The following is a 121,896-nucleotide window of genomic DNA, read 5'->3' as shown; positions in this document are numbered from 1 at the left end:
TCTGCACAAAGGACGGCCAGGCGCAGCAGGCACGCCAGCAATCAGGCTTAAAACCGGTGAACACACTTCACTTTGTTTCCCCTCCCCTCAGAACGGGTCGGGTAGGTGGCACCAGCTCGGGTTTGGGAAGACGTCCCCAGTCTTCTGCATTTTCTCTGAAAGTGCGGAGAACGTAGCGGGCTGACGGGCAGTGGGCGCCGCCTTCCCCTTCTCCGGAGCGCTCTTTGGGGTCTTTCCTGACCCAACCACCGGACAGCCATACAGTCTCGGGGCGGAGTCTGATCTCGGTAAGAGGGTGAGGAGCCGGGGTCCGGGGCCGAGGGGGACTTGGGTCGCGGCCCTCTGCTGACGGGGGCGGGCCAGGGCACTAGTGTGACTGGAGTCGGCAGTCCAGGTCCCTGAGTGAAAGGGGCGGAGTCAGGGACCCCAGCTGACGCGCCTCCTTCAGCCTGAGGCGGGGGGCCGAGCAGACAGCGTGCGCGGGCTGGGGCGGGGGCTACGTGCGCGGGGCGGGCCTGCGTGCGCGCCCCCACCAATCACAGGCGCCACCGGCAGGGGCACGCGCGCCGAGAGACCTAGAGGAGGGGGCGGACCCGGCGCCGCGCGAGGCCAATTGAGACGCCGTGTCGACATGACGTAAGGGCGCCGAGCGCCTGTGGGCGGACCCAGTGGGGAGTAGCGGGCGCGCGAGCGCGAGGGGAGGGACTTCCGGCAGGTCCCGGAAGCGGGAGCTGTGTGTTCTCATGCGAACGGGAAGGAGCGTTGGGGCGCTGGAGTCGCGAGGTTGAGACCTTTTTGGCCTGAAACGGGAAGGAGCCGCTGCTGTCCCGCCGCCAGCCCGCGCCGCTCCGACCCCCGCCGCTCGTCCGGGCCGGCCGCGCCCCTGCTCCCGCCCCTCCCTCACAGCCCGTCCGCGTGTGGCGCGGTCGCCGGGCACCGGGGCTGCGGCGGTCGGCGGCCGGGCGGCGGCGGCGGCGGCGGCGCTGACAGGTGAGCGCGGCGGCGGACGGGCCGCTCTTCCCCGCTCACGCTCCCGCCGTGCCGCACCCGGCCGCCGCCTCGGACCCGCGCCGCGCCCGCCTGTCACGGGCCGCCATCTTCCCGGAGGACGCGGCCGGGCAGGGCCGGGCTGGCGCAGCCGGGCCGGGGCGCGGGCCGAGGGGCCTGGGTTCGCGCCGGGGCCGGGTCGGGGCGGCGGGCAGGGCTGGGTCCGGGCAGGGCCGTGCCGAGGTCTTGGGAGCCGGGGCAGGGTCCGGGCAGCGCAGCCGTCCAGCCCGCACTGCGGCGGCCTCGCCCTGCCCTCCGCCCGGGCCCGGGATCGCGGCCGGCCGGGCGGGGAGGGCCCGGGTCCCTCGGATCAGGAAGTGGAGTCTTGTTGCTCTGGGTGTGCTTGGGACGCGCCCACTCTCCTCTGAGAGGCTTGAGCACACGCACAGTCTGGAAGAAATGGGAAAATATTCTAAAGATGCCCTGTGCTCGAGGTTGGGAGTCTCTCACCACCTGCTTCTCAGTCGTGTCCAATCAGAACGTAAAACTTAAGACTTGTTCAGACTTCACTGTAATTTTGTATTGCAACTTTACTTGCAGGTCATCTTCCTTTCCCCCTCATTTCTACGTAAAATGGTCTTTAGGCTGAGTTGAAACTTGAGAAGATTTTCTGTAGGGTAGCTATCCTGTGCGTTCGAGACCCTCTGCTTGGCTGCGCTGTAACTTGCCCTAAATGTTAAGTGGAAGCTTAAAGTTTTGGAGAACTGAAGGAACGCGAAAATTTCCCTTAACTGTGAAGGGAAATGAGTTTCTGTCAGGGTTTTGAAAAAAGATAATACCAACGTGAAGACGAATGTTGTAAGCATTCAAGTTATTTCTCCCTTGTGATATTTATCTGGTCTCTTATTTTGTGTTAAGTATATAAAATGCTTTTGAAATAGGTTCTGAGTTGTAGTTTGCAAAGACCACAGTGGGAAAGAGTGGTGTTCATTTCTGTGGAGGTCAGTATGTGCAGTGTGCAATTTGCATACTTTCCCACCTACATTGCTCCTTCTAATTTACCGTCGGGGTAGTTTACAGAAATTGAAATGGTTGTGGCTTGTCAGTTTTTCTTTGTATTTAATATTCTGCAAGGCAATTTTGTAATCAGGCTATATGAAACCGCTTGATAGAACTTTGCTTGAGTTGCTACTGTGGAATACTTTCTCAAAGGCATCAGATTAGCAAGTGTATTAACTATACATTTGATTTGTGTACTTCGCTTCGAAACTTACACCCCGAAGTAAATTTCATCCTGTATTTTGAAAAGTTGATATGAGTTGACTTTTTAAGGTGAAAAAATGGGCATGTGAAGAGAGGTAGACATGGTTTCTTACTGATTAGAAATTACCCTCTGGGTGCTTCACTTTCTTCATATCTGAAAGAGGGATAGTAATAATAACAGCTTCATAGGGCTATTTGTAACATATTGATGTTCGTTGTTTTTAATATTTTGTTGTATTGTTAAGTTCTTACTTAGAATTTGGAAATGGTGTTTGCCTTTTTACTATTGTCAATATTCTTTTGGTGACTATCAATTTTAATTTATTAACAGAATTTTTTGTTTTTTAGTTTACACATGCATTTGGGCAGAGAAAGCAAGTTCTGAGGACAGGATGTTTATTTGGAGAAAGGAGTTATACTATATTTGAGTAATAGCCAGGGAGAATGGATGATAATTTGAGTACAGAAATTTCTTGGCATTCAGTTTTATGTGTGTTGTTGAAGAATAGCTGGAATTAAATGGCAGCACCTTTAGGGAAAATTTTGATTTTATTTAATGTTCCTAGGGATTGTACTTCTAAAAAATTGAGGTTTGGAGAATTTATTCATACTAATATGATTTTCACAGATAAGCACAAATTTTCATAAATTCATGTTTAAAATCTGTGGAGGGAAATGTTTACCCTTGTTTTTAATGAAGCAGCCTTCATATATCATAAAGTAATTCTAAAATACATACTGAAGTGCAAGATGGGAACATCATGTTTTTAATGGTAATAACAATAAACAATGCCTTAAAGTAGCTCCACTACTCTGCATAGATTTCAACAATCTTACAGGTTTTTACAGTGATAGAGCTTCAGTTGATATTACCCACCAAGAAGTGGCTGACAAACTCCTTTCACCATTATTTCAAAGTGTCTTGCTGTAGTGAAATACTACAGAAATACTTTCTGTAGTGAAAACTAGGATTATAATCTAGGTCTTCTAATTTAAGTAACTTGTGTTATCTTTATGATGGTTCCTTGAGGTTGCAAAAACCTGTGTATATATATTTACATCTCATTTGCTTTCATCCTAATGTGTAAGGCACAAGTTTCAAATTGGGTTTCATACTTGTACTCTGTTGCAGAGTTCTCTCATATTTAAGAATTTTTTTTAAGATTGGTAAATGCAAGAAAATCACATATATTGTGATTCCTCCTATGAGACCACTGATTCAGCTCTTTTAATGAAGAGAAGAAAACAAGCAGGAAAGTTGTGTTTATTAAAAGTACATTGTTAAACAGACACTGCTGCAGGGTTGGGTCACTTATGCTGTTTTCGTAAAACTTTATTCCTGTAAAGAGTTCTCCCTTTTTCTGTAAGAGCTAATTTTAGAGCACAGTAAAGGAGGCACAGCCTTCTGAGAGGATTAAACTCACCAGACCAGATTTTAATTTAGTTCAGTTTGAACTTTTTCCTCCTAATTGTTGCACTTGTGATATGTTTGGAGCTACTTTACTCCTGAAGTTATCTTGATTACAAAATGAGTTTCTCTATTAGAGTGTGGAGTTGTAAGGTAGATAACCATTAGGTTCTCTTACTAAAAGGGGGAGAATGATTCCAACGTGGAAATGTTTTTTTCTTCATGTTCTAACACTTTTATTTTTCCCTTGTGTAAATGTCTTCCTTATGCTCAGGCAAAGTGATTGACTCAGCTTGTTTCTCCTTCCTTCTCACCCTCCTCACCCACAGAGCCCTGTACCTTTTGTTACTTCAGTGCCTTTATAAACTTTTTGGCCATATTTTCTAGTGAGGCTGTCATGGCACCTTTGTACTCTGAAAGGGTTGCAGGTGAGTGGTGCCTAGTACGCCTTCTGTCATGGTCTGGTTCCCTCTTCAGTGTCAGTCCTGCTTCCCTGCTGTAGCGAGACCTGGGCCACAGGGTGCATTCTGTAACATGGAGAGCACTTCCTAATTAACTTAAATTCAGTCAAGTCTTCACTGAAAATGTTCTTTATGAAATATGACATGCACAAGTTTTGACTCAAAACTGATAGGGTGGTATATATTTGTGGGATAAAAATAAAACGCTCGTTTTTATTTGCACACACCATTTTTGTCATGCTGTAGCCAGAGATTTGGAGAAGGCAATGGCAAGCCACTCCAGTACTATTGCCTAGAAAATCCCATGGATGGAGGAGCCTGGTTGGCTGTAGTCAGTGGGGTCGCTAAGGGTCGGACACGACTGAGCGACTTCACTTTCACACATTGGAGAAGGAAATGGCAACCCACTCCAGTGTTCTTGCCTGGAGAATCCCAGGGACGGGGGAGCCTGGTGGGCTTCCGTCTATGGGGTCACACAGAGTCAGACACGATTGAAGTTACTTAGCAGCCAGAGATTGCTTTAAAGGCCTTTTTGAAAACTCCTCAGTGACTGTCCCCCACCTAACTAAGATGTACCCAGGGGCCTTGCCACCTCTGCTTTCTCTTTGCCGGCTGGACCACCTTTTGTTGGCCTGTGCTGACCACATCCTTTCCCGCAAACCTTGGCATTGTCTTTGCTGTCTGTAGTTTCTTTGCCTGATGTTGAAGGTTTTTTTCTTTTTTTAACTTCGCTCCTTAACCCATCTTTATAAAGGTATTTCAGGAATCCTTACCTTAATTTTTAAGGTTGTGCTGAGCACTTTTCTGTTTCTGTAGCACTGCAAGGCATTGCACTGATTAATTAACATAAGCTCCTTGTGGGCGAGATCCTTTTATGTCCCTAACCTCTGCCCAGCCCAGGACCATATACACTACAGATGTTGTAAACTTTGTTTTACTGGAAGGATAAGACACTTCCTACTTCAGTTTTAGAATTTTTTGCATGCTTTCATGAACAAACAGGGAAATCTTTACTTGAAAAGAATTCAATAGAAAATGCATAAAGCATCATACTTAACAAAATGTTAACAGACTCGATAGCTATATGCAACGCATACAGTATTGTAGGTGGAATGATTTAACTAAGTGATCTCTTGAGGATATTCTTTCTCAGTCTTTAAAAATGTGCACCTTTTGAGAACAAATTTCTTTCTTTATTTTGCTTTAAATTAAATTATACCAGCCAAAAACAAAGCAGTTACAATAATGAAAATGTATTTTCAAACCTGAGTGGAGTTTTCCATTTTTTATTCTCTATTGAGAATCATTGCTCCAGGACCTGATGCAAAGCAGGACTGCTGAGAGGAAGGGCTTCATTCATTCCTTCTTTGATCAACCGGACATTAGCAGTATAAAGATGAATGATACCTGAGCTTTTCTCTAAGGCTTGTGGTCTAGAAGGAAGTAATACCATGAATTGTTTTACTTGAAGTGAAATAGACCTGCATTTGGGCTCTTGAAGCTTTTGTACATGAATCTTGTTGAGGACTTTGCACCGCACATTTCCTCGAGCAGCCCCATCAGGCCAGTCATGTGTATTTTGCATGGAGGGTGGCAGACACCCCTCATCCCCCTTTTCTGCTTTGTTTTTGTTTGTATCACTTAGTACCTCGTTAAAATATGCCTTGTAACTTCTGTATTCCATGTACCTTCTGTTTTCTTGTACTTGAATGTAAATTCTGCAGTCGAAGGATTGTGTCTCTTCTGTTCATTGCTGTGAATCCAGACCTTAGAACATGGTGTCCACTACATAATTGATGAGTAAATACCATGGTTGTACTGGTGAACAAAAAGGGATAAGCAGTCCTCACTGTGAGGCAGAGACGGTCAGTCATGTTGTGCCCGGAGGTCATCATGTAGCCTCGAACGATGCGGGGAGGGGGGCTTCCGGGCAGAGCATAAGGGTGCAGAGGCTGAGCTCAGAACTCCTTTGGAGAGTCTGCCCCCCGGGGTAGGTGAGTGAGGCAGCAGGGGGTCCTGGGTGTCTGGAGCTCCTGGTATGGGTGAGAACTGTGCTTTCTCTCCTAAGAACAGTGGAGTGCAGTCAGGGGGCTTTAAACTGGAGAATTATGTGACCAGGATTGCCTCTTTTAAGTGGTCCTTCTGCTTTCCTGAGAGTTGTGTCCATGGGGAGGGATGGCTGCACATAGACTGGTATTACTTGGCCCCAGGGTGGCAAGCCCTCTTGCTTTCACTTGTGTTTATCACAGTGGAACAGCCCAAGCCCTGGTCTAAATGAAGGATACGTTGCTTAGAATCCCTTTCACTTGTATTGCAGATAATCGTGTGTGTGTAAAAGATACTTTAAAAATATGCCTTAAGTCTGCTTGCGTTTCTCGTTTAAAGTATATTTGTTATTTCAGCTTTTATTAAGGCAGACTAATTAACAGATTCCTTTTTTAGAAACATTTCTGAAAAATGAGAACATTTTGTTTTCAGATTTCAAAAAGCTTTGTTTTATTGTCAGGCTCAAAAATGCAGTGATTAAAAGCATAGTGACCAATTGGATATAGATTTACAAGTTGCTTCAGTAGTGGTTATTTCTTTCTTAGTATATTAAACATTCCCTTTTCAAATATTTTTTTTTTTAAATGATCAAATCCTTTAAAGCCTTTTCTCTAAGTACTTTATACTTTCTGAACATTTTTATTTATTTGTTGATTACATGTGTCTCTGTATTTTGTTGTTGAGATTTTACCATCTGTATAATGTCTTGTGGTATGCAGTTGACCCTTGGACAACACAGGGGTTGGGGCGCCAGTCCTGTGTGCAGTTGAAAATCGGAGTAGAACTTTCCGGTTGGTTCTCTTTATCTGTGGTTTCACTCCTGTGGACACAACCAACCTTGGATCATGCAGTACTGTAATATACATTTATTGAAAAAAAAATCCATGTAAAAGTGGATCTGAATAGTTCAAGCCTATGTTGTTAAGGGTCACCTTTGTATGTGTGTGTGTATGTTATAAACAGTGCATGTAGCATGTAATCCATTGCAGGCTGGCTTCTCACAGCTCCTGTGGTCAGGGAATGCCAGCAGCCTTTAAAAGCAGACTTGAAGTCCTTGTGAAGAGAGTTGCTTTTTAAACATCTGGACAAGGCAAAAGCATTTTATCTTTGCTTGCACTTTTTGGAAGGTGAAAAGATTCAAGCAGCTTATTGTCATTTAGTGCAGAAGCTCAGTGTGGAAACCCTTTGGGGTAAACTTGCCCTGGTACTATTGTAAGGTCCTTATTTCATTTGAGTTCATATCTGTATCTCCAGTAATACTTCCTGTCAGACTAGAATGCCATTTCCAGTTTCCCTTCGTAGGTCACTTGGAGTACAGACCGTTGCACAAATGAGTAACTATGAATCAGCAGTATTTGCTTCTTCACACCTTAAACATCTAGGAGGGGAAGGGCAGTCAGTGAAGACGGAAAGATGCAGTGAGTGAAGCAGCTCCTAGTACTTGCTCCCTGTGCGTGTGGCCCTTCGTTTTTCATCACTCTTCCCATTTCTTTGTATACGTTGACGAGTTTTTCCTACATTCTGCTGGAATCATTATCTTTCAGGGCTCAGTGCAGGAGAGTTAACCTAATCATGAAAGGACCGGAAATAGAAAATAGGATCATCAAATAAAACTCCAGAAGCAGTCAGGCACACAGAATTTGAAAGCCTGTGACCTGGAGAAACTTCCAGTTAAGAGTAAAATGTTTCCCTGTAAAAGAGTGCGTTGGGATCCTAAATGACATAACTTTTATTTTTATTTTTTTTAATTAATTTTTATTGGAGTATAGTTGCTTTACAGGGCTTCCTTTGTGGCTCAGCTGGTGAAGAATCTGCCTACAATGTGGGAGACTTGGGTTTGATCCCTGATTGGGAAGATCCCCTGGAGAAGGGAAAGGGTACCCACTCCAGTGTTCTGGCCTGGAGAATCCCATGGACTCTACAGTGTTGTACAGTCCATGGACAATGGACTATGCAGTGTTGTACAGTTTTCCAATGTCCAACTGTACATTGTTGTGCTAGTTTCTACTGTATAGTCGAATGAGTCAGCCATATGTATTCAGATATCCCCTCCCTTTTGGACTTTCTTACCCTGAATGACCATAATGTTTGGTATTTTCTGTCATGGACACTCTTAGCATACTGTTCCTTTGACGTTTAGAATGTCAAGAGTATGGTTTTTATTGTGGAAGTTTTAAATCTTTTAACCTAAAGTGTTTCATGAAATCGCAAGATTATAGGTAAGGATGAAAACACTGTAGGTCAGGTGATTTCCCAAAGTCACTGTGTGGCCACAAATCACATTATAGTGATGCCCCCTTGTCTGTGGGGAACACTTTCAAAGACCCCTGGTCTTTAGCTTTACTCACCTAAAGCTGTGAGTAATGCCGTAACCTGTATATATACTGTTTTTTCCTATAAGTACATTCCTAGGGTAAAGTTTAATTTACAGATGAGGGACAGTAAGAGATTAACAATAATTAATAAAAAATATGACAATTATAACCATATACCAAAATAAAAATTATGTGAGTGTTATCTCAAAATTCTTTTATACAAATTTAATGCCTTTTCCATCTTTGCTAGTCATTTTTCAAGCACTGTGGCTATAACTTGCATTTTGAGGTGCAACAGAAAAACTAGCACAAATTTCTTTTTCCTTCACAGTTTCAGCGTTCATACTGTAGATATTAACCTCAGCGTACAATTTTTTTTCCTTTACTAAGTAAAAAACTTTTACCTTTTCACTTAAAAAAAGCACCTTACAGCTTCCGTTTGGCATATCTCAATTGCCAGCATCATGACTCTTGCGCTTTGATTGTTGTTATTCAGTTGCTTAGTTGTATCTGACTCTTTGTGACCCCAAGGACTGCATGCCAGGCTTCCCTGTCCTTCATTATTTCTCACAAGCTGTTCAAACTCATGTCCATTGAGTTGATGATGCCATCCAGCCATTGCCCTTTGGGGCAGTTATTAAATAAGAGTCCCTTCAACTCCAACGCTGTCACACTGTGATAGTTGATCTGATGACCAGCCGGCAGCAGAGTGAGTAACAGGCAGGGTACGCTGCACACAGGTGTGAGTCACGTCCGGGCGGGACAGTGCAAGAATGGGTACCGTGCAAGATCAGGTCACGCTCTGCAGACGTGCACCTTTGAAAACTTATGCGTTGTTTTCCTGGGATTTTCCGTTCGATGTTTCTGGACCACGGTTGACCCTGGGTGATCAAAAGCATGGAACGCAAACTATGGATCAGGAAAGACTCCTGAGCTAGCTAGGTAATATTCTGAGTGGGGCAAATGAAAGGTGGATCATTAACTTCCAGTTTACAGTTTGGGGTGGAGTGTGGTTAGGCTTTATGATAATTGGTGAAGAATAAGTGTTGATGTTAAGCTGTTAAGTCCCTAAGTCGTGTCTGGCTCTTTGTGACCCCACGGACTGCAGCACGCCAGGCTTCCTTGTCCTCCACTGCCCCCAAGAGTTTGTTCAGGTTCATGTCCATTGAGTCGGTGAGGCTGTCTAACCGTCTTGTCCTCTGCTGCCCCGTTTTCTTGCCTTCAATCTTTGCCAGCATCAGGATTTTTTCCAGTGAGTTGGCTCTTCAAATCAGGTGGCCACAGTATTGGAACTTCAGCATCAGTCCTTCCAATGAATATTCAGGGTTGATTTCCTTTAGATTGATTGGTTTGATCTCCTTGCAGTCCCAGGGACCCTGAAGAGTCTTTCTTCTTCAGCACCACAATTTGAAAACATCAGTTCTTTGGCGCTCAGCCTTCTTTATAGTCTAATTCTCATGTCTGTACATGACTATTGGAAAAACCATATCTTTGAGTCTATGAACCTTTGTGGGCAAAGTGATGTTTCTGGTTTTTAATATGCTGTCTGCTGCTGCTGCTGCTATGTCGCTTCAATTGTGTCTGACTCTGTGCGACCCCATAGACGGCAGCCCACGAGGCTCCGCCATCCCTGAGATTCTCCAGGCAAGAACACTGGAGTGGGTTGCCATTTCCTTCTCCAATGCGTGAAAGTGAAAAGTGAAAATGAAGTCGCTCAGTCGTGTCTAACTGGTAGTGACCCCATGGACTGCAGCCTACCAGGCTCCTCCGTCCATGGGATTTTCTAAGCAAGAGTACTGGAGTGGCTTGCCATTGCCTTCTCCGAATATGCTGTCTAGGTTTGTCATAGCTTTTCTTCCAAGGAGCAAGTGTTTGTCTGTACTAAGTGTTTAATAATAATTACCAATACATATAAAGCAGCCTTAATTCAGTTACATGGCGTAGTTTGTTTTTTATTAATGCCATTGTTACCTGCCTAAAATTACAAGACTGAGGGGGAGCTTTAATCCTTTTTTACCATGCTGTGTGGGGCCACCCAAGACGGACGGGTCATGGTGGAGAGGTCTGACAGCATGTGGTCCACTGGAGAAGGGAATGGCAAACCACTTCAGTATACTTGCCTTGAGAACCCCATGAACAGTATGAAAAGGCAAAATGATAGGATACTGACTGATGCTGGGAGGAATAGAGGGCGGGAGGAGACGGGGACGACAGAGAATGAGAGGGCTGGATGGCATCACCAACTCGATGGACATGAGTTTGAGTGAACTCTGGGAGTTGGTGATGGACAGGGAGGCCTGGCGTGCTGTGATTCATGGGGTTGCAAAGAGTCGGACACGACTGATCGACTGAACTGAACTGAATGTTTGGTATGGATGAAATAATCCTTTGAAGTAAGTCATTTTCTGAGATTTTGCGTTTTGGTCTACATTAGTTTATTAACTAAGATTTGAAAATAGCTTCTGAAAACAACTTCCAAAAGAAAAAAGTGTAGTATTGTGGTTATTTTCTTAGGATGTTAGAGCTCTAAAGATTCAGAGATGGAGGCCCACAGAAGTAAAATTAATTTGAAGTACAGATGATTGGCTGGTGGCAGAGTGAGGGCTGTGACTCTGGTCTCCTCTCTAAGCTATGTTCTCCTTGGCACTAGTATAGAACTCAGTGGGATACTTTTCAGTTTATACCCGAACAGAGGAATTTTAAAAGAAAAATTGAATTGGTGAAAGTGTTAATTTTATGTACACTATTGAATTTTGAGTCAACATTTTTTTAAAAAATACACATTTTTTTTGGCTGTGCCAAGTGTTAATTGTGGCATGTGGGATCTTTCAGTTGTGGCATGTGAGCTCTTAGTTGTAGCATATGGGATCTAGTTCCCTGACCAGGGATCGAACCTGGACTCTCTGCATTGGGAGCACAGTCTTAGCCACTGGACCACCAAGGAAGCCCCAGTCAATATTTTATTGTTTTGTTTTTAAAGCATATTTGTAAAGCAGCCATTGAACTGTGCTTTTTAAAACATTGAATTAATGTATATATTCCAGGAAAATTAAGGGTTTTCTTTGTCATTTTAGATAGTTTAACCTATTAGCTTTAATTCATTTAAAATCCTTCCTGTTAGCAAGGCGCTAACAGGTCTTGTAGTTTGTATTATATATTCAGACTCGTCTTTGAGAACTAGCCTAAGTGAAATTCATTTAAATTCCATGGTCTTCTTCCTGAAGCATTCAGACCTTAACATCCATGCCTGGTGCAGGCCTTGGCCTTCAGGCTTTGGAAGCGGTGCCCATCTGTTCACACTCACCGCCTGTTTCTGTGCAAACAGGGATCTGTCCTGAGCACTGAGCACCACTCAGGCCTTCAGTACGGCTCCTCCACAGCCATCTTTGCTAAAATATGTGCATTCGCAGCCTGCAGTGTTCTGGACTGGAGGCCTGAGTGCAGGCGTTGGGCCCTCCTCCACAGAGGACCAGGCTGTGACTTGGACCCACAGCCTTGGCTCTTCCCCCATTTGTTCTTTGGAGCACCTGCCTTGCTGCTTGGGAAACTGAGGCCTGGAGACAGGTGCCTTATACCACACAATGGGAGAAGAGCAGAAAATGGGGTTTGCCTGACTTCTGCTTCCAGATCCACTGCAAATAGTGCTCAAAGCATGGGTGTCTTGCATAAAGGTGTCTTAGGTCTAGTAACCTGGTAGATTTGAGAGCTGTAAACACAGCATAGCTAAGCATCAGAAATGTTGGCTTTAACTAGTAAGTTTTAATAGTAGTTTTATAGTGATGATTGTTGAGATCGTGGGAGCCCACAAGATAAGACTGAGAGAAGGTGTTTACTATGCTGAGCAGTAATTCAGAATTATTGGAGCTGATTCTTGTTCTCCTAGTTGCTCAGAACTTTTATTGTGATGTTACCTATTTTGTCGTCTGTTGGAGTATGATCCTAAGTGGGCTAGGACTTGTGATCCTGTTGGAATATCAGATTGAAAGATTATCCAAAGTAGTGTATCTTTTAAAATTCATAACTGTGGAATGTAAATTTTTTTTTTCAAACATCATGGTATCACTTTTTCAAGGAGAGCTGCCTGTTAGGGGGTATTTGACATATTTTAATACTAACCGATTTGCTGTCCTTTTGGTGAACATGAGAGCGTGTTCAGTTGTCACACCTCATCTCTGAGGCTGGTGGTTAGAGTGTGCTTGGACTCTGTGACTGCTACTTTCTGAGTACAGAGTTGCACAGGTTCTCCCGCTGTCCTTTCTGGAGGTGGAACCTTCCATAAACCAAAATAAAGAAGCAATTACCTTAGGATGCATCTTGTTCAGAAAAGCACAGAATAGGTGGAGACACTGCTCACAGCTCACAGCCAAGTGTTGGCCGGATACTGAGTCGCATGTCTTGGGGAAGGAGCTTGGAGGGGTTGCTCAGTGCTCAAGTGAGCACTGCTTCTATAGCTTTGCTGCAGAACAGACTCAGAAAGCTGGTTTTGATTTTCACAAAAGCAGAAATTCTCTTCAGATCTCTTGGTTAGCAAAAACAGGACTAATATAGGCCCTTTGTACAAGTGAACTTTAGCAAAGTGGGAGACTTCTGTGTTTCATAGCTCCCTGGGGCCAGTGCCTGACTCACTGCCACTTGTTTGAGCACGTGCCCTGTGCTGATGTGCCCTAAAGATGCTCACAGGATCACGCCTGCAGAGCGAAGTCCCCGCTGTTACGTCCTCCTCCCCTGCTTGGTGGTGCAGGTGGACTTGCATGAGGAGAATCCTCAGGCTCCTGGGTCGGTGTTTAATGTTTCTGGTCTCCGTCCACTTTTTCCAGTTCAAGGACTCATGACTTTCAGCATATTTTCGAAAGGATCTTTTACTTCTACCTTTAGTACTAATAGTAGATCTTGTGTGTTTGCCACCTGGGAACTTCTTCTGTGAGTTGTTATTTTGAGAATTAAATGGAATTTTTTATATCACTATCACTTTGCATTTAACTCTTCTCTCTGTTCAGACCCCAAGTGCATACTTACATGTATGCATACACAAACACACATATATACAGATAGAAACGTAACAACGGAATGAGAAAGACAAGAAATCTCTTGAAGAAGATTGGAGATACCAATTTCATGCAAGGATGGGCACAATAAACGACAGAAACTGTAAGGACCTAAGAGAGGCAGAAGAGATTAAGAAGAGGTGGCAAGAATACAGGGAAAAACTATACCAAGAAAGGTCTCATTGACCTAGATAACCACACTGGTGTGGTCACTCACCTAGAACCAGACATCCTGGAATGTGAAGTCAAGTGGGCCTTAGGAAGCCTTACTATGAACAAAGCTAGCGGAGATGATGGAATTCCAACTGAGCTATTTAAAATCCTAAAAGATGATGCTGTTAAAGCGTTGGACTCAGTCTGTCAGCAAATTTGGAAAACTCAGCCGTGACCACAGGACTAGAAAAGGTAAGTTTTCATTCCAGTCCCAAAGGAGGGCAATGCCAAAGAATATTCAGACTACCATACAGTTGTACTCATTTCACATGTTAGTATGGTTATGCTCAAAATCCTTCAGGCTGGGCTTTAGAGAACTTCCAGATGTACAAACGGGTTTAGAATAGGCAGAGGAACCAGAGATCAAGTTGCTGGCATCTGTTGGATCATAAAGAAAGCAAGGGAATTCCAGAAAAAACATCTACTTTTGCTTCATTGACTACAGTAAGGCCTGTGTGTGGATCACAACAAACTGTGGAAAATTCTTAAAGAGATGGGAATACCAGACCACCTTACCTGTTTCCTGAGAAGCCTATATGTGGGTCAAGAAGCAACAAGTAGGACTGGATGTGGAACAGCGTACTAGTTCAAAATTGGGAAAGGAGTATGACAAGGCTGAATATTGTCACCCTGTTCATTTAACTTAAATGAAGAGAACATCAAGTGAAATGCCAGGCTGGATGAATCACAAGGTGGTATCAAGATTGCTGGGAGAAATATCAACAACCTTAGATATGCAGATGATACCACTCAAATGACAGAAAGTGAAGAGGAACTGAAGAGCCTCTTGATGAAGGTGACTCACTGGAAAAGACTCTGATGCTGGGAGGGATTGGGGGCGGGAGGAGACGGGGATGACAAAGAATGAGATGGATGGCATCACCAACTTGATGGACATGAGTTTGAGTAAACTCCGGGAGTTGGTGATGGACAGGGAGGCCTGGCGTGCTGTGATTCATGGGGTTGCAAAAAGTCAGACACGACTGAGTGACTGAACTGAACTGAACTGAACTGATGAAGGTGAGAGTAGTGAAAAAGCTGGCTTAAAATTCAACATACAAAAAACTAAGGTGATGACTTTATTTTTCTGGGCTCCAAAATCACTGTAGATGGTGACTACAGCCATGAAATTAAAAGATGCTTACTCCTTGGAAGGAAAGTTATGACCAACCTAGACAGCATATTAAAAAGCAGAGACATTACTTTGTCAACAAAGGTCCATCTAGTCAAACCTATGGTTTTCCCAGTAGTCATGTATGGATGTGAGAGTTGGACTGTAAAGAAAGCTGAGCACCGAAGAATTGATGCTTTTGAACTGTGGTGTTGGAGAAGACTTTTGAGAGTTCCTTGGACTACAAGGAGACCCGACCAGTTCATTCTAAAGGAGATTAGTCCTGGGTGTTCATTGGAAGGACTGATGTTGAAGCTGAATCTCCAATACTTTGGTCACCTGGTGCGAAGGGCTGATTTATCTGAAAAGACCCTGATGCTGGGAAGAATTGAGGGCAGGAGGAGAAGGGGACGACAGAGGATGAGATGGTTGGATGGCATCACCGACTCAATGGACAAGAGTTTGAGTGAACTCTGGGGGTTGGTGATGGACAGGGAGACCTGGCGTGCTGCAGTTCATGGGGTCACAAAGAGTCGGACATGACTGAGAGACTGAACTGAACTGAAGGTGATGGCATCCATTCTCATCACTTCATCACAGCAAATAAATGGGGAAAGAGTGGAAGCAGTGACAGGTTTTCTTTTCTTGGGCTCCAGAATCACTACAGTGATTGCAGCCATAAGATTAAAAGACACTTGCTTCTTGGAAGGAAAACTGTGAAAACCTAGACAGGAAATTAAAAAACAAAGACATCACTTTTGCCCACAAAGATCTGTATAGTCAAAGCTATAGTTTTTCTAGTAGTCATGTATGGATATGAGAGTTGGACCATAAAGAAGAGTGAGTGCCTAAGAATTGATGCTTTTGAATCGTGGTGCTGGAGAAGGCTCTTGAGAGTCCCTTGGACTGCAAGGAGATGAAACCAGTCAGTCCTAAAGGAAATCAGTCCTAAATATTCATTGGAAGGACTGAAGCTGAAGCTCCAGTACTTTGGCCACCTGATGCAGAGAACTGACTCATTGCGAAAGACCCTGATGCTTGGAAAGATTGAGGGCAGGAGGAGAAGGCAGTGACAGAGAATGAGATGAGTGGATGGCATCACTGACTCCGTGGACATGAATTTGAGCAAACTTTGGGAGATGGTGAAGGACAGGGAAGCCTGGCCTGCTGCATGCAGTCCATGGAGTTCCAGAGAGTTAGACGCGACTTAGTGACTGAACACCAACAAACACACCTATTCACAGAGCCTAGAGAGTATCTAAAAATTAAAGTGAACTCACAGTAGTTTTACCATTGTCTAAGAATGTTGTGTTTTCCCACATTAACACATCATCTGAAATATGCGGCAACAGAAGCTTTCACTTGGAATCATCTTAATTTTTGAACTTTATGTTTTAACTACAGGGAGTTTCCTCCCACATGTTTAGTGGGTGAAAATGAAAATGATTAAACATATTTCCCTGGATTCTGCTCTGCTGGGTATTGTTTCAGGAGAGCAGGAGTCAAGAAGGGAGACACTTGCCCACCCTCCTGTAATGGAGAGACGACTGCCTTGCTGTGTTGTAGAGGGTTTGCAACTCAGGCTTCGTGCAGAGGATGGGGGGTGACGGTCCAGCTGGCCTGCCTGGTTGGTTCCAGGTATCACAGTGCATGGTGTGGCAGGTGCATGCTGAGGGTGAGAGGTCAACTCCTTCGGGAGCATCATTCTGCAGAGGGATTGGTGGGACTGGGGGAGACCTAGGAGGTTAGGGTTGTGGTTCCATTCAGAGATGCTAGTTATTGGAACAGTTTAGTGACGGTGGAGGTGAGGAGGGATAAGCTTATATGAGAGAAAGATTAAAAATTTATTTGCAGGTTTCTGGTTAGAGCAGTGGGGTAGATGAGGTAGTGTATTTCTTTGAGACTGGGGGAGTGTCAGTTTTTACTTATTTTATATGAGGATGGATTTTTTAAACAGTTGATTTTGACTTATGAGGAATATATAAGTCAAAAAATGTACCCCGGGTATTTGCTTAGATGCACTGAAATTTAACATGTGGTGTTAACTGAAATGTGAGAGCAGAAGGCCCAACAAGGTGGATCCAGCTCCAGGTGACGCTCTCCTGTGAAAGCAGCTGCCTGTGGTTAGCAGAGTGTGGGGCTGGTGTGCTGCTCCCTGCCTTAGCTCTGTTTTCTTCCTCCTCCCGGCTGGGTTGTTTGCTTACAAAAGCCAGTTCAGTTTGTCCCTTAGTTTGTGCAGAGCAGTTGTTCTCATTAGTGCAAGTGCATGATTTAACTGTAGAAACTGCAGAGAAAAACTCATTTTCATTAAGTCTCTTAAAGTTGACTTAGGTTCAGGTTGTATGTTTTTGGGTTCTTTGCCTTGGCTTTCAAGGTCTAGTTTTTGAGAAAGAGTTAGTTGTGTAAGATTATAGTTGTTGTGGAATATTTCCCTTTCACTTAAGTGTACGATCTTTTTTTTTTTAATTACTAAATTTATATATGATTCGAGAACTTGGAACAGTCGTGCTGCCTTTAGTTCTGGTTCTTTGGTGCCTTCTGGGATTGTCAGCACGTCTCAGTTTGAGCAGCACAGGGTTGGAGGAGCTCCGAAATGCATGCAGCTCTTCAGAGTGCAGAGTTCTGAGCTGCTTACCCTACCCCAACCTTCCTCTTGTATTGAAAGAGTATTATGTTTTGTGTTTTTTTTTGAAAGAGTATTATGTTTTTTTTTAACTGAAAAACTGCAGTTATGCTATCATAAATTAGAAAGCACAATGGAATGTGGTAGACAGTCCTTGAAGAAATGCAAGATTCCTTAGAAGGATGAGATGAATCGAGGCTTTTTCCCTTAGAAAAAGAGTTAAGAAATACACGATCTAGAGTTTATTTTTATTTATTTATTTATTTTTAGAGTTTATTTTTAAAGAGGACTTCTGGGTCTCTTGAAAGATTTGTGGTATTGATTCTGACTTTTGGTACAAGTGTATACTAGTACCAAATGCTGTGTTTGGCCATCAGCATTTTTTTGTTTTCCAGTGTAAATGAAAGTGAAGATTTTTTGTGGAGAGTTTCAGTAATCTCAGGTTCAGTGATCACATATTCAGATTGAAAGTACCAAAGCTTTGTAGTTAAAAAACCAAAACTACATATACGCAGTCCCCTAAGGTAAACATAAATTATAGAACGTGGTTCTACACATGGAAAGTCAGCAGTAGTGGTTTTTTTCCTGCTCTGTGTAGACGCATCAAGCTTTCCATCTTCACAGTGAGTGTGTGGCTGAGACAGAGGTGCAGATGCTCACCTGCAAGGGGCTTCGCAGTAGCTAAGCAGACTGATGTGAGAAGGACTTGGGGTGGAAGTGAAGGCCCTGAGGTAGGAAAGGATTAGGAGGTCTCTCTGCCTGGCAGACTACTGGCCAGACCCTACACATCTGGCCCCTGGTTGGGGGGGCCTTCACTTTCAACCTGGGAGGTAGTTCTTGGTGAAAACAAGTTGAGCAGCAGACAAATGGTGGTCAGAGTTCATTCTCAACAGGCTGAACTCAGGACCGTTAACCTTTCAGCTGTGAAATTGAACATCATTCTGAGTGTGTTTACCCCTTCCATGTTAGGCTGAGTGGTGTTGACCTGCTGCCTTGTGTCCTGCGCAGGGTGTAGGCTTAGCCTCAGCACTTGCTGGTCATGTCCAGAAAGATGTCAGTTAAAAAAGCTTGCACTTTCCATTTTCTTCTCCCTCTGGTGAAAACGTGTGTGACTGTTTTAGGAGATACTCTTCTCTTGGGAAAGTAGCAACTCATGATAAAAGCAAGAAGTTACACTTGGGGGGCAGAAGGCTGTAACTCTAAGGATGTGTTCTCCTTCCCCTTTGCGCTCACGTTTACCAGAATTTTACAGAACAACCATTACAACCATATGCAGAGTAAGAGAAGAATTTTTATTTTTGAAAATATTTATTTATTTATTCGGCTGTGCCTGGTCTCTTAGTTGCAGTGTGTGGGATCTAGTGCCCTGACCAGGGATTGAACCCAGGACCCCTGCATTAGGAGCATGGAGTCTTAGCCACTGGACCACCAGGGGAGTCCCACAAAGAGTTTTTAAGTCCACTCCATATTATTTTGGTTGTTTCAAACAGTTTATTGAGAATTCCTTATATCCTAGTAAAATAATCTTTTCAAATAATTGACTACTCAGGGTGAGATTTCGTAAACCAACTTTAATCCTTAAAACTCGAAGGGACCTTTTAAATTTTTTTGTGTATTATTATCTAGTTAAGTTCTAAATTGAAAGCAGTTTGTGTAAAAAGTTTTTAATGTAATTTTTAGGGTATACATCTCATGTAGATGCTTACTTGGCTAAGAAATAAGTTTTTGCATGTTATGTTTGATTTTATGCCTTCCATAGGAGCAGAACCAGGTCAAACTATGAATAAGAGTTACCTTTTCCTCCTACTTTCTTTTTTGATAGAAGCACAGGTATGTATATATAAAAGGAAATTTAAAAAAATCATACTTTATTGGCAGCATCTGTTTAGACATACATATTTCCATACTGGCTTCCAGTTTGGAAGGTGAGATTGGGTAGCTCTCTTTCATTCATCATTAAGACGACTCCGTGGACCAAATGGACCATCATAGAGACAGTGAGTCTTAAAAAACAAGAAGAGTAACAGCTCTCCTGGAAGCCACATCCATTGCTTTGTAGACATCCCCACCATTCAGGTCTACAAATTCAGTTAAGTATATAATCTGGTAATGTGCTGTGGAAGGTACATAGCTGATCTGCCCCAGGATACTCAAGTTATTCTGGCGTGAGACAGGAATGTGCATTTTAGATACTATAGGGTGATGCAGAGTACTCTTGCCTGGAAAATCCCATTGCAGTCCATGGGTTTGCGAAAAGTTGGACATGACTGAGCGACTTCACTTTCACTTTTCACTTTCATGCATTGGAGAAGGAAATGGCAACCCACTCCAGTGTTCTTGCCTGGAGACTCCCAGGGACGGAGGAGCCTGGTGGGCTGCTGTCTGTGGGGTCGCACAGAGTCGGACATGATTGAAGCGACTTAGCAGAAGCAACAGCAGCAGGGTGATGCAGACAGCTGTGAGGTAAACAGAATAGCTCAGCCAGCAACACAAAGCAAATGTGTGAGTAACTAATTGCCATTGTGGTGTTTTATTTTCTTGTTTTTGTTTAATTAAGTTGTATCTGACTCTTTGTGACCCCATAGACTGTAGCCCACCAGGCTCCTCTGTCCATGGGATTTCCCAGGCAAGAATACTGGAGTGGGTTGCCAGGCCCTCCTGCCAGGGGATCTTCCTGAATGGATCAAACCAGGATCTCCTGCAACTCCTGCCTTGGCAGGCGGATTCTTTTATCACTGAGCCACCTGAGAAGCCGGAACACATGTTCTTCTAGTCCCAAAATGCTAGGGTTGTGCTTTAATGATTTGATTTAGCTGTTTTGACCATTTTGTTGACTCATTTTTTTCTAATGAGTTTTATCAGTTTCAAAGGTCTGCAGAGTAGATGTGGAAAGTAACAGATTTTGACTTTTCTAATTGATTCTCAAAGGGGATCATACACTATTTAATGAAGATCATCTCTAAAGTTATTAACAATCCATTTTTTCATGTTTAGGTAAAATTGTTTACTTACCTAGTTGAATATTTAATTTTTTTTAAATAAAATGATCCCTGTCATTATGCTGGAGCCCTCAGAACACACGTCTGTGTAATAGTGTCTTGTCTCAGCCGTCTTCTCTGCTCTGTTCCTTGACTCATTCCTCTTGATCACACACAGTTACTAGGCATCAGAAGAGACCTTAGCATACTTAGCTGCAAATACAGAAAAAGTATTTAGACAACAGGATAGTAAAACATGTGTATTAGAGTGTTAGTGACAGAGCAAATCTCTTTGGGGTAAATTGTAGCATATCGTTGGTGGGATTTATTGTCCTGTTGTGTCTTGTTCATGAGAAGAAGAAACACATGGATACCTTTGAGAAGCTCAGAGTGATCCTTGCTGTAAAGAGCAGAGAGGTTGTGGGTAATGAGGATGGGTTGAGAAGGGGACTCGAGGCTCCAGGAAGGAGGAAGCCAGTTCCCTTGGGTATATACCTAGAGGTGCAGTTGCTGAGTCATAATGGTTTAAACATTTTGAAGCTTCAAACATTTTGAAGCTGTTCACCCAAGTGCCTGTGTGCTATTAAATTCCCACCAGCAATGTATGAAGAACTCATTTCTGCACAGTCTTGTCAACACTTACTATTTGTTGTTTTGATTATAGCCATGCCAGTGAGTGGTATCTTATGTTTTGATTTGCATTTCCCTAGTGACTTATGATGTTAAGCATCTTCTCACCTGCTTATTGGCCATTTTTATATCTTCTTTGGAGAAATGTCAATTCAGATTCTTTGCCCATTTTTAACTTGTCTCTTACTTAGTTATAGGAATTATTTATTCTATATAGTTATGTGTCCCTTATCGGATGTATAATTTGCAAATATTTTCTCCCATTCTGGATGGTATGCTTGAAGCACAAAAGTTCTGATGAAGACTAGCTTATTTTCTTCTTTTGTTTTTTGTGCTTTTGGTGTCCAATCTAAGAAGCCATTGACACAAGTACATTTTCTTGAAGCCTCTCTATTTTCTCCTAAGTTTTACAGTTTTAGCTCTTACATGTGGGTATTTGCTCCATTTTGAGTTAATCTTTGCATAGAGAGTAAGTTAGGGGTCCAGCTCCATTCTCCTTCATATTCAGTTGTCCAAGCATCATTTGTTGAAAAGAGTATTTTTCTGCATTGAGTGGTCTTGGTACCCTTTTGAAAATAATTGACCCTGAGTATAAGTTTATATCCGGATTTTCAGTTCTGTCCCATTGATCTGTCTGTCTTTTGGCCAGCACCACACTTTTGATTCCTGTAACTTTGGGGTGAGTTCTGAAATCAGGAAGGGTCTTGAGTGGTTTTGGTACCCTTTTGAAAATAATTGACCCTGAGTATAAGAGTTTATATCTGGATTTTCAGTTCTGTTCCATTGATCTGTCTTTTGGCCAGCACCACACTTTTGATTCCTGTAACTTTGGGGTGAGTTCTGAAATCAGGAAGGGTCCGTCTTCCAGCTTTGTTCTTTTCATGATTGTTTTGTGGGTCTCTTGCATTTCCATAGGAATTTTAGGATCAGTTCATCAGTTTCTGCAAAAAAGGCTGGTGGAATTTTGATGGATTGTATTGACTCTGTGGATCGATTGATTGTGGATTGATCTGTTGGCCATCATGAGAGTGGCATGTCTTCCCAGCCGTGAACACCAGGCACTTGTCAGTCAGACTAGTTGTGTCTTGTGTCAGTGGTTCTCAAACCTTGTGGGCTTAGGACCTCATAACACTTTTAAACATTGGAGGTCCCTGAGAGCTTTTGTTTACATGATTTGGTTCTATGTTAAAAATTAAGACTTAGAAATTTTAAATATGTATTCTTGAATAATAACAAACTTGTTACATGTAATATAAATAACATTGCCTGTGAAAAAATAGCACTCTTTTCCAAAACAAAAAGCGATTTAATGATGAAAGTGGCATTGTTAAGTTATTTTTGTGAATCTCTTTAATGGGTGATTTAATTGAATCCCGGCTGGAATCTCGTCTGCTTCTGCGTTTGCTCTGTTAGTGACATGCTACTTTGGTGGACATGTAAGAGGATATCTGGCTTCACACATATATGTGGCTGGGAAAGTGAGGAGTATGTTAATAGTGTTCTCATGTAACCTTGAACTTTGTTCCTATACCAGAAATCCACTGTGCTTTTGTGAGAAGAGAATAAGGGTATTCAGCATTGATCCTTTCAACCTCTTGGCCCCAGAAAGGGCTTCTGGGACCTCTCATGGGGTCCAGACCACACTTTGAGACCTCCGTCTCAGAGAACAAGACTGATAATATAACTGCATGAGAAAATGTTTTGATAACTGAATGACAGTTTTATTACCTGTATTGACAGGCAGCTGGGTCAGTACCTGCTCTTTCTGTAGACTCTCCTGGACCCTAAAGGATTAGGTAGTTGTTTAATAAATGTGAAATCAGCCAGCCAATGAGTTTTATTAGGTATGTGTGATTATATAAATAGTAAGTTATTTTAAAAAAGTTGAACCTACAGAAATGAAGGAAAGTGGAACATGATCCTTGAGTTTTAATCTTAACTACACATTGTTAGTCATCTGGGGTCCTTCTGGTTTCGTTTGTTTCATTTTTAAATATTCACAGAGTTATATGAATTTTAAAAATATAGTTCCAATTATACTGTCCACAGTTTTTTAATATCCTGCTTTTTTTCTTTATATAATCTTGGTGAATATTTTAAATACTTGTTAATATATTGCTTTATTTTTTGCTTTTCTATAGTTCAGTGTTTATTTCCCCTTTTTTGACTAAAGCTGCCATGAGTATTATAAAATGGTCTACATATTGATGAATGTTTCATTAGTACATATTTTAAATAGACATAAGTATGGGGAGTTTTGGGTGTGTGTTGATACTGTATCCTAGTTAGATGAGTCTTGTTAGCTTTTATTATGGAATTTTAACCTTAGAAGAAGGAGGATATTGCAGCAGTCCTCCATGTATGGTACCTATTACCTCAGTTTAGCTTCCATCAGCTTGCTGCATTGTTGTATTTTTTGTTTCTTCTCTTTCCTTACACTCACAGAAAAGTTATTAGCGTATTCCAAAGCAAATTCCAGGTGTGTAATTTCATCTGTAGTCCTTTAGTTTATATCTTTTAAAGATGAGACATTTAAAAACAAAAGCCACAGCACCTTCATTGCACTCAACAAAATTATTAATCTTTCTGTAATACCTTTGATCACCCAGGCAACATTCAATTTTTCCTGTCAGAAATATCATTTTAACTTAATTTATTTACAGCTGGGTCCAGATACATTTCTCATACATACGGTTATTTTGGTTAAAACTTTTCCATTTTGTAACAATAAAAATCTCCCATTCTTTTCCATGTCTCAGGTTTGCTGTAGAAATGAGGCATCTGTCTGTAGAATGCCCCACATTATTGGTTTAGCTCATGACACTCGTTGGTGGTGTTTAACACATACCGTTCCCAGGGTTTCCTTTAAGTTGGGAGTGGGGTCTGGAAGTTTGATTAAACACAGGTTCTGTTTTGGCAAGAACATTTCATCGACCTGATCCTCTTCAGCCCGTTAAAAGTGTAATACCCACTTGTTGCACGTTAGTCATCAGGTTGAAAAGTGGCTTCAGTCCCTCTGAGCTCCCCGTCAGCTCTTTCCCTCCTTTCCAGCAGACATCAGCGATCATTTCATTAGCTGTAGCAACGTTGTGATTTCCAGATTCTGTCGTTCACCCTGTTTTTAGCTGTGACTTCTCTGTAGTGAACAGCATGCCCTGGTCTTTGGTTGTGCTAAATACTCATCCAGCACGGGCCGGCTAATGGCTTGTTTTCCTGGAGCAGTCTTCAGAAAAAGGAGTTGGTGTCTTAACAGCCTTCACTGGTCACTCGTGTAGTGGTGGCCTGTGACCCCTGTGGACTTTTGTACGTTTGTTTCTGTTCATTCTTTGTGCCCCTCGCATTCTCTGTCTTTGGCCATCAGGAGCCCGTCTTCCTTTCCTGTTGCTTCTGTGACACGACCACAGGAGTCTTGGAGAGCTTCCTTGCCGTTGCGATATGGTGTCCCAGGCTCATCTCAAAGCGAGCAATGTTCTGCACCAGTGTGGCTGACTGAGGAGCTGTCACAGGTCGAAGGAGACGGGAGCGAAGTGACCGCTCAGTGCAGTGGGGGATCCCGGAGCGGGACCTGGCACAGGAGGGGGGTGTTCGTAGTAACAAGTAGCGAAAGCCGGAGGAAATCAGTGCAGCTGAGCTTGAACCCCACAGGGGCTAGAGGTGCTGACCCCCAGCAGTTGAAGAGCCACTTGTGACTTGACACACAGCCCTCCCTGCCCAGGGTGCTGTACCTGGGTATCCCTGGATCTGCATTTTGTATTCAGCCAACCACAGGTCATGTCCATTTTATTGAAAAGAAAAAAATCTGCATATAAGTGGGCCCACATGCACCTCAAAACCCCCCATTGTTCAAGGGCCAACTGTAATTTTAAAAGTTACATTTACAGTAAATATTAAATGATTCTGTGGATTTTACCTAGCTTGTTTGACTTTATGTTTGTGTTTCCTTTTATGTTGAAAGTCTGAGTACTTAATATAATTCTTAGTTTTCTTATTATATTACAGTTTGTGTATGTGTGTGTATAATACATAAAATGTCCTCAAAATAATACCAACATTTGCCCCAAAGAACAAGACTCCTGAGTGCATTTCAAGATTTTCTTGTGAATTTTCAGGACTTTGTGTGCGAATACTGTCTTTTAATATCACTTAGAATAACTCTTCTTTGGATATTTATGCCACCAACTTGATATACAGTCAGGTTTGAGATTGATTTATATTTTTTTAAGGATTGTCTTGAGTGTCCAAGAAGACCTAAATAAGTTTTTACTTATAAAACAAACATTTTGGATATGTGTGAAAAGAATTGTTTAGAAACAGAACTAAGAGAACTATACGCTCCCAAGTAGTTGATAAGGTTAGTAAAATTTTCTGAAGTGGAGCTTTGACAGACGAATTAACAAAGTCTACTAGCCTAGAGACCACTTGGTTGTGGGGGATGGGGGAGGGCTCTCTGATTTCATGTCTCTTTTTCATGTAAATAGAAAATGAAATCAAATCAGGAACATGACCCCTTTTGTTCGGCTCATTAAGTTTTTGTGAAAGTTGCCTCTGAACACCGTTAGGTTGTCCTGTTACCAGGTCTTACACCAAAAAATGGTTTGCTTTGACAAGTAGATCTCTTCCGCCTTTGCCTGTTTCTCTTCACAACCTTGAGACCTGCTTTATGCCAAGAAGCAATAGGTTATATAGCTGTAAGTCTTAAAATAGTTTTGGTTTCTTAAGTAATTAAAAAGTTATTTTGTGTTTTATTGGAATTGTTGTCAGTGTTCTTTAAGTCTTATTTTAGATTGAGATATTTGATAATAAAGTCTAATTTCGGTGCTTTGTATCTGTGCAGTTTACTCGGTATAACACCAGTTGTCAAGTTTAGCAGCTGTTGGGTTTTTTTAAAAAAATGCGTGTGTCACGTTGGTAATTTAGAGACAGGGTGTATGACTTGAAGATTGCTTGTTCATATGGGGTGCTCAGGTCAGAGCAGAACCACCTTTGTACTAAGCTGCTGCCATGGCTGCCTTTTCAACCTTGGCATATACACTGTTGCAGAAATACAGAAGTAGACAGGATCATATCATGACCCCTCCTTCTCCTCTCCCGGGAAGAGCACCTATGAGCCCCCATATCTCCGCCCCACATCACATTATCTCCCCTGGAAGTGTTTCAGTATGCATCCCTAAAAACTCGTTTCTCATTTTCTTTATTATCATTAGTAAACATAATAGATTAAGCCATATAAGCAAAGCCATAGTTGGACCAGTATGTGTATCTTGTCCCCGTTTGTATTGAAGAAGGCAGGCTCCTGCTCCAGCTTCGCAGAACCCTTAGGCCTTCCTGTGTGCTTGTGTTTGTTGCAAGGTTGCAGTAAGATCACATCCTGGGTTTGTTGTGCAGGACTACTTCCTATCTGTGGTGTGCTGTTTCAGTCACAAGGGGCATAATATCTGATTGGCTGAAAAAAATATAGGTCGTATATATGATAAAGGACTCTGGAGTTGATTTTTTTCTCTTTGTATCTTGTTTTCAACCAGACTTTTTTTTTTTTCCTTTGAGAATCTTAATACTCAAGTTCATAGTGTAAAAAAGCATCTGCACCTCCCTGCTGTGACTGTCAGTGCAGGTACTGGGCAACATCATAATTTTCTGGATTTTACAATTTAACACATTGCAGGTGATTACAGTTTAACGTATTTTTCATTCATTCTGCATTGTGGAAAACATGGATCTCTGAAACTGATTTGTTTCAGGCCTTTCTGCTCTGTTAGTAGTTTACATTTATAAGTCTGTTGTACAGCATTTCAGTGATTCTGTGCTTCTGTGGTTGATGATACATTTGATGGTAGGACTAGTTCACCTTTGATCATCAGATTATTTCATTATAAAGGGTTTTGAGAATTTATCATAAGCAGGTTACTGAGAATAGAAAGTGCCATCATAGAAACTTAAAAACCTACATGGTTTACCTAACGACAAAAACAGCTTTTAAATTTATCTGCCACTTGGATGCTGTGTGTTTTTAAAAGAGCTTGAAAAATCTGGGTTAAATCAACTTCTTTATCTTGTGAGGAGTCATAGCTTGCAGTGAAGAGAGGGAACACTTAAGTCACACCTGGATGTCTGAGAACCATGATTCTGACATTTGTAATACAAAATCATGATAACTGGTACCCCTTCTAAGCCAGTGTTACTTCATGATCCGTTTGGGAAAATTACATGAAGTTCAGTGTCCAGCTGTTGAGCCAAGCAAAAGCCTTTACGCAGGCTGCTTGGAATGCTTTTGTCCTGTGTTCAGATTGCTTTTGGTTTCTTTGCTTTGAGACTGTGAAGGGATTCCTTTAAAACAAACTTGTTTATTTCTCCAGGCTACTGCTTTCCTGGAAAATAATGAAATGGGCTGGTCAAAAACTATATATGCATAAATTTGGGATTCATCAGTCCCAAATTGGAGTTCTGTTAATTTGGTAATTTTCTGTTCTTAAAAAATGAATTTCTTTTATTTTTTCCAAAACTTCATAAACTTATTTTGTATTGGGGTATAGCTGATTAACAATGTTGTTTAGTTGCAACTGAACAGCAAAGGGACTCAGCCATACATATACATGTATCCATTCCCCCCAAACCTTCTTCCATCCTAGTTGGCACATAACATTGAGCACAGTTCCACATGCTACACAGTAGGTGCTTGTTGGTTGTCCATTTTAAATGAAGCACTGCATACATGTCCATCCCAAAGTCCTTAACTAGCCATTCCACGCCTAGCAACCATAAGTTAGTTTTCTGTGAGTCTCTTTGTGTTTTGAAGCAAGTTCTTTTGTATCATTTCTTTTTTAGATTCCACATACAGGGTATATATATAATTTCTGCTTCTATGTCTGTCTTCACTCATTGTGATACTCTCTTAGTCCCTGCATGTTGCTGCAGATAGCATTATTTCATTCTTTTTAATTGTTGTTCAGTCGCTCAGTCGTGCCAGCTCTTGGACTGAACCCCATGGACTGCAGCATGCAAGGTTTCCCTGTCTTTCACCATCACCCGGCGTTTGCTCAAACTCATGTCGATTGAGTTGGTGATGCTTTGCAACCATCTCATCTTCTGCCGTCCCCTTCTCCTCCTGCCTTCAGTCTTTCCCAGCATCAGGGTATTTTCCAGTAAGTTGGTTCTTGGCATCAGGTGGCCAAAGTATTGGAGTTTCGGCTTCATCATCAGTCCTTTCAATGAATATTCAGGGTTGATTTCCTTTAGGACTGACTGATTTGATCTCCTTGCTGTCCAAGGGATTCTTCTCCAGTACCATGGTTCGAAGACATCAGTTCTTTGATGCCCAGCCTTTTTTATTGTCCCTCTCTCTCATCCATGCATGGCTACTGGAAAAATCATAGCTTTGACTCTATGGACCTTTGTAGGCAAAGTAATGTCTCTACTTTTTAATATGCTGTCTAGATTTGTCATTGCTTTTTTCCAAGGAGCAAGTGTCTTTTAATTTCATGGCTGCAGTCACCATCGCAGTGATTTTGGAACCCAAGAAAATAAAGTCTGTCACTGTTTCCATTGTTAATTGCTGAGTAATATTCCATCACATATTACTCAGTCATTAAAAGAATGAAATAATGCCATTTGCAGCAACATAAAGGGACCTAGAGAGTGTCACACGGAGTGAATTAGGCGCCTGTGGTTAAGAACCCACCTGCCAATGCAGGAGATGTAAGATCCCTGGTTCAATCCCTGGCTTGGGAAGATCCCTTGAAGCAGGGCCTGGCAACTCACTCCAGTACACTTGCCTGGAGAATCCCATAAATAGAGGAGTCTGGCAGGCTCCAATCCATAGGGTCACAAAGAGTCCATCTTAACTGAAGCTACTTAGCATGGACACACACACATTCCATTGTATGTATATACCACATCTTTATCCATTCGCCTGTCGATGGACATTTAGGTTGTTTCCATGTCTTGGCCACTGTAAAGAGGGCTGTAAAGAACAATGGGGTGCATTTAACCTTTCGAATCATGTTTTTCTCCAGATCCATGCCCAAGAATGGGATTGCAGGGTCATATGGTAGCTCTATTCTTAGTTTTTTAAGGAACTTCCATACTGTTCTCTATAGTGGCTGTACCAATTAGCATTCCACCAGCAGTGTAGGAGGGTTCCTCTCTCTCTACACCCTCTTTTGTTGTTTGTGGGTTTTTTGTATTTAACCGTTCTGACTGGTGTGGAGTGATATCTCGTTGTAGTTTTGATTTGCATTTATCTAATAACTAGCCATGTTGGCCTCTTTTCATGTGCCTGTTGCTTATCTGTTTATCTTTGGAGAAATGTCTTTTCAGGTCTTTTGCCCATTTTTTGAGTGGATTGTTTATTTTGATGCTGTTAGGTGTCTTAAGCTGTTTGTAAATTTTGGAGACTAATTCCTTATTGGTTGCATTGTTTACAAATATTTTCTCAACCTGTGGGTTGTCTTTTCGTTTTATTGTTTCCTTTGCTGAGCAAAAGCTTTTAAGTCCTATTTGTTTCTTTTTGTTTTTATTTACATTATTGTGGGAGATGGATCAAGAAAGATGTTGCTGTGATTTTTGTAAGAGTGGTCTGCCTATATTTTCTTCTAGGAGTGTTACAGGGTTCTATATTTACATAAATTTGGGATTCATCAGTCCCAAATTGGAATTCTAGTACTTTGATAATTTTCTGTTTTTAAAAAATGAATTTCTGGATGTGAGTGGGTTTGTATATGTTAGCATTTGGTTTCTAAATCTTAGGATATTATAGTTACCAAATTAATATGAAGAAGAAACTTATTGTTATTATTTTTTAATGTAATTTCTTGGGTGTGAAAGGTGGACATTATGGGCAGATTTCTTTAAACTACTTAGACTGCAGAGGGATCAACATATGACCTGGAAAACTTGAGGATTTTAAAACTGCTTAGTAGTTTCATTTTAGAATTAAATACCCTCTGCACTTCAAGTTACCAATTTACTGTCTGTTGTTTTACAGGATTCTCCGGCTAACATTGAACTTCTCCCAGTGGAGCCACAAAGTAAACAGCTCATGACTTCTGATCAGGACGCTAAGGTCGTGGCTGAACCGCAGGGCCAACGAGTCCAAGAAGGGAAAGACAGCGCGCATCTGGTGAGTGGGCGTCCAGGCCAGTGCTGGCCTGTGCACCCTCTTCTCTTGTCATAACAGGTTCTTCACTCTACTCAGAACACTTATGCTTAAATATAGCAGTAAATTCTCAGTATACTTAGGGCTTGCTTAGTAGCGGAAATTTCAGATTTCTAAGTGATAGAGAAAACACGGGCATTATAGTTCTTAAGACTTAAAGCTTTGGACTTAAAATCACTAAGATAAAGGCAGTGATTTATAAATATTTTAATAACATGATAGCCATTGTAGTGGTATTTATTTAAAGAGTTAATTAGAAATTATAATACAGATTTTAAATTTTGACTGCATTTGTTTATTGTAAGCTATTATCATGTCAGGCAATGATATTTAAAGTTTCTAAATGATGTTTGGAAAAGTAGGTTTTCTTAATTTTTCCAGTTGAAACGACAAGAAATAACACCAGTCAGAATTTAAAAGTGTTTTAAATTTCAGGGCTCCTACATCATTTTGAATATCTCATTAAATTTCTTTGTCATATAAGTGTGCTTTTCTCAGTGGGTTTTGTTTTGCTAAATTACCATGGTTTGAAAATGTGTTTCTTTGCATTGTAGTGATGGTCTGTCTGGTGTTTTCAATTTTACAGATGAATGGTCCCATATCTCAGACAACTTCTCAGACAAGTTCCATTCCAGCTTTGAGTCAGGTAATTCAGTTCAGAGATTAATCATAGCTAAAACTCACAGACAATGCATTATAGTAAATATTAATTGTAAAGAAATTAGAAAATGTGAATGTTCCCCAAAAAGAGAGTCGGGGAGGACCCACTTGGGAACAGTATATGTCAGTACTGTGTATTCTCTTCTGGTGTGTGCATGTAGCTCTACAGGTAGCTGAGTGCCACGTGTATTAATTTCATCTCTTCATCACAGTGTTGTTAATGGTTCACTGATCATCTAGTGTGTGTGTGATTAACTTTACTTTTCAACAGCCTGTATTCTTTAAAGCACGGAAGTCATTAAGTTTTTACTAAGAACGTTGGTTTCACTGTTTGCATTTTCATATATCAGATGCATTTGGAGTCAGGCACGTTTAGGTTGGCAGTCTTCTAAGTGATCTCATTAATCCTACAGAGTTTTAAAATTAAAGTCTTTTTAAATTAAATGTAAACTTTTAAAAGTAATACTACAAAATTTATAGCAGCCTCATCTACACCCCAACTTACAAATACTACAAAATTTATAGCAGCCTCATCTACACCCCAACTTACAAATACTACAAAATTTATAGCAGCCTCATCTACACCCCAACTTACAAGCAGCTCATGTAGAAGTTAAAGGTGGGGATTAGATTGTTCATATATTTTTAATAAGGCAGAATTTTTAAAAATGAAGTTCAGTCAGTTCAGTCGGTCAGTCGTGTCTGACTCTTTGAGACCCCATGAATCGCAGCACACCAGGCCTCCCTGTCCATCACCAACTCCCAGAGTTTACTCAAGCTCATGTCCATCGAGTCGGTGATGCCATCCAGCCATCTCATTCTCTGTCATACCCTTCGCCTCCTGCCCCCAACCCCTCCCAGCATCAGGGTCTTTTCCAATGAGTCAACTCTTCACATGAGGTGATGGGTGTCCTGCAAACTACTATATTTTATCATTATTCTGTTATGTATCTAGGGTTTTTGCATATTGTATTTTTACACTGATTTTAAATGAATTTTATAATATTTTAAGTCATTTGAAAGTCAAATATAAGAGTTAACATTATACAGAAATCACTGATAGATTTAAAAAACCATTTTAGATAAAATCTCCCACTTCCTCTTGGTTGATTCATGGTCTGATATAATATTCACATGTCTTTAAAACCCGTGTTAGGGCATAAAACTAGATATTTGGATTCTGTGGGTGGGTTTTGGTTTGGGGTTCACTTGTTTTTTAAATTATGTTGTGGGAAACAATTGAGATAAAACCTGCCTAGGAAAGAAGTAACACTTGAACCAGCATTCAATATTCATTTCTGTGGATAAATGATTTGCAACTAGTGCTGCCTGGAGATGATTTCTTTGTCATTGTAAAGAGTTCATGTCTTATAATCGAGTATTACATGGCTGGTTCTTGGTCCAACTTTGCTACTCAATATTCCTGGTGTCACAGACCACATCTCTGACACCTGATATTGTAAAGTATGTGTATTCTACTCACCAGTTTTTCAGAGTATTTGCACACTTTAGGTTTTCATAGGATGACTAAATACTAGGACTAGAAGGGATCATCATTAAGAGACCATCTGGACTCACAACATGTGTGTTCTTTAAAACTTTATAACAGATTTGCATTCTGTAGAAAGTAGAAGTCTTGTTAAAGAGTACATACATTTTTATCTAGTTGTAAACAGTATGTTTATACATATTTTACCTCATGCTTTCCCCCATAGCAGACTTCATCTGTATATACCCTTGTATTTGCCCTGTGGTATTTCCTTTATGTTGATTTGCCATCATTTCTTTAGCTGTTCGGTTTTTGGGTACATTGAACGTGTTTCTTTTTTTCCTGCTATCATAAATGGCATTGCTTTGAACATTTTTCTAACTGGCATTATAATGGCACACCTGCGTATGGACAGCTGAGTTGTTGTGGTGCCTCTGAGTACTGACCCTTCATAGTCTGCAGTTGTGCAATTGCAAAGTGTCTGTGCTTAGCGGTCTGATTTGGGAACCAGTCTTTTTTAAGGTTTAGTCTTTCCCCTAGAGTTAGATGCAGTGTAAGTAGGAGGAGAATGGCCTTAGTAACGCCCAAATAAATGTCTGAATAATTCACAAGCAGGTTTGCATTTAGGCCATGGTGCTGCCAATTGTTATACAGCTCTCTGCTAATCTCCTCCCCCAAATAATACCCTTATTGAGTTGTAACTGACTGCAAGTCTAGCCAATCAGTGAGTGTTAAAAAGTGATCTTAACTGGAGGAAACTGAGAGCAGAGAGGCTTTAGCAATTTCCCTAAGACTGCTCATCTGTCCAGGAGTTGAACCTGGGCAGCCTGGCTTCTGAGCAGACTCAAGAAGAGATACATCCTCTTTGGCATGTGTTATTTCCTTTAGAAATAGAAACAAGTAGAAAGTAATACCAGAAGCAAAACCTTGCTCTTGTCAGCCTTTGGGAACAGTGTTTCATTATCTCTGAGTGGTTGAAATTAATTTGGGATAGAGCTTGAGGATTTTAGGTGGGGAATAGCATGACTTATAAAAAGATTACTTTGACTTCATTGTATTAATAGAATAGTATTGTAGTGATTGTAGTGAGCCAAGAATCAGTTCAGTTCAGTCACTCAGTTGTGTCCGACTCTTTGTGATCTTGTGGACTGCAGCACACCAGGCTTCCCTGTCTGTCACCAACTCCCGGAGCTTGCTCAAACTCTTGTCATCGAGTCAGTGGTGCCATCCAACCATCTCATCCTGTCGTCCCCTTCTCCTGCCTTCAGTCTTTCCCAGCATCAGGGTCTTTTCCGATGAGTCAGTTTTTCACATCAGGTGGCCAAAGTATTGGAGTTTCAGCTTCAGCATCAGTCCTTCCAGTGAACACCCAGGACTGATCTCCTTTAGGATGAACTGGTTCGATCTCCTTGCAGTCCAAGGGACTCTCAAGAGTCTTCTCCAGCACCACAGTTCAAAAGCATCAATTCTTCTGTGCTTAGCTTTCTTTATAGTCCAACTCTTTCACATCCATGCATGACTACGGGGAAAACCATAGCTTTGACCAGACGGATCTTTGTTGGCAAAATAATATCTCTGATTTTTAGTATGCTGTCTAGGTTGGTCATAGCTTTTCTTCCAAGGACCAAGCGTCTTTTAATTTCATGGCTGTAGTCACCATCTGCAGTGATTTTGGAGCCCAAGAAAATAAAGTCTCTCACTGTTTCCAATATTTGCCCATCTATTTCCCATGAAATGATGGGACCAGCTGCCATGATCTTAATTTTCTGAATGTTGAGCTCTAAGCCAGCTTTTTCACTCTCCTCTTTCACGTTCATCAAGAGCCTTTTTAGTTCTTCACTTTCTGCCATAAGGGTCGTGTCATCTGCTTATCTGAGGTTATTGATATTTCTCCCAGCAATCGTGATTCCAGCTTGTGCATCATCCAGCCCAGCATTTCGCATGATGTACTCTGCATATAAGTTAAATAAGCAGGGTGACAGTATACTCTTTGACGTACTCCTTCCCTCTTTGAAACCAGCCTGTTGCATGTCCAGTTCTAACTTGCTTCTTGACCTGCATACAGATATCTCTGGAGGCAGGTAAGGTGGTCTGGTATTCCCATCTCTTTCAGAATTTTCCACAGTTTGTTGTGATCTACACAGTCAAAGGCTTTGGTGTAGTCAATAAAGCAGATGTAGATGTTTTTCTGGAACTCTCTTGCTTTTTCTATGATCCAGTGGATGTTGGCAATTTGATCTCTGGTTCCTCTGCCTTTTCTAAATCCAGCTTGAACATCTGGAAATTCATGGTTCACATAGTGTTGAAGCCTGGCTTGGAGAATTTTGAGCATTACTTTGCTAGTATGTGAGATGAGTGCAATTGTGTGGTAGTTTGAGCATTCTTTGGCATTGGCTTTCTTTGGGATTGGAATGAAGCCTGACCTTTTCCAGTCCTGTGGCCACTGCTGAGTTTTCTAAATTTGTTGGCATATTGAGTTCAGCACATTAACAGTGTCATCTTTTAGGATTTGAAATAGCTCAACTAGAATTCCATCACCTCCACTAGCTTTGTTCGTAGTGATGCTTCCTAAGGCCCACTTGACTCTGCATTCCAGGATGTCTGGCTCTAGGTGGGTGATCACACCATTGTGGTCATCTGGGTCATGAAGATCTTTTTTGTATAGTTCTTCTGTGTATTCTTGCCACCAAGAATAGAAGCAAAGAAACCAAGTTAAAGAACTGGTAAGTAAGGTGAGAAATGATGGTGGCTTAGACTTGAATGGATTTTGGATTTTCTGGAAATCTATAAATGGCACCAATTTATGGATTGGATGTAGGGATTGGGGTGAGGGAAAAACAGATCAGGGATAGTTGAGTAACTTAGTGGATGATGGTTTTATTTTGAGATGAAAAAAACTGGAGGAGTAAAGCTTTGTGGAGGGAAAATCCACCTGTTAAAAATTTAAGTGATAAGTGAAGTGGGTCACTGGTGCCAGTTGGTCCTAATTAGAGAGGTTAGGGCCTGAGATGTAAATTTGGAATCCATAAATAGGTTTTTTTATTGTATTCCCTGTGGCTGAGCTGGTAAAGAATCTGCAGGAGACCCCAGTTCACTTCCTGGGTTGGGAAGATCCCCTGGAGAAGGGAAACACTACCTACTCCAGTATTCTGGCTTGGAGAATTCCATGGATTGTATTATATTAGTCCATGGGATCACAAAGAGTCGGACACGACTGAGCGACTTTCACTTAATATCTTCACCTAATGATATAGAAAAGAATATTAAAGCTATTATTGTTTATGTGGATAGGTAACTGAGTTACCTGAAATAAATTAAATTAAAAAGTAACCAAATTGCCATTTAGAATAAAATCAACTCTACTTTTTTTCCTTCTATAATTTTTTGGCCATCTTAAAAGTTTTATGTCCTTCAGAGTTGATCGTGGCTTTGTAGGATGACTGAGAATGTCCTTTTCTTTTCAGTTTGGAAGAGTTTGAGAAGCATAGGTGTCAGCTCTTCCTTGTGTGTTAGGTGGAGTTCCCCAGAGAAGTCATCCAGGCCTGGACTCTTATTTGCATGGAGTTTATTGTTGTTTTTAAATTGCAGATTGTATTTCACATCTAGTGATCAGTCTGTTCAAATTATCTAATTCTTCACTTAGTTTCAGTGGGCTATGTATTTCTAGAAACTTGTCCATGTCTTTTAAGTTGTCCGTTTTGTTGACATATAACTGTTCATAATATTTTCTTTAACAGTATTTTGTATTTCCATGGTATTGGTTGTTACTTCTCCTCTTTCATTTCTTATTTTGGTAGTTGTATTTCTTTTTTCTTCTTGGTCAGCCTGGTCAGAGGTTTGTTACTTTTGTTTATCCTTTCAAAAAACTAGTTCTTGGTTTTATGATCTTTTTCTTAATTCTCTGTGTCCTCTATAATCTTTATTATTTCTCCTTATCTTCCAGTTTTCAGTTCTGTTTATTGTTCCTTTTCTAATTCTTTAGGTGATAGATTAGGTTGTTTATTTGATATTTTTTCCTTGTTTTTTTGTGGAAGTCTTGTATCACTATGAACTTCCCTCTTAGAACTGCTTTTGCTGCATTTCATAGTTTTTGTATGGTTGCGTCTTCATTGTCATTTGTTTAGAAGTAATTCTAAAATTTCCTCTTCGATTTCATTGTTGACCCAGTGGTCTGTTAGCAGCATGTTGTTTAGTCTCTGTGTGGTTGTTTTTTTCTCTTTTCTCTTTCTGTGGTTGATGTTCTACTTTTATGCTATTGTGGTCAGGAAAGATGCTTGAAATAATTTCTGTTCTATTCAGTTTGTTGAGGCTTGTTTTGTGCCCTAGAGAGTGTTCTATTCACTCTTAAAAAGAACTTGTATTCTGGTTTTTTGGATGTAACATCCTGGAAATATAAATTAAATCTAATTTTCTGTTTTGTCATTCAGGATCTTTGTTGCCTTATTTTCTGTCTGAAAGATCTATCCATTTATGTCAGTGGAATGTTAAAAGTCTATTGTTACTATATTCCCATCCATTTTTTCCATTTATGTCTGTGGTGTTTGTTTTATGTATTAAGTGCTCCTATATTGGGTGCATATATGTCAACAAATATTATGTCTTCCTCTTGTGTTGATGCTTTTATATGTGTCCTACTTTGTCATTCTTTGTGGTTTTTGTTTTAAAGTCTGTTTTGTCTGATATGACTATTGCCAACCCCACTTTCTTGTCATTTCCATGTACATGAAATGTCTTTTTCTGTCTCATTTCCAGTTTGTATGTGTCTTTTGCCCTGAAGTGCTCTCCTATAGGTAGCGTACTGTAGGTTCTTGTTTTATTATCCAGTCTGACACTGTCTTTTGATTGGAGCATTTAGTCCATTGACATTTAAAGTAATTATTGATTAGTGTGTATCTATTGCCATCTTAAACCTTGTTTTGTAGTTAATTTTGTATTTTGTCTTTGTTTCTTTTTGTTTTTCTTTTTGTGGTTAATGGTTTTCTTTCATTATTATGCTTGAGTCCTTTTTTTTTTTTTGTGAATCCATTGAATTTTTTTGATGTGTGGTTATCCTGGTTTTCCAGTTCAGTTCAGTCACTCAGTCGTGTCCGACTCTTTGATCCCATGAATCACAGCACGCCTGGCCTCCCATCACCAACTCCCGGAGTTCACTCAAACTCATGTCCATCGAGTGATGCCATCCAGCCATCTCTGTCGTTCCCTTCTCCTTCTGCCCCCAATCCCTCCCAGCATCAGGGTCTTTTCCAGTGAGTCAACTCTTCACATGAGGTGGCCAAAGTATTGCAGTTTCAGCTTTAGCATCAGTCCTTCCAATGAACACCCAGGACTGATCACCTTTAGAATGGACTGGTTGGATCTCCTTGCAGTCCAGGGGACTCTTAAGGGTCTTCTGCAACACCACAGTTCAAAAGCATCAATTCTTCAGTGATCAGCTTTCTTCACAGTCCAACTCTCACATCCATACATGACCACTGGAAAAACCATAGCCTTGACTAGACGGACCTTTGTTGGCCAAGTAACGTCTCTGCTTTTTAATATGCTATCTAGGTTGGTCATAACTTTCCGTCCAAGGAATAAGCATTTTCCAGTATTTAACCCATAACTGTATCTACTTGCTTTATATTGATCGTCATGTAAGCTCAAACACATTCTAAAAGATGTACATTTTCTTATTCCCCTTCCCCACATTTTTCATGACCTTTTAAGTGAGAACTTTTTAAAGATTGTCGTTGATTTAAATTGTCTTTTTAATAACATAGAACTACTGGTAAATTCTTATTGTATGTAATTCTTATAGAAATAAACTTGATTGCTGAAACCTATATAATGCAAATTGGTGGCATTCATTTATAGTCTGGCAGGTGATAGTTCACTAAAATGAAAGCTCCTTCACCAAGTGCTCATGGTACGTTACCAAGAATTTCTCTGAGTTTTCTCAACCTGAACTGCTGAGTGCCAGGTGAACACCTTCCTACTGCTTTTATGGATTTACTTCTGTGTACACCTTGGTGTCACCTAGCCTTCCCTGGGCATGAATGAAATTACGATGTACTAGATCCAATTCTTTTCTCAGTAGGTTAGGGCTTCCCTGGTAGCTCAGCTGGTAAAGAATCTGCCTGCAGTGTAGGAGACCCCAGTTTGATTCCTGGATTGGGAAGATCCCCTGGAAAAGGGAACAGCCACTGTTCTTGCATGGACAGAGGAGCCTGGCAGGCTACAGTCCATGGAGTCGCAGAGTCGGACACCACTGAGTGACTTTCACTAGGTCAGTTTAAGTGTTTTTGCCTAGCAACAGTGCACTCTTAAACCTACGTTTGTGTTTGCATCTTTGAGAGAGCCTGCGGATCCCCCAATTTGAGAGAGTCAGTGGTGCATTTACTGCTAAGATGCTTTCCCAGAGGCTTGAAGAGTGGGCAGCATGTGGGTATAAGAGAGTTGTTCTGCACAGTTGAGAGGGGTGGCTTTACAAAGTATGATGAGATTTGGAAATAAGGGGGAGGAGAGTGTAGAACAGTCAGATAGAATTGCTATCATCATGTTTAAGTAGAATTCCTAAAGTTTTTTTTTAATCAAAAACTATCAGTGTTTTATAAATTGTTAGAAGTCCACCAGCCATAACTTGTAGGTTAACATAGAAAAATCTCTCTCACAAAAGAATTAACAGAATTATTTTGTTTTCAAAATGTCATATTTGAATCATAGTAAGAAAAAGAATCTACAGAGAACAAAGCTTAACGGATGTTGAAGTAAGTTCAGACCCATTGTGGTGCTGGTGGCCCTGGGCCATGGGCCATGGGATGCAGGATAACTACACTCCTCATGCTCGAAGAACGGCTTCATTTGGGAGCTTTCAGAGGTCCCTGGACTGGGCTGCAGGTGTAGATTTTCTTTCTCTTTTTCGCTTGCTCTGTTTTTTTACCAAAACTTTTGAACATCTGCAGAAATAAAGTCATAAAACAAACCTCAGTGTGCCCATTTTGACTTGAACAGTTCCTGCCCTTGTAGTGTGCCTTTTTTTTTTTTCCCCTCTTCTCTGCACATATGGTTTTTGAAAGTGTTATGTCTGTATGTATTTACTTCTTTATTTTCAGGCCAGGTGTGTTTTAACGCAAACCCCAGACAGCATATGCTATTCACCAGGAACCCTTCAATATACATCTCTTAATGGACACCATTCCAGTTTTGTGCTTAGCATGATTATTAATGAATACCCACAACTATAAGAACCTAAGAATTTTAAAGTATACATTTTTACTGTTGTTTCCCTTTGGTGAGAATATATATGTTAACTCCTTTGGTTGCATCTGAAATGCAATTCAGAGAATGCTGAAACAGGGTATAAAAAGCCAACCTCTGTAGTGACTGCTTCTGGCTGGGATAATAATGTTAGTTAGTTTTCTGTTGGATTTATGAGAATAAGAAAAATACCAGAAAGATCTGTGTTATGTGTGTGTTTGGACTCTAGGTGCTGTTTGGACTGTCGGGCATATGGAGATGGCCACTGGGCAGGTCTGCTGTGATTTGGATTTGGGACTTGAGTGGCAGGGACATGTGACTGCTGTGCGAGGGTTATTTTTGGGATCTGGGTGTCGGCTTCTCGTCAGAAACCATAGAAAGTTAGTGGGAGATGCACTTGTGGAGGCTCAGAAAGCAACAGGCATTGTTATGTGAGTTTTTGAACTTTTGAACATGGGTTGTTGCTTCTGCAAAGAATTAAGTAGTGACAATGACAATGAAAAAACTGGCCTGTTACAAAAATCAGTGGAGGAGAAGGAACCGGAGAACAAGATAAGTAAAACTTTATCTTCATTATTCAGTGCCTTTGGAGATGAGGAGTTTCCCGGCGATGGACGCAGGGCCAGTGTGTGGGCTGGGGTTTTGGCAAGGCTGGCACGCAGACAGGGCCCAGCGCCTGGGCGCCTGCTGGACTCCTCTCTCACATCCGGGCTCTTTACTGGGTCTGGACACGTAGGTGAGGCTGACGGGAACCCTGACGTCACCTCTGTGGGGCACGGTGGTGTAGGTGCCCGGGGCCCTCCGTGTGGGGGCCTCCCTGCTGGTGAGGGGCCCTGCTCTCCAGCCCCAGCGCCCCCTGACCAGGGCCTTGGCCACCACCCTCCCTGCCACTGCCCAGCCACCTGGGAAAGCTCAGAGGTGGGGAACAATGTGCTGGTCACTGTTCATATTGGTAGTGCTGCTGACTCCTCAGATCCGAGTGGCGAGGAGAGGACAGATGGAGATCTTGTTTGTGGTGACTGCAAACGGTGTAGGAATTCCCGAGAGAGCAGGTTTTACAGTATTTGTGCTATTGATCCTGACTCCCCAGAAGGTGGAGATGAGCTGTGTGCTCATGCGTGTATAACAGCTGCAGCTCCCCAGAACTGTCCAGCTGTCGCCTCCCAGGGGGCCCACAGAGGGGCCCAGCCGCCAGACAGCACTGGTCATGGGCCTGGGGGGTCGGAGGCCCCTGGGGCAAAGTTGCCCCTGCAGGGCAGGCCAGTCCCAAGGGAGAGAGAGTGGGCTCTCAGTGAGAAAGCTCAACCTCGCTCTGCCCTGGTGAGTGACAGTGACCTACCCTGTGTGACAGACGTTGGTGCCTTGCTGGCACAGACCTTCACCAGCTTCCCTGAAGCTGACACAGAAGGGAGCACATTCCGTAATGTGGGCACACTCGCCACCTTAAACATCCACACAGACACTGACTGCCCAGTGAGTGCAGGCACCGTCCCTGAAGGGAGATCGAATGGCAGTTCACAGCCTGGGGGTCTGGTGACTGACTCACAGAGTACTGTAATCAGTGGCACTTCACATGTTGAGAGAGATGGTGATTATGGGACTGTAACAGCTCGTGCAGATCAGAGTTTAAACTCTGGAAGGGAAGGAGCAAGTAACTTTGCAAAACCACTGAAAGACAGTGATTGTTCCAGTTTAGATGTTAGCAGATCAAACTGCAGGATCCTTTCCGTAAGTCGAGATAGAATCAGTTTAAGTTCAGGAAGATGTATCACTTCAGGGACCTTTAGATGTCTGCCCACTCAAGCGAATTTCCAAGACTCAGCCCCTCACAGAGGTAACGGCCCGGGGCCCTTGGTGCTTGAGGAGCAGCACCTGGGAGACCGCAGTGTGGCAACTGGATGTGGCCCGCATGCAGACAAGGCCAGCTCGTCTTTGCTGTCTTGGAATCGTCCATCTTACCAGGATGAGGGTGACACTAGAATTTTGGAAGATGAAGCTTATGGTAAGAGGGCTTCTGAGTGGAGAGCTGCCGCCCAGGTGGACCCGAGTGTGAACACCAGGGCCACCAAGGCCTGGGCCCAGGACCGCAACGTGGTGTGTGCAGTACGGGCAGCAGCCGGGCCAGGGATGTCTCGAGACTCGCAGGGAGCACCTCCACACAGCAGGTCCCTTCTCGGCTCCAGGTGGCCCGCAAGTGACCTTGTTTCCTCTGCAGGTGTTTTCACCTGTGCCGAAGAGGAGAGTGAAACAGAGGGTGAGACGTGTGTGAAGAGCTCAGGGAAGGACCCTTACAGACCAGAGAGTGCTGAGCAGGAACCCCTGAGAGCCAGTCACAGGGACACCAAGACAGCTGCCACAGAGAGGGTCCAGGTAGACCCCCGAACAGCCTTTGACTGGGAAACAAATACACAGAAATGCACAGCAGTGCCTAGTCAGGGTGTGCTTGCTTGTGTCAGTTCTGGTGAAGCAAAGAATCCTGACTTTGAGACAGCTCACACAGGAAGGAATGATGAGACCAACCGAGTGAATGACGGCAGTCATGAGGATCTCAGCCTTGTACCACCTGTAAGCCAGAGTTTGGTCCCAGGCGTGCAGAACTTGGAAGGCGTGCGGGTGAGCCCTGTGTACAGTGGTGGCAACCGTCTGCCAAAGCAGTTTCTCTCCCAGTCAGCCAGAGGCACTCTTGAGGTCTCTGGTGGGCGAGCGTCAGGGTTGAGAGAACCAGAGCTGATGGGTGGAGAAGAGGCGGAGGCTCTGCGTCTGCAGGAAGGCAGTGGCGGTCACGGCACTGCCAGCCGCTCAAGCCTGTGTGGAACGAGTGCACGCGCATCCCCTTTTAGCCAGAGGGGTGCCAGGCCCACGGCACAGGGACCTGCACTACAAGGGGACATGGGCTTGGTGGTCTCTGAAAGAGTGGAGTTAGGGGTTTTTCGTGCAGGATGCTCCTGCGTGACTGGTGTTTACCCTGCCCAAGTGGATGGGCTGCAGGGGATTCCTGTCGTCCCAGGTGACAGCAGAGAGGTGGCCGTCCCAGATTGTGAGTACCCTGCTCTGTCGCTTGTGTCTGAAGAGCTATCTGAGGGGGATTTGCGGAACCCCCTAGGGCATCGGCACCCCCAGTTTCTGAGTGCACTTTCCTGCTACCCAGTGGTGGAGCTGGCAAGTCACATGTTTTCTGAGGGGCCGGCAGATGGTTGCAGATATCAAGTGAACTGTCCATGGACTGATACTGTCACGAAAGATACCTTAGAAGATGAGCAGATCTTTAGTGAGGACCTGCGCTGTAAGCCCCAGGACCTGGAGATGTCTTTGTTTTGGATGGAAAAGCCTCCTTTTCAGCTACCAGTGGCAGAAGATACTGTCATTTGGGGATGGCAAGAGACAGGGGCACACTTAGTAAGTATGCCGTATCAGTTTTTATTGCTGTGATGTGCTGACCTTTCATTTTGCTTTTTAACTTGGAATTAACAAAGGTCTATTCTGAACAATTGTTAGTCGTTTCAGTGTTGTTATAAAACGAAGTTAGTATAGCATCAGTTTAATCATTTCCAAACTGCAGAGTGTGAATTCAGTTCCCTGTTAGTATATTGAAGGTAGAATCTACATGTGGACTTGGAGTACTAATGCCAATGGTACAGGTCATCAGGCATGGCTGTTTGTGGAGGCTACCCCACCCTGTCTTCATCCATCCTGTCCTTGCCACTTGCTCCTTGTGGAGTGGAACAAACATTTGGCCCATTGGATGTTTAAAATCACTGCAGAAGGTTACACTTGAAGAACACAGAAAAGTTGAAATCTCTGCTTTCTACTGCTTTTGCATGGCAGCCGTCCAGGGAGATTTGCTTGGTGCTTTTAACTGGCTCCAGGACGTCAGTTCCCTCTTCTCATCAGAAGCACCTGTAAGGCTCTGGGAACCTCACCGCTTAGGCCCCACTGGTTTGGGAGAACCAAACCAGGACATGATCCTGCACCGAGCAGGTCATTTGAGCATCTTCCTAGAATTTCTGTAATAAACGCAAACATTCAAGAAACAGGAAGTTAGTCTTGTTCTTGATGCAGTCCTTTGGACACGTATAATTGTAGTAGCAAAATCACATTCATTCAATCAGTGTATTTTTGGTGGTTTTTGTTGTATTAGGCAAGAGAAACAGTAATAGTGAGCAGATAGATGAGGCTCAAATATTATGCCTATTATATGGAAACAAGCACGTAGAAATTAAATTCTGTAATTTATCCACTAACCTCCTTTCTTTCCATTCCATGCTCAGATTTGGGAGGTTTTCCCAAAACAGTTATGTTCAGGTTAATCAGTTTTATTCCTACAGTAGTTCTGGAGGCGAGTACCACTTAACCACTTCCCTCAGTGGACGTGGCTGACAGCTGGCCCCAGCTGTCCACACCTGTCCCTCAGGTGGAGCACACACGGCTCCTGCTCTTGCACGGGAGGGTGAGGTGCGTGTGCGCTGCTCTGTTAGCTGTCAGCTGTGCCATGTGCCTGGCAGTGTGCTCACCTGACACAGTACACTTACTGATACTGCTTTTTGTTCAAAACTCTGGTCCTCAAAGTGCCTGTGCAGACATCTCGTTAAACTATAAGTAGCTGCTGTTAACACTGTTTTACAGGTAACAAGCCAGAGTTATAGATGTCATGATTGTGAAGTCTTTGAATTGCTCTGAGTTGCTAATCTTAGTGCCAATCCAGGACTAAGTCCAGGCTCACTTAAACTTTAGAAAATGGGCACTTCTTTCCCTTCCATGTCTCACTTGTCTTATATTCTCCATCTGCCTCCCCCTCCTCTGATACTCACTGTTCTGGTTCCTACTCACTAACTTGTCAGTGGGATGGTTTTATTTCCTGGCCAAAAGATGTAAGTCTGTGAGTGGTAGGTTATTTATTTTTGTTAATGGAGCATAGCACTGAGGGGTAGTGTTTCTTTGAGTGTTGAAATTTGGGGATACTGCACTGTTCAAAGAGTAACATGGGTCATTTGTGTAGAATGGCTTCAGAATGTGGCCATTAAGGTCAGCTCACTGCTAGTTCTACTAATTATTGCTTGGTCATGATTTTTCAGGGGAAAAATAAGACTTAGGAAGCCACATAGATGAAACTTGAGTTGTTGATAATCAGTTTTTTCAGTATTTCAGATGATCAGTCACAGTATTTTCCTGTGACTGCAGGAAAATAGCTGCATTTTGAAGAAATGTGTTTAGTACAAGTTGTTTTTCATGTGAGTTACAAGAAGTTAATGAGCTCTTGATAAATGTTCTTTTTTCTTGATATTAGAACACGGTTTTCTAATTAGGATCATTTTTGTGGGCGAGTTACTTAACCTCCCTCTGCCTTGGTTTCCTTACTTGTGTCATGGGACTGTCATGACCCAACTCAGGTGCGTGCGTGGGGCGTGCCTGGCACCCAGCTGGCTGTCACATCTCCATTCTCGCATCCGCGTCATAGTTCAGAATATCCCTCGAATCCTGACTGACTGCTGGAGATTGTGTGAAGCCCCTGATGCCTTATTTGGATTTGAGTGTTTCCTACTGTAGAAGTAGTCAGCTGTGCACGGGTAGTGTTCCAGTCAGCTGTGGCATAAAACCTTGCACAAGTTGTCAAATAGTAGAAAGTAGAATTTTATGTTATTACATCATGAAACATTCGTTCCTCTCACATGTTTCTCAGGCAGCTCCCTGCTGGGCTCAGGACTGCAGGTGTCAGTGTGCCCAGAGTGTGTGTGCCTTAGAGTGTGCCCAGAGTGGATGCCCGGGAGCCTATGGGGAGGACAGGGCATGCCTTGTGGGTGAGCGGATAGGGAGGAGCCCGAGGCCTGCGTGGCTCTCAGGATGCTGTTTGTGGGCAGTGTGCTTCCAGGATTCTTTGTGTGCGTGTGTGTGCTGTGAAATGTGTGTTGGTGGTGCTAAAAACGAGGAAGACCTCGTGCAAAGTGCAGGTTGGAGTTAGGAATTTAGAGAATGTATAGCGTGTCCATGAGGTCAGGGGTCTGTTCCATGGGTGGAAAACTTGATGTATGTCACGTGGGAGAACGAGACTGGGTGTAACCAGAAGAGGTGAGTTATGAGAGTATATTAGTATAGGAAAGAATAAAGGCATGAATTTGAAAAAAGAGCAGAGAGAAAACGTGTACCTGCTGAGGAGGGCAGTGGTGCCCATGAGGTGTGGAGGTTGTCTGTTACTGTGCTCGGTGCCGTCCTGTCTGCTTTGTTCCTGGACCACCTCATGTTGTGCCCAGCACTTACTGAGGACTTCAGAAGTGTGTGTTGAAGACACAGGAGGATGTGCAGGAACAGAGTCCAGCAATGAGCTGGAAGTTCAGATGTCACATAAGAAGGGAGCTTGAAGATTCAGTGCTTCTTGAGGGAAACATTCTTGAAGGAGAAGAGGTACCCTGTTCTTTGCCCTGTCTGGTACTTAAAATTTAGAAGGACTCCAGATCAGCCCTCATGTAGGTGCCTGGTTCTGGGTGTGATGTTTATTGTTCATGCCTCGAGGTATGGGTCAAGGATACTCTATAAGTTTATCCATATCAGCCTCTACCTCAGTTTTACAAATAGGTTTTTCATTGCAAGTGTTAATCATCCCAGCTAGAGTGAATTTATTATGTTTTTTTTTTAAAGGTTGTTAATCCACACGTTATTTCCTACTCGGCTCATCATGGTGCACTGGCCTTAGAGACAGCCTCTCTGGGTGGTGCCAGGAGGCTGCTCCCAGCTTGGAGCTGCTGCCTGGGCTCCTAGGACTCAGCCTGTTCCCCTTTTGCAGCCCTGGCCCTGCTTGGTGATGTCATGACGTGCAGTGCCTGGAGGATGCAGGTCGTGGCCAGGCTTGCTTAGGAATTGGGGTGGCTGCCCCAGAACATCAGCTACTTTTAGATTTGGGGGACTCTTCAGGATTTGTAAGCAGGAGAGAAAATTCAAGGGTGGTGGTGGGTTTAGTGAGGTGTGCCAGGAAAGACCCCAGCAGTCCCCAAGGGACGCAAAGGTGTGAGCCAGCCAGGCAGATGTCTGTGTTCTGTCAAATGAGCCCAGGGAGTCGAGGGCCAGTGTATTTGGAACAGCCTGGGGACCACGTGACTGGAAATGGGCACAGTCACAGGGTGTCCACATATGGTGCCTTTCCACCATGACTTTCATTTTCTACAGCCTTTCAAGCTTTATTTTAGAGTTTTATCCATTGGTTCTCAGATTTGTAAATCTTTGAGTTGTGTTGGGTAGTCTAGGGCAGAGAAATAGCTGAGTCATCAGTTTAAAAAGTTGATCAGATACCCCATGAAGGCAGGACTTTCATTCCCATTTCTTGAGAGCCTTTCACTTGGTAAGAAATTAACATCTTCTGGTGAGTGGAGTTCTGAGTGCGTCAACTGTGATCACTTTTGCATCTGATTTCTTCCTAAAAGTATGTGTAAATAGGTTCAGCCTTTTTCACATAAATTAGCATGGATGTGTTTTAACTCTGAATTAGTAAGTAAAATTGCAGTGATTGGTATTTGGATACAAATAAACACATCACATTTTTTCTTAGGTACCAACAGCCAAGGTTTCGGAGCTAAACCCTAATGCAAAAGTATGGGGCACTCCACTGTTGCAGCTGGAAGCACGTGGAGCTGCAGACGGCGGTGTGAGCACAGTTTGGGAGGCGCCGCCTGGCTGCGGCCACCTTGGTGAGTGGGTGGGGCTGGGCCTCTGCTCTGGGCTACAGCCTTGTTTCCTTTGAGTTCACCTTTGGGAAAGTGTTTAAGATTTGTGTCATGGATAGTGACAGTATTTATGAGTCCTGAGGTCTCTCACAGTCAAGTTGAAAAGGTCAGTAACTGTAGGTGTAAGTCTTTGTTTTAAGAAAAAGCTGTTCTTCTAACCCTTCCTCTTGGGGTGAAATTCTTAATTACAGGATTGGACACCAACGGTGATGGTGACAAAAGTCATGAGAATGTTGCGCTGTCAGATCTACAGGAGTCAGACCAGACAGCCATGAGCACTTTGGGTCTGGACCACTCAGAGTATGAGTCACCGCCTGAAAGTAATGAGACAGGTAAAGCTGTTCTGTGATTTCATTTAATCTCTATACGACTTGTAGTTATAGTTGCTTCTACAGTTTGTATTTTAATCTGTATACTGACTACATAAATAATCTTCAGTCCGTGCTATGTGTCTGCCTTTCCTAGTGGGGTTTCCCTTTCCTACAGACAAGAGATCTCTTCAAGAAAATTAGAGATACCAAGGGAACATTTCATGCAAAGATGTGTTTGATAAAGGACAGAAATGGTATGGACCTAACAGAAGCAGAAGATATTAAGAAGAGGTGGCAAGAATACACAGAAGAACTGTACAAAACAAATCTTCACGAACAAGATAATCACGATGGAGTGATCACTCACCTAGAGCCAGACATCTTGGAATGTGAAGTCAAGTGGGCCTTAGAAAGTATCACTACGAACAAAGCTAGTGGAGGTGATGGAATTCCAGTTGAGCTATTTCAAATCCTGAAAGATGATGCTGTGAAAGTGCTGCACTCAGTATGCCAGCAAATTTGAAAAACTCAGCAGTGGCCACAGGACTGGAAAAGGTCAGGCTTCATTCCAATCCCAAAGAAAGGCAGTGCCAAAGAATGCTCAAACTACCGCACAATTGGACTCATCTCACACGCTAGTAAAGTCATGCTCAAAATTCTCCAAGCTGGGCTTCAGCAATACATGAACCGTGAACTTCCAGATGTTCAAACTGGTTTTAGAAAAGGCAGAGGCACCAGAGATCAAATTGCCAACATCCGCTGGATCATGGAAAAAGCAAGAGAGTTCCAGAAAAACATCTATTTCTGCTTCATTGACTATGCCAAAGCCTTTGACTGTGTGGATCACAATAAACTGTAGAAAATTCTGAAAGAGATGGGAATACCAGACCACCTGACGTGCCTCTTGAGAAACCTGTATGCAGGTCAGGAAGCAACAGTTAGAACTAGACATGGAACAACAGACTGGTTCCAAGTAGGAAAAGGAGTACGTCAAGGTTGTATATTATCACCCTGCTCATTTAACTTCTATGCAGAGTACATCATGAGAAACGCTGGGCTGGAAGAAGCACAAGCTGGAATCAGGATTGCCGGGAGAAATATCAATAACCTCAGATATGCAGATGACATCACCCTTATGGCAGACAGTGAAGAGGAACTAAAAAGCCTCTTGATGAAAGTGAAAGAGGAGAGTGAAAAAGTTGGCTTGAAGCTCAACATTCAGAAAACTAAGATCATGGCATCTTGTCCCATCATTTCATGGGAAATAGATGGGGAAACAGTGGAAACAGTGTCAGACTTTATTTATTTGGGCTCCAAAATCACTGCGGATGCTGATTGCAGCCATGAAATTAAAAGATGCTTACTCCTTGGAAGGAAAGTTATGACCAACCTTGATAGTATATTAAAAAGCAGAGACATTACTTTGCCAACAAAGGTCTGTCTAGTCAAGGCTATGGTTTTTCCCGTGGTCATGTATGGATGTGAGAGTTGGACTGTGAAGAAAGCTGATCGCCGAAGAATTGATGCTTTTGAACTGTGGTGCTGGAGAAGACTCTTGAGAGTCCCTTGGACTGCTAGGAGATCCAATCAGTCCATTCTAAAGGAGATCGATCCTGGGTGTTCATTGGAAGGACTGATGCTAAAGCTGAAGCTCCAATACTTTGGTCACCTCATGCGAAGAGTTGACTTACTGGAAAAGATTCTGATGCTGGGAGGGATTGGGGGCAGGAGGAGAAGGGGACGACAGAGAATGAGATGACTGGATGGCATCACCGACTCGATGGAGGCGGGTTTGAGTGAACTCCGGGAGTTGGTGATGGACAGGGAGGCCTGGTGTGCTGTGATTCACGGGGTCTCAAAGAGTCGAACACGACTGAGCGACTGAACTGAATTGAACTGGGATTCTTCTTTTCCACTTCGAGAAAACCCTTCAACATTTCTTCAGTGCAGGTTTAGTACTGATGAATTCTTTCAGTTTCTTCATGTCTGAGAAGCTCTTTAATCTTTTCTTCAATTCCAAATGGTTATCTTGCTGGGTAGAGTAATGGAGGTTGCAGGTTTTACCTTTCAGCCATTGATATGTATCCTGCCACTCCCTTCTGGCCTGCAGAGTTTCTGCTGAAAAATCAGTTGATAGCCTTTGGGGGGGGTTCCTTGATTGTAACTCCTTGTTTTTCTCTTGCTTCCTTTAGAATCCTCTTTATCTGTAACTTTTGCCATTTTAATTATGACATGTCTTGGTGTGGGTCTCTGAGTTCCATCTCGTTTGGAATGGGACCCTCCATGCTTCCTGTTCCTGGATATCTCGTTTCCATCTTAAGCTTTGGGAAGGTTCCAGCTATAATTTCATCAGATGCATATTTTGCCCTCTTTGTCTCTCCTTTTTCTGGAACCTCTGTAATGTGATTTTAGTAAACTTGATTTTGTCCCAGAGGCCCCTTAAACTATCCTTATTTTTAAAAATAGCTGAAGTGGTTCTTTGCTATTCTTATTGGGTGGTTTCTGTTATTCTCTCTTCCTGATCACTTGTGAGTTCTTTTGTGTTAACTGATCTGCTTTCAGTCCTTACACTGTTTTTCATTTACATTATTGTATTATTCAGCTTTGACTGGTTCTTTTTTTAAAATTATTTCCTAGTTTCTTGTTAAAATTCTCACTGTGTTCATGTATTCCTTTCCCAGCTTCAGTTAGCATTCTTATTACTAATACTTCAAAGTTTTTAATTTGCTATTTATCTCTATTTCATTAGTTTTTCTTCCCTTTCATTTGAGACATACTTCTCTGTCATTGGTGCTGAAACAGAAGCCTTGAGGGTTGGTTTCGAGCTGGTTCCGTTCCTTCTAAATGTGTGCACCCCACCCCCTCCTGCAATGGCTTCTCCACACTAGTGGAGAGTAGGCCAGAGCACGAGGGGCTGGAGTGAGCTGGGGTGCATAGTCCCAGGCAGTTTCCTGTCCATTCCTCTGTGTTCAAAGGTCCTATCAATGGCTACCGTCACTCTGTTCAGACATTGATGTGCTTTAAAAGTTCTGCCTGTTAAACCTGTCCCTAAACAATGTACCTTTCACTGGTTCCTTTGATTCTTCTGTAAACTGACTCTCCTGCTGATGCCGAGGTGTGAGGGGTGCTGGTCTGGAGGCTTCAGGGGAATGTAAGACCCAAACAGTTCCCAAAAGGCAGGTCAGATTTGAGTAGAAGACAAGACTGACTAGAAGGCTGGGAGAAGTGCAGACAGGAAATGTTCATGTTGAAATTGAGTCAAACCCAGGAGGAGGTGGTTGTTTGTGAAAGTGGTATTTAAAGCGTTGAGAAGAAAAAGAAGGGAGTTCTCTTTTGGTGTCCAGGGTGTGCGCCAGCATAGAAATGCCCGTAGGTAATGGAACAGCAGTTGCTCACCTCCGATTTTGTTTCCGCCTTAATCTAAAAGACAAGACAGTTTTAAGAACCCAGCAGATCTGAGGGATAGGCTTCACACTTGTTATTGATGGTCAGATGGGCAAGTATGAGTGCAAAGAAGCAGCTCCCCCAGATATTGGCTGCCAGCACTTAGCAGAGCCGCTGCACAAGGACTGTGTTCAGGCTCCCGTGTCACTGTCTCGAGAAGGTTGCATGACTGAGAAAGCCTGCCTTCCCTTTCTTACCACCAGCTGTAGGGTTATGTATGAAAGGTTCTTAATTAAGTACTGTGCAAGTGTTGGACGTTAAATATTTATTTTCCCCTAGAAGAGGACCCAGAAAGACCTCATCTGCACAGTTGCTGCTGACCTTTGTGACCACGTGCCCGTCCCCGCCTGGCCCCTCTCTTCCCTCCTCACTCTGCCTGGATTACATAGACCATCATTTTAGCTACTTCCTTGCATCTAACTTCCTTCATAGTTGCTTAGCAGATGCCTCTGACTTGTTTAAATGTAATTCTCTACCTACTCTGTGTCTGTTCTTGAGCAGGTAGACGGATGTGGCTGAAGAAGACAAGTGTTGCAATGTAGAGTGGTCTCGTTTTCCCTTCACGGTTTCAGACTTGCAGGGGCCTCTCTGGCCCCACAGCGCTGCAGTCCAGCTCCTGGATGGCCATTTCACACCTGCCAACCTCGGGGGTGTAGAACACTAATGAGGCACCACTGGTATACTGTGAACATCACGTTTGAAGTATCCTTGCTTTCTGTAAGCTTTATTTTCCTTAGCTTGAAGCAGTATTCAGATCATTCTAGAACTGACTCACTGATTCTTCCAGTTGGACGTTCTGGGTAGACACCTGAGAAACCATCTTCAGTCATGACAGAGTTGTGCCCACCACCACGGAAACTGCCTGTGCCCTTCCTCCTTCCCACACCCTCTCCCAGCCAACCACTCATCTGCTTTCTGTCACTGCACTTTAGTCTGGAATTGTATGTAAAGAGAGTTTTACAGTATGTGCTCTTTTTGTGAGACTTTTTTACTTACTTGTTTTGAGATTCATTCAAGTGGTAACATTTTGGGGCCTTTACTTTTTGGACCTAGTAGTGTTCCATTCCATTACCTATCATAGTTTGTTTTTTTATTCACCTGTTGATGAATATTTGGATTGTTTTCAGTTGGGGCTCTTACAAATAAGGCTACAATGGACATTTATAAACAAGGCTTTGTGTGTACATATGTTTTCATTCCTTTTGGGTAAATACCCAGGAATGGAGTAGATGGGTCATCCACTAGGCATTGGTTTATTTTTTTAAGAAATGATAGAGCTGTGTTTCATAGCTGTCCCCTTGCACCCACACTTGCAGTGGTCACAGCTCCTGCTGTGCCACACCATTGCTGGCACTTGATATCATCAGTCTTTTTAATGTTAACCATTCCAAAAGTTTGGTAGTAGAATCTTCCTGTGGATTTACTTCACATTTCCCTAGTGACTAATGGTGTCAAACATCTTTTCAAGTGTGTATGTTTCTTCAATGAAGGGTCTGTTCAAGTCTTTGCCCATTTTCTTAATTGGATTGATTTATTATTGAGTTGAGAGTTCTTTGGACAGAAGTCTTTATCAGTATGTAATTTGCAGATACATCCTTCCAATCTGTAGCATGTCTTTTTGTTCTCCTAATAGTATCTTTTGAAAAGTAAAAGTTTAAAACCTTTTATATTGTCGAGTTATGGACCTTGCTTTTCGTGTTGGTCCTACAAAATCTTTTAATCCAGGGTCACAAATGTTTTCTACTGTTTAAGTTGTATTTTTTTTTTTAATTTAAAATTTATTTTGGGCTGCACCAGCTATTCATCACTGTGCGCAGGCTTTCTCTAGCTGGGGCCAGTGGGAGCTGCTTTTGGTTGGGGCGTGGACTTTTCTCTAGGGGCCTGGACTTCAGTAGCTGCAGCACTTCAGGCTCAGTAGTTACCGCCTGAGGGCTTAGTTGCTCTGCAGCGTGTGGGATCTTGCCAGACCTCGATCAAACCCGTGTCCCATGTGTTGGCAGGCAAATTCTTAACCACTGTACTACTGGGAGAGTCCCAGTTACATGGTTTTACATTGTTTAGGTCTGTGGTCCATTTTTAATTAATTTTTGTATGTGGTGTGAGGTGTGAAGCAGAGTTCTTCCCCTCCCCCCAGCACATGTATTAATAGATACGCAGTTGTTTCAGTAGCATTTGTCAGACAGACTCTCCTGCCCTTCCCCACTGCATTGCCTTTGTGCCTTTGTCAGAATCATTTGTCCCTGAGTATGTGGGTTTGTCCCTGGACTGTCTCTTTTCCATCAGTCTGTTTGGACAACAAAACCACACTGTTTTAGTTACTGTAAATAATTCTTTAAAAGCAGGTAGTATTATTTAGCCTTCCAATTTTGTTCTTTTTCAGACTTATTTTGGCTGTTCTAGGTCCTTTCCATTTCCATGCAAATTCAGGTGACCTGGTCAATTTCTGTAGCGTGCTGAGATTTTTATTGGAATTTCATTGACTCTGTAGATGAGTTGGAGAAGATTGACATCTTGACTTGCTGTTCATGACGTGGTATATGTCTCTGCTTGTTCAGATCTTTAATCAGTCTTGACTGTATTTTTCACTGTATTTTTCAGTTTTCAGCCTGCTGGCTTTTCGCATCTTCTGTTCAGTTTATCATTAAGTATTTAATATATTTTGGTTCTGTTGTAAAAGTGTGTGTTAGTCACTTAGTTGTGTCTGATTCTTTGTGACCCCATGGACTATAACCTACCAGGCTCCTTGGTCCATGGGATTCTCCAGGCAAGAGTACTATTGTCAGTGGTTCTTAACAATTCAATCTGCAACTGTTTGTTACTAAACTATTTTGTAGATTCCATTGGATGTTCTACATGGACTGGTGTTACCTGTGAATAAATCCAGTTTTATTTCCTGTTCAGTCTAGTTCCTTTTATTCCTTTATCTTGCCTCATTGCACTGAATAGAACTTCCATTACAGAGGTGAACAGGTGTGGTAAGAGCAAATGTCTGACTGATGGGGGGCTGGGCTGGGCATTGTCTTTCACCATTAAGTACAATGGTGCTCTTGGTTTTGTGTTTGTGGCCTTTGCTGGGCGGACCAGATCCCCCTCTGTTATGATCTGCTGAGAGTTTTAAGGAGGAATGGTTAAAAAGGAATTTGTTATGCTTTTTCTTCATCTGTGGCAATGATTGTTTTTTTCTTTTTTTGTATTGTATTTTTTGTGTGTGTGTTAAGATGTATTACATTGATTTTTAAAAAATGTTTAACAAACCTTAAATTCTTGGGGTATGCCTCACTCTGTCAGGATGTGATACATTTTCTCATGTATTATTGGATTGGATTGGCCATAATTCTGCTTAGAATTTGTACGCCTGCGTTCATGAGGGATGTTGGTCTGTAGTTTTATTTTGATGTTTTCCCTCCTACTGAATTTTTGGGAAGAGTTTTTTCCTTCCTTAAATGAAAAATGAACTCATCCGAGTGTAGAATATTGATTGTGGGAAAGTTGTCAGCTACAGTTTGTTTGGTTTTTTATACATGGCTACCCAGGTTTATTTCTTCTTGAGAGAGCTTTGGTTTCTTATGTCTTTACTTACATACTTTGTCCATTTCATCTAAATTGTCCAAGTTATTACATAGAATTGCTCACAGTACTCTAGTTATCCTTTTAGTATCTATAAAGTTTGTTGTCATGTCATAGTTCTCATTCCTGTTGTTGGTAATTCCTGTCTTCTCTCTCCCCCTCCCCGTAGTCAGTCTGGGTAGACGTTTGTCAATTTCATTCATCTTAAAAGAACCAGTATTTGGATAATAAGTCAGATCCTGTAGTCTCTGCCTTTAATTCAGGCATTTAGAATGTTAACCTTTACTATGGTAATTAATATGGTTAGATTTAAATCTCTCACCTTGCTATTTGTTAGAGAATAGCTTTCGACTTCAGGAAAATTGAGCAGATGGAGTACAGAGAGTTCCCATAGACCCAGCATTCGTTTTCTCCTGTTAACACTTGATATTCATATGATGCATTTGCCACAGTTCCTGAACCAGGATTGGTACATTTCACTATTGACATTTTTCTGTCCCAGGACACCATGTTACATGTAGTACCTTGTGTTCTTAGGCTCTCTTGCCTGTAACGGTGTCTCAGACGTTACTTGTTTTTGATGACCTTGATAATTTTGAGGAGTACTGCTCAGTTATTTTGCATGATAACTGGAATTTGTGTGATGTTTTTCTTGTCACGGTGGGTTTGAGGGAAGGAATACCACAGAAGTCAAGAGCCATTTTCATCCCATCCCATTCAAAGTACATACTGCCAGCGTGATTTATTGCTGCTGTTGTTGACCGTGACCAGCTGGCTGCTGTAGGTTTATTATTAGCTTTCTCAACTGTGAAGTTACTCTTTTTTTTCCCCTCTACATGTGGTCCTGTCACTGTGCCAGCCTACCCTTCAGGAGTGTCTATGAGGTATTCCTGAAGGCGGAGCAGGAGGCATGAGCTCCTTCCTTCCTTTGATGTGATTCTTCCCCGGCCTCAGGGAGTCCTCGTGCTTATGCTGTGCAGGGAACATGCGCCTGCCTCCAGGGCTTCCTTGCACCTCTGTGTGTCCTCCTGCTGTGCTCTGACCCTGCATTGTCCCACACCCTGGACTCAGAGACCCTTGGGCTTCTGTCTGCTCCCTGAGCCCAGGCCATCCTTTTGTCTCTCTCAGGAGCTAATGCTCTACATCTAGAAAACTGGTTTGTTTGTTTTTTTAATAAAAAAGATATTTAAAATCCACCACATGCCAGATGTACTTGGGACTCAGTGCATACGATTGGTGAAAGCTCCTGCTCTCTGGTTGCTTACATCCGTTTGGGCAGAGACAGACTGTCATCATACACAGAATATACTTATGTTCATATTATATAATGTGAGAGGGTGATGCACACCATGGAGATGACAGGTCATGATGAGTTAAGTGGTGGGAGGTTACAGTTTTTTTCTCTTTTTATTTAGGTGTAATTGACAAGTAAATGTTAATTATACTTAAGGTGTATAGCAACATGATGGTTTAATAGCTATCAGCTCACATACTTTTTTTCCCCATTGGAATGCTGAGAACACTTAAGATCTACTCTCTTAGCAGAGTTCAAGTATACAGTACAGCATTATTAACTATAGTCACCATGCTGTACAGTAGATCCCAGAGCTTATGTCTTACAACTGAACATTTGTATTCTTAAACCAGTGTCTTTCCATTTCCTTCCTCTAACCCCTGGCAGCCATGGCTCTACCCTCTGGTTCTGTGTGTTCACAACTTTTAGATTCCGCATATAAGTGGCACTGTATAGTTTTGGGGGGTTCTTTCTGACTTATTTCACTTAGCACAGTAGTCTCTAGATTCATCCATGTTGTTGTATATGGTAGGCTTTCTTGTGGAATAATATTCCACTGTATATATATTGTGTGTGTATATTTGTTGTTTAGTCACTAAATCGTGTCTGACTCTTTTGTGATCCCATATGCGCCTGCCTCCAGGGGTTTCCCACACCTCTGGGCACCCTCCTGGTATGCTCTGTCCCTGCATTGTTCCACACCCTGAACTATATATAGATAAATACACACACAGACACATTATTTTATTCATTCATCCATTGATAGACACGTGGGTGGTTTCCATGTCTTGGGTATTATAAATAATCCTTGTGTGAACATAGAGATACAGACAGATCTTTGAGACTCTGATTTCCTTTCTTTTGTGTGTATGCCCAGTAATGGGACTCCTGGATCATGTGGTTGTGCTATTTTAATTTTATGAAGAATCTTTGACACTTTTACATGGTGGCTGTGCCAGTTTACATTCCCACCAGTAATACACAGGGCGGGGGTTGGGCCGGTGCTCCCTTTTCTTTACATCCTTTCCACACTTGTTATCTGTTACCTTTATATATATATATATATATATATATATATATATATATATATATAAAACAACAGTTCTGACAGGTGAGCAGTGATCCTCATTTTCGTTTTTGACTTGTAGTCCCCTAATGTGAGAGATATTGAACATCTTCTCATATGCTGCTTGGGTATCTGTATGTCTTTGAAAAAATGTCTGTTTAAGTCCTTTACTTGTTGTTTCTTTTAATCATAGGTTGTTCTTTTTTTTTTTGCTACTGAGTTATATGAGTTCCTTATGTATTTTGGATATTAACCCTCATCAGGTACATGATTTGTAAATATTTTCTCCTTTTCAGTAGGTTGGTTTTTTTTTTTTTTTTTTTTCATTTTGTTGATGGTATCCTTTACTGTACAAAAGCTTTTTTTTTTGAGATTTTTTAAAAATTTATTTTTTTATTGAAGGATAATTGCTTTACAGAATTTTGTTGTTTTATGTCAAACCTCAACATGAATCAGCCATCAGTCAGTTCAGTTTAGTTCAGTCACTCAGTCATGTCCGACTCTTTGCGACCCCGTGAATCACAGCACTCCAGGCCTCCCTGTCCATCACCAACTCCCGGAGTTCACTCAAACTCATGTCCATCAAGTCAGTGATGCCATCCAGCCATCTCATCCTCTGTCGTCCCCTTCTCCTCCTGCCACCAGTCCCTCCCAGCATCAGAGTCTTTTCCAGTGAGTCAACTCTTTGCATGAGGTGGCTAAAGTATTAGAGTTTCAGCTTTAGCATCAGTCCTTCCAATGAACACCCAGGACTGATCTCCCTTAGAATGGACTGGTTGGATCTCCTTACAGTACAAGGGACTCTCAAGAGTCTTCTCCAGCACCACAGTTCAAAAGCATCAATTCTTCGGCGATCAGCTTTCTTCACAGTCCAACTCTCACATCCATACATGACCACTGGAAAAACCATAGCCTTGACTAGACGGACCTTTGTTGGCAAAGTAATGTCTCTGCTTTTCATTATAATACAATATTTATCTTTCTGACTCACTTCACTCTCTATAATAGGTTCTAGGTTCATCCACCTCATCAAAACTGACTCAAATGCATTCCTTTTTATGGTTGAGTAAATACTCCATTGTGTATATGTACCACAACTTTTTTATCCATTCATCTGTCAACGGACATCTAGGTTGCTTCCATGTTCTAGCTATTGTAAATAGTGCTGCAATGAACAATGGTATGCATGTGTCTTTTTCAATTTTGGTTTCCTCAGAGTGTTTCCCTAGGAGTGGGATTGCTGGGTCGTATGGTGGTTTTATTCCTAGTTTGTTAAGGAATCTCCATACCGTCTTCCATAGTGGCTGTATCAGTTTACATTCCCACCAACAGTGCGAGAGCGTTCCCTTTTCTCCACGCCCTCTCCAGTATTTATTGTTTGTAGACTTTTTGATGATGGCCATTCTGACCGGTGTGAGGTGATATCTCATTGTGGTTTTGTTTTGCATTTCTCCAATAATGAGTGATGTTGAGCATCTTTTCATGTGTTTGTTAGCCATCTGTTTGTCTTCCATGGACAAATGCCTGCTTAAGTCTTTTCCCATTTTTTAATTGGGTTGTTTATTTTTTTGGCATTGAGTTGTTCGAGCTGCTTTTATATTTTGGAAATTAATCCTTTGTCAGTTGTTTCATTTGCTTTATTTTCTTCCATTCTGAGGGTTGTCTTTTCACCTTGCTTATGGTTTCCTTTGCTGTGCAAAGGCTATTAAGTTTAATCAGGTCCCACTTGTTTACTTTTGTTTTTTTTTTCTGTTACCCTAGGACGTGGGTTATAGAGGATCTTGCTTTGATTTATGTCATCAAGAGTTCTGCCTATGTTTTCCTCTAAGAGTTTTATATTTCTGGTCTTATGTTTAGGTCTTTAATCCATTTTGAATTCATCTTTGTATGGTGTTAGGAAGTGTTCTAATTTCATTCTTTTACCTGTAGCTGTCCAGTTTTCCTAGCACTATTTATTGTCTTTGCCCCAATGTATAGTCTTGCCTCCTTTGTCAAAAATAAGGTACCCAGAAGTGTATGAGTTTATTTCTGGGTTTTCTATCTTGTTCCATTGGTCTGTATTTCTCTGTTTTTGCCAGTACCATACTGTCTTAATGTCTGTAGCTGTGTAATATAATCTAAAGTCAGGAAGTTTGATTCCTCCAGCTCCATTCTTCTTTTTCAAGACACTTTGGTTATTTGGGGTCTTTTGTGTTTCCATTGAACTGAACTGAACTGTGTTTCCATATGAATTGTGAAATTTTATGTTCTAGTTCTGTGAAAAATGCCTTTGCTAATTTGATAGGGATTGCATTGAATCTGTAGATTGCGTTTGTAGTATAGTCATTTTCACAATATTGATTCTTCCTACCCAAGAACATGGAATATCTCTCCATCTGTTTATGTTGTCTTTGATTTCTTTCATTAGTGTCTTATAATTTTCTGTGTACAGTTCGTTTGTCTCAGGTAAGTTTATTCCTACATATTTAATTCTTTTTGTTGCAATGGTGAATGGGATTGATTCCTTAATTTCTTTTTCTGATTTTTCATTGTTGTATATAGAAATGCAAGTGATTTCTGTGTATTGATTTTGTATCTTGTAACTTTGCAAATTCACTAGTTATTATCTCTAGTAATTTTCTGATAGTATCTTTAGGGTTTCATAGGTACAGTATCATGTTGTCTGCAAACAGTGAGAGCTTTACTTCTTCTAGTAATTTTCTGATAGTATCTTTAGGGTTTCCTAGGTACAGTATCATGTCATCGGCAAACGGTGTAAGCTTTACTTCTTTTCCGATCTGGATTCCTTTTATTTCTTTTTCTTCTCTGATTGCTATAGCTAGGATTTCAAGAACTATGTTGAATAATAGTGGTGAAAGTGGACACCCCTGTCTTGTTCCTGATCTTGAAGGAATGCTTTCAGTTTTTCACCATTGAAAATAATGTTTGCTGTAGGCTTATCATATATGACCTTTATTATGTTGAGGTAGGTTCCTTCTATGCCCGTTTTTTGAAGAGTTTTAATCATAAAGGCGTGCTGAATTTTGTCAGAGGCTTTTTCTGCATCTATTGAGATTATCATATGGTTTTTATCTTTCAGTTTTTTAATATGGCGTATCACATTGATTGATCTGCATGTACTGAAGAATCCTTGCATTCCTGGAATAAACCCAACTTGATCATGCTGTATGAGCTTTTTTTTTTTTTTCCAAGAACTCAGTTTTTTATTTCACCATTTCTTGCGTTTGAAGTGCTCCTTAATGATATCCTTGGCCTGGAACTCTTTGCCTAGTCCTTAACCACCATACAACTGCAACCAGCCACTTTATAGGGTTTTCCCTCTCTGTTAGTTTTACAGAGGCCTCCTCCCATTCCCCTAGTTTCTTGTTGTCGTCAACATTAATCAGGTTGATTTGATGCTCAACACAAAGGGCCTCCACCAACTTGAAATACATAGGCTCAACACAGTTGGATGCAAGCACACGTAGATGGGCTTGGCGCTTGTTTAAGGCTTTGGCAGCTTTGTGAATTCCACGTGCTAAGCCATAGTGGATTTCAACACCTCTTGCAGAGCAGTATTAATGTCCAGTACACCTCCAGCAGCAATGCCTTCCTTGGCCATGGCGGTGGGTTATGGGTGGAGCCGAATCTTTAATGCACCCGAACCTCCGCCTCCACGTGGCTCCATGGCATCAGGGAAAGAGCAAGCTTTTTGATGTGTTACTGAACTCTGTTTGCTAACATTTTGTTGAGGATTTCTGCATCCATGTTCTTCAGTGATGTTGGCCTGTAGTTTTCTTTTTTTGTGCTGTGTTTGTCTGGTTTTGGTATCAGGGTGATGGTGGCCTTGTAGAATGCATTTGGAAGTGCTCCTTCCTCTGCAGTTTTTTGAATGAGCTTTAGAAGGATAGGCATTAGATCTTCTCTAAACGTTTGATAGAGTTCTCCTGTGAAGCCGTCTGGTCCTGGGCTTTTGTTTTTGGGGAGATTTTTGATCACAGCTTCAACTTCAGTGCTTGTAATTGGGTTGTTTGTAATTTCTATTTCTTTCTGGTTCAGTCTTGGGAGATTGAACTTTTCTAAGAATCTGTCCGTTTCTTCCAGGTTATCCATTTTATTGCCATATAGTTGTTCATAATAGTCTCTTAAAATCCTTTGTATTTCTGCATTATCAGTTGTGACTTCTTTTCCATTTCTAATTTTGTTGATTTGATCCTTCTTTCTTTTTTTCTTGATGAGTCTGGCTAAAGTTTTATCTTCTCAAAGAACCATCTTTTAGTTTTATTAACCTTTACTGTTGTTTCTTTCATTTCTTTTTCATTCATTTCTGCTTGGATCTTTATGATTTCTTTCCTTCTAATTTTGGTTGCTTTTTTGTTTTTCTTTTTCCAGTTGTTTTAGGTGTAAAGTTAGGTTGTCATTTGATGTTTTTCTTGTTTCTTGAGGTGGGATTGTATTGCTATAAACTTCCCTCTTAGAACTACTTTCGCTGCATCCCATAGGTTTTGAATTGTTGGGTTTTCATTGTCATTTGTTTCTAGAAATTTTTTGATTTCCCTTTTGATTTCTTCAGTAACCTGTTGGTTATTTAGAAACGTGTTGTTTAATCTCCATGTGTTTGTGTTTCTTACAGTTTTTTTCTTGTAATTGATATCTAGTCTCATAGCATTGTGATCAGAGAAGATGCTTGATACAATTTCAGTTTTCTTAAATTTATTGAGGTCTGATTTGTGACCCAGGATGTGGTATATCCTGGAATATGTTCCATGTGCAGTTGAGAAGACGGTGTATCTATTGCATTTGGATGGAATGTCCTGAAGATATCATTGAGATCCATCTCACCTAATGTATCATTTAAGACTTGTGTTTCCATATTAATTTTCTCTTTTGATGATCTGTCCATTGGTGTGAGAGGGGTGTTAAAGTCTCCTGCTATTATTGTGTCAATTTCTCCTTTATGTCTGTTAGTGTTTATCTTATGTGTTGAGATGCATAGATATTGCACCCAAGAGGGTGTTTTCATCTTAAATTTATCCCTTGATCATTATGTGGTGTCCTTCCTTATCTCTTGTAATCTTTATTTTAAGGTCTATTTTGTCTGATATGGTTTTCTGTTTTACTTTACCTGGTGGCTCAGACAGTAAAGCGTCTGTCTACAATCTGGGAGACCTGGGTTCAACCCCTGGGTCGGGAAGATCCCCTGGAGAAGGAAATGGCAACCCACTCCAGTACTCTGGCCTGGAAAATCCCATGGACGGAGGAGCCTGGCAGGCTGCAGTCCATGGGGTCGCTACGAGTTGGACATGGCTGAGTGACTTCACATTCACTTGTCTGATATGAGGATTACTATCCCTGCTTTCTTTTGCTTCCCATTTGCATGAAATATATTTTTCCATTCTCTCACTTTCAGTCTGTATGTGTCTTTAGGTCTGAAGTGGGTTTCTTGTAGACAGCATGTATATTGGTTTTGTTTTTGTATCCATTCAGCCAATCTATGTCTTTCGGTTGGAGCGTTTTATCCATTTGCACTTAAAGTAATTATTGATATATATTTTCCTATTGCCATTTTCTTAATTGTTTGGGGTTGATTTTGTAGATCTTTTTTCTTCTCTTTTGTTTCGACTATAGAAGTCTCTTTAACATTTGTTGTAAAGGTAGTTTGGTGGTACTGAATTCTCTTAACTTTTGCTTGTCTGAAAAGCTTTTCATTTCTCCATCAATTTTGAATGAGATCCTTGCCTGGGTACTGTAATCTTGGTTGTAGATTTTCCCTTTCAGTCCTTTAAATATATCCTGCCATTCTCTTCTGGCCTGCAGAAATTCTGCTGAAAGATCAGCTGTTAAGTGTACAGGGTTTCCCTTGTATGTTGCTTGTTGCTTCTCCCTTGCTGCTTTTAATATTCTTTCTTTGTGTTTAGTCTTTGTTAGTTTGATTAGTACATGTCTTGCTGTATTTCTCCTTGGGTTTATCCTGTATGGGACTCTTTGTGCCTCTTGGACTTGATTGACTATTTCCTTTTCTATGTTGGGGAAATTTTCAACTATAATCCCTTCAAAAATTTTCTCATATCCTTTCTTTTTCTCTTCTTCTGGGATCTCTATAATTCGAATATTGGTGCGTTTGATTTTTGTCTGAGAGGTCTCTGAGACTATCCTCAATTCTTTTCATTCTTTTTACTTTAGTCTGCTCTTCAGAAGTTATTTCTGCCATTTTATCTTCCAGCTCACTGATTTGTTCTTCTGTTTCAGATATTCTGCTATTGATTCCTTCTGGAATATGTTTAATTTCAGTAATTGTGTTGTTTGTCTCTGTATGTTTATTCTTTAATTCTTCTGGGTCTTTGTTAATTGATTCTTGCATTTTCTCCATTTTGTTTTCAAGGTTTTTGATCATCTTTACTATCATTATTCTGAATTCTTTTTCAGGTAGTTTGCCTATTTCCTTTTCATTTATTTGGACTTCTGTGTTTCTAGTTTGTCCCTTCATTTGTGTAGTATTTCTCTGCCTTTTCATTATTGTTATTATTATTTTTAACTTTCTGTGTTTGAGGTCTCCTTTTTCTGGGCTTCAGGATTGAATTCTTCCTTCCTTTTGGTTTCTGCCCTCCTCTGGTTGATCCAGTGGTTTGTGTCAGCTTCATATAGGGTGAGATTTGTGCTGAGTTTTTGTTTGTTTGTTTTTCCTCTGATGAGCAATGCTGAGTGAGGTGGTAATCCTGTCTGCTGATGACTGAGTTTGTGTTTTTGTTTTGTTTGTTGGTTATATGAGGAGTCCTGCACAGGGTGCTACTGGTGGTTGGGTGATGCCAGGTCTTGTATTCAAGTGATTTCCTTTGTGTGAGGTCTCTGTATTTGACACTCCCTGGGGTTAGTTCTCTGGTAGTCTAGAGTCTTGGAGACAGTGCTCCCGCTCCAAAGGCTCAGGGCTTGATATTGAGTTTTGCCTGGTTCTGTATATTATTTTCCTCTGGTCAGGTCCTCCTGTCCGCTCTCAGCTCGTGTTCTCCGTGCACTTCTGTGTCCAAAGGTACATTCCTGATGTATCTGTGTAGAGAGATGTAGTCCATGTCCACCTACTCGTTTGCCATCTTGTTCTCTTGTACAAAACCTTTAATGGAATGTGGTCCCCATGTTTTATTTTTGCTTTTGTTGCCTCTGCTTTGGGTGTTATATCCAAAAAGATTATTGCCAAGTCTGATGGCTAGGACATTTATTTACACTGGGTGTTCCTTTTTTTTTTTTTTTAATTATACAGTTTCAGCTCTTACATGTAAGTCTTTAATTCGAGTTGGTTTTTGTATATGAGGTAAGATAAGGGTTCCATTAATTCTCTTGCATGTGGCTGTCAGTTTCCCCAACATTATTTATTGAAGAAATTGTCCTTTCCCCTTAAGTATTCTTGGCAGCCTTGTTGAAGATCAGCTGGTCACATACATGTGGGTTTATCTCTGGGTTCTCAGTTCTGTTCCATTGGTCTGTATGTCTATTTTATGCCAGTAGCACACTTTTTTGATAACTATAGCTTTTTAAAGTAGTTTGGAGTCAGGAAGTGTGATGTTTCCAGCTTTGTTCTTCTTACTCAAGATTTCTTTCACTATTCAGTCTTTTGGTTCCATGCAAATTCTAGGCTTGTTCAATCTACTTATGCAAAAAATGCTGTTGGAATTTTGATAAGGATTGATTGCATTGAATCTGTAGATTGCTTGGAATATTTTTACATGGAGATTTTCACAGTATTCTTCTAACCCAAGAACATGAGGATATGTTTTCATTTATTTGTCTTTAATTTCTTTCATCGGTAGCTTCAGGTTTCCAGCTTACAAATCTTTCTCCTTTTGGTTAGATTTATTCCTGGGTATTTAATTCTTTCACTTGCAGTTGTGAGTGGGATTTTTTTTTTTAGTTTCTTTAGTTTGTTGTTAGCGTACAGAAGTGCTGCTGGTTGTGTATCACAAGTCAGGTAGGCTTTCTTCCTTATTCTTCATTCTCGTTTCCTTGTGTTCCTCTAGCTGACTAATTTCATATGACCTGTTTTCGAGCTTGCTGATTATTCCTTCTGCATCGAGTCTGCTTGTGCCCTGTGGTTTTCTCCTTTGTGTCCGATTCTACCTATTTACTGTTTACTTGTTTGGCTATTGATTGCCTCCTTCTAAGAGCAGAGACTGCCTCTTTGAGCTGAGTAAGCAGCTCTACTGGGGCTTCCCAGGTGGCTCAGTGGTAAAGAACCCACCTTCCAGTGCAGGAGATGCAGGAGACATGGGTTCGATCCCTAATTTTCAGTCTCGTTAGGTCCATTAATTTTGTTTGTTTTGGTTTGACTTTTTTCCTGGTGGGGGATGGATTTTATTGAAGCTCTTTATATAAAACACGTACTGTCTCTTTGTCATCAGTGTTTCCACTTTGTCTTTGCTTTTTGATGGTCTTTAACTTTGACTTTTAAGATGCAAGTGCCTCTTGTTAGAAAATCCTACATGTATTATTATTATTATGCCATGCAAATGTATATAGTTGTGTTTAAAAACTCTTTATTTTATTTCCTTTATATATTATTATATTTTTAGCATCTTGTCTGCTTGTAGGTCACCTGAAAATCCTTTTTGAATTTAGACAAAAGTTCCTGCTAAACTTTGCTAATAAATCTTACTCCTCAGGTTATTTTTTTGAAACTGTTTTTGTTTGGGCGGTAAGGGATTTTTTGTTTCGTTTTGTTTGCCTATATGATTTCCTTATAAAATAATTTTTTTAATATTTGCTGTTATGTAGATAAATTACTATGTATATTGAAACCATTAAAATTGCTATACTGAATCAAGTGCTTGGTGAATTTAAGCCATTTTTCCTTTGCCTTTATGTAGGAGGGAATGAATCTCAACCAGAATCCCAGGAAGACCCCCGGGAAGTACTTAAAAAGACATTGGAATTCTGCTTGTCTAGGTAAGAATGGTAGTGTTTTTCTAGCACCTGGTACCTAAGGTGTTGTGTGTTGTTACTCTGTATAGATGTAGTTTTTACATGTTAACATCTGTGTCTGTACCGCCATCTGTAGGAAGTCAAGGTCTCCTGTCGCCATCCCCTGCCCCTGGAATCAGACTTCGGGGGTGGGGCCATAAGTGGTCAGTCTCACAGGTGGTGGTCAGGGTCCTGCTGTTGGTTACTTTCGTGCTTTTCCAGCCTCTGCTGCAGAAGTTGGGAGGCCAGGGGTGAAGCCATAGCCTCTCTGACGGCTGTTGAGCCAGAACCACAATCACTCTTGGCACCAGCTTTTCTTGGCCTTTTCACGTTTTTCTTACTTTCTCATTCTCTCAGCTGGGTTTCCTTACTTTAACCAGTGTGTTTCTATTTTTAATAAGCTTCTCAAACACTTTTTTAGAACAAAGATAAGCTAGAAATAATTTTTAAAGATTGACTTGCTTACTGATTTTGATTGTATTAAGTGCAGTACACTTGCTCTCTCTGCTTCCCCAGATGTCTTTGACAAAATTGACCCAAGGTCAGAGAGATGGCAAATAGCAAAGTACATCGTATATACTCATTCCTCTCATGAAGCTTTTTTTAATAAAGCTGTGAAAAAAAAAAAAGCTGTGAACTAAGAAAGGTTTCTTCTTTCTGCAGGGAGAACCTTGCTAGTGACATGTACCTTATATCACAGATGGACAGTGACCAGTACGTGCCAATCACCACAGTAGCTAACCTGGACCACATCAAGAAACTCAGCACCGACATGGACCTGATTGTTGAGGTGCTGAGATGTAAGTGGACTGCAGTCCAGGCTGTGTCATCCATTGTCCAGACGGCATTTTTCTGGCCAGCGTGACACTTAGAGGCACAGCTGTTCATGCTAAGGACTTGACGGCAAGTGGTGCCTTTGTCACCCTCCAGACTTTCTGACAGTCTGGTGAGGTGCACATCGCACTGGGCGTCAGTGTGCTGTGGAACCACAGCCTCAGGCACATCCTAGGTTATGGGTGCTGAGAGTCGAACGGGCTAGCGGGAAGAGTGAATGAGAGGTGCAGTCAAGAGCTCTTCATGGTGAAGGAACGTGCATGTGAGTCAGCACGCCCTGTCAGAGGAGTTCTTTTCAAATTCCTGCTTCCTGCTGAAGTACTGGTGATATATTATCGTGTTATTCCTTAACAGCACATTGTGAATGAAGTTATTTTATTTCTTGGACATTTGGCGATGTCAAAGGGAAGTTTCACGGTTACCTCAGAGATCCATGGGAATTCAGGAAGGGTGGATATTTTAGGTGTGAACTTCCTGGTGCACTTTGAAGATGGAGGTTCCACAACTTTACCATTTTATTTGTTTTTAAAAGCCACTGTACTGAGATACAATTGACATATCATGAACTACGTGTATTTAAAGGGTACAGTTGAGTCAATCACCCCGTGTGCATTGGCAAAAGCTTTACCATGGTCAGGGCTACAGACATTACTGCCTAGGGTCTCCTGGTGCCCCTGCAAGGCCTCCTTCACAGAGGGGCTTTTCTAGCAGATGTGTGATGGTGTCTCATTGTGGTTTTAATTTCTATTTCTTTAGCACCTGATGACATCGAGCCATCTTTCAGGTGCTTCATTGATGAGGTGTCTATTCAGATGCCTTACTTCTGTTTTCTTTTTATTTTTTTAGTTTTCTTACAGCTGAGATTTGAGGGGCATGTGTATGTGTGCAATTTGAGATACGTGATCTATATTAAGCCCTTATTAGAAATATGGTTTGCAAATATATTCTCCCAGTCTGTGGCTTCTCTTTGTTCTCCTAATAGTGTCTTTTGAAAAGCAGAGTTTTGAACTTTTTATATAGCCCAGTTTATTAATTTTTTCTTTTATGGCTCTTGCTTTTGGTGTTGTACCTGAGAAAACTTTGCTTAATCCAAGGTCGCATTTCTGGGGTTTTCTTCCAGAAGTTCCTAGTTTTAGGGCTTACACTGTCAGGTCTGTGGTCCATTGTCAGCTGGTTTTTGTATGTGGTGTGGGCTCTCTACTCCCTCGCATGTACATGTGCTGCCGTTCCAGTCCATTTATTGAGAAGGCTCTGCTTTCCCCAGGGCACTGCCTTTGGGCTGGTTGTCAGGGTAAACTCCCTGGTGGTTTCTCTCTGGGCCATGTATCTGTCCTCCATCTGTCTGTCTTAATGCCGTTGCTGCAGTGTGCGGATGGTACTGGCTTCACTGTGTTGTCATTCTTAGAGTAGTTGTGAATCTCCAGCTTGGTCTTGGCTCTTCTAAGTGCTTGGCATTTCCATGTGATTTTCAGAAATCAACATTTTGGTTTTTCAAAAGGTTCTATTTTTATTTGGGCTTCATAGGCTGGATTGGAAAGTATTGTCTTAAGTGTTTCAGAAGAGTTTGTATTGTAGAATAGGTGTTATTTCTTTCTTAATGTTTGGTAGGATTTTCCAGAAACCTTGTGAGCCTTGAGTGTTCTTCTCTCATAGATCCTACTTCCCAAACATGAGCTTTGGTGCTAAGGAATGTTTCAATTTCATGTAGCTTGTCTGATTTATTAGCCTGAACTTTTTCATAGTATTCCCTTATCGTCCTCTCAAATTAGTGAACCCATCATGAAATGACGATTCCACTCCTGGGGGTAGTAATGCGTGTCTGCACAGGGGTGCACAGCTCTGGGCCCTGGTTGTGATGTTGCTGTGTGGTGACCCGAGTCTGCCTGTGATAGACTCTCAGCAGAGTGACTCCAGAAAATAAAACCTAACGAAAAGGAGATAAGGTAAAAGCTAGTGAAGCCTGAGTTGGGCCTGTCTCCATGCTGGCTGGCAGTGTTGACCCTTGTTTCGACGGTGGATTGTGGTCGAGGAATATCCATCACTAGGGGAGGCTGAGGGAAGAGTGTTTGGCAGCTTCTCTGAGTTCAGAATCAAGGTGTAAGGAGACAGGGGACTTATAGAAAGGAGAAAGCCTTTGTTTTGCATTGTAATGGGCTTGGGGTGGTTTAAGCTGTGGAGGGCTTATGTCACAGAGTTGCCTCCATGGCAGCCCTTGCAGGACTCCACAGAGCCCCTACGTGAGATTGGTCTGAACCTTTCCATAGTTTATGTGTTAAATTGTCACAGATTTGATGGTTTCCCCATTGTGTACAGCTTTCTTTAATGCACCTGGCAATATGGTCTGGTATGTCCTGCTGGAATATCTCCATCAGATCGCAGTGGAGTGCAGATGGTGGATGTATTTTAATATCTGTGTACCATCCGTTTCTCTTCTCTTTACAGCTTTACCTTTAGTCCAAGTGGATGAGAAGGGAGAGAAAGTAAGGCCAAATCAGAACCGTTGCATAGTGATACTGCGCGAGATACCTGAGTCTACCCCTGTAGAAGTAAGTCATTTCTCCTCGGACAGACACTTGGATTTTTGGAGGCATGTTTTTTCCTTTGTTCTGTGTTTTTTAGGGAGATGAATTTGAAACCAAAAATACGTACTATAACACATTTTGGTCTCAAGACTTCACTATACATTTTACATTAAAAATAGAGTTTATGGTAACTTCAGTATTTAGAAGTTAGAAAGAAAAAAGGTTTCAGTACTTACTCATTTTGAAGTAAAAATAGTAAACACCAAGTTGAGACAGAGAACACGTTCATCTTGAATAACTCTCAGAGCAAGTGTTTTCTCGGTGAGGGGTGCTGTGCACACCAGTGTGGCTTGTGCTCAACTCAAGCCCACATGCCAGTATCCGTGGGTTTCTCAGTCTAATTTGGTGGTTGATTTTTTTCACTGTAAGTCATATTTTTCCATTTCTTTGTGTGCCTGTCAAATTTGGGGTGGATGCCAGGTGTTTTGGGGTTTTACATTCTTGGGTACGGAGTATTTTGTGCTCGTTCCTGAGCTGTTTGCGACTCACTTCAGTGACTTGGACCCGTGGAAGCAGATTGGCCTCGCTCTGGGCCAGTGCTTCCTGAGGGCTCCGCCTGTGGTCCTGAGTGAGCTCTGTTTTCCACTCCTGATCCTGGGAGTGGGGGAGGCGGTTCTCTCCACTCCAGGCCACTGTGTCCTAAACACAGAGCTCTGGGGGAACCTCCTGAGCTCTGTAGCTTTGTACCGGGCCTGTGCCCACCTCCTGGCCCCACATCCTGGAAGCCCCACCCATGAGTCAGGCACTCTTAGACCATCTGTACCTGTTCTTACAGAATGCTGTCCTGCACAGCCCAGGGTACACTGTCTGAAAGCCATTATTTCATACATTTTATCTTTTGTTTGTAATTATCTTATGTGGGAGGGTAAATCTGGTTAGTCTCAAAAGTCCAGCTCATTTTTTGATTTCTTAAATTATCTTTCTCCCACTCTAAATTGTGTTGTTGTTAGCCTACTGGTGTTTTCTCGTTAATTTAATTAGTGGTCTCTTGGGGTTTGGGAGAGCGGTCAGTGGGTTGTGAGCTTATTTCCTGTCGCAGTGGGATTGTAATTCTGGAAGCTACTTCGAATGCCTCAGCCACCTGGAAAGAGTGCCCTGGACTTTGGTGAGCTGGGGTTGTCTTTTCAGCGTCTGTCCTTAAGAACAAGCCTTGTGTTTTGTTAGTGAAGACAAACAGTGCACAGTTGAGAATTAATTTCTTTTCTTTTTTTTTTGAGAATTAATTTCTAACTTCTCTGTTTCCTGTAGGAAGTAGAAGCACTATTTAAAGGAGATAACTTACCGAGATTTATAAACTGTGAATTTGCCTATAATGATAATTGGTTTATTACATTTGAAACAGAAGCTGATGCACAACAGGTAAGTTCTTCCTTGTGCACCCCCTGCCCCATACCCACTGTCAGTACACGGTAGGGCTCAGTGTGAGCATAGGGGTGACAGTTGGCTGTGAGTTCAGTTCAGTCACTCAGTCGTGTCTGACTCTTTGCAACCCCATGGACTACAGCATGCCAGGCCTCCCTGTCCATCACCAACTCCTGGACTTTACTCAGACTCATGTCCTTTGAGTCGGTGATGCCATCCAACCATCTCATTCTCTGTCGTCCCCTTCTCCTCCTGCCTTCAATCTTTCCCAGCATCAGGATCTTTTCCAATGAGTCAGTTCTTCACATCAGATGGCCTAAGTATTGGAGTTTCAGCTTCAGCATTAGTCCCTCCAATGAACACTCAGGACTGATCTCCTTTAGGATGGATTGGTAGGATCTCCTTGCAGTCTAGGGGACTCTCAAGAGTCTTCTCCAACACCACAGTTCAAAAGCATCAGTTCTTCGGTGCTCAGCTTTCTTTATAGTCCAATTCTCACATCCATACATGAGTACTGGAAAAACTATAGCTTTGACTGCTGCTAAGTCGCTTCAGTCGTGTCCGACTCTGTGCGACCCCATAGACGACAGCCCACCAGGCTCCGCCGTCCCTGGGATTCTCCAGGCAAGAACATTGGAGTGGGTTGCCATTTCCTTCTCCAATAGCTTTGACTAGATGGACCTTTGTTGGCAAAGTAATGTCTCTGCTTTTTAATATGCTGTCTAGGTTTGTCATAGCTTTTCTTCCAAGGAGCAAGTATCTTTTAATTTAGTGGCTCCAGTCACCATCTGCAGTGAACCTAAAGTGCAGGGAAATCCTAAATAGGTGTGTGTGTGTGTAGACAGTTTTGTAACAGTGTGCAGAGCATAGGCATTATTTTCTAAGGATATGTAACATGGGCAGCCTAGGAAAACTGGTTCTGTTCTTATCTCTGTACAGAGAATGATTTCAGTATTTGGAAAAGTGTTTGGGAAATTTGTACCTAACTCTAACGTTGCCTGGGCAGCCTTGTGTTACGAGGTGCATGAGAAGGCACTGAGGAGCCCTGTTGGAGGCGGGGAGTTCAGATGGCTCCCTGCCATGGAAGGAAGCATCGTGTTCAGAGGAAGCACTCGCCTGTGTAGAGGAACAGCCGTGGAGTGTGAGGTGTGCATGGCGAGACCGCAGGGGCTTCAGGAGAGAGAGAGAGGAGCCTGAAAGACAAGTTTTAACTGAATGGAGGGAAAGACAGGGACTAGGAGAAGCAGGGTGATGGGAGGTGAGAGAAGGCAGGTGTGTGGAGCAGGTGCCAGCCGCCTCTCCAGCCCCCCACCAATGTGGAGAACATGGCCAGCTCGCGGGATGCAGAGCCCTCAGAGCTACGTAGGAGAACTTGGAGATGAATTAGGAGCTGTCTAAGCAGTGACTTCTGAACATCGCAACGCCGAGCCATGTGATTCTGAGTGCCCATGGGGTTATTACTAGGAGCTTGGTGTTCTCCCAGGTGAGGACTCTTGGCCTAGGGTCTGTGAAATGCTGTGTGCTTTCTGTTAACACTTAAATTATATACAGATACTGCTCGTGAGGATATTTTTCCTTTTTTCTCTTTATTGACGGGTAATCAATTTATATCATACTAATTTGAGAATTTGGGATAGGGGCTCCATAACTCTTACCAGCAGAGAAGGCAATGGCAAGCCACTCCAGTACTCTTGCCTAGAAAATCCCATGGATGGAGGAACCTGGTAGGCTGCAGTCCGTGGCGTCACTAAGGGTCGGACACGACTGAGCGACTTCACTTTCACTTTTCACTTTCACACATTGAAGAAGGAAATGGCAACCCACTCCAGTGTTCTTGCCTGGAGAATCCCAAGGACGGGGGATCCTGTTGGGCTTCCTTCTATGGGGTCACACAGAGTCGGACACGACTGAGGTGACTTAGCAGCAGCAGCAGCAGCTCTTACCAGATCTTTTAAGGAATCCATGACCCAAAAAAGGTGAAGAATCCTTGTTCTAGGTCTCATCCACCATATTCTACTACATAATTGCTTACTTGAGGTACTGAATTAATTGTAGCTTCATCTTATAAGATTAACACAATGGTATTATGGATGATTTTGTCCTCAGGCTTATAAATATCTGAGAGAAGAAGTCAAAACCTTTCAAGGAAAACCAATTAAGGTAAGCAAGACCATTGGTTACGCTTTACCTGCAGATCATTGTCCTTAAGTATTCTATTAATAATTGAAACTTCTGTGTTTTCACACAGGCACGGATAAAGGCGAAGGCAATAGCTATAAACACGTTTTTGCCAAAGAATGGCTTTAGGCCTCTGGACATGAGCCTCTACACACAGCAGCGCTACACGGCGTCGTTTTACTTACCTCCAGTCTATAGTCCCCAGCAACAGTTCCCTCTGTACAGCCTGATAGCCCCCCAGACGTGGTCAGCGACACACAGCTATCTTGACCCGCCCTTGGTGAGTCGGCCTTACTGGAGCTCCTGTTGCAGACCCTTGGCACGCTGGGAAGTAGATGCCCTCCTCTAAAGGGATGCAGTTCAGATGGTGGGTGATAAGAGACTTGCCTCTAAGGGGAACGCCAGTTCAGGTGGCTGGTGGTAGAGACCCTCCTCTAGGGGGATGCCAGTTCAGGTGGTGCAGTCAGATGGGCCTTCATGCTCCGTGGGGGGTTTTCAGTCACTGGGAGATAAACAAAGAGTTGCAAAAACTTGAAGAAATCTCCAATGATGCAATCCCCATCCTTTGCCCATTTGCCTCCCTCCTGTCGTGTGTTTCTTCTCCTAGCTGCGTAGCCCTGAGAACAGCATGACATGTGGTCATGAGCTGTGGGATAGCTGGGCCCTTCTGAGCACAGAAGGGGTGCAGTGGGACGTGGTTTGAAGGGGAGAGTAGTGTTTCCTAAGCTTGTGACAGTCCCAGACAATGGAGGACGATGGCAGGCTTTACTGCACTTTGCCGAAGCTCGGTTTTTTGCAAACTAGGACTGTGGCAGTGTCCATCACTCTCAGGTGAATGGTTGCTCCAGAGGAGGCCAACTGTGTGCTTTTGTCTCTGGGCGCTAGTTGTGTTTGTCCTTCATCTCTGAATCAGTCATCTGGACAAGTGGCCGGTCCCTTTTGTCTGGCTGGGCCATGTGAGGCCCGGCAACTGCTCTAAAACAGGTTGTGTCATTGTGAGCAGGAGCGATGAGATGGTGCCAGTTCTCAACCAGTTGTGTTACCAACTGCCTTAGCAACCAGTTTATTTAAACTCTTGAGCACAGTTACTTAAATTCCATAATTTTATGTGTAAAATTGCACATATGAAGTGATTCATCTCAAGTGTTCTTCCGTGATTTACAGTCTTCAGAATCTAGTTCTGGTGTGATGGGTGTGTTTCTAAGTACACAGTGGTTCCACAGAAGAACTTCAGAGTTGCTAACACAGCTTTCACTGCATCTTTCTCCCTCAGAATTTCCTTTTTGTTGGTTCCATTTTCTTTTAAAATTTTTGAATGATTTTGTTTTGGTTTTGAACTGTTTCTAGTCACCCTGTTACTGTAGCTTTCGATTAGCTCTAGTTAAGATGAATCGCCAGGTTTTTGACTTTTCCTTTCATTTTAATGTAGGTGGGAACTGGGTGGCACTTGGGGGTTAAATGCCTTGGGTCAATCAAGGAATGTTGTTTATACAGAAAGTGTTTGAAACCACAGTTCAGAACCAGAAAACTGGAGTGATCCCTCTTCATCTTTTTTAAAAAAGAACCATTTCAACACAAAGTTTTATCTTATTTTTGTGACTAGGTTTTTTAAAACAATTGGCTGATATTTAGTATGCACTTAAGCTATTTTACATTTTAAGATTATATTTAATATTGTGTCTTTTAAGGGTACTGTGACCCTGTTTAATTTTTTTCGGACATAATATGTTAGTATATTTGTAGTATATTACCATGAATTGTGAGTTGGGGCATAGTTATGAATGATCTGAAAATATCATGATACTCAAAGCAAGACTTACATGCAAGTGAGGTTAAAAGAGCCTCTCAGAGGTCATGATTATGACACAGATCCCTGACTGTCCCTAGGATTGAGGACTCTGATGGATTTTATTGACGTCACCAGGAATGAAGAGTTGCTGACTTGGTGTTGGCACAGTGGGGGTGTTGGCCTGGGCACTGGGACTCTGGAAACGGAGTGGGTCCCGTGCTCCGCTTGTGCTTAGCGAGGGAGGTGGGGGCCAGGGGGTGGGCTTCTGGGCAGGTGCTCCCTTCCATGTGTGTGAGGCAGATTCCCAGGGGTTGTTGTGGGCTCTCAGGACACCTTGGCCATCGGCAGTCATCCTGCCCAGCGCTCTTCTCCGTGGTGAGCGCTCCAAGTGTGATGTGAACATCCACTACCAGATTTAACCAACCTGAAGTCTGTTTTCTAGGTAACGCCATTTCCAAATACTGGATTTATAAATGGGTTCACGTCTCCAACCTTTAAACCTGCTGCATCTCCTCTGGCTTCACTCAGACAGTACCCTCCAAGGAGCAGGCAAGTCTGTGAGAGGGGAAGGCTTCAGTCTTTGCAGGGTTGTAACAGGAGGTCGCTGCCACACTGTGCACTGCCAAAGGCTAGCAGGTGCGTGTGATCACACTCAGTGGTCACACTCAGTGGAGAGGCTGTGTCCTGCTTACTGACTGTGGGTGTGACCAGCAGTCCTGCCCATTGGGGTGAAAAACTCAAGCATGGAGCTCCCTGCTGTGAGTGCCCCAGCGCCCCATGGGGACGGGTGCACTGCCTCTGTGCTCGTCTGCTTTTCATTCAGATGTAGCTGCAGCCACTCACATTGATGCTGTGTTTAGGTTTGCTTTACCAGATGTATCAGGAGCTGATTGTTTAAAGTATCATTCCTAATATTTTCCCTAAGTAGAGAGCAGACTTTTGCTCAGCCATTTCTGTGTTGGCACACCTGTTTCCTAACACTGATCATTTGGGAACTGAGTGTGCACAAACGTTTCGTCTGCAGGAATCCTAGTAAGTCTCACCTGCGCCATGCCATTCCCAGTGCAGAGAGGGGGCCCGGGCTGCTGGAAAGTCCTTCCATATTCAACTTCACCGCTGACCGCTTGATGAACGGTGTGCGCAGCCCACAAGTGAGGCAGACGGCTCAGCCGCGAGCTCGGCTCCAGAACCCTCCAGCCTTTGCCAAGAGAGACGTGGGGCCCGGGCGCGTGGAGCAGAGCAGCTTCGAGTCCTCCCCGGGCTTAGGCAGAGGGAGGTGAGTGCTCATGATTTCTGTTGGATGGGTACTGTGGGCACTACTTAAAACTATTAGTAGTTTCAAATTCCATGCATTTAGATGTCCCTCACAAAAAATCAAACGGAAGGCTGTAACTATCCAAGGCTTGTATAGTCACTCACAGGGTTACTTTTAGAGCAGAGACTTGACTGGTCCCATCTTTGTGGTGACAGGACACTGTTCTGTGGGAACCTAGGGTGGGCCAGACCCTGGGTCCTGGTCATTAATGTGTCGGCCCTGGCCGGGCAGCTGTATAGATTATCAGACCATGGAAGCCATCAGGGCAGTGAAGTGTCTTGGTACCCTCAGGCCTGTGTGACATCCATTCGGAAGGTGGGGTTGTTGCTGCACTTAAGTTGAATTTGGGGAAGGGCACTGAAGCCAGCGATTTAGACCCTGAACCTTGGAAATATGCCTTGGGAACCACGGAGTGAAAGGCTGGCAGACGGGAGAGGAAGCCCACTGTAGTTCAGTGGAGTGAGGGCTGGGGGCTTGGGAGTGGACCAGGCTACCTGGGCGCTGTGCCCCTTGGATGATCAACCCGATGGATCATTGTTGCTGGTTTTCTTTTTGCAATTCACCTTTATAGTTCCGTGTTGGATTTTGCACACCTTGCCACTCCAGCTGAATGGATGTTCGAATATTCATATCATAACAAAAGTTATAAATGGGAAAATTATTTAAATCAATGTTTTCTTTTATATCCCTATCTAGACTTCAGTTTTACTTCTTTATTATAAAATCTTTGTTTTCCTTATAAGATTGGGATTTTAGAATCTAAAGTCATCTATAGTAGATTACAAAGTTATGAAGACTGAACATGCATGCACACACTGTCCTCAGTGAAATCTGTTTCCAGTGGAAAAGGTCACAGTTTGCTGCTTTCCTTTTCTCTAGGAAGAGCTCCTTTGGTTATCGGAAGAAGCGGGAGGAGAAGTTCACAGTGAGTACCTCAGAGCCCTGCTGCTTTTGCCTGACGTTTCAACCCCACTTACACTGAACAAGCATGAGGTTTGACAAAGGTGTGAGAAGGAACTTTTAGGTGTGGTCCTGCGGTTTTCTCGCCATGTGGTGTCAGCTGGGTGATAATGGCACCTTTCGATGCTCCGAAGAGGAGGTGATAGCTGGTTTCCTGAGAAACCCCTGACTTCCCTGTGCAGCGCACCCAGGGGCACCTTGCACATATGTGGTCTATCCACACGCATCCAGATGGGTGCTTTCTGTGTGGGTAACCAGGTAGTGGTGTACTTTAAAATTACTGGGACCTGAGTTTGGACAAGCAGAATGAACTTCTCCCACGTAGGAATTAGCTCATCAGTGGTTTTCATTCAAAATATTTTATTCTGTACCCACTATGTAGAAAGCATTCTGCACAGTACCTTCTGCTGTAGCTTACAGTCAGGACAAACCCAAAATCAGTGATGGGCGTATAGGAGTGACTGTGTCTGCTTAGTGACTGAGCAGCTCTCCCTCTGGGTGGCACTCTGCAGTGGGGGCAAGCACCTGGCAGTGTGCTTCTGGACTTGGGCTCTCTATGCAGAGCTCCTCACCTGGAAGCTGAAGACCCTGAGGTAGTTCTTGATCTGGACCCCAAGCCATTGAGTTATGTGTTCCCCTTACAGGACATAGCTTTTATTTGCATAGAGTTTAGAAAGCACACGTTGGTAATAAGTGAACATCCTGATTTTACTATATTTGTCAGTTCAGTCTAGTTTTTGATGACTCCTTTGGTAAGGCAATTTGTGTCAGTTGGTTCCAGTTGGAATGCATGAATTCCTGTACATTTGGACCAATAGAACAGTCTCTTGAGATCCTGATCACCCCACAGGGGTCATCCCCCTGCTCACTACATCATCTCCAGGGGGAAATGTATCCCATCGCCATGCCGGTCTCGTTCTGTGTCGTGTTCCTAATCTGTGTGTTCATGCCTGGAACCACTCAGATGCCCACGCACATGGTGCAGGTGTGTGTATTCGACAGTGAGCCTGTCGCTGCAGTGGGTGTTCTGAGCACCTGAGAAGCTTGGAGGCAGGTGGCAGACATGAACTGGAGGCCGGGCCACACTCCCTGGGACTAGGGATGGCACTCATGCCTCACCTAAAGCCATTCAGACTCTAAAAATGTTCAAACGCCGCCTCTTTGGTCCTAAAAGCCAGGTCTTCCTTCCTAGAAATGCTCATCTTCCGAAAAGCTGGGTTCACCTCAGAAACATGCAGAGCTTTAAAGTGAAGCCTCTGAAAATTGCTTTGAGGTGAGCATGACCCAGCGTGTGCTGGGCTGCAGGGCACAGTGCAGCCTGGTTCGGAGGAGGGCATGTGCGCAAGCACGGTTGGTCGCCTGTAGGCACCAGTGCCACGGAGGAGATGGCCAGAGGCCTAGAGCATGCTTGGGCAGTGGTCAGCTTAATTTCATCCTTGACCTGGGCTCCTGAAATCTACCACAGTTTCTCTAGATTTTACTTCTGTAGAGATGCCTGTTGGTGTTAAGTTTTGGGAAATTGTGGCCTTTCCTATGAAGTAAGCTCCAGGAGGGCATGGCTTCCCGTCCAAGTAGCCCACCATTCAGCAAAAATACCTGTGTTCTCCCCAGTGTAAGCTCACGTCCCCTTTCCACCCCGTCTCTCTCAGCTCAGGAGCTGGCTGCTCAGAACGGCTGCTGGTAGGCTCACTAGGAGTGTTCCAATAAAAAAATACACCACTGCCTTTCTCTAGAGGTCTTGGACTTAAAAGTTTTACTTGAATATTATGCTGAGTTTACATTTTTGAAGTCGGGGAGTGTGATAGAATCTCTTGTTAAATACCATGCTTTTACATGCTGATTTAAAAATATTAGGGGTTTCAATAAGTTAATTTTCAGATAACTAAAATCCCCCTCCCTTTTATATTAAACTTTTTAAAATGGAAATCCTTGTGAAATTTCTAACATAAGTTGTACAGAGTTGAGAGCATGACTTTTGTTTTCTTCTACTTTCTCCTCTATTTCTTAGATTATAGACTCTGCTGTGGTAACACAGAGCTTGTGTGGAGGTGAATAAGGTTAATGTCAAGATGCAGGCTCTCGGGACTTTGCTGTGTCCCACTGGTCTGTGTCAGCTGCCTGGAGATCTCGGTGTCACACATACCCAGCTCTTACTGCATGTTTGAGCGTGGCTGGCAGAGCCCTGTGGTTCCTTCTGCATTTTCAGCTCCACTTTCATGTGAAGCTGCCTAACCAGGTGACCTTTGATAGGTGACCACGTTGGCAGGGTTGAGGACCTCAGAGACTAGGGAGGTGTTTCTGAGCCCATCTTGCCCAGCCACCCTGGGCAACTGCACCGTGTTCTTCTCTTTCAGAGGAGTCAGACTCAGTCTCCAACGCCGCCCAGACCGCCGTCCCCCAGCTTCGAATTAGGCCTGTCCAGTTTTCCCCCACTACCTGGGGCAGCAGGGCATTTGAAGACAGAGGACTTGTTTGAGAACAGGCTGTCTGGCTTGCTCGCAGGAACATCCAAAGAAAGGGTAAGATGTCTGAGCCTGATGCTCGCTCCTGCTCTTCACAGGCATGTTGTGTCCACGTGTGGAGGAGGCTTATGGAGGGCAAGTGACGCAGTGGCCTCCCATGTTTTGAGCGGCAGGGTCAGAGAGGAGCCCTGCGCTGCTGGGCTATAGAAATGCAGGTTGCGTCATTATTCTTGTTTTTTGGGACCTGCTTTCATTTTCCAGATCAGCAGAGTAAAAAAGAAAAATCTGAATCATGCCAGGAATAACATGTTTTGAATAATCTACATGAATAACTAGAAGCCTGAGCAACTTTACTGTAATACAAGGGAGGGGGGCGGTCGGTGACCTCTGTGGGCTGCCACGCTCCTAGGGGTCACTCCTTAGCAGTGACTCCATCCTGGGAATGATGGGCACTTTGGGCACCAAGTGCTCCCTGTGTCTCTGCTGCTGGCAACAGCAGAGGGACCGAGCTGCTGCCAGGACCAGGGCAGGGGGGTCCGAAACCCCTCGCCCAGCACCCCGCTGAACTCTCTCGGCCTGGCTTTCACCACCATCACCCCCATGCCCTTTCCCCCTGCCACCATCATCCCACCTACTGCCCCCTGATCTGAGTCAGAATCCCTCACTCTGGGTTGGGGAAGGCATTGCCTGGCAGACCCCATCCACGGCATCTGCACCTGGGGAGCCCTGCAGAGCCCCTCAGTGCCAGGCAGGGTCTTGGTACACTTTCAGCCAGGTCTTTAGTTGTCTCATACTGGTGTGTGATTACTGCTTGTTTTTAGCCTTCGAGACTGAGAGGAATCTGCGTTTTATTTTAGAGAGAAGAGCACTTACTAAACTTGATATGCCCTGTATGTTACTCTATACCTTAAATTCCAGATAGTGATGTCTGAGGTGTCAGCGCCCCGTGGAGTGATGGCAGAGTTGGTGCGGCCAGTCCTAGCTTCACATGGACCCAATTCCCCTCGAGGTGGGCAGAGGAGCAGGACAAGCAGGCCTCTACCCTATTTCAAAAATAGTTTTAAAAAAAAATTCTTTTTACTATTTTTTTTTTTTTTTTTTTACATTTCAAGTTTGTGTGAAATTTATCTTGAGGAAAGAATTGTTGCTTTTAAGAAGTCTGAGCCTGATTCCATCTGGAAGGGCCGTGTCACTGCTTCTCAGCAGAAGACCTTGGTGGCATGTAGTGTTCTGGGAGGCCTCACATGGGACAGGTTCTGACAGCACAGCAGCACCGCACGTGCCCTGGGCATGAGAGAACTTTTACACAAAGGAGGCATTTCCGCCACCCTTGAGTACAAAATCTTGAGAGAGGATGGTTCTTGTGGCCCCCAGGTTGCCATCACCACCTCCCCTGTGCCTCGGTAGCCATTCCTTCCTCCAGGAGGAGGTATCTACCTGACCCAGGGATTGAACCCTGGTCTCCTGGGTGGGGAGGGCAGTGCCGTTCCTTCCAGAGTTCTCACTTCTGAACTATCTGCTTTGAAGAGCGAGATTTTGAGAAAAGGCCTGTTTGCAATCAGGCTCCCTTCCAGCTTTGCTCTGTCGCCTTTTTTAATTAACAAAACGGCTGTGTGTTTGAGTGGTCACTGCCTGTCGCCAGGTGTCTGCCTTAAACAGACTAAGTCTCTTTGCTTCCCATTGAGTCATGAGAGTTCACATCACCTTTCAAGGGCTGCTGGTGAATTCAGGTGGGAACTGTCCCTCTCACCCCTCGAGGCACTCAGGTTCAGTGTGGAGCCATGCACTGATGTCCCTGCAAGACCGAGCCATGCTGGACTCTGCTGGGGACTCTGTGCTATAGATGTGAGAGTTATGGTGTCGGCAGCTCAGATGAGTGTGGTCCGGTCCCTTTGGGACGGTGGGTGTGCCAGCCGCTGTGCTTGCACACAGAGGAAGGCCGGAGACCGGCAGGGTCTGCCCAGAGGAAGGGCGGCTGCAGTGTCCACTCTGCCTGGGGTTGGCCCACGCCTGCTCCCGAAGACAGCGGACACCATCGCTGTGTTTAAGATCATTGACAGAGACTTGCTGGACGTGCCTCTATGCGGTGATGAACTCTTCTTCATGGTTTCAGAGCCTGAATGCAGACGCCAGCACGAACACTCTTCCTGCGGTGCCCCCCCGAGAGCCCTCGGCGCCCTGTGCCGTGTCCACAGCCTGCGAGCGCACCCCATCCCCTGCCCGCCCGCCTGAGTAAGTCCGGCCATGCCCAGGGCCCTGCGCCCGGTGCCCTCTGCGGGGATGCCCACTTATGTCCACTCATGCGTGTGCCTGGTGGCGTCTTTCCAGGGACACCAAGGTGGTAGAGAAGCAGAGGGAAACCCTGAGTGTGGACAGACTGCCTCCTGCCCTGGCCCTGAGCACCACTGCAAGTAAATCGGTGCAGGTGAACGGTGCCGCTTCGGTACGTGCCCGCAGGGGTGGGGGGATGCCCAGAGGCTCCCAGAATGGGTGGCCACGCACGTGCACAGCAGGCACAGGGTACCAGGGCCTTGAGTGATAATTCCAGCTGACCACTCTGGCTGTTCATCATCTGAGGAGCTGCAGCTTTCAGCTCCTGTGCCTCGTGGATCAGAGGGTCCCCCATCTCCCACCCTACTGCTCTTCCTTTCATTTTTAAGTTACAAATGGTTGATGGAGATGACAGACTTTAAATGTCCTCTTCTGTCATTTAGCCTTCATGCTTCCACTTACCTGGAAATGCCCTGTCCCTTCTTTAAGTTGTTACCTCTGACTTTCCTGCATCTCACTCCAGCCCCCACACGGGCCGGCCATCCTCTTGCCCAATCCCGGAGGCCATGTGGCCAGCAAAAGCAGCTGCTGCTCTTGTTCTTGCAGCTGCCTGGTATCTGCCGCCTCTTTGGGCTTGTCTGTGCCTCGGAAGTGCCCACAGGCCAGAGGCTGGAAGGAGTTCAATCTGCACTCTTCTTCTCCATGCCTTTTATCCTTTTATCCATTTTTACAAAGTATTTGTAGAGTGTCTTGGAGGGAAAGTTGTGTTCCAGGGGAAACTCAGTTTTTCAAATGCAGGAACTCTTCATTTAAGATACTTCTGAATGTGGTCACAGCTAGAAACTTGTGCCTCTGCCTCTGGGAACCTGATTCTCACATGTCATCACACTAATCCCAGAGTTGTCCGTTTCCCAGGAATTGCGAAAACCCAGCTACGCAGAGATTTGTCAGAGGACAAGTAGAGAGCCGCCGTCTTCCCCGTTGCAACCCCAGAAAGAACAGAAGCCAAACCTGGTCGGCTGTGGGAAGGAAGAGAGGAAGGTCACGGAGAGAGAGCCCCCTGCCCCCAAGTCCAGCCCAGGACCACCCAAAGACCAGAGAAGGCCGCTGGGCCGCCGGCCATCACCCCCGGGCTTGGGGCGGCGTCCGCACAGAGAACAGAGCCCCCTACCCAGGCCCCCTCAGTGAGCACGGAGGTCTGGGAGGGCTGCAAGGAGCTGAGGTCGCCACAACTAGGCACTGTCCCACTCGGACGTGAGTGAGCCGCTGGCTAGGAGCTTGCAGTGTAGATGAGGCCCACAAGGTGCCTGCAAGTTATTTTTCTTCTATGAGTCGGATTTCCCCCCTCTTGAAAAAAATCTATTTTTCAGGATTTAATTAATATAAACCTTATTTTAGGTTGGTGCTTAACTGGAGGTGATGCATAAGTCTGATTTTTTTCAGGATAGAAAATGCATTTATCCTAACAAATTGATATTTTTTATTAAGCCTCCATGTGGCTATGAATGCAAGCTATATATATAGTGAGTTTTTCTAAATTAAGCGGAACTATGCTACTTCATTTTTTAAAATAACTGGTTAGCAAGTGCGTATCTCTGAGATGTCCAGGCCCCCGGGTGAAGCTGAGGACCGAGGGAGAAGGACTAAGGTGATGCTATGAGCACAGTCTGGGGGAGTGGGCTGGGCTCTCCAGCCTGGGAGCTGCCCTTCACTCGGAAGCCTAACAGGTGGTTCTAGCGTTTTCTAAGCAGAGTCTGGTTTTGATCCACTGGGCAGAGTAAGCCTGCACAGCCCCGAGAGCCCTCTTGTCCTGCCAGCAAGTAACCAGCTCCTCACTCTAGTCTCAAGTGGCTGTTATGTAAGATAAACTCAAAGCACATTGTGAATAGAACTCAAATGAAATATAAACTTTGTAGCCCACTGACATGTTACCGCGAAATTGTACCCTGACGTTTTGCTCCAGCGAGTGGGTGGGGAGGGCGTGGAGCTCTCAGTCAGCCCTCCCAGCCCGCCCCCGTTCCTGGGTTCTCCCAGCAGCTCCGCCCCTAGGCCCTCCCAGCCCCCGCGCCGATCGTGGGGGAGGCGGTCGTGGTGCCCTCTGGTGGCGGAGGGTCCCAGTCCGCTCTCCTTACCTCCAAGACAGGGTCAGTGATCCCTTCTCCAAGTGCTGCTCTCCAAGAACACGCATGCACTAAAGCTAGCAGTTGATAATAAAGTTTAACATAAATTATTTTGTTTTAAAATGCCTAAATTTTTTCTTTACGTATTCTAAGCAGCAGACTTTAAAATATTTCCTGCTAAATGTAACCATACAGTTTATTCCACGAAATGTTATTTAATAAGACTGAGGGTTTTTTTTTTAAGAGATTATTTCCATCCAATATTTAAAGACTTGAATTTTATTTAAACTTGAAAATGACTTTGCCTTAACTTTTGTATAGGACAGCTTAAGAGTTCTGAGATGGGCCTGGGTTGGCATGAGTGGGGTCTGCTGTCACGGTGTCACTGGGTGAGCACTGTAGGGAGGACTAGCAGTCGTGTTTGTAATTTACCTGGAAGATCTTACACAGTTGATCTTTTTTCAGATTGTTGAAAAATCCTGTAAATGCAAATAGTCAATACTGTATTAAATATGTGCACTTGGGAGTGTGTGCTTTGCTTGTACAGTTGTAAATAATCAGAACATATTAAAAAGGTACCCTAAAGAGAAAAATCTGATAAAAATTGATATATTATAAATGTTACTATTGACCTGGATGTAGATAAACTCATTGTTGTGGTTTGAATATTATTTTAATTTGTTGAAGTTTTTTTCTTTTTCTCTTGTGGTGTGTTGAACTGATTTCTGCCTCTTTGCTGCTGCGAAAGGGAGATGGAAGTCTGATTAAAACCTTCAAATGTTTTCATGCTCTTCTTAAAAGTATGTTAAGTATGTACTAATCACACCTAATTGTGAAAGGGTTTTCAAAATATAATCTGTAAAGTGGAAACTGGCAGGATCTGCAAGTGAAAGTGAAAAATAATCTCTTTAGAATCACAAATGGCTAATAAGCATGACACGCCTGCGGAGGAGAGCAGGCCCGTCTCCTGGAGAGCAGCGTCTTTGTTCAAAGGCCTGGACACCCACACGGTGCTCATGTTTCCGAGGCCCCTGAAAGGAGCAGGGAATTTACTTCATTGTAGTTATGAGATTGCTGACTAAGAGAGTTTGAAATGATTGACCTGTTCCACTGAAACCAGTGCATACTATAGGAAGAGCTGGAGAGGCCCAGGACCCCGTGATGTGGCTGCTGGAGGAGGGAGCGATGCAGCACGTTGCCCCGAAGTCCAAGCCCCGTGGAGCTCAGACACTGGTTTTCAGTAGGTCCCTCCCTGGAGGGCCATCCGTGCTGTGTGGCCCTGTGACGGCAGCCGGGCCCCCAAGTGTTGTGACTCATCGGTCACATGAGGCCTCCGCTCCCGCAGCCTCGAGTCCAGACTTCACTCGGATGTCATTTTTATCGCATCCTTTTTAATTAAGCAAGGGTGATATGCCAAATAGCCATGTAATGTCCCCCAACCCCGCCTTTCTGAGGTTCCTGAGATTTTCCACTCACAGAAAGCACGGGGGTGTCTGGCTTCCTGCCACGTAGCACCTCTGCGGGCAGTCCCTCAGGTAGAGTCAGAGACGGCGGCACAGACGGCGTTCTCCTTGGACAATTGTGCAGTGTTGTTTGGAGAGATGGGGGGGAGAGCCCCACCCTGTTTCACATGAATTTCGCACAGTCGTTGCTCTCTGAGAGTCCGTGTCATGCTGTTTCTGATCAGACCCTCCTGTAACCACCACTGGTGGTCGCTAGTGTGGCAAGAAATGTGTCATGTTGCCACGTGGTCAGGACCATCACGGCGCCATGTGGAGTCCGCAATGGGGCCCTCTGCCTCGGGGCAGGCGTGGCCGGAGTCTGCATCCAGGTCCGAGGAGCAGCAGATGATGGGCCTGAAGGGAGCAGCCGTGGTGCCAGCTTGCAGGAGGGCAGTGGCACGGACACCTTGCCAGGGCTTCTGTTTCTGTTCTACTTTTTTTCATTAAGACTGGAATCAAGCTTATGTGTAAACTATTGGTAATTTAAGTTTCCTTTTGTGTCATTCAGTGTAAAACTGTCTAATTTGAAAAAATGTAGGTTATGAAAAATAAAGATTTAGGCACTGTTTGGGTTTTCTTTTGACTTTTTTAAAATTATAATTTTCAGGAATGCAATTTTAAAAATGGTATTTTGTCTGATCCCATGTGTGTCGTGAGAATGAAGTCCGGGTTCCATCGTCTCTCAAGTCCTTGCAGTGGGACTGCTGTGCCCCGTGGCTCAGTTGTCAGCCTGCAGGGTGGGCACTCAGGCAAGTATTGATGAGGACACAGTTCATTAAATCCAAGGTTTACCATGAGAATAAGGATCCCTGTGTCTGGCTCTTCTGTTTCTTCTGTTCAATGGCCTGGTCTCAGGAGATGCCCACATAAAGTCACCTGGGGTAGAGATGGGGCCATCGTGTTCAAATCCTAAGTGAGCCTCAGAAACTGTGATGGACTTGACCCTAAGTTCAGTGGTAGCCCACACCCACGCTGACCCCTTGGAGCCATCCCATGCCTGCAGTAGTAGCTCAGGCTTCTGGGCCTCCCAAGGTCTGTTCAGAGACCAGGTCTTTTTCAGTGCAATAGGTATTGTCCACAGCAGGTGTGACCCACTGAATTAGGCTAGGACAACTGTGGAGCCTGCACACACTCATGTGCACGTGGGATGAACACACACACCTGTGGACACAGGGTTCCAGCACCCTGAGGAGCATCGACTGATTTCAAGCTGCTCAACATTGGGGCCACGCTGAAGCTTTAGCTCTACCCCAGCCTGGGGAGCCTGGTCTGATGGGCCAGGGGGTGAGGCTACCTCCAGACCCCTTTGGTCTGCACCTGTCTGCCGACCAGTTGACCTCAGGATCCTGGTCCAGACAGACGAATCCACCCCTAACCTTTATCCTCTTCCTACCATGAAATGCTCAGTCCTCCTCAAAGTGGGGTCCCCAGGCCAGTCCCCCCAACTCCCGGAACTTGAAGAAGTGCAAGCTCCCTGACCTGCTGGGTGGGATCTGCCAGCAGGTCAGCAAGATGCACACATGCCCCCCACTTGGCCGACCCAGGGGCCAGTGGGCCTCCACGTGGGGAGCAACCCCTGGGCCAAGGAACGCGCCCAGCACCCGGCAGGTGACAGTGCTGGCTGGGAGGGGCCCTTGTAGGCAGAGGGACCTGGGAATTCTCAAATGGCCCTCAGGGCAGCCATGCCATCCCTGCCAACGTATGCAGGCCTTGGGTCTCGGGCAGCTGGAGGAGACCCAGTTCAGATTACAGAAGTCACGCCTCCCCAGAAGTGGGTCAGAAAAGAGAGCAGTAAAGATGGGGAGCGAAGGGTGCTGGTGGGCTCTGTGTCACTGTAAGCAGGGTCAATCTGTGTGCTGCTTTCCGGCTCCAGCCCCTGTGCTGACGGGATGCCACAGCCGATACCAGGTGTTTCCCTGGAGGTTTATGTTTCCTAAGGTGGAATCAAGCGATTTTTAAACTACTGAGTAGTAATCAACAGGTAACAGTGTCAGGTGTGTAGTGTAAAGATTAGATACACATGTATTCTGAATTGGTCCCTATGATTTTTGTGATTAGAAGATTAAACATTTACACTCAGTAGCTTTCAAATACAGCATGGTTAGTTAGTCACCATACTATACATCCCCAGGTCTTAATTACTTTAACCTCCACCCATCACTCACCCCTGCCTCTGACGACCACCAGTCTACTCGGTGTATCTGTGAACTTGGTTTGTTTTGTTTTTAGGTCCCACATGTAAGTGAGATCACAAGAAAAATTAGCACAGTGCCCTCAAGGTCCATCCATGTCTCAAATGGTAAGATTTTGTTCGTTTTTATGACATGTTTCACATTACCTTCATCCGTTAATCAGCTTCTTTGTCCATTTATCCACTGATGGACACTTAGGTTGCTTCCATATCAGCTATTATAAATGATGCTGCAGTGAACATGAGAATGTAGATGTCTTTTCGAGTTAACTGTTTTCATTTTCTTCAGATAAGTACCCAGAAGTGGGATTACTGGATCACATGGTAGTTCTGTTTTAGCTTTCTGTTTCCCATAGTGGTTGCACCAGTTTGCATTCCCACCAACGAGGCTTCCCTTCTCTCCATATCTTACACTTGTTTGCTGTCTCTTTGAGGGCCATCCCAGCAGGCATGGGTGAGACCTTGCTGAGGTTCAGTTCACACCTGCCTGGTGACTAGTGACGTGGAGCATCTTTTCATACATACCCATTGGCCATCTGTGTGTCTCCTTTGGAAAAATGTCTATTCAGATCCTTTGCTCACTTTTAAATTGGATTATTTTGGATTTTTTTGCTGTTTGATGAGTTACTTATACATTTTGGACATTAACTCCCTATTGGATGTATGATTTACAGATATTTCCCCTATTTCTGTAGGTTGCCTTTTCCTGTTATTGATGGCTTACTTTTCTGTGCAGAAGTTACTCCGTTTGCCTTAGTCCCACTTGTTCGTTTTTGCCTCTGTTGCCTTTGCTTTTGATGTCACATTGCTCCTGTGCTGCCCTCAGGAATGAGTCACCCCACTTCGTGACGGACATGGCCAAGGTGCTGAGCCTGCGCCCCAAAAAGGGGCATGTCTGACCCCAGGCCTGCACCCCGGTTCTGTCACCAGAGGGTGGACAAAGGACGCCCAAGCCTGCAGCCTCCGTCCTCAGCTTTGTCCCTATGGACGAGCCTGCACTGTGGACTGGGCTGCAGTGATTTGCACTCTGGGTGAACACACACGTGGGTTCTAACCTGGACTGGGTCAGCCTACCCAGATCCTGAGGTGGCCCCAGAGGAGGCAGCCATGGGCTTACTGGGCCTGGGGGCTTCCAGAGGGTGCAGGAGGGTCATACTCAGGCACTTCCTGGCCCTTCCACTTGACAAACAAGAAGTTTGCCTCAAAGTATGGGCTGCACGTTTTTGTCTGAACTTGTGCATTTTCCTCTCCTCCAGTGGAGGCCTCTTTGCTTGTGATCCCAGGAGACTTCCAGACCCCTCGAAGTGCAGTTAGGGTCTCCCCCCAAACCCCATGGCTCAGCCTCTGGGTCCCCAGCACCCAGGCACAGGAGGAACCGCTGGGGCTGGGTCCTGGGAATTGAAGACGGGGGAAGTAGAGCCACACATGGGAAGAGCCAGGGCGCCTGACGCTGGGAGGCAGCCCGAGCTGGAGGACACCACAGCCTCCTTGCAGGGCCGCCACCCTGCCCACCTGCCCCATCCCTGGAGCCACTGCTTCAACACCCAGGGTGGTGCCCACACCTGCGGTCCCGCCTGGCCAGGCTGAGGCCATCTGCTTCGTGCTGAGTTGGTTAAGATTTCAAAGACCATCCATAAGTTCAGACTTGGGTCGGGGGAGGCGGTAAGGCCACCGTCATCCAACTAGATAGCTCCATAGAGACCAGGCTCATCCTGTGTGAGGAGGACAAGGGAAAAGCTGGACCTGTGGCTGAACCCAGGGGGCTGTTGTGTCCAGTGGTCCCTCTGGCCATCCGGGCATCTAACGGGCTTCCTGAGCCTTTAGCCCACCCTCACCTCATGTGGAAGTGTTTGTTACTTGGCACCCATTTCATGGCATCAAAGTATCACTGCTGCAGCAAACACCACATACAAAGGCCTGGGCAACACATGTTTATTTCCATGCTGGCTGGGCTGCTTCCTGGTGGTTCTGCTGTCTTCCCAGCCTGAAAACGGTGCCAGTTCTGGTCCAGTCACTGGGGAGGATGGAAGGTGCTGGTGGAGGGCGTGGGCAGATGGGAACCTTGTGCCCTTGGCAAGATCACTGGCTCCTTCAGTGACCTTGAGAGGTCTGGAGACATGTGATGGCCTTGGGGAGGGGTTTGGAGGGCAGGGAGGAACACCCTTCCTAGGATTTTGGCACCCTGCATGATTTCCATCTGTGAAAAGGAATTATGTTCTATCTCCCTTTTTAACGGGAAGACCCTGAGGACTGAGTTTCCACGTTGAAGCATTTTCATCAGTGCTTTGAATTCAGTCTCTTAGGTGCTGCCCTGTGTTTCTCTGGCCTCACCCACACGATGATGCCCCCAGGAGCTTGTCCTTCCATCACTGGCTCCATGGGGTCTCCTTGGACATTTAACTCTCTTCCCAGGTCAGCACCCACTGCCTGTTTGCTGTCAAGGCCGTCCCCAGGGTCCGCTGACTCCTGAAAGGTGACAGCAGTGTTCTGCCCCTTCTCTGTGGGGAAAACCCTGACCTCTGTCTCTTCATCCTACTTCCACTCTGTCCCCGGGGGCGGAGTGGGGACCACCTCCCGAGACGCCGCCACGCTCCCATCCCCTTGGACCAGCATGAGGGGGCTGGGTGACGTTTACCCGAGGGGCTGTCTAAGCTGGATCCTGGTTCTCCCAGTCCTCCTTGGCCCCTGTGTGGAGGCAGCCACAGAGGTCAGAGGTCAGACACGTGAGCTCAGCTGCTCTTGAGGGCGAACAGTGTGAATGAGGGCGCGAGCGGCCGGGTCCGCGGGCTGGTCACGGCGTCGTCATGGCAACACCCGCCGGCTTCCCGCAGAGGCTCGGCTACGGCGGGATCCCACTCCCGCCTCCCGGAGGGAGCCCCCCGCCTCCCGGAGGGACGGACTCAGAAGCGGTGCGGGGGCACGCCCTCGCTCCCTCCCTACCGGGGCCAAGTGCTGCGCGGCGGGCGCGGACCGCGGGGAGGACGCCGGGCACCGGTGCTCGCCGGGTTGGGAGAGCCCGGGAGGGAGCGGGAGCGGGCGGGCAGCGCGCGGCTGTCGGACAAGGAGCCTGCTGCGCCTTTCATCCTGCCTCGCCCCGGCCGTGCGCCCGCGGCAGGCGCGCTTCCTGGACGCGCCCCGAGAGCAGCCGCGCCCAAGCCCGGGAGCGTCGCCCCGTTAACGGGCGATGAACCCTCCAGTGTCTAGCCGGTTCCTCTGGCGCTCGTGAGAGCTCGTCAGCTGAGCGCGGAGAGATCCGCAGTGAGCCTAGGACACAGCCACGGGCGCTTCCTCTCTGCTTCTCCGGCTCTGGGGAGAACCCCGCCCGGTCCACGAGCCACACGCGCCTCAGGCACGGATCCCGGGAGGCAGGGAGCCGCTCGGCCCGGCACCCAGAGCGGCGAGGGGAGCGGGGCCGTGAGAACGCGGCGGTGCGGACGCTCCGGGGAGGAGATGGGGGTCATAGCTCTGCGGCGGGCCGGCGGACGGGCGGGAGGAGCCGGCCTTCCTCGCTGCGGGAAGTCGCTCCCCGCACCCCCTGGCCGAGCTCTTCTCTCTGCAGCGCGGGGCTCCGGGGGACTCGGGGGCGTGACTCAAGCCCTTCCCTTCCTTCTAGCCGAGTTCCTGCTGGAGGCACTTGTGCGCGGGGCTCTGCTAACAATGCCGGAGGGCGTGGACTGGCTTTCGGGGTGGGAGGGCGGCAGCGCCGCCTCGCCCTTTCTGCACAACGATCTTGGGCCCACCTTCCGGCACCAGCTTCTTGGTGCTGCTAAGGTTCCTTTGAGCCCCAAGCATCAGTTCTGATTCTCGTCTGAGAAGCAGGGGCAGGCTGACCAGGCGTGACTGACGCCCACTGTGGACCAGGGCAGGGAGGCCGGAGGGCATAAGGCTGCCCCATCCCTACGCCGGCTTCCTGCACAGACCCACCCAAAGAGGCTGAAGCAAGTCCTGGGGTCAGCGCCCCAGGGGAGAACCGTCTCTGGTGCAGAGAAGCAGATCTTACCCCAAAGCCTGGGCTACACCATCCAGCAGGAATGTGAGGCGTTGATGTGACTTTAAACTGCCTAGTAGCAAGGCTATGTTGGTTTGAATGAATTTTATTTAGTTCAGTTCAGTTCAGTCCAAACGCTCAGTTGTGTCTGACTCTTTGCGACCCAGTGGACTGCAGCATGCCAAGCCTCCCTGTCCTTACCAACTCCTGGAGCTTGCTAAAACTCAGGTCCATCAAGTCGGTGATGCCATCCAACCATCTCATCCTCTGTCATCCCTTTCTCCTCCTGCCTTCAATCTTTCTCAGCATCAGGGTCTTTTCCATTGAGTCAGTTCTTCAAATCAGGTGTCCAAAGTATTGGAGCTTCAGCATCAGTCATTCCAATGAATATTCAGGACTGATTTCCTTTAGGATGGACTGGTTTGATCTCAGTGTTTACTGAGTATGCCCCAAACACCACCAGTTCAGCAGTTAATGAGTATCAGACATTATCCACTCACGCTCACATGTACCTTGATGGGTGATTGTGTTTCAGGACCATGCGGCTCCCCCTTTTCTCAAGAGCCAGCAGCTCAGGGCCAGTGGCCATCCCTGGGCAGCCCTGGTTTTGCTTACCCTGAGACTGCAAAGCCACAGGGCTGGCAGCTGACAGAGGTGCCCACCCCCCCACAGCCAGATGTGGCCCACCCAGAGCAGGGCTGTGATGGGCAGTGGCAGGGAGAGGCCCCACCGGCCAATGTAGCCACCTTGGCTTTCAATGGTCGATAGTTGGAGCAGGGCCAGCTTGCCAAGAAGTACCCGAGGAGGAAGTAAAGAGCAAGTGTGTGTAGGTGCTGGGCAGATTATGGGCAGAGATGGTTTTCTTTGTAGGTACAGCTGTGTGTGTGCACAAATGTGCACAGGTGCATGAGATAGAACAGGAGTTGAAGCCTGAGAAACCTATGTCCATTGCATGGGACATTCAACGATTCCTCCAGTGAGCTGGTTGGAGAGCTCCCCACCTGACAGCCCAAGGCACAGAGGGCTCGCAGCTGCGGCTGAGTTGTCCTTAAGCCACTCTCTCAGCTGAGGCAGGGGCAGCGCGGCTTCACACACACATCCTCCCACCATCACCACAGGGGAGAAGCCCCGGACAGAGTTGGCTCTGGGGCATGGCGTCCTGCCAGAGATAATGAATCCAGCGAAGAGACTTCCGATTAGGAGGCGTTTGATGGAGTTAATTAGCAGTCTAGTGAGGCTGAGGGGATGTGTCGAGGGTCCAAGTTCTCCTCCATCACTTAATAGCTGGGTGACCTCGGGCATGTCACCTAACCTGAGCCCCAGCTTACTCACCTAACAAATAAACTGACCTGTCTGTCCCCTCATACCGCACTCACACAACTCAAAGAGATACCCGGACTGAGCAAGGTCTTTGAAGAGGATCAAAGGCAACTGCATGAAAATGCTGAGATCAGGACCAAGGGCTCCAGTTCATCCTCGCCCTGCTTGGGGGACAGCAAAGCCCCCTCTCTCACCTCAGAACAGGGAGTTGCACCTCACAAGGACCACCTGTCCATCCAGGACCGGCCAGCTCCAGGCCTAGCCACCCTTCCTGCCCGCGTCCCATCAGCCTCAACCCACCTCCCACACAGACCACTTCCCTGGGGAGGTGGTGACAGAGCCCTTGGCCTGTGCCGGCCTGGGGTCTGGCCTGGGTTCAGCCTGTGGGAGGCCTGGTGGCACCCCCAAGCCTTACATCACAAGACGCCCCTGCCTGGAGGTACAGAGGCTCCTGGTCCTTGGTGAGCCCTGAGGCTGCCCAGTCCAGAGACCCACACAGTCCCCGCAGCCAGGGCATGGGGTTCCCTCCCCAGGCCTGCAGTCCTGCTCCTGGTGTGGTGGGGGCCCACCTCCCGCCAGCACCTCAGGCTTCCGCCTTTCCCACAGGGATCCTAGTCGGTACCACCCACATGCCCTGCCCCGCCAGACTCTGGTCAGCCTCACACTGTGGAGGGCACCCCGTTCAGTCCAGGCAGCTCTTTGATTTGTGCGAGTGGGGTGTGAGCTGCAGACAGGCTGTGTCCCCTCCAGCCAGCTGACCAGGGCGGCACGGCCTGGGTCCAGGTTCTCGTCTGGCCTTACCCAGAAGCCCTTGGTGCTGGCGTGAGGAGCCAACTGCCCACCTGTGTGCACACAGACAGGGCTCACACCAGGCTCTGCAGTCCTGGCGCCCATCCCTGTGTGAACCCCGTTCATACGGTCTAGCAGGGACTGAACCCTCAGCAGAGGCTGGGTCCCAGGGCCTGTGTGGGAGGCCTCATTCATCGTGTGGGCTTTTTCCCTTCCTGCTCTGCCTGCCGGGAAATAGTGCTTCTGCAGCTTCTATTTCAACAGTGGAAATTCTGATTCATTGGCACTGAACCCTCAGCGAGGCTCTAAAAATGGCACTTCCGAGGCCTGACTCAGTGGCTAGGAGGCATTTGTCGAGGAGAAGGGAATGACTCACTCTCTCTGCACAAGGATCGGGAAGGTCCTTTGACCCAACTCAGGAGTCTGATGCCAAGTCTGGGCTGGTCCCCACCCAGGTGAGGGCAGAGGAGACCTCAGCAGACCCAAGTGTGGGGCCGGGTGTCCCTGCCCCAGGAGGGTTGGGCTTCATCCACTTCTCCCAGGTAGGTGGCAACCTGCCCCCAGCAGACCTGACAGTGGGCTGCACTCTGTTAGTGGAGCCATGGTGTGTCGGGGGATGGATGCAGAGGCAGGGTGTCCCCCTCAATGAATGGTCAGGGCAGACCTTGGGCCCAGAACAGAAGGTGCTCAGGTTCTGGTTTCCAGCTCCACTCTCATTTGCTCTCTTATCTTTTCTCCCCTCAGTGTTCAGACCACAGATTCACAACTTCCTGGGAAAGTCTAGTTAAGGTGAAGACTCTTCAACCCCAGGCCTTCGCCTGTGCGGACCCCCCCTCTGCTGGCCCTCCCCTCTGCCCAGCCCTGGGGAGCTGGGACTTGAAATAACCTGCTTCTCTCAGGAGCCCATGTGCGCCTGATCGGCCAGGGTTCTCCAGGCAAGAGCTGAAGCCGGTGTTTCGGGCACAGAGGTTATCTGGGAGGTGGTCTCAGAAGAGCCAGTCGGGGAGACAGGGAGGGGCAGTAAAGTCTGGAGCCCAGTCCAGCCGCCGGACAGTTGTGGGCACGCCTGGGGCCCCTGGAAGAAGAAATGTGGAACCTGATCCCCACCTCCACACAGGAGACCCTTCCACTGCTTTGGAGAGTGGGGCTGGGTCTTGGGTGATCAGAGGGGGTGCCTGACAGCAGGCAGGACCCCGGTGGCCATTAGGTGTCCAGGCTGTGACATTCAGCCTCTTCAACAGCCGCCTTCCCCCCGCAAGGCCAGCAGAGGGCTGGGCTGACAAGTCTTTCAAGACGCCTGGCAAATGCCAAGGGCCCATCACTGTAGAATGATAAGGACAAATATCAGGGACCGTGGGGGCCACAGGTTTGCCCATCTATGCAGGATGGGAGTGGGAGGCGGCTCAGTGGGGTGCCACCTTCCTGGAGAAAGTGCTCCTGGCGTCCAGCCTTTTGCGAAGTCGCGGCTGTGGCCTGAGTGCTTCCCTGGCCACCTGCCAGGCCCTAAAGAGCAGCTGCTGATGGCTTGGCCGGGGGTCTGCACCTGATTGATCAATAATCTAGGAGCGCGAGGCGTCTCCGCAGGGCTGAGGTCAGCCTGGCCTAGGGTAGGGCTCTGCGGACTCTGCACTTTTCCCTCGGTGAGCCGGGCAGCCCTTTCTGGCTTCAGTCCAGGAGCCTGCGGCCCGGGTCAGGACTGGCAGCAGCGGCCTGGGAGTGAGGTTGGGGGCAGAACGCTGACTGCAGGCCGGAGCGTCCCTAGGGGAGGCTGGCAGGCCGATCGGAGCCTGGGCATCTGTCCTGGGCTCGAGAAGCGGCAGAGCGGCTCCCTCTCAGCAACGAGGCAGGGAAGCTCCTGGAGTGCCCCCCACCTCGCCCGGGCTATGGGTCTCCTACCGGCCCCCGGTCAGGGTCAGCATGGCTCCGCGAGCATCCTGCAGTGTCGCCCCACTCCCGGGGCTCTAAGCTGTCTGCCTCCCTTGTAGCCCCTGGACACCCCCATCCCTGACTGCACAGGGAGCCTCGCTGTGGCCCGCCCGAGGCCCGAGCCACTGGGGCCCACCAAGCCCCAAGTCCACCGCAGGCCGGGGTGCAGGTGGGAGCAGACACTCGTGGGAGGAGGTTGAAGCCCCGCCCACTGACCTAAACTCGCGAGAGATGCCTCTAGGCCGCGAGAGCTCTCATGCTTAATGGTGGCAGGTGGTTCATGGTGTCTCCCAGACGTGCTGCGTGAGGCCCCCTGAGGGTATGGTGGGGCCTGTGGAAGCCGGACTTGTGGTGAGGCCCCTGCGGCTCTGAAGGCCCTCCCGTGACCACCTGCTGGTAGGGGGTGAGGGCGTAGCTGACAGGACAGCCTCTGGCGTGGACGTCCGGGAAGTAGGGGCTGCCCCCTTAGAGCTGGCCATCCGCAGGCCCCGGGGCTGACCCGGGGTGGAGGCGAGGGCCACTCGGGGCAAGTCCGCTGCCACAGGCTGAATCGGCTCTGCAGACTGCCGCATGTGCGCACTGCATTTGTTTCCGTGGCCTTTGCTGGCGTCCTTGCTGCCTGTGTGTCAGGGTTGGTGGCCTGGGGCAGCCTCACGAGAAGGAGCCCTCGAGTCTGGCCTCGAAGTCATCGGCCGTCACTGGCCCACTCCGGCCATCCTCCCATGCAGCGGTGTGGGTTCATATTTGGGCCCCAGGCAGACATCTGGAAAGGCCACTTCATACCTGTGAGAGCCGGAACTCGAGGGGGTAGACAGAGCCTCCTGAGGTGGAAAATACCTTACTCTGCAGCGCAGGCACCGCCCCGGGGGCAGGTGCTCTCAGTGCCCCCAACCCTGAATAAGAATCTGCAGTTTGGCCTGGTCTCCCAGGGAAGGCCAGCACTGAAGCTTGACGCAGGCTGGTGGAGTTGGGGTTGGCTCCTCTTCTGACCCCCCACTCCCCTCCCCGGGTCAGGGACGAGCACCCTGAAATCACAGGGACATGCAGGCCTCTCTGTGCTGCCTGGGGGAAGTTGCTCTTAGCCTCTGTCGACCTCCCTCTTCTCAGAAACACTGACTCGGGGTCAGGAAGGTGGCTCTGGGCCAGCCTGACACCTACCTGCTCAGCCCACCACCCAGCAGCTCCTTAGAGCAAGGGCGTCCCCTCCCCAGGAGCTCCTTTCTCAGCTGCCTGCTGCCTTTGAAGATGGTTTCATGTTCCTAGTTCTGCAGAGAATGCCCTGTGGTGATGCTCTAACCAGTGGCTGGTCTTCTGAGGCTTTGCCCGAATCGAGCCCCTTCTCCTGGAGAAGGAAATGGCAACCCACTCCAGTGTTCTTGCCTGGAGAATCCCAGGGACGGGGGAGCCTGGTGGGCTTCCGTCTATGGGGTCACACAGAGTCGGACACGACTGAAGTGACTTAGCAGCAGCAGCCCCTTCTCCACATCCCACTTCAAACCCCTTGGCCCCTGGAGAGTGTGAATCCACCACCTCACCTGCCTCACTCAGACCAAACCTTAAGTTCCCAGCGTCTTCTAGAAGGTTCCTGACACCTGGTACCCAGCACAGCCCAGGCTCCAGGTGGTTGCACTTCAGACGCCACCCCAGGTCCCCCATGTCTCTGTGTCCCCTCCCTGTGGCCCCAGCTCCACTCTCCCAGCCCCTCCCACGTGATGTGTCCTTCCCATGTGGTAGATGGAGGCCCAGGAGCTGGTGGTCGCGTGAGTGAACAAACAGCAAATACTTTTCAGCTACTGCTAAGGTGACCAGACTCTGTCTAAACAACCCCACCCCTGCACAATAAGACCCCCAGGTTCTTGCCAGTAACCAGGAGCCACGTCTCCGGCACCCACATCTGTGCTGCCCGGGGCTGGCTCTGAGCCGAGACTTGCCTGTCTCTTGAAATTGAATCTCTCCAGATTCAGGATCTTTTCAGAGATTGTGTCACCCGAGCAGGCTGATCCTGCCTCCAACTCCGCTTTGACAGGTCCCAGGGGGTGTTCTCGTGTCACTTGGCTCTGACACAGTCACTTGAGCGCCTGGCAAGGGGCCCAGGGCCACCGAGGCAATGGCAGCCTTTAATCAACAGGCAGCTGGCTGAACTTCCAAGTCCTTTCACCTAGCCTGACTTGTACAACAGGGTAGGACCCTCGCCCTCAGGTCATTTAAATTTCCCTAATGGCCACACTTAGTGAAAAGAACCAGATAAAATTAACTTTAATAGTTTAAACATCATATCCATTATATTGTTTAAACATGGAATCATATAAAAATTACTGAGACAGTTTGTGTTGTCTATCTTGCATGTCTGTGTGAGCCATTTCTCTTGTCTTTCTATCCTCTCTTCAGACCTGATGTCCCCCAAGCACAGGTCCCAGTCTGTCACCCCGCCCTTTCCTCTCCTTTCTCCCACAGGGAGGGTCTAGTCCCTGGGACTCTGTCTCTGCCCCGCCCCAGCTTGTCCCTCCCTGCCCGTGTGCATGGGGCCAGGCACCTAGTGGGAGCGCCAGAGCCCAGAGCTGGTGCCTCTCTCCACTTCACCTGCCCTGAGGAGTGGGGTCTCGGGGTCATGGCTCTGTAGCTGGCAGGTAACTGAGTGGGCTTTGTGGGTCCTCCTCTCTAGGGGCTACTGGTCGCTGCACCTGGGCAGAGCAGGCCCGCATGGCTGAGGGCCCACGGAGCTGCTGGCAGACTAGTGTCGCATGGGGACAGGCAGCCCAGGTCCTGGGGCCGCCCCTTTCTCTACCTTTTCTTCTGCTGCACAGGGTTGGCAAATAAAATCTTAAGAGTAGATCTCGTGTGACGTGTTCTTACCATAGTAACATTATATTTTTAAAAAGAAATGCCCATGATACAGGGAAAGGAGGGGAGGTGCTACAGTCTTAGATGAAGTTTTAGCTTTTGACTTTTAGGTGGTTGCAAAAATGGCTGTAAACTCTCCTTGTGTTTCTCATTGCAGGCAAGTGTCGCAGTTTGGAAAAGTACATTCTTAGTCTTGGTAAGAAATTATGTGTGACTGTTTGGGGGGCTAAATCCTGATGTACAAAGGTTATTTTCTAAAGCAAGCTTTACAAGGATTTCTGCAAAGATTCATTTGGAAGCTTTATGCAAAGTCAATATTTTTTTTGTCATGACTACATAATTACAAAGAAAATGCAGTGTATTGTTTTGCCAATCTCCATATCACACCACCGAAGTTCCCATTTCACCCACATTTTCCCCCGTCACCTCAGCAACGATGCCATTGTCCATGTCTGAAGGTCCCTGGGCTGCGTGATGTGGGCGCCAGGTCAGCACCTGCTCCTCAGGACCTGTAATTTGCCTTTTCATCTCTTGTGTCATGAACATGCTTCTGAACAAGCACACTTTCCTCTCCATCTCCCAGGCAGCCATGGGGCTTTAGAGACCACCAGCCAACATTCCTCTACCCCCTCCTCTGTTTATTTCCCAAAGAGCCAGTATTGTGGGGCCCCAGTAAGGCTGGCAGGCTGCAGTTCGCTCTGCTTCTTACAGAGAGGTGTGAAATGGACTTGGCCGAGCTGACTCGGCTGGGGCGACAGCAAGGCAGGGAAGAAGACTCTCTGTTTATTTGGTGGTTCTGTGAGCTTTGCGGCTGAGTGGTCCATGAGAGGACTTGGTCCTCAGACTCTCCAGGAAGCACTGGGAGGGGCAGCCATGCTGGGATTGCTCAGGTCAGAGTTTCAGAGTTTGTCTGTTACCTCATTACGCATACAGACAGACTCTGGTACAATGTGAAATCTAAAATCTATGAAGATGAAAAGAGAGGAAGCAAAGCCAAAATGAATTTCTGGGTGTAAAAACAGGAAAAGTGTTAGATGTGGGATGTCCTCTCTGAGCCACCAGGTTGATTTCACCAGCATCTACTGCACTGTTTCCTGTGGTTTGTAAAGCAAACAAAGAAATCACAGATTTTACATGTACACAGTATCTACATGGTACAGAAAGTAATTTCCTTTTTGCAAGAAATTAAGAGTGAATACCAGTTAAAATTCTAGTGAAAAGAGCTTCTGGGGTGGTTCCAGAAACCCAGGGCAAGCAGCTGCCTCAAATCCTTTTTAGGAAGGAGGCAGAGGAGAAATGCATGAAGCACAGGACACATATGGGGCTCACCAGGGAAGGGAAGGAACTTGAACGGGACTCAGGCCAGAGCTGCAAGGATAGAAGCTTTCTCGGCACCTGCATCTTCTCGTAAATCATGATGAAGACTCCTTTAGTTCAACACCAGGCAGAGGAGGGGCTGGACAGGCCACGTCCTGGAGCTCTGTCCACTGGGGCCACTCCCTGAGTTCTCATCCACGCCCGTGAGCCCCACCTGCCTGAACTGACCAGCCCCTGGTGATTCCAAAAGGGCTCTGGGTGAGGCCTGGTGTTAGTGGAAGGGTCAAGAGTACGACCTTTGCTGCTGGGCAGTTGCCCCTGTTGAGACACTTGCCCCAGGTGAGCCACCAGGAGGAGCCATCTGTGTGAGGCCGGCTGATGGACACTGGCTGCCTGGGGCTGGGGGCTGTGTCTCCCCCTTCTCAATAATAGTGTCTTCTGACCTGTTTATGTATGTATGGTGCCTGGAGCCACCTGCCCCTCTGCCTCCTTCCTATATCGTCCCCAGCCCACCCGGCATATGACTGGGCCTGGCCAGAGCTGTATCACACTGACCCATGGGGTCACTGTCTGCCGTGGGCAGGGGCCCTCTTCTCCTTCTAGCCCTCCCCTGTCTGCCCGTTTTGTCTCTACTGGTGGATTGAGGCCAACAGAGTTGTGTCCTTTCACTGATTCTGAATACAGGTTAAACGCTCTGATGTTTGCATTTAAAACCACATTGCATGTATAAAGATGAATGGTAAAATTCATGCTAATAATTGAAATTCTTAGATTTTCTTAGAAATAATGAATAGCAAGTAAAAAAATATAAATTGAGAGAACAAACTTGGAAGAAAGGAAAGGCTTTAAGTGTAACTCTCACAGCACTTCCCCCTGCCCTTTGGATGAGAGGCCTGCGTCCTCACCCTGGCTGAGGATGTTGTGAGAGTCCTGGCTTGTGTGTTTGGTGGAGATGCACCCAAAGCACACACACAGGCGTGCATGAGAGAAAGCCCCTTTTCACAGCTGCCTGCTAGTAAGTGCAGACATGTGGAGAGAAGCTCTTTAGGTGTCATCTCAAGCTCCCCAGCACGGATCCAAGCATCAGAAGCTTTTCAGAGCTCTACGCTTGAGGAGCTAAAGGAGCTTCTTTTTAACATTTTGTTTTGTATTACTGGTTTAAGTGTTTTCATTGTGATGTGTCTCATGGTTTTCTTTGTGTTTATTCTCCTTGGGAATTCATTGAGTTTCTTGAATCTGTAGATTTACATATTTTATCAAATTTGGAAAATTGCATTATTAAATATTTTCTGTGACCCCATCTTTTCATGGGCTCCTACCTACACACATTAGACCCCTGGATGTTACCCTTGGTGCAGATTCTGCTCACTGTTTTTCAGTGTTTTTCTCTGAGCTTTGTTTTAGGTAGTTTTATTTTCTACATCTTCAAGCTCATTGACTTTTTTCCTTCTGTTCTAATCAGGTGTTAATACCACTTAAAATTTTTATTTTAGCTGTTGTATTTTTGATCTCTAGAATTTCCATATGGTTCTTTTTATATCTTTTCTATCTTCCATTTTCCTCTTCATTAGGTGTATGTGTTTCATACATTCTTGAGCATACTGAACATATTTCATAACTTTTATGCTTCTCTGTGATAATTCCATTATCTCTGTCATTTCTACGTCTGTTTCTACTGACTGATTTTTCTTCTGATTATATTTCACAATTCTTGAATTAGTGCACGTCTAGTAATTTTTTATTGAATGTCAGTAATTGTGAATTTTAGATTGTAAAATAGTACATTTTGTTGTATTCTTTTTAAAAAGTATTGAAGCTCCTTTCAGTTCTGCTTTTTTCTTTTAAGGCTTGTTTTGAAATAGTTTAAGACAGGCGTAGGTTAGTCTTTTCTGTAGGGCTAGGGCAATCACTAACGGCCCACGTACTCATCAGTCTGGCTATAGGGAATGTGAACAGTTCTAGCCCTGTGAGAACTCTGGGAAATGCTCTGCTTGTAGCTTCCAGCACCTCGTCTTTCCCTGGGATTTGCTCTTTGCAAACCAAGGAGTTTTACCTTGGTCATGAGCAAATGACTTGGAATTAAAGATTCAGGATAAGCCCTGTGCAGATTGCTGAACTCTTTACCTGCAAGATTTCCTCCCCTTTAGGACTCTGCCTCAGCTTCTCTGGCTCCCAGCTCTGTCACCCCAAAGCAGTGAAACCACCTGTGCCAAGATCCCTGTTGCCTTCTGGCAGAAATCTCAGCTGCTTAGGGCTCGTCCCCACAGGTTTCCCTCTTCTAGGGCTCTCAGTCCTGCACTGGCCTTTAACATCTAAAAGTGGTTTTATGTGCTCTGGCTGTTTTGCAGATGGTTTGTTTAACACACTGTGTCTAATATTCTAGCTGTTTCAACAAAAATACAAGTCTGGACATTGTTACTCCCTTACAACCAGAAGTAGAAAATTTGTTTTTGTACTTTAAAATATTTTTTATTAATTATAAAAATAACACATGCTCATTTTAGAAAATTTGAAATTATAAGTAGACACAAAAATAAAAATATAAATCACTCACATGACAAAAAATAACCACCACATTGTGACATATATATTTCTGATAGTCCCTATGAGCATATGTGTATGTGTGAGTGTGTATATGTATTATATGCTTTTTACAAAAATAGGGTGCTATTGCAATACTATTTTATAATTTGATTTTTCCATTTACTATTTCTCTACTTTATTACAATCTTGAGACCATCTGTCTCATCCCTTTACTTGTATCCACCCCTTGTCATCTACCTCCTTTCCTACCTCTATCCTTTCCTTGAACTCTGATTTTTCCTTAAGACTCTATACAGTCGACGCTATTATTGCTAAGACCATCCTAGACTTTGCCATATACACACAGGAAATAGAGGTCATAGCCTCTGTGCTTGAGGAACTCACACTGGGAAGAGAGAGAAATGCTGCACCTTTCTGGAGATAAGTGGCAAAGCAATGTCCAGACAGGTATCTTATAGACTGGGTATTTGTGTAAATGCAGAGTGAACAGGAATGGACAAGATTGTTTTGAAAAATGCAGAATCATAGACAAAAAAAAAAAATTAACTGGGAGCTTTCACAGAGTTTACCTCTAGAAATTTTACAGTATTGGAGTGATGTCATGAGGACTGGTTTGCTGCAGTTTTCCTCTCTTTGTAGGAAAGATTATTTCCCAAGCTTGAGTGTCAGAATCTGCCATGATCCTCTTGCTGAAGCCAGCCCATGCCCACCCATAACTGTGCTGACAGCTCACTCACTCACACACAAGGCAGAAGGCAGCCTGCCCTGCTTCTGTAGTATTTTGATTACACACTTATTAGGACTCCTAAGAGTGTGAATGTGAGAGCTTTATTTATGGGATGGTAATCACAGATGGTAATTAATTATGAAAAGCAGCCTCCCAATTATATGTGAGGTAAGATAAGGTGAAGGGCTAACATTTAGAAGTCTTATTTCCTTGGGGTATATTTTTTAATGTGCCAATTAAATTTCTGCTTTTTTATGAATCAGATAATTTCATGTTTTATCCTTTTCAGTGGTTCAGTTCAGTTCAGTTCAGTTGCTCAGTCGTGTCTGACTCTCCGCGACCCCATGAATCACAGCACGCCAGGCCTCCCTGTCCATCACCAAATCCCGGAGTTCACTCAAACTCATGTCCACAGAGTCGGTGATGCCATCCAGCCATCTCATTCTCTGTCGTCCCCTTCTCCTCCCGCCCCCAATCCGTCCCAGCATCAGAGTCGTTTCCAGTGAGTCAACTCTTCGCGTGAGGTGGCCAAAGTATTGGAGTTTCAGCTTTAGCATCAATCCTTCCAATGAACACCCAGGACCAATCTTTAGAATGGGCTGGTTGGATCTCCTTTTCAGTAGTAGGTGTTTATAAATTATAAAAATTCAAATTTGTGAATGCACACATGTCTATTTCCATAAACCAGTCTCACCACAGTGGGCACTGGGTTGATTACTAAAACTTCACAAACTTGGTGTTGGACAAGTCCCCACTGTGTGCTCTATAGGAGAGTCTTAGGTATTTTTGGCTCTTTGCCTCCATAGAAATCTTATAATTAACTCAGGTTCCACAAAATCCCTCCAGGGCTTTCCATTAAAATCACAATGGATCTGTATATCATTTGGGGGGGAAATAAAACCTTTATGATCTTGGGCCTTTCTATTCATAAATGTGAATAAACACCTTTACTTTAAGGTGTTCTTTAATGGTTTTCAGATAAATTTCAACATTTTTTCCATAACAGTCTTGCACATAATTTTTTAGATATGTTCAGAGTTACTGGAGTAACATCAAATACATTTTTGCAAATACCAAATGCCAAAACAGGTATTTGGCCAAAGTCATGGCAAAAACTAATTTCTGAAAACTAAATGAATGTCTGAAACACATCCATAATACAAAATTTTATCAGGAAATTTATATTATGAAAAATATTCAATTTTTAAATAACATTTTAGCATGAAAGTTTGATATTGTGATGTAGAAGCAGTCTCAGAGCTGACAGCAGTTAAGATTGCTCCCACAGCTAATGATGGCATATCAGCAGTGCTCTTACCCTCAAATGTGGTGACAGGGAAGAGTGTTTTTGAGGAATATAATTTTCTTCTCTAAAAATTTTATTTTCATATTTTTTTGTGTGTTTTATTTATTTCTTTCTGCAGAAAATTTGAAGTGACAAACATAACAGTGTATTGATATTTTTAATTTATCTTTGTGAGATATGAGGGGTTCCTAAAAAATACTTTTTCTTAAAGATCTTATGATTCAAATGAAATTAAGTAACGGAAATTAAATGCAGGTTTTAAAGTTATTTAATGTAATGAGTGCTAGTATGCCAAATAAGTCTATGATGACTAGAATAATTACATAACCTAATTGTTAGTACTGTGCTTGTATAATTACATAAAGTTTTAGGAGCACTTATTAGTTCAGAAATGATATAATGTTCATGCTAGATTTATTGACTAATGCTTTGGCTTAATATTCATACTAACCTGCAGTCTTTCCCCTTGTTTATATAACTATTTGGAAGAGCTCTTGATTGTTTTTTCACATACAATTAGCTGCTTTCACAACCATCATTAATTATTATGGAATTTTACTCCTGCAATAAGTACCGATAACATTTCAACATGGAAAGAACCTAAGTATTCTCTCCAAGTTACATATAGAATGTTTACCTATATTTGTAAAAATTTTGATATTAGCAATAAAATCTAATAACACGCTTTGTTTACTAATTACTAATACACAGTCTTATGGTCTCACAAGTTCAGGGATACAAAAAATGACATTAAAGTAGACATTTGACCTTCTGACATCCAAAATTAACAGTAAATAGCAGATTCAGGTGAAAAACAGGTTGAAGATCAACTTCAGTGATAGTCAGGTCAGGTCAGGTCAGTCGCTCAGTTGTGTCTGACTCTTTGAGACCCCATGAATCGCAGCATGCCAGGCCTCCCTGTCCATCACCAACTCCCGGAATTCACTCAAACTCACATCCATCGAGTCGGTGATGCCATCCAGCCATCTCATCCTCTGTCATCCCCGTCTCCTAGTGAGTCAACTCTTCGCATGAGGTGGCCAAAGTATTGGAGTTTCAGCTTTAGCATCAGTCCTTCCAATGAACACTCAGGACTGATCTCCTTTAGAATGGACTGGTTGGATCTCCTTGCAGTCCACGGGACTCTCAAGAGTCTTCTCCTGTAGTATTAGATAATGTTTTCTTAATTGCTATTGTAAATGGCATTTTAAATGTTTTCTATATAATGTTACGTATTGCTATATATTATTGGAGAAGGAAATGGCAACCCACTCCAGTGTTGTTGCCCTGAGAATCCATAGGACGGGGGAGCCTGGTGGGCTGCCGTCTATGGGTTGCACAGAGTCGGACATGACTGAAGCGACGCAGCAGCAGCAGCAGCATCATTATTGTATATTATATGTAGCATAACTATATTTTATATAGAAAGCATAACATATTATATCCTATATAGAACTGCAGTTGTTTTGCAATTGATTTTATATCTAGCAATTATGCCAAAATTTCTCCATAATTTTAATACTTTGTCTATGTATTTTGGGGGTCATTTTGAAACAGTTGTGAATACTGACATTTGGTCTTTTCTTCTACATTGTGTTCTTTGTAATGCATTTTCTTGAGTGTAAGGGCCTCAACAATGTTGAATAGAAGCAAAACTGGCAGGTATCTCTCTTGTTCTGATTTTTAAAGAGCCTACTTTTCAACACTACTTCGTTCATGACGAGGTTTGTTGAGCTTGGCAGAGATGCACTGAGTCCAGGCTGGTTGACACTGGAGGGAAGCACGGGAGACTCACTGCTAATTTGGTGGTATTTCAAATTCTTTCTTCTCCCCCTGCAACTGCTGGCTTCCAGTGACCTCAGCTATTTGCTCCATGCCTTGTATTCAGGTTTTGTTTTCATGTCTATAATTGCATCCAGTGGAGAGACAGGGTGCAGTGTGCTCGCTTCACTAGAATAGAAACCTGTATTTTACATTTGCAACTTTTCACCTTCTAATTATAGTTAATATTTTAAAATTTCACATAAAATGTAGAAATCTTGCGGTTACCAGTCCCTGTTTCTTCCACCCCACATCCTTTATGCTGTCGCTGTTATCTACACGTACTGTGGTCTCCACAAGGTCCTCTTACAGTATTTGCTTTGAATGGTCATATGTAGTAAACAGACATTAAAGGCAAATAAAACATAATGCCTTCTGTATTTGGCCAGATATATATGCCATTTCATATGCTCTTCTTTCACCTCTGACAGTCGAGATTTCTACCTGACACAACTTTTTTAATTCTGAAGAACTTACTTTCTCATTTCTTGTAATGCTAGTTTGCTGGTAACAAAGTATTTGTTATATGAGAAGGTATTCTGTTTTGATTTTTTTTTTGAAGACTTTATTTTCCAGAGCAGTTTAGGGCTTACATTAAAATTGAGAGGAAGGTTCAGACATTTCCATATACCCCTGACACTACACCTGCTTGGCCTCCCCCATTATGAACGTCTCTCATCAGAATGGTACTGTTTATTATTTATTTATTTACCAAGGATGAACCTATGTTGACACATGATAATCATCCATAGTCCATAGTTTATATGAAGGCTCACTCTTGGTGTCCTACAGTCTCTGGGTTTGGACAAATGTATAATGACATGTATCCACCACTATACTGTTACTTAGAGTTGTTTCCCTGCCCTAAACATCCTCTGTGCTCCACCTCTTCTTCCCTTACTCTTTGCAGTCCCTGGAAACCACTGATAGTTTTTACTTTATCCATAGTTACAGCTTTTCCAGAATGTAATAAATTTGAAACCATATAGTATGTAATCTTCCAGATTGGCCTCATTCAGTTAGTAATACACATTTACAGTTTCCCCTTGTCTTTTCATGGCTTGATAGCACACACATTCCCTGTCTGTATGTGCCACAGTTTATCCATCACCCACTGATGGACATCTTGGTGGTTTCCATGTTTTGGCAGTTTTGAATAAAGATGCTGTAAATCTGTGTTCAGAGTTTTGTGTGGACATAATTTTTCAACTCCTTTGGGTAAATACCAAGGAGCACAATTGCTGGATCGTATGGTAAGTATATATTCAGCTTTGTAAGAAACTGCCAAATTGTCTTCCAGAGTGGCTCTATGAGTTTTGGCAATTATGAATAAAGCTGCTATAAATCCATGTGCAGGTTTTGTGAGGACATAAGTTTTCAACTCATTTGGGTAAATACCAAGGAGCATAATTGCTGGATCGTATGGTAAGAGTATGTTTAGTTTTGTAAGAAACTGCCAAATTGTCTTGCAAGGTGGCTGCCATATCTTTCATCCCACCAGCAGTGAGTAAGGGTTTGTGTTGCTCCCCATACTTGTCAGTATTTGATGTTGGCAGTGTCCTGTGTTTTGACCATGCTAATAGGTATGTGGTGTTATGTCATTGTTGTTTTTATTTGCATTTCTCTGATAACATATGATGTGCAGCATATTTTCATATGATTATTTGCCATCTGAATATTGTCTGTGGTGAGGTATTTATTCAGGTCTTTGCACCATTTTTAATCAGCTTTCTTGTTTTTCTTGTTTCTTTTCATGTAAGTCTTAATGTGCTTACATGTTTCGGATAACATTCTTTTATTAGATACATCTTTTTTTAAAATTTTTATTTAATAAATGGTACAAAGCACAATGCCATAAACATTAACAGTTAAAATTTCACCAAATTAAAAAAATACTATAGAATACACAGTTGCAAAAAGCTACATTAAGTTATTTAAGGTCCGTCTAGTCAAGGCTATGGTTTTTCCAGTGGTCATTTATGGATGTGAGAGTTGGACTGTGAAGAAAGTTGAGCGCCGAAGAATTGATGCTTTTGATCTGTGGTGCTGAAGAAGACTCTTGAGAGTCCCTTGGACTGCAAGGAGATCCAACCAGTCCATTCTAAAGGAGATCAATCCTGGACGTTCATTGGAAGGACTGATGCTAAAGCTGAAACTCCAATACCTTGGCCACCTCATGCGACGAGCTGACTCACTGGAAAAGACTCTGATGCTGGGAAGGATTGGGGGCAGGAGGAGAAGGGGACGACAGAGAATGAGATGGCTGGATGGCATCACCGACTTGATGGACATGAGTTTGAGTGAATTCTTGGATTTGGTGATGGACAGGGAGGCCTGGCGTGCTGTGATTCATGGGGTCGCAAAGAGTCGGACACAACTGAGAGACTGAACTGAACTGAACTGAACAAGCTGCAAAAAGAAAAAAAACCCAATGCCATACCTAAGTTATCCCTCTCTCAAAATGATGCCATTTATATTATAAACCACAAGCTCCCCATCAAAAGACAGGAACTGCTTTTGTTAATTCATATATATATATATATATATATGACTATATCACTTTGCTATACACCTGAAACAAACATAACACTGTAAATAAAATATGGTACAATATAAAATAAAAATAACAGATCTTTGGGGCTTTACACTGAGTTAGAGTTCCTATCAGAGGGATATCAGCACCACAGCCGCACTGAATCCTCATGAAGGAGGCACACGAATGACTGGGTTACAAGAGTTACAGGAATGAGAGCTGCTCACTTCCCAGAAACTACAGCTCACAGAAAACCAACAAAGGCACGAGATACAGACCATTCACTTATGAATGTGTCAAACTCAAGAAAGTCCACATCACTCCTACAACATGTTGAAAGTGCCTCAGAATTCACATAATACCAACTTTCTCATGGTTCTGGTTAAATTACATATTCCAGTTTATAACAAATGGCAAAATCTGTAACTCTGTTCAAAGTTTTAAAAGATTACTTAAGAATACTTTCTTGTATTTCTATGCCACCTTTATAGTTCTGGTTTCTCATTTCTTAATTAGTAAATTCAGCATGCAGATTCTATCCCAGGCTAATTTATACACTTCCGGAAGGAACGGCCTCTTAAATCCACAGGGTGTTGAGGTGGGGAGCCACCAACCACATCAGATTTGTTTCATATATGATAATATACATGTTTCAATCCATTCTCCCAAATTATCCCACCCTCGCCCTCTCCCACAGAGTCCAAAAGACTGCTCCACACATCCAAGTGTCTGCTGTTGTCTTGTATCCAGGGTTATCGTTATCCTCTTGCTATATTCCATATATATGTGTTAATATACTGTATTGGTGTTATTGTTTCTGGCTTACTTCACTTTGTATAATAGGCTCCAGTTTCATCCACCTCATTGGAACTAATTCAAATGTATTCTTTTTAATCGCTGAGTAGTACTCCATTGTGTAAATATACCACAGCTTTCTTATCCATTCATCTGTGGATGGACATCTAGGTTGCTTCCATGTCCTGGCTATTATAAACAGTGCTGCGATGAACACTGGGGTACATGTGTCTCTTTCAATTCTGGTTTCCTCGGTGTGTATGCCCAGGAGTGGGATTTCTGGGTCGTATGGCAGTTCTGTTTCCAGTTTTTTAAGGAATCTCCACACTGTTCTCCATAGTGGCTGTACTAGTTTGCATTCCCACCAACAGTGTAAGAGGGTTCCCTTTTCTCCACACCCTCTCCAGCATTTATTGCTTGTAGACTTTTGGATAGCAGCCATTCTGACTGGCGTGAAATGGTACCTCATTGTGGTTTTAATTTCCATTTCTCTAATTATGAGTGATGTTGAGCATCTTTTCGTGTGTTTGTTAGCCATCTGTATGTCTTCTTTGGAGACATATCTGTTTAGTTCTTTAGCCCACTTTTTGATTGGGTCGTTTATTTTTCTGGAATTGAGCTGCAGGAGTTGCTTGTATATTTTGGAGATTAATCCTTTATCAGTTGCTTCATTTGCTATTATTTTCTCCCATTCTGAAGGCTGTCTTTTCACCTTGCTTATAGTTTCCTTTGCTGTGCAGAAGCTTTTAATTTTAATTAGGTCCCATTTGTTTATTTTTGCTTTTATTTCCAATATTCTGGGAGGTGGGTCATGGAGGATCCTGCTGTGATTTATGTCGGAGAGTGTTTTGCCTATGTTCTATTAGATACATCTTTACAAATATTTTCTCCAAACAAGTCTGTGGCTTGTCTTCTAATTCTCTTGACATTAACTTTCACAAAGCAGAAGTTTTTAATTTCCAGCTTCTCATTCTTTCTTTGATGATATTTTTGTTGTATTGTATCAAAAAAGGCATCACCATATCCAAGTCCATCTAGGTTTTCTTGTATGTTACCTTCTATGAAGTTTTTAGTTTTATGATTTATGTTTAGGTCTCTGATTGCTTCTGAGTTATTTTTTATGACAGGGGTAAAATCTGCATCTGGATTAGTTTTTTGCATGTATATGTCCAGTTGTTTTATCACCATTTTTTTAAGATGCTGTCTTCACTGCATTGCATTGTCTTACTCCTTTGTCAAATATCAGTTGATTATATTTACATGAGTCTACTTCTGGGCTTTCCTGTTCCACTGATCTACTTGTCTGGTCACATCAGTCAGTTCTATAACTCTGCTCGTCTCCTTCAATACAGTGTTGGCCTTTCTGGGTTTTTTTGCCTCTTTACAAACAATTTTGTTTATATCCACACAATAACTTGCTAGCATTTTGATTAAGATTGATTGAATCTATAGATCAAGTTGGGAAGAACTGACATCTTAACAACATTGAATCTTCCTATCCATGAACACCTAGAGCAAGACATCTTGGAGTGTGAGGTCAAGTGGGCCTGAGGAAGCAGTACTATGAACAAAGCTAGCGGAGGTGATGGAATTCCAGCTGAGCTCTTTCAGATCCTAAAAGATGATGCTTTTAAAGTGCTGCACTCCTTATGTCAGTGAATTTGGAAAACTCAGTAGTGGCCACAGCACTGGAAAAGATCAGTTTTCATTCCAACCCCAAAGAAAGGCAATGCCAAAGAATGTTCAAACTACCACACAATTATACTCATTTCACAAGCTAGTAAGGTCATGCTTAAAATTGTTCAAGCTAGCCTTCGGCAGTACATGAATTGAGAACTTCTAGATACACAAGCTGGGTTTAGAAAAGGCAGAGGAACCAGAGATCAAATTGCTAACATTCATTGGATCATGGAGATAGCAAAGGAATTCCAGAAGAACATCTGCTTCATTGACTATGCTGAGTCCTTTGTGTGGATCATAGCAAACTGTGGGAAATTCTTAAAGAGATAGGAATACCAGATCACCTTACCTGTCTCTTGAGAAACCTATATGTGGGTCAAGAAGCAACAGTTAGAACTGGTCATGGAACAACTCACTGGTTCCATATTAGGAAAGGAGTACGTCAAGACTCTGTGTGTGTGTGTGTTTGTCTTTTGACATGCCTTGTGTTTTATTTTTTTCTTGGTATCTGGACATAATATACTGAGTAATAGTAACTGCTGTAAATAGGCTGCTAGTGATGTGATGGGAGGTGTGTGGGGAGAGGAAGTGTTCAGTAATCCTAGGACTGTGTCTAGGTCCTTTAATGAAGCCTGTGGCTCTTCATTTCTGTGCTTCTGTGTTTCTCAGCCTTTCTCTGCCTTAGTGAGATACAGGATGGATAGAGCAGACAGGCATCGGTTTTCCTGCTGCCAGGTCAGCTGGCTCTGTTAATACCAGCAGTTTAGGTTCCAGTTAGCCAATTTCCCTAAAGCCGGCCTTGTTAAGAACAGCATGCTCTAGAGCATTTTTAAGTGGGCAGGGTCCCTGGGGCTGGAAGACTTGGAGGTGCCGAGCCATGTTAAGCCAGGCCCTTGCCTGTTGAAGCCCTGGGGACCCCAGTGGAGGTACCTTGGCCGCACTGAGCAGAGAAGGACAGGAAAACAGGTCCTCCCTGAGAGCTGGCCTTGGGATGTGCTCAGTGCAATGCCGGCAGGCAGTGATCCTGGTGAGGCAACAGAAGCCTTTCAGGACTAACACTGGTCTTATATAAGTGACTTCAGAAAACAGAAAAGGAAGAAAGATCCCAACTTGTATGAGATCAGCACAGCCTTGATATGAAAACCAGTTAATGACATCACCAGAAAGGGAAACCACAGGATGAACACGGATGCAGACATCCTCGACAAGATATTAGCAAACTGAAATCAGTAAAAGAAGAGGGAAAAACATCTCATCATCAAGATGGATGTGTTTTAGAAATAGATTATCATTAGAAAATCAGCCAATAAAATTCATCATATTGATGCATTAAATGAGAGAAACATTAGGTTCACCTGCCAAGTTTAAGACACAGAAAGCATTGGATAGAGTTCGGCATGCATTTATAATTTTTGAAAAAGCACATCTTTTAGTGAACTTAGACAGGGACTCCCTTAATCTGATAAAGGATAGACTTGCACCAAACATTGTACTCAGTGGTGAAACGCAGAGAGATTGCCTGAGAGGGAACAGAAGGCAGGGCGGTCAGCTGACACCACTTCTGTCCAGCTCTGTGTGAAGACGTCTCAGCCAGGACAGTAAGAACTAAGGAGAAATAAATGTTATTAAGAATCAATAAAAATCATCATTATTTACAGATAACTCTGCACATAGGGAAACCAAAGCAACCTATAGATAAATTACTAGAATTAGTAAGTGAGCTTTGCATTGTGTGCCTGTGTGCTCAGTCGTGTCCAACTCTTTGCGACCCCATGGTCTGTAGCCCACCAGGCTCCTCTGTCCATGGGATTTCCCAGGCAAGAATACTGGAGTGGGCTGTGATTTCCTCCTCCAGGGGATCTTCCTGACTCAGGGATAGAACCCACATCTCTTGTGTCTCCTGTGGGCAGATTCTTTACCACTGCACCACCTGCAAAGTCCTTACATTGTTGAATATACTAAAAATTGTCTTTTATGTTGCACTGTATTGCTATAGTCAGGAAAGAAACAAAATAAACATTTGTAAAATACACAATTAGAGTAGCATGAAAAAAATGTCAAACACTCAGAAATCTAACAAAAGACCTCTACAGGCAAAATTGCAAAACTTCATTGAGTGACACTGAAGGAGCCTAAAGAAATGGCAAGCTAGGAGGCCCATGAATTGGTAGATGCTACTCTGTGATATGAAGTCTCCTCAAAGTGATGAATGTTTCCACGTGGCCTCACTCACACTTCCAACAGGTCTTTGTTCATTTTATTCTTTTGTGTAACTGGATAAGCTAGCTCTAGAATGTAGGTGTAGTTCCAGAGTGAGGTGGGAAGCATCAGGCCCTGTCAGGCAGCTATGTAACCACAGGAGTGCTGGTGGACAGGCGAGTCCACCAAACAGAACAGAAAATGTGGCACTTTGTATGACTCATGGCTGCATAAAGCACGGTGGAAGCTGTGTACAGATCAAGGAGGCAAGGAGGTTGTTTTTTTTTCCAATGAATAGAAATGGACTAACCAAACAGTGGAGGAGGAGGAAAAGAAAGGAAAGAAGGAGGAAAGGAAATGAGACCCCTTACTAACAACCCACACATTCATGAAGAGACTAACAGTGGAAATGTAGATTCCAACATCTGGAAACAAACTTGGAGTCAGACTCATGGATTTCTTGGCCCTTGGGAGTGTGGCTGTTTTCTGGCCCTTCATGTGCTGAGTGGCCTGGGACTGTAAACTGCTCATGTGGAAAGGAAGTTGTGCAGGTCAGAATTCTACTATTTTTCTCTATGGGGCTGTTTGCTTGGTGGGTGTTTTCTGGGCTGGGCTGGAGCTACAGGCAGTGTCTTGGGTGATGTTTTCAGTCTGTTCAGATCTCTTGCCTTCAGGGGACTTTGAGCTGTCACTCACATGTGAGGTTTCTCTCAGAAAGGATTTTGTGTAGGTTTTCTCGACAAACGTGATGAGTTTTCTGTTATGTGCAGCTATTACGAGACAACCGTCTGGATGGAGAAGACCATTCGACAGTTCATCATTGCAGACTCAGTGTTGGGTAGTTCTTCTGTTTTGTTAAGAAAGAAATCGTTTGGTTCAGAAAAACCCTGAGGGTCCTTCAAGCTGGAGTCTCTGATGGTTTCCGCATTCAGTGTGAAGATGCAGTGCGGCCACCGAGAGAAGTTACTGGAAATGCAATCAGTGACTGCTCTGTCTAAACTTCTCTTATCCTCATTCCATGAACTGTTTAAAAATCGAGCAGTTAAAAAAGCCAGCTAAGATCTGGAGGCCTGTAAAACAATACTTTTCACTTTTCTAACACCTTTTATTCAAAGAGAAGAACATATATTAATCGCTGTTGATATGGGTTCTTGCGGAGCCCTAGCTATTTTCCTGGGATAAGTTAGACATCATGAGAACCTGTATTAATCCCACAGTCCACAACCCAGAGCAAACTGAAGGGGTGATGGGAGCCCTCCATGTGTCAACTGTGGGGATTCTCTTCCCTCTTCTCACCACCCATTGAGTGTTGGCCTCCAGGTTTGTTCCTGGATCATTGATTTTCTGACCCATGATCTAGCTGACCCACCTCATCCTTTCTCAGTTACCACTTGGATGCTGCTGCTGCTAAGTTGCTTCAGTCGTGTCCGACTCTGTGCGACCCCATAGACGGCAGCCCACCAGGCTCCCCCGTCCCTGGGACTCCCCAGGCAAGAACACTGGAGTGGGCTGCCATTTCCTTCTCCAATGCATGAAAGCAAAAAGTAAAAGTGAAGTCGCTCAGTCGTGTCCGACTCTTAGTGACCCCAGGGACTGCAGTCTACCAGGCTCCTCCGTCCATGGGATTTTCCAGGCAAGAGTACTGGAGTGGGGTGCCATTGCCTTTCCCACTTGGATGCTAATTACTCTTAAATCTTTATCGCTAGTTCTAAGTTGGGCTTCCCAGGAATCTCAGTGGTAAAGAATCTGCCTACTAATGCAGGAGACATGGGTTCAATCCCTGGGTCAGGAAGATCCCCTGGAATAGGGGATGGCAACCCACTCTAGTATTCTTGCCCAGGAAATCCATGGACAGAGGAGCCTGGCGGGCTGCAGTCCATGGGGCTGCAAAGTCAGACATGGCTGAGTCACTGAGCATGCCCGCACTAGTTTTAAGTATCCTTCTAGTGCTGGACTTATGCATGCCACAAACTACTGAAATTTCTAGTTTCTCAGACTCTACAAGCTTCAGATTTAACTTATCTTCTCTCACAAACCTGCTTCTCCTCCTTTCTCTGGACCTTAGTGATTAGGACCACTGGTTGTCACGGGAGGGCCCATAGTGATGCAGGTCAGTTGGCACCACGGCTTTACATTTAGTTTGAAAACCTACTAAGGGAGTCCGGACCAGAAAGAGACAGAGGGGAGTGAGAACCATGAGTGGTTTAGGACGGGTGCAAGAAGCAAATCTTCACAGCACATCTGATAAGCAGGGGCAGGGCTGAAACTGGGAAGTAAGTCGAGTCAGGTCAGTCAGAGGTCAGGAGGATGGGTCTTTAACAGGACAAGGAGTGGGGAGTTGAAAGTGCACAGGAGCCGCTGTGCTGGCATCTTGCCCTCTAGATGGTGACTGGTATACTGTCCACCACCTGGACACACCAAGCTTGCTCACTCCTCCTGACTTTGTTCTTGCTGCTTACACTTCCTGATGTGTCTACAGATTTGTCTTTGTCTGCACTTTTCTTCTAATTGCTCGACTCAACTGAGATATCTTTTCTGTGAAACCTTACCTTATACCCTAGATAGAGTCACTCTCTGCTTTGTGTCCATAGCTGTTTTTCTGCAGTCCCCACATTTTTGGTGTCTGTTTATGTTTTTCTTTTACTTTTGTTGTAATAAATGTAATATATAAGAAATTTGAAGTTAAATAGTGGTTTCTGATTTCCAGAAATAGCAGACTGGATTAGTCAGATTGACTCTTCAACTAAGGACAATGAAAGATATTATATAACATAGCTTTACATATTAAAAAAATAGAAATCTGAGGATGTTAGAAACTCCAAATTATTGTATGAGAATCTGTAATGAGAGTTATAAGCACACAGATATATTGTACATGAGGGCACTTGAGCTCATCAAGGGTGCTCATGCCCTGAGGGCACTCTGCAGCCACACAGGGCAAGAGGAACAAAAGCCAGTCCTGGTACCCAGGACCTTAAAGGAGACACTCCTGATGTGTCCAGGAAAGGGAGTCACACTCACAGTGAGGATGAACCTGCCCACATCCACCCTCTGCCCCAACCCTACAAGTTTCTGTAGCACTATAAGGAAAGACAGATAGATTCACAATTATCGGGGGAATTTTACTCAACTCTGCTCAGGGATTGATAGGAATAATGAGACCAAATAAGTAACAGTTGGTTTAGATACAAAAGATTAAACAATGTAATTAACAAAATAGATTTATGGCATATATTGAATATTATAACCAACCACAAAACCCTCCATATTATTTTTAAAAAGCACAAATAATTTACAAACAATGAAAAAAGACAAAAATTAAAACACCTGAAAGGATTGAAACATGCTTCAAATATTTTCTGGTCATAACATAAGGGAGAAATCAATAACCAAAAAATGAGTAGAAATTCAGTCCTTGGGACTTAGAATCATCAGTCATATATGTCAGACTTCCCTGGTGGCCCAGTGGTTAAGAATCCACCTGCCACTGCAGGAGACACAAGTTCCATCCCTGGTCCGGGAAGACTCCACATGCCACAGGGCAACTCAGCCCATGTGTCACAACTACTGAGCCCAGGCACCCTAGAGGTGGTGCTCTGCAACAAGAGAAGCCACTGCAACGAGAAGCCCACATGCCACAGCTAGAGAAAACCTGCATGCAGCAGTGAAGACCCAGTGCAGCCAAAAGTAAAGTAATAGAATAAAAATTTTTTAAGTAAGTCATATGTCAAATAATAAATTATAATGAAAATTAAATTTTGAACTGAATCATGAAAATGCTATATATTAAAACTATAGATGAAATCAAATAGAGAAAAATTTATAGCTTTGTATCCACATGTTAGAAAACTAAGGTTAAAAATTAATTAGGCTAGTATGCATAAAAAAAGCAACTGCAAAATAACAAGAATAAAGTAAATAATTTAAAGATAGGAGCAGTAATTAGATGAAACAAAAACGTACAATAGGAAGGCTCTAGATGGCTAAAAGCTGGTTCTTTCAAAACACCAATAAAATTGATAAAACTTCTTGTGAAACTGACCAAAAATAGAAGGTACCAATAGCCAATAATGGAATAAGAAAGACACTATCACTACAGCTGCCACATACACAAAGATCTTTAAAAGAAGATAGTATTAATAACTTTTTACCAATAAACTTGAGAATATAGGTGAAATGGATGAATTTTGGGGGAAGTATATCCGGACTGACACAAGAAGAAACAGAAAACTGCAACAGTCCTACATCTTTGAAGAATTAAATCAGTGGCACATGTGTAATCCTAAAGGAAAGCCCCAGGTCAGCTGAGGTGGTTACAGACATTCAAGAAAGAAACAACTCCATTTGTACCACACTGCTCCTGACAACAGAAGAAACACATTTTATGATAGAGCAAAACTTGAGACCTAGGAAGAATAGGTAAGGACTATCTCTAGGCTAATTTCACTCGTGGACATAGATGTAAAAAATTTAAAAATACAGTAAATAAGACGGCAAGACCACTTTCTCCCCCACAAATTCATCAAAAGAACATTTGAACGCGGAGTAAAGTCCACAAAACAACTTCTGAATACTGGCAGAGGACATCAGGCTCCCAGAAAAGCAGCCCATTGTCTTCTAAAGGAGAGAGAAGAAATCCAGCTCCACCCACCAGAACACCGACACATGCTTCCCTAACCAGGGAACCCAGACATTCACCCGTCCAACCCCACACACAGCGAAGAAACTACATAATAAAGAGAACTCCACAAACTGCCAGAAGAGGGAAAGGCCACCCCAAGCAAAGCAATATAAGCAAGATGAAGAGGCAGAGAAATACCCAGCAAGTAAAGGAACAAGATAATTGCCCACCAACACAAACAAAAGGAGAAGATATAGGGAATTTACCTGATAAAGAATTTCAAATTTTGATGGTGAAAATGATTCAAAATCTTGAAAGCAAAATGGAGTTACAGATAAATAACCTGGAGAAAAGGATTGAGAAGATGGAAGAAAGATTTAATAAGGACTTAGAAGAAATAAAAAAGAGTCAATATACAATGAATAATGCAATAGATGAGATCATAAACACTCTGGAGGGAACAAACAGTAGAATAACAGAGGCAGAAGACAGGATAAGCGAACTAGAAGATAGAATTGTAGAAATAAATGAAACAGAGAGGAAACAAGAAAAACGAATTAAAAGAAATGAGGACAATATTAGAGACCTCTGGGACAATGTTAAACGCTCCAACATTCGAATCATAGGAGTCCCAGAAGAAGAGGACAAAAAGAAGGATCATGAGAGAATACTGGAGGAGATAATAGTTGAAAACTTCCCTAAAATGGGGAAATAAATAATCACCCAAGTCCAAGAAACCCAGAGAGTCCCCAACAGGATAAACCCAAGGTGAAATACTCCAAGACACATATTAATCAAATTAACAAAGATCAAACACAAAGAACAAATATTAAAAGCAGCAAGGGAAAAGCAGCAAATAACACATAAGGGGATTCCCATAAGGATAACAGCTGATCTTTCAACAGAAACTCTTCAGGCCAGAAGGGAGTGGCAAGACATACTTAAAGTGATGAAAGAAAATACCCTACAGCCCAGATTACTATACCCAGCAAGGATCTCATTCAAATATGAAGGAGAAATCAAAAGCTTTACAGACAAGCAAAAGCTGAGGGAAATCAGCATCACCAAACCAGCTCTCCAACAAATGCTAAAGGATCTTCTATAGACAGCAAACACAGAAAAAGTGTATAAACTTGAACCCAAAGCAATAAAGAAAATGGCTACGGGATCGTACTTATCAATAATTACCTTAAACGTAAATGGGTTGAAATTTTCAAAAAGGCTAGGAAACAATTCTCATAGCCATCAATAGTTCAGTGTTGAGTTCATGAATAGTTTTTAAAGTTTGGGACAAACTGTAGTATTTGCTATTTGAAGTACTATTTGTAATTGGCATATTACGATGTAACATTGGTCTTCATTTCCAACTTAAAACGCCTAAAAATGCCTAACAGGTTTTTAGATTTGTGAATTTTAGTTGAAATGTATTTTACGATGTTACTAAACCTGCAGAAATATTGAAAAAATAAATAAATAAAAAAAAATACATAAAGCCCCATCATGACATGATGAGATTAAAATAAAATCAAGTGTTTAAACACAAGTCTCATGGTTGTGAAGTTCGTGCAGGGCCACATGAGACGTGCACACATGCCTCAGCCCTGGTGTTGGTTTATATGAGCGTGTATGCAAAGGGATCATCTTTTTCCTTTTATTTATTTATTGTTGTTTATTTTTCCCCTTCTTCTTCATTTGTTTTTTGTCAATTTTTGGCTGAGGTATCAGTGGGGAAGTTCTGATTGTTGTGGCAGCTGTGCTGGCAGACACTGACATGGGCATCAGGACGCACAGGTGAGGCTGGGAGAATTCCAGGGGGGAGGGAACCCCTCTGCTCCCCCAGCCCCAGGAAATAACTGATGACCTGCAGCTGTCTTCGCCCCTCCTCAATCCTGAGGAGGTTAAGAACTGTAATCAGCTTCTGTTTGAGAAAAGATCAGGGAAATCGCCAAGTTACTTCCAATTTCAGATGATTTGGGGGAAATACTGATGAGTTTTTCATAAAACTAATTCATCAGTATGTTAAAAGGATAATATGTTTTGACTAAGTCAGATTCATCCAAGGAATGTGAAGTTGATTTAACATTTTCAAAAAATCAGTTTGTCTGTATTTCCTCATACGGGAAAAATTATATAATCATCCAAATAGATGGAAGAGAAGCACTTGATAAAATTCAGTATCAGCTTAAAAACTGAGCAAACTGGAGTTTTCTTAATCAGATAAAGAGAAGGTGCAAAATCTACAACAATGATCATATTTAACAAATGCTGTTTCAAAAATTTTGAAAAATTTCCCTTTGAGATGATGAACAAGAAGAGGATATCTCCTATAACCACTGTCAGCGTTGCCACTCAGCTGAGCAGGAGATCCTGGCTGCTACACTGAGACAAAGAAGTCACGACTAGGAGCTTTAGATAAGCAGAAACTGAACTATAGTTGTTTTCAGATAAACATATTATATATGTATTAAATGAAACACTTTACAGATAAAATATTATAGCTAATAAAGTTATAACTAAGTCACCAAAAGTGAAATAAGTATAAAATTCCATTATACTTATATAAAAGCAACAAATAGAAAACATAATTTTAAACTATTCTACTTCAAAGCATCCAAAAATAGCAATTAGGATAAATATAAAAGAACACAATAAAAGACTTTTTTTGAGAAAAATTACATAACTTTATTGGAAGACATTATGTGTCAATAAAAATAGGCCATGTTTACAGAATAGAAGACTCAAAATGCAGAGGTTATTAATCTCTACACTGACCCCTGTACTCGGCACACTCCCACTCCAAACCCCAGGAGGTATTTGGGGAAGTGACAGGTGACAAGACAATTCAACCTGGGAAACAGTTCCAGAGAGAAGAGCCAAGGATGTAAAAGAAGAGGAGACGGGAGGATGGAAGGGGGAGACCAAGAGGGAGGAGAGACCTCAGTCTGTTCATTCTGCTTCTGGGGCTCTTCTGGCAAGAATACTGGAGTTGGCTGCCATTCCCTCCTCCAAAGCTCTTCACCATGACCATGCATCTTGGGTGGCTCTGCACGGCATGGCTCATAGCTTCACTGAGTTACGCAAGCCCCTTCTCCATGACAAGGCTGTGATCCATGAAGGGATAGATTCCGTGAAGCTAATAAATCAATACCGTGCTGTATTGCTGCAGAAAGAGACAAACAGAAGTGAAACAGAAAGACTGTCTGTGTATGCATAGTCATCTATGGCTCAGGAGCGAGTCAGAGCAGTGAGGAAAGATGCACCTCTGTTCACCTGGATATCATGTATGGTGGATGACAGTGTATCAGGTATGTACATGTACAATGTAATCATACAACACTAAAATATATTATCGTATTTTCCATCATAGCCCAAGTCTAGAAACAATTCAAATGTCCATCAACAGTGGAATGGTAGAATAGATCAATAAACTCTGATACAATCATTCAAAAATATTTACTTAGAACCAACAAGAAGTAGGTTACATGAAATAATATGAATGAATCTATAGACCTAAAGTTGAATGAATAAAAAACAAAACAAAATTATACTTACAGTATAGTGCTATTTATATAAAGTTCAAAAGTAAGCAAAATTGAATGTTATTTTTTAGGGATGTATATAAGAGTGCTCAAGAAAAGCAAGGACAGAATTACTGTATGAGATTGGAGGACGGTCTGCTCTGGCCAGAATGAGTGTGTTGTAGTCAGCAAGAACCTCTGGGCTATAAACAATGTTCAGTTTCTTTACTCAGTTCTTAATTACTTGGCCTTATAACTGTTATTCACTCTTTGCATATTATATTTTCCATAGAAATGTTTAAAAATTAGACTTCCAATGAAAATTAATTTTATAACATAGTTGAGAGTTAGTTGACTTTCTACATATTTGTTAAATGCTGAAACATTTATGTACATTCCTGTGTATACTATCTTTCACAATAGAAGTATATACTTATTAAACTTCTAATGAAAAACAGCAGTAATCGGAC

At 44.0% G+C, this 121,896-nt stretch overlaps 1 protein-coding gene and 1 pseudogene across 5 annotated transcripts; one reads left to right on the top strand and one right to left on the bottom strand.

Moving 5' to 3' along the window:
* Positions 1-713: 713 nt before the first annotated feature.
* Positions 714-85,876, top strand: LARP4B (La ribonucleoprotein 4B). Of its 5 annotated transcripts, XM_055431707.2 has the most exons (18): positions 714-990; positions 30,061-30,195; positions 30,818-30,877; positions 47,151-47,289; positions 47,517-47,657; positions 65,842-65,920; positions 66,599-66,735; positions 69,212-69,315; positions 70,600-70,710; positions 72,820-72,873; positions 72,962-73,171; positions 75,123-75,229; positions 75,705-75,956; positions 76,875-76,920; positions 79,310-79,474; positions 81,531-81,649; positions 81,746-81,860; positions 82,604-85,876. In XM_055431707.2, exons 2-18 carry the CDS (start codon positions 30,115-30,117, stop codon positions 82,874-82,876), a joined length of 2,193 nt encoding a protein of 730 aa, XP_055287682.2. In that variant the 5' UTR covers positions 714-990; positions 30,061-30,114; the 3' UTR covers positions 82,877-85,876. The 5 variants fall into 5 exon arrangements, with proteins under 5 accessions (XP_055287682.2, XP_088700107.1, XP_055287654.2 ...); XM_055431688.2 differs by lacking the exons at positions 714-990; positions 30,061-30,195; positions 30,818-30,877 and adding exons at positions 38,944-42,653; positions 42,765-43,012; XM_088843981.1 differs by lacking the exons at positions 714-990; positions 30,061-30,195; positions 30,818-30,877 and adding an exon at positions 38,931-43,012 and having other exon boundaries at positions 81,746-81,842.
* LOC148775417 (small ribosomal subunit protein eS12 pseudogene) lies at positions 60,216-60,608 on the bottom strand (annotated as a pseudogene).
* Positions 85,877-121,896: the final 36,020 nt, after the last annotated feature.

Source organism: Moschus berezovskii, chromosome 15 (genome assembly GCF_049115385.1).
Source record: "Moschus berezovskii isolate FMDL1 chromosome 15, NW_MosBer_1.0, whole genome shotgun sequence".
Lineage (NCBI taxonomy): Eukaryota > Metazoa > Chordata > Mammalia > Artiodactyla > Moschidae > Moschus > Moschus berezovskii.
The sequence above is the reverse complement of the archived record's forward strand: the minus strand, read 5'-3'. Positions and strand labels throughout refer to the sequence as shown.

Excerpts from the sequence above, each read along its gene's own strand:
- LARP4B (XM_055431668.2), top strand. The coding sequence starts at position 40,070 with ATGGGTTGTTGCTTCTGCAAAGAATTAAGTAGTGACAATGACAATGAA. Across the intron at positions 43,013-47,150 it reads AAGAGACAGGGGCACACTTA|GTACCAACAGCCAAGGTTTC; the intron begins GTAAGTATGCCG and ends ATTTTTTCTTAG. Across the intron at positions 70,711-72,819 it reads CAGAAGCTGATGCACAACAG|GCTTATAAATATCTGAGAGA; the intron begins GTAAGTTCTTCC and ends TTTTGTCCTCAG.